The 144,179-nt window shown below is 44.1% G+C and overlaps 1 pseudogene; it reads left to right on the forward strand.

Annotated features, from left to right (window-relative positions):
* The first annotated feature begins 14,434 nt into the window (after positions 1 to 14,434).
* LOC139235589 (Ig heavy chain C region, secreted form-like) lies at positions 14,435 to 69,694 on the forward strand (annotated as a pseudogene).
* The last annotated feature ends 74,485 nt before the right edge of the window (positions 69,695 to 144,179 follow it).

Consider the following 144,179-nt stretch of genomic DNA (forward strand, 5'->3'; position numbering starts at 1 on the left):
CGGTAGTGATTGCAATATATACTAAATTGACCGGTTGTATGTAAAACTCAGTTATGCATGTATAGCACTCGCTTTTTATGGGTTTTAAGAAGCAGAAACAGCAAATTGTGCTGCACAGTAAAGCGTGATGAACCATTCGTTGTGTAAACCTTAATAAAGACTGAGAGAAACATACATTCAGTAGTGAATAACACATCCATCAAGGGCAGTGGAGAATTAACAGTTTAGAAACAAGGTTGGAATAGCATCTCAATCTCATGGGATTCTTAACGGAACTCGAACATTTTCACTAGAGTTCTCTTGGGAACAGGATAAGAAAGTAGGTAATTGGGAAGAAGATAGCAAATTCTGGGAAGCAATTTCAATTCACACTTCATGAGGAATTGAGGCAAATTTAACACCACAGAATACCACATTCCAGAAGGGTGACATGTGATGCAAGATGGATAGGTGGGGAAGCACCACTCAGAGCCAGTCTGACAAGGGTCAACACATTAATGTAAGTTCGTTGATAGTAGTAGGCCAATCGATTTTTTTTAAGAGAGGTACACACCTCGAAAACTGTAGAAGTGTATTTGCAAAACTTCTGTTCTGGGAAGGTCGATCCGTGAAAACTCCCTTGCATGCTTGAATAAAAAACGGTTGAAACGAAGTTTCGTCTGAGTGATTCTGTGATCGCTATTTGGGCGGGTAGGTGTCGATTCCTTATATCAGGGAGTCCATCTTGAGGAAGAGGAGTTTTCCTTCTACCCCAACATAGACAATGATACAAAGAGGTTTAGAGATACAGCGATTGAGCGAGCGGTACAGAGAGCAAGAAAAAGAGATAGAGAAAGCGAGAGAGAGAGAGATACATAAATGGATAGACTGATACGGAGATAGCGAGATAAAGAGAGAGATGTAAAGAGAGACAGAGAGAGAGAGAGAGATTCATGTTTGTGCTTCTTGATATAGATCTTCACTCCAAACTCAGTATCATGATTTCAATCCTGTCTTCAGACGCCGATTCGTCCTGGTTTTTGAATGGACAATGAAAGGTTGACAATGTTATAAAACCCGTCAGAACCTGTCAGCATGTTTCTACCTATGGGTTGCAGAGATCTGTTCCCCAGACGCCGTTCAGGTATTTATTTCCAGTAGCTCCCCTGTTTACACTGAGGGTGGGCTTTGCGCAATGCATTGAGCTGTGTGTACATGTTACTGGCATTTATGAAATTGCACGTGTGGGTCCAGCCTCTTTTGCTAGAGTGTTGTTTATTCTGATAACATGATGCCTTTTACTTGCTAATGCTCCTTATCCAGTCCAGTGAGGAAGTATTGTCCGTGTTTCAGGACCCACCGAGTATCACCTTAGGTGATGGGCAAAGTGTCACTTTGAAGTGTAATTATTCGACACCACCTCCTCACCGTTTTTTTTCTCGTGCATTCAGCAGCCAGAGGAAAATCCGCGATAAATACTCCAAACCACGATCCAGAAATAATGTAACTGCCTTTGGGAAGTGTCTGTTCTAGTTACATTAGACAATGCCATAGGAACGGTACCTTTAACCATTCAATATTGCCAGGTGTCTGACAGCGTCATTTATTACTGTTCACTGGTCATAATGTGTTCTGTGCACAATGTGCATGGCTGTAAGCCGGCTTTTCCGATCTGTCAAGCTCCAACTTGACAGATCCTCCACATCTCAGCAGCCAGCACATTGACATGGGCAAGATTACGGTATTTACCCATATCTTGCCCAGCAAATGTCCTGAAAACTTGAACCTAATAAAAGCAGGCGCATATCCTTCCTTTATAGGCATGAGAGTTTTAAATCATAAAACTCATAGAAAAGTAAAATTTAAAATACACATTTTTTGTTAAAAGCCCTGCCACTGAGGTAAGTTTATTTTAAACCGGAAATAAAAAAACATTAAAAAAAATTGGAAAGATTTTTTTGTTGGACAAAAATAGCTTTAATTTAAATAAATATTAAATGTGTGGTGTATTTTTTCTATTTTTTCTTTTTGTTTTGATGTTTGGCGGGTGTGTTTCTCAATCATAATAATCAGAACGCCAACTTATGGAGTTCCCATTATTATGAATGAGAAAATATTGTACCTTGATTGGCTGCCCAGGGCCATGTGATTCCAGCTCAAGCTTATGGACGATGAGACGTGCACGCCTCTGCTGCACAGCGTGGAGGCCTCAAGGCCTGAATTGATGGTAGTCGCAGCAATTGCAGGTAGTTCTGCCACTTTTAAAAATGTTTTCGTCAATCGCCCTCGGGAAGACATCGACTGGGATTTCTAGGCCATTGTTAAAAAAGAATGAAACGATCGCAGTTGCGACTGTGTTTGCTGACAGACATTTCGATGTACCACATGGTCGAGACCGTGCCTGTGATTGTATCAAAACCTAATGTGCAGCGTCAGGAAAACATTGTGTCAATTTGGAACAGTAATAGGAGGGCAGTCCTTCCAATGATGAAGTTTCTTCTTGAGAACTTAACGTTGGTATTTTTTGCACAAGAACGCACACTTTCATATGTTTAACGTCAATGTTAAGAAAATACACAAAGGAATGTATTACACATTTGTTAGTGTTCCTTTGTTCGTGAACTTTACTGACCTGACGATTTACCAGATCATTTTGCATTATCCTTTGATTACCTCAGGGTTAAAATGGAGAAGGGAGTGGCCTCGTGTCAGACCGAGAGACTTAAGCTTGAGTAGAGTGGGCCTATATTCTCTTGAATTTAGAGGAAATAGGTGATCCCATTGAAACGGGGACAATTTTTAGAGGGCTTGGCAGCGTCGATGATAAAAGGATGATTAAACTCGCTGGAAATTCTAGAACTAGGGGGGATAGACCCAGCATAACGGGTCCGCCATTTAGGACTGAGATGAGGAGGGATTACTTCACTCAGAGGATGGTGAATATTTGCAATTTTTATGTTCCCGGGGGCTGTGGATGTTCAGTTGTTCTATATTCGAGACAGAGGTCAATAGATTTTTGGGCTCAAAACGAATATGGGGATGGGAAGTGGAGATGATGTACAAGTTCAGCCATGACCTTATTGACCAGCAAAGCAGGCTGGAAGGGCCACATGACCTACTCCTGCACATATTTTTTACGTTCTTATGTTCTTAAGAAGAAACGAGTCACAGGCGTAGGGGGCAATCTTGAAGGGCGCGGTAGTGCAAAACTGGCAATAGCGAATCGGTTGCACATTTTACAAGGCCGATAAAGACAAATGTCATGACAGAATGTCAGCCCAAAGAAAAGAAAGATACCAAGATATAATCCGAGTAGTAATTGAAGCCGACTCTTAAAGCTTTTCTAGTTTACTAACTTTACAATTCGATTGCAAAGATATTTTGCCGCATCCGTTAACCCCTCCCTGAATTTTCTCTCAGTCACTGCATAAATACACGTTTTGGTGCAGCAACTTAGGAGCTAGAGCATGTTTCCACTTTCCTGGCGAATGAACTTTGGGTCATTGAAATTAGAACCTGCGAAATAAGGTTCGTTTATAATTTTCCCATCCAAGAAATCTACAACATCCGTCATCCATAACAGGATAAAACTGCCCGAGATGGTGAAGAGTTATATGATGGACTTTTTCCGGCTCTCCATCTCTGGTTCACTCTCATTCTTTCCATTGATGTGGGTCCGGAGCGTCCTGCGGGCTCTGTTGGCTGCTACAATGTGTCTGACGGTCAGAGCATTCAGCAGCAAGATCAGAAAGAATTGGCGAACTGGGTTTAAAAGACGAGCAAATCAATCATACGCTGTCCACGCGAGTGAAGTGTAGAAGCTTGATTTAATATTACAAAACCACGGGACCTTATGATTATATAGAGCGGTTCGAATATAAAGTACGACGGAACGCTTTTTAAACAGCTCAGTAAACGGACCGTTCCTATAACCACAGCCGCTGTTTTCTCGGTGCAATAATTTGTTTTCAGCTTCTGGCAACAAATGGCTACAAATCGATCAAAGGTGAAAGCGACCGTTAACCAGACCGAACTCTCCGTGGCTGCATAAATTAGCACAGTACTGAGAGTACACGCCGGGGTCAGGGACTAAAAACTAACTGGAAAATAAATGCCACGAATCCGATTGAATATCACAGCTGTGTTAACGAGCAGAAGATCCGTCACCGCCATGGACACCAGGTACCGAGTGATACATCTGGAGAGACCACAACTTCCTCGGGAAAGGATCACAATCACCACTTAATTAGCTGAGAGTAAGAAGAAAATTAACATTGGGAAGCTACCAGTCAAAGTCTCAGCAAACATATAAGTGTGACAGTTATTCTGTGACATTTTGAGACTTCATCCTACCAAAGCAGAACACCGTTTACAAAATATACCCCCAAAATTATTAGTGCGTTTCCAGTGTCACCTGTATCTCGACATTACTCCCGATAATTAGTTGTCAACTGTAGGATACAGTATAATATAACAGGAAAGTAGCTTAAAAATACAATCGTCAGTATTAATAAGTTTGCATTATGAGATTGTATTCTTTGATAGAATCGACCACGGTTTAGATGAGGCCATTGGGATATTACAGGAGAATACTCAGTCAGCAGGAGGATTCACGTTAATGCAAATTAAGGCGCATCAAAGGGTTTGTGTAAGATTTCTCGCTTGTTTGTAGCTAAGACGCCTCCAAACTGTTCTATATTCTGTTGACAGCAGACATTTATAACCATACAAACTCTATATCTTCTACATAAACACAACTCTAATTTCAGCGAGACTGGAGTGTCTATGGTGCCACATTTCCATTTACAGGTGATGTGGCACATGGCAACAGAAACACGACATGAGAATACTCTCAGAATTGATAGGTTCAGAGCTACTGATGTCACATCTAGGTTTATAAATCGGCGAAAGCTCACGGAGCGAAATTGCCCTTCACCCTGATTGGGGTTGGTATCCTACTGGGGTTGGGACGTCCTGCGCCCAGTGTGGACGTACCGCCCCGGCTGCTGAATTGGGCTTATTGCCGCTCAAATGCAAAATCGCGCGTTACACTTACTTTAGTGGCGGTACAAGCAGCACTAACAGGGTGAGTAGTGCAGTGCTACGCAGATGCTCCACATAACGCTGATGCGGGTTATTGCCCCTACCCTTCGCCAAAAGGGGAGGGCCTCTGTGCACTTTGCAATCCTCTGGTCGTCTCCACTAAACCACCAGGACAGCGTGGAACTGGCCCTGCAGCCCGGCACCCAAAAGAGAACACCGGGCTCAACAATGGTGGCTTGGACCATATGAACATAAGAACATAAAAAATAGGAACAGAAGTAGGTTATACGGCCCCTCGAGCCTGCTCTGTCATTCAATAAGATCATGGATGATCTAATCATGGACTCAGCTTCCCATACCCATCCGCTCCCAATAACCTCTTATCCCCTTATCGTTTCAGAAACTGTCTATTTCTGACTTAAATTTATTCAGTATCCCAGCTTCCACAGCTCTTTGAGGAAGCGAATTCTACAGAGGTACAATCCTCTGAGACAAGAAATTCCTCCTCATCATTGTTTTAAATGGACGGCCCCTTATTCTAAGATCAAACCCCCTAGTTCTAGTCTCCCCCATCAGTGGAAACAGACTCGCTGCATCCACCTTGTCAAACCCGCTCATAATCTTTTACGTTTCGATAAGATCACCTCTCATTCTTCTGAACTCCATATAATATAGGGCCAACATTTTCAGCCTTTCCTCATAAATCAACCCCAGCATTCCTGGAAGCAAATTAGTGAACCTTCTCTGAACTGCCTGCAAAGCAATGATACCCTTGCGTATATATGGAAACCAAAACTGCACACAGTATTCCAGGTGTGGCCTCACCAACAATATAGCTGCAGCAAACCTTCCCTGCTTTTATACTCCATCCACTTTACAATAAAGGCCAAGATACCATTGGCCTTACTGATCACTTGCTGTACCTGTGTACTATCTTTTGTATTTCATGTACAATTACACCCAGGTCCCGCTGTACTGCGGCACTTTGCAATCTTTCCCCATTCAAATAATGACTTGCTCTTTGATTTTTTCTGCCAAACTGCCTCACACTATCGAACATTTTAATCCATCTGCCAAATTTTTTGCCCACTCACATAGCCTTTCAATGTTCTTTTGCACATTCTTTGTATGACCCTCACACATTTGTTTTCCTCCCATCTTTGTATCGTCAGCCAACGTGGCAACGTTACGCTCTGTCCTTTCTTCCAAGTCATTAATATAGATTGTAAATAGTTGGGGTCCCATCACTGAACCCTGCGGCACCCCACTAGTTACTGGTTGCCAACCAGAGAATGAACCATTCATCCCGACACTCTGTTCTCTGCTGGTTAGCCAATCCTCTTTACATGTCACAACCAAGTGAACTTTATCTTGTGCAGTACCCTTTGACCAAGCCAGAGGGGGACATGTAGAGCCAACCCGAGAGTCGGCAAAACGAGGAAGATGATGTCGCCAGGCTCTGGCGACATTACCTTTAACTTCTGCCTGCAGCGGATGTCAGCAAGCTGGGGTTGGCACCCAAGCCTTGCGGCAAGCGTTCTCCAAATGCTATCCAAGACATCCTCAGCTTCCCGGATGCTCCAGAGTGAATCCATGCACAGCTCCAGTGCCGCAATGCGTCTGACAGGAGCTGCAGCTCGACACCCTTCCCGCACACACAGTAGCCAGTCTCCCTGACTTGCCACATAGCACAGGAGGAGCAGAACACGGCTCTGGACTCTCGTGCATGACTTAACCTTTAGATTAACATAATTTGGCAACAATGCCAAAGGTTTCCTACTGATAAGAAAAGGAAAAGAAAAGAAAAAGAAAAAGGATAACTGCTCACCAATCAACCAGCCAATAACTTACCCGCTTGGCTGTGATGTTACTCTTCGATTTCTTTTTACTTCTATTTCGTTTTTTGATTTTTGTCGCTACACCAGCTGTTCCTGCGACTGCTCTTCCTCCCGATCTGCCGCAGACCTTTTATTGGCCTCCAACCTCCTGCTCCCTCTAGCTCCTCGAACTGCTGCTCCTCCCGATCAGAGTGCAAGGTTTACTCACATAATACATGGTGTACCCATACAATACAAGCTAAAATTAAGCAATACAATCTATTCTCACACAATACAAGGTGTACATACGCATTACAAGGTTTACGCACACAACCCCAAGGTGTAATCACATAATAAAAGGTGTACACATACAGTAAAAGGGGTGCTCATACAATACAAGGTGTACACATACAACAAAAGCTTTACTTTCACAATACAAGATGTACTTACACGATAAAACGTGTGCTCACACTATAAAAGTTATACTCACACGATATAAAATGTGATCTCACACCATAATATCAAAACTCACACTATATAAGCTGTATTCATGCAACAATGTCAGTACTCACACAATACAAGGTGTACTCACATAATAAAAGCTTTACTTATAAATACATGGTGTACTCCCACAGTACAAGATGTAGTCACGCAACACAAGCTGTACTCATACAACACAAGTTCTACTCACACAATATATCGTGACTTCAAACAAAACAAGGTGTACCCACACAAAACAACATATACGGAAAAATTACAATCTGTACTCACGCAATACGTTGCGTACTCACCCGATACAAAGTATTATCATTGGCAGTGCGTTAGAACGAGGATGACTTGCTTCCACGCCAAAAAAAGGGGTGAGTTCACAGATATTTCAATGAAGGACCTAATATTCCAGGTTCCAAAGTACATCCTGATGGGTGGAAGAAGCTTGTGCATGGATTTTTTTTTAACATGTGGTGGCCGTTACACACCAGCCGCCACACGGGCTTGACAGAACTATGCCTTATTCCAGTGGCAAGGATTATCCAAGGTGTGCTCTGCTGCATGGACCGAGTGTGCACACATATCACTGTGTGGTCTGGCACGCGCTGCCAAATGGCCCCGAACTCACGCCTCTGTAACCGACAAGGCTATGCACTAAGAGCTGTGAAGTGGGATTAGGCTGGATAGCTCTCTATCAGTCTGCGCAAACACGATGGGCCTAAATGGCCTCCTTCCGTGCTGTAAATTTCTATGTTTCTATAATGAGAAATAATTTACAGTATCGGGGTCGATAACCAGGTGTTTGAAGGCCATTCATTTCTCTATTTCCATTTCGCTGTTAGTTAAAGGTACACAGATTGATTTCCCCTCAGTATGCATATTTAGTTTTTAAACAAAAATCCTTCCTGTTAATAGAGACCCACATTCTGCACTGGCTAAGATGGCTGATGGCTTCAGACTTTAAAATTCTTGTACTCTTGTTCAAAACACGCAAAGACCTTGCCCCTCCCTATCTCTGTAACCTCCTCCAGCCCACCAACCCTCTTAATGAGGGAAAACATTTTCAGTGTCAGAAGGCTCGTTAGCCAGGGGACACCCTTTTAAGATGATTGGCAAATGTACCAGATGCCACACGAGCGAAAAAAAATCAGCAGAGAGATGTTATGGCCTGGAACGCACTGCCTGTAAGGGTGCTGGAGGCAGATTCACTCTTTACTTGCAAAAGAGATCAATATTTGAGTTGGAAAGATTTGCAGGGTTATGAGGCAAGAGTTGTGGAGTGGACTAATTCTACGGCTTAGGATGAGCAAGAGAGCAAAGAGTATTCCAGAGAAACTAGAACTGTCTGTAGAGAATTTATATCCTGGGCAGGGAAGGTCAGTCCCATGGAATGTACATCCTGGGCAGGCAGCTCAGTCCCATGGAATGTACATCCTGGGCAGTGCAGCTCATTCCCATGGAATGCACATCCTGGGCAGGCAGCTCAATCCCATGGAATGTACATCCTGGGCAGGGCGGCTCAGTCCCATGGAGTGTTCCTCCTGGGCAGGCAGCTCAGTCCCATGGAATGTACATTCTGGGTAGTGCAGCTCAGTCCCATGGAATGGATATCCTGGGCTGACAGCTCAGTCCCATAAAACGCACATCCTGGGCAGGGAAGCTCAGTCCCATGGAATGCACATCCTGGCGAGGAAGCTCAGTCCCATGGAACGCACATCGTGGGCACGGCAGCTTAGTACCATGGAATGCACATCCTGGGCCATGTGGAAAGACCTGGATGACAACGTTGCGGGAAGTATTGTCAGCTGGAGCATTTTGAGCTCCGGGTTTCGGAGCTTAAGCGGTTGCTAGCGTCAATGCAGTGCATCCGCGGGGCTCAGAGTTTCGAGGATAACACATTTCGGAGGCAGTCACCCAGCATCTTAAAATTGTGCAGGCATAGAGGGAATAGGAGACTGTCAGACAGACAAGGAGGAACTGACATTGAATACAGGAGTCCCCTGACTCGTTAACCTCTTTTCAGTTCTGGTTATTGAGGAGCACGTTGGTTTCTCTGGGGAGTGAAGCCAATGCCAAGTCCCCGGAACCATGGGTGGCTCAGCTGCACAAAAGGGAATGAAGATGAGTGGAAGAGCAATACTGGTAAGTTACTTGATACGTGTGGAATAGACAGACGTTTGACGGCTGCAGACATGACTCCAGGATGGTTATTGCCTCCCTGGTGCCAGATTCAAGGTTGTCACTGAAAGGCTGCAGGACATAGTGAGGGGAGGGGGGGGCGGTGAATAGCCAGAAGTCGTGGTCCATATTAGCAGCAATGACAAAGATAGAAAGAGGGATGACGTCCTTCAGACAGTTTTAAGGGAGCTGGGAAAGAGAGTAAAAAACAGGACCTCAAAGTTAGTAATCTCCAGATTACTCCCAGTACCACGTGCTAGTGAGTACAGAAATAGGAGGATCGAGCAGATGAATATGTGGCTTGAGACGATGCAGGAGGGAAGACTTTAGATTCCTGTGGCATTGGGACTGTTTCTGGGGGCGGTGGGACCTGTACAAGCCAGTCGGGTTGCACTTGAACAAAGCTGGGACCTAGGTCCTCGACAAGCCAGGGAGAGCCTCAGCTCGGTGGTGGGAAAAGTATTGGACAAAATGCTGAGGGATAGGTTAAATCTTCATTTGGGAAGACACAGATTCATCAAGGACAGACAGCATGGATTAGTTAAGGGAAAGTCGAGTCTGTCTACCGATTGACCCTTAAAAAAGGAGGGAGAGAGAAAACAGGGAATTATAGACCGATCAGCCTGATATCGGTAGTGGGTAAAATGATGGAATCAATTATTAAGGATATCATAGCAGTGCATTTGGAAAGAGGTAATATGACAGGTCCAAGTCAGCATGGATTTGTGAAAGGGAAATCATGCTTGACAAATCTTCTGGAATTCTTTGAGGATGTTTCCAGTCGAGTGGACAAGGGAGAACCAGTTGATGTGGTATATTTGGACTTTCAGAAGGCTTTCGACAAGGTCCCACACAAGAGATTAATGTGCAAAGTTAAAGCACATGGGATTGTGGGTAGTGTGCTGACATGGATTGAGAACTGGTTGTCAGACAGGAAGCAAAGATTAGGAGTAAATGGTGACTTTTCAGAAAGACAGGCAGTGAGTAGTGGGGTACCGCAAGGTTCTGTGCTGGGGCCCCAGCTGTTCACACTGTACATTGATGATTTAGACGAGGGGATTAAATGTAATATCTCCAAATTTGCGGATGACACTAAGTTGGGTGGCAGTGTGAGCTGCGAGGAGGATGCTATGAGGCTGCAGAGCGACTTGGATAGGTTAGGTGAGTGGGCAAATGCATGGCTGATGAAGTATAATGTGGATAAATGTGAGGATATCCACTTTGGTGGTAAAAACAGAGAGACAGACTATTATCTGAATGGTGACAGATTAGGAAAAGGGGAGGTGCAAAGAGACCTGGGTGTCATGTACATTCGTCATTGAAGTTTGGCATGCAGGTACAGCATGCGGTTAAGAAAGCAAATGGCATGTTGGCCTTCATAGCGAGTGGATTTGAGTACAGGGGCAGGGAGGTGTTGCTACAATTGTACAGGGCCTTGGCGAGGCCACACCTGGAGTATTGTGTACAGTTTTGGTCTCCTAACCTGAGGAAGGACATTCTTGCTATTGAGGGAGTGCAGCGAAGGTTCACCAGACTGATTCCTGGGATGGCGGGACTGACCTATCAGGAAAGACTCGATCAACTGGGCTTGTATTCACTGGAGTTCAGAAGAATGAGAGGGGACCTCATAGAAACGTTTAAAATTCTGATGGGGTTAGACAGGTTAGATGCAGGAAGAATGTTCCCAATGTTGGGGAAGTCCAGAACCAGGAGTCACAGTCTAAGGATAAGGGGGAAGCGAATTAGGACCTTGATGAGGAGGAATTTCTTCACCCAGAGAGTGGTGAACCTGTGGAACTCTCTACCACAGAAAGTTGTTGAGGCCAATTCACTAAATATATTCAAAAAGGAGTTAGATGAAGTCCTTACTACTAGGGGAATCAAGGGGTATGGTGAGAAAGCAGGAATGGTGTACTGAAGTTGCATGTTCACCCATGAACTAATTGAATGGCGGTGCAGGCTAGAAGGGCCGAATGGCCTACTCCTGCACCTATTCTCTATGTTTCTATGTTTCTATGTTTCAGTATAGCCCCTCAAAATATTCAATGAGGGCAGGGCAATTGATGTAGTGTATATAGATTTTTCAACGATTTTGATAAAGTCCACATGGCAGACTGTCACAAACGTATAAGCCATTGGGATCCAAGGCAAAGTGGCAAGTTGGATTATAATTTGGCACAGAGACAGGAAGCAAAGATTAATGGTTGATGGGTGTTTTTGAGACTGGAAGGCTGTCTCCAGTGGGGAATCCATGTGGCTCAGTAAAAGGTCCCTTTTTTATCAATAAATTGGACTTGAATGCAGACGGTATGATTAGGAAGTATGCAGATGACACACAAATTGGCCTTGTGGTTGATAATGAAGAAGAAAGCTGTAGACTGCAGTAAGATGTCAATGGACTGATCAGGTGGGCAGAACAGTAGCAAATGGACTTCAATCCGCAGAAGTATGAGGTTTTGTATTTGGGGAGGGCTAACAATGCAGGGGAATATGCAATGCATCGTAGGATACTGAGAAGTGTAGATGAATAAAGAGACCTAGGAGTGCATATCCACAGACCCATGAAAGTTTCAGGACTGGTAGACATTATAAGTACATTAAGATTATAACTAGAGACAGAGTGGGGCCTATTAGAGACCACAAACGAAATCTGTGTGTGGAGGAAGAAGATGTGGATATAATTCTTAATAAATACCGTGCATTGGTTTTCACAAAAGAGAGGGGCGATGCAGATTTTGAAATGAGGGAGGAGTGTGAAATATTGGACCAGGGAAACAAAGTTAGAGAAGAAGTATTCAGGGAGTTAGCAGCTTTGAAAGTGGATAAATTCCCAGGCCCAGATGAAATGTATCCCAGGCTTTTAAGAGAAGCAAAAGAGGAAAAAGCAGAGGCTCTGGCCATAATTTTCCAATCCACTCTTGCTACAGGTGTGGTGCCAGAGGACTGGAGAACCTCCAATGTTTCACCTTTGTTTAAAAAGGAAGTCAAGGATAGATCGAGTTATTAAAGGCCTGTCAGCATAACCTCAGTGGTGGGAATTTTTTTTCAAAAATCCTGAGAGACAGGATAAATCTTCATTTGGAAAGACGTGGGTTAATCAGGCACAGTCTGCACGAATTTGTTAAGGGAAGGTCATGTCTGACTTACTTGATTGAATTTTTCGAGGAGATAACCAGAGAGTCGATGATGCCAGTGCATATGATGTAGTGTATTTGGATTTTAGCAAAGCTTTTGATAAGTTCCCACATTGGAAGCCTCCAAAAGTTCGCCACCATCCACCGTCTACTCCACGACAACACAAACACCATGAAACTTACCAAGGGTTCCATTACAGACCCAATCCACGTCCAGACCGGGGTCAAACAGGGCTGCGTCATCACCCCAACTCTCTTCTGAATCCTCCTCGTTTCTGTGATCCACCTCAAAGTCAACAAGCTCCGGGCTGGTGTGGAACGAAACTGCCGAACCAGTGAGAACCTGTTCAACCTTAGTCATTTCAAGGCCAGAGCCAAGAGCACCCCAACCTCTGTCATCGAGCTACAGTATGCGGACGATGCCTGCGTCTGCGCACATACAGAGACTGAACTCCATGACATAATGGACGTATTTACTGAGGCCGACGAAAACTTGGGCTGAATACTAAACATCCGTAAGACAAATGTCCTCCACCAGCCTGTTCTTGAGGCACAGCACGGCCCCCGCGGCTCTGGACAAGGTGGACCATTTCCCATACGTGGGGAGCTTCTTATCAACAAGAGCAGATTAACGACTTGATTCAACACCGCCTCCAGTGCGCCAGTGCAGCATTCGGCTGCCTGAGGAAAAGAGTATGCGAAGACCAGGCCCTCAAAACTGCCACCAAGCTCATGGTCTACAGGGCTGTAGTAATACGCGCCCTCCTGTATGGCTCAGAGACATGGACCATGTACAGTAGACACCTCAAGTCGCTGGAGAAATACCAACAATGATGACTCCGTAAGATCCTACAATTCCCCTGGGAGGACAAACGAACCAACATTAGCGTCCACGGCCAGGGCAACATCCCCTGCATTGAAACACTGACCACAAGTGATCAGATCAGCTAGCCAGGCCACATTGTTCGCATGCCAGACACGAGACTCCCAAAGCAAGCTTTCTACTCGGAACTCCTTCACGGCAAATGAGCCAAAGGTGGGCAAAGGAAACGTTTCAGGGACACCCTCAAAGCCTCCCTGAGCAAGTGCAACATCCCGACTGACAGCTGGGAGTCCCTGGCCAAAGACCACCCAAAGTGGAGGAAGTGCATCCGGGAGGCGCTGAGCACCCTGAGTCTCTTCTTCGAGAGCATGCAAAAATCTAGTGCAGTCGCCGGAAAGAGCGCATGGTAAACCTGTCCCACCAACACTTTCCCTCAACGACTATCTGTCCTACGTGTGACATGGACTGTGGTTCTTGTATTGGACTGTTCAGCCAGCTAAGGCCTCATTTCAAGAGTGGAAGCAAGTCTTCCTCGATTCCGACTAACTGCCTAAGATGATGACCGACTGTTCCATTTTAGAGCTTTTTCTTACTCTAACGGGTATCACTTCTCACCTAGTTCACCTTCTAAAATGTAAAACCTGCAACAGAAAACTGGAAGGCTTCTCCTCCCACGAGCGGGCCACCTGATATAGAGGATCGGCTCTCGCCCCAACCCGCGTAGAAGTTCTCCAAGTTATCAGACAGAAATAAATGGCAAGCTATAACGATCTTTTATTACGAATGTCCACCACCACCTCTCATCACAGCCGCCTGTGAGTGGAGATGCTCCTCGTGTAGCAAAATCACGTCATTTATACATTTAACAAAACCCCTTCGACCCCCGGTACGACCCTCCCCGATCTCCAGTTGGGTTACCTTATCAATAATACTTTGGATTGACAGACCCCAAGGCAGCCTTAGACGCTACTATGATGGCTTCATCAGGTAAGAATTTGCTGATTCTCCTTGGTGCTGGTGAGTCTGCCTCGAGCGTCTTTGCAAGGTCTTATCAATGTCTGCTTAGGTTCTCACATCGTATCCTGTCGGATATTGATCGAATGTCCTTCTACTTATTGAATTGACGAGTTCTGGAGCTTTGGTACTGGAATGTGCAAGGCCAAAGGGAGGCATTTTACCTTCTTATGGGTCGGTGCAGGGACCAACATTTAACCCTTGTCCTGGTGGTACCCCTAATGCCAAATTTTCTCTTACGTTTCCCCACTTTTGGCCCATGGCTGTACGCAAAGCTGGCCATATTTCCCGATAACTATCTCCCTGTAGGAAATATCCAGATAGGTCCGTTCACCTGGGTGGCTATCTCCCAAACTTCGGGACCTCCTGAGACCTTCCTCGCAGAGTTATATAAGGTACGTCCTTCCTGTAGGAGGGCTGAAATTTTCATCCCTTATGGCCTTAATCATAATGTGTGCTCTGCCGTGTCGTTTGGCCTGTTTTATTCCCACATATTAATCCCACCATTACCATCAGGACCAGGCCCTGTATTACTACAAGTATATGTGATATTATTCTTTTCCATGGGTGAATCTGTATATTAAGTCCAATGTTCCACAGTTTTGAATACCAAAGCTGGTCAGCCAGTATTGCGTCAGTGTATCTCTGCAAGTTGTCTATTTCTTCCATCAGCCGAATGTACTGCCGTCTTTGATTCTGGATTCCATGCACCAAATATGATTGTTCCTCACTTAACTCAGGTATCTATTTGCCTTGCAGTTCCCAAACCGTCTCCTTGTACTCCTCCCCGAGGGTATCCGTGATTGTTCCGTGGATGGTTTCCACTGTCTCGGGATGTATATGGGTCTGAAACAGAAGCTAAGTTTGTTGATGACACAGGTGGTAACTCCTCCCCTCCTCTTAATCGTCGGGTTGGCTGCTCCTGTGCTCATGCGCCAATCTACATTCCCTTGGGGAGCAGCGATTGTTTCGGAATCGTGTTCGAGAGGAGTGTTACTCAGCATGCATCCGTTTGTTTTGTGGAATCTACCATCATCATTCGTCATTCGTGGCGTACCTCGTCATAAAATCACTTGATTATTTCTTACAGCAATCAGTTATGTCAATGTCTTTGGTATTAATTTAATCACACGTCTGGAGGGGTGATGGTAACGTAACAGCGTTTTCTTCACCGATACTGTTGGTTTGATGTAAGGGTCTCCTTTTGTTACGTCATACTCTGGTATTGCACCTGTAGGGCTTGGTCATCCATGTCCCTCCCCAGTAAACGCCTTAAGATTTGCATTACGTTGTTAACCCGGTCGTCTATTGCATACAGGTCTATGAAATTCATCTTCCTAACCCCTGCCGCAAAACCCGTGCCTAGTGTTTCCAATATTAAATCTCAGGGTAGTGGATTCCGGACCTTCGAGGATCCGTTGAGTCAAATTCTGGGAAAGACATAGTTTCTTTCCCACAGAAGCTAGGAAGAATGATATCCGTTAGGTTTAAGTTAAGTAGTTGCTGACGCACCCAAAATTATATCCTTTCTTTATATTCTTTTATTACTAGCCACCCTTTGGCTCCAGCCTTTATGGACGGGCTTATGGGGGGACTTGCGTTTTTGTGCTGGTAAGAGTTGTTGTCCCCAGGTTGGTTGTCGGGGCAGCGGAAGGCCTTCCCAGGCTCCCTTTGGGCGTGTTTGGTGTTCCAGCCAGATCTTTATTGTCACCTTTCCTCGATACTCCATCCGCCCCCCTTTTTAGGTTGTATTCAATCTTGATTGCGCTGCGCACGATCAGCACCGGCTTCTCCGTGTTATTACCGTGTCACGCTTCAGGACATATACATTTTATTCCAGAGACCTCCCTTGATTTTCATTTTATCTCACTGGCCAGTTTTCCTAAATATCCTCGGGTCCCCCCACCACCGCCTTCTGTTCTCATCCTTCTGTTTATTACGGGGTGGATTTGGCTGCTTGTTTTGCAGCTTCGTTCGCCCAGGCATGAGTTGCTAGAACTGAAATTCCATCCAGGTGGATTTCTGCGCACTTCCACTTTTGGTCCTATGAGTTGCTCTTGTCCTCGGAATCTACTGGAGCCCATGGCATTGGCAGCCTGTTGCATTACAACCTTACTTCATACATTATACATAGCCATGCGTTAAAATAAGTTTTGTCCTTGCTCCAGTCCTTGGCTGCTGGGATGCATATTTCCTCAGTTATATCAAACAAAGCCCCATAGCTCATGTAGTTGTGTCTTTCGTGCCTGTGCTATATTTCTCGTAGTCGGTCTGTATTATCCAGTGCTTCCCTGGGCCTTAAGGTTCCCAGTATCATGAGTCCCCACATTCGAAGTAGCCACTGCGGTCGATCTCGGTGAGTGTTTTAGCTGCAAATTTTAAACCGATAGCCTGGTCGTCACCAGGTGTTAAGTTCTGGTCGAACCATCTTTTATCCATGCATGTCGAGGTCACTCTGTGAAATCGGAGGTAAGGGTTAGGTTGGGTTTGTGGACTACACTTACCCAGCGGGGGGTACTTTCGCACTATTGCCATAGGTGATGGTGCTATGGCTGCGCACTGCACTATCCGTCTGGTCCTGTCTTTATCTCTTCCAGCTTATTTATTTTAGCTTTTAATTCTTGAATTTGATTTGTTTGAGTATCTTTTTTTTATTTGTATCAGGCGAGTATTATTACATAGGCCTGTTCTGTTTAATTTTATTGTGACTATCCCACCATTTCCTCTGTCTGTCAGGTGAGTCTTTATTTTATTAAGAAATCCAAATTAATAATGTCCAGTATAAAACAGCTGTCAATGGAAAGGGTTAACTCCTTTACAGGTTTGTAAGAAGGCCTGATGTCATTACATGACTTCACGTAATCATCCGAAATTTTTTACAAGTTTTTGTACCTTCAAAACTCGCTTAGAAATTAGGAGTCCGTTAAAGCAGCAGAAATCATTAGTGAAGCCGCCATAATCAAAATCTTCTCATCGGGAAAGACAGCGTTTTAGATTAGACTCCAATTTTTATAAACTACTAATTCAAATACTTGCCAAATATTTTTTTTTCATTGAATCAGTATATTTTTCAGAGCCAATATCAACTAGTATTTTGTAAATTATGATTTTTTTTCATTTAAATCTCCTTTCTTCAAATTAGGTTAACACTGAGGGCTTTTGTCTCCATAAATGTGTTAACTTAAAATCATAAGACAATCGAAAACACTTTTTTTCCAAATTCGTTCAATTTGTTTGCCTTCAAGGTTGCGTATTTATCTCTTCCATCTTTACCATAACTAGAACAGAGTCTAGCACGTATACTTTGTAAGCTGCTTTCCGTTATTTCAAATGTTCCAGTTTCAAGGCCATTACATTGTCCTTTGTTCTCAACTGCTAAAGCCTGCCGTTTTAACATTTTATTTTTGCGGTGCCTTCTCTTAACCAGTGGTACTTGAAACTTTCACAAGGAAATTAACTTCTCAGGTTCCCATCCTAATCTCTGCTCCTCTTTTGTAGTATTTCTATTCATTTTAAAACATAGGATCATTGGGTTACAAAATGTCAAATATGGTAATACTGTTTTTTTTTTATATCGGTCTTCACATTTTTGCTTATAGTGATTCAAAGATCACTGAATGCAAAATACTTGTTTTATAATTGTGTGTCCAACTTCTGTTTTAGAAGCTGAACAATAAAACCTCTAATCTTTTTAAGGTTCAGCTTCTAACGCAGTAATTGTGTAATGTTATGAAAAAGTCTTCCAAACACAAGATGTTTATCAAGGATAATCACCTGAAATATCTCAGAATATTGTACTGCCAATTTAATACTCTTTTTAGTGAGCGGGAAGATTTTTGCGTCGAGGTTGAATACAAAGGAAAATGGAGGCGTCCTTCCCCAGCCTGCAGCCTCGAGAGACCCATGCGGGTTTTTTTTTAAAGGCATTACAACTTCTTCCCTTCCCCTTTCTTTGTTTAATGGCCTGGGTCCCGTTCCCTCAGCAGCTCCATTTTTCCTTTTACTTATCGAGTTACCCATCTACTTCGGAGCAATGAGGATCTTGGGTCCTCCCTTTAATTCATGTTAGGCATGCAGGACGTTATTTATATCTATATGTCTTCCTTGGCGCCGTACAGTTGTACTGCCATTCTTTGGGTCAATATGTCCCGTCACTGCGGGGACGTCCTCACTATGTCCTCAATCTCTCGTCCATGCACCGTGCGCTCGTAACGCTTCGGGTCAATAGACCTTCCCCTAGATCTTACCTTGCATCATACCCTCGCACTGCCGCGCTATCGACATGTGCTCGTTTTAGGATGCACATTTTGACCCCATTTCACACCTAGATCGTCCTTGTCCACCATCTCCGTCTCTCTGGGACTCGCTACAGATGGTTCTTTGTACACATATCCGTCCCTTACGGTTTACAATGCCACAGCGCTAACTCGAAGGTGGAAAATTAAAACATACTCACCCCAACAGCTGGATCATTGTTCCATTCGAGAAGGCCATATCCTGCTCGCAGTGCCAAATGTAAGGGCAAACTGGAAGGCTTGAACTCCCACGAGCTTGCCCCAACCCACGTAGAAGTTCTTGAAGTTAGCAGACAGAGACGAATGGCAAGGTATAATGATCTTTTATTATGAAATCCGGGAACATCTCTCATCACAGCCACCTGTGAGTGGAAATGCTACTCGTGCAGCAAAATCAAACATCATTTAAACTTTTCACAAACCCCTTCGCCCCCGGTACGACCCTCCCCGATCTCCAATTGGGTTACCTTTTCAGTAATACTTTGGATTGACAGACCACAAGGCAGCCTTCGACCCTACTAAGATGATTTCATCAGGTTAGAATTTCCTGATTCTCCTTGGTGCCCGTGAATCTGCCTCGAGCATCTTCGCAAGGCCTTATCAATGTCTGTTTAGGTTGTCACATCGTATCCTGTCGGAATATTATCTAATGCCCAAGTACATATTGAATTAATAACTTCTGGAGCCTTGGTCCTTAAATGTGCAAGGCCGAAGAGAGGTATTTTACCTCCTTATGGTTCGGTACAGGAACCAGCACTTTAAACCTTGTCGCGCTGGTTCCCCTAATGCCAAGTTTCTCTTACAGAAGCTGTAATGGAGGTATGCAGAGCTGGAAATGGTTGGAGGTGGGAGGGATGGTGGGAGGGAGGCAAGGAAAGACGGGTGGAGCGTGGCAGGGATGGAGGGAGGGAGAGCAGATGGGTGGAAGGGAAGGAGAGACAGATGGACGGAGGGATGTATGTTGGGAATGAGTGCTGGCGTATCTCCCAATTTACCTGATCAAAACTATTAATCATTTGGAAAACTTCAGTAAGTCGCCATTACCTGCTCACCTCTAAGGAGCACAATCCCAGCTTCCAAATGCTCTGATGTTACAGTGCAGACAGTGTAACACTCAAGTTCTGTGAGTCCTTCTGCCTCCGGCACTTCCAGATGTTCCTTGTGGAATCGCTGCCACTTTTATATGGACCCAGTGGAAATGCCTGTGTGGGAACTACATCGCAGGCTGGGTAAGATAACTCGCCCCTGATAATAAACGGATCAATGCAAGACTGGGCTCAGGGCCTGAACATGAGACACGATGAGATGATTGGCAGCATTTTAAAATGCAAGCTGTGATATGTTCAACCTCGGCCCAGAGGGATCACTCTCACCTCTGACTCAGAATGTCACCGAAGCTAAACCCCAGTCCAGAGACCTGAGCCCATAATCTATGCCGACACGCCCGGTGCCAGGACTGAGGGAGTGCTGCGTACGGTCAGACATGATGTCTTTCGTGGGAGACATTGAAATGAGGTCCCATTTTCCCACTCAGGTGGATATAAAGGACTCATGGCAGTATCTTAAAGTGCAGAGGAGTTGTCCACGGAATATATTTATCCCTCAACCGACAACTGAAAAACAAATTATCTGATCATTATTTCATTGCTGTGTATGGAATGTTGCTGTGCAGGAATTGGCTGCCACATTTCCTACATTACAGCACTTCCAAAGTAATTAATTGGCTGTAAAGCATTTGGGACATCATGAGGTCACGAAGGATGCTATATAAATGCTACTTGTTTCAAAATGTCAACATTTTAATATACAATTTGCGATATGTGAAAAGCTCAGATAGCACTCTGATTGTCGAGCACTCCTCTGTTCACTGGTTTAACTTGTTTAGTTTCAATGGGTTAAATATTCGACTTTATGGATATCCAGTGGAATAGCAAGTTCCTGTTCAGATATGTTCCAGTAATTGCGGCGTCGAACTTTCAGAACGGAATCATGCATTTTAACATGTATTCCCTTTGCAAAACATCTGTTCTAATTGACCAAATCTGAAGCCATCGTCATTGTTCGATATATATCTATGATAGTTGTACCAACTGTCAATATTCTAAAAATAAACCCTTGTTGTGAGTTGACACTAATCAATAAGTGACTCTGTTGATTTGAATATGCTACCATGAGCACTTCATGCGAACCAATGCGGCATTTATGTAAATAAAACAGAAAGAGAAGTGCCAGATTAGAGACTTCAGCAGCAGAGACACAATAAATATTCCTCAACCAACACAGCATAGCAATAAAGATAGAGAGAAACGCAAACCTCTCATCAGATTCCAGCAACAATTGATTTTTGGGACATTTCTCTAAGTTATAGGATAATAAATTAAAAATGATACCCACGGTCAGAATGGGGAAATATTCTAGTCACCTTATATAGTAACATCACAGATATGTCAGTGGAGAATTCATGTATCCTCTCCCTCTCATATTTTTACTTTCCATCTTGTCTCTCAAGAATGGATAATTGGCCTTCCCTCACAAATGGATATCAACATCTAACAAAAGTTTTCCTTGAGCACTAATGACATTCCTTGAAACAAATTCATTGTAGTGCACAGAGGGAGCATTTTTCCAAAATGTGAACTGTGCCTTAAATGATCTGGGATTGTGTGATTGCACATTATGGAGGGAGCTTTACTCTGTATCTGACACATGATGTACCTGCACTGCTAGTGCTTGATGCCGCAGTGTAGAGGGAGCTTTTCTCTGTAGCTAACCAGCACTCTACCTGGCCTGGAAGTGTTTGATGGGGTGGTGTAGAGGGCACTTTATTCTGTATCTAACCCGTCCTGTACATGCATTGGGAGTTACAGAGTCCAGTGCAGTAATAACTGAAATAGGTTCCAGTGTAATATAAACAGAGACCCTCTCTAATTTTGTGAAAGGATGGGCTAGTGTAATATAAACCATGTCCTGGTCTAGTATAAAATAAACAGAGACAGGGTGTTGTATAATCGGAACAAAGGCATGGCATATTCCAGTAATATCTGAGACAGCGCCAATACAATATTGGTAGATCAACGGCAGTAAAAGCTGAGGTAGGGCTTCGTGCAGTAATTACTGATACAGGAACATTTCTTTATTCGTTCCTGGCAGGTGGGTGTGGGTGTCGCTGGCAAAGCCCACATTGATTGTCTATCACTATTTGGCCTTGAGAAGCAGGTGGTGTGCTGCGAACTAGAACCGCTACAGTCCGTGTGGTGAAGGGCCCCCTACATTGTTAAGGAGAGTGTTCCATGATTTTGATCCAGCGACTATGAAGGAACGATAATAAGCTTGCAAGTCAGAATGGTGTGTGATATGGAGGGGAACGTAGAGGTGATCGTGTTCCCCTGAGACTGCTGCCCTGTTCTTCGAGGTGGAAGAGGTCGTAGGTTTGGAAAGTGCTGTCGACGATCTCTTGGCGAGTTGCTGCAAAGCATCTTGTGGATTTTAATCACTGCAGACATGCTGCACTGGTGGTGGAGGGAATGAATATGTAACGTGGTGGATGGGGTAAAATAACCTTGAGAAGGGTCTAGTATAGTGCAGCTATTTTGTTTCCATCTCACACATTGGTTTTTTTCGCATTTTTATCATCAGCAAACTTGGCTATGTTACATTCGGTCTCTTCTTCCAAGTCATTAGATTATTTATATTTGGATCCCTGCGGCACCCCACTAGTTGCTGATTGTCAACCCTCGAATGAACCATTGATCCCGACTCTCTGTTTTCTGTTAGTTAACCAATTCTCTATCCATGCTAATATGTAGCCCCAACCCCGTGAACGTTTATCTTGTGCCGTAACCTTTTATCTAGCACCTTGTCAAATGCCTTCTTCTGGAAGTCCAAATACACCACATCCACTGGTTCTCTTTTTACCCACTCCTCAAAGAATTCTATCAAATGTATCAAACATGACTTCCCCTTCATAAATCCATGCTGATTCTGCCTGACCGAATTTTGCTTTTCCAAATGTTCTGCTGCTGCTCCTTTAATAATGGACTCCAACATTTTCCCAAACACAGATGTTAGGCTAACTGGTCTTTAGTTTCCTACTTTTTTCTGCCTTCTTTTTTAAATAGTGGCGTTAAATTTGCAGTTTTCCCATCTGCTCATCACCTTAAATCTGTATCCTCTCTTCTCGATCTTTCCGCCAAACTACTCTGACTAGACCCCTTATGATTCAGAACACCTCTATGAAATCTCCACTCAACCTTTCTGCTCTAAGGAGAACAATCCAGCTTCTCCAGTCTATCCATGTAATCGAAGTACCATATCCCTGGATTCACAATTGTAAATTTTTTCTGAAACCTCTCTAAGACCTTCACATCTTTCCAAAGGAATTGGACCCAATAGTCCTGGTAAGGCTGAACCACTGTTTTCGGAACTTTCACATCATAACTTCCTTTCATTTGTACTCTATGCATGTTTTTATGAAGCCCAGGATCATGTAAGCTTTTTTTTACCACTTTCTCAACCGGCCCTGCCACCTTCAATGATTTGTGCACATATACCTCAGGTCACTGTCTTCATGCACCTCATTTAGCATTGTACCTTTAGTTTATTTTGCCTCTCCTCATTCGTCTTATCAATGTGTATCATTTCCCACTTTTCTCCATTTCATTTGCCACGAGTGCACCCATTCCATCAGCATGTCTATGTCATCTTGAAGTCATCACTATCCTCTTCGCTGTTCACTCTAATTCCAAGTTTTATGCCATCTGCAAATTTCGACATTTTACCCTGTACTCCTATGTCTAAGTCTTGAATATAAATGAAGAAACGCAGTATTCCGAGTACCAACCGCTGCAGAACACCTTCCCCCAGTCCAAAAAAACAAATGGTCACTTCTATTCCGTGGTTGCTGTCACTTAGCCATTTTCATATCCATGCTTCCACTGTCCACTTCATTATATGGGTTTAAATTTTTATGGCAAGGATATTATCAAGGCACTTTTTCAAACACCTTTTGGAAGTCCACCACATCAACCTTATAAACTGTGATTGGGTCTAGTGCAGTAAAAACTGCGACCGGGTCTGGTGTAATAAGAGTAATAATGTCAGATAATTACAGATTTATTAACCTCCTGCCAAGTACAGGTGCGCTTTCATTTTTACCATCACTGGCACTAATCATAGAAACATAGAAACATAAAAAATACGTACAGGAGCAATCCATTCGGTCTTTCTTGCCTGCAGCACCATTCAATATGATCATGGCTGATCAAGCAACTTCTGTATCCCACTTCTGTCTTCGCTCGATACCCGCTGATCCCTTCAGCCGTTAGGACCATATCTAACTCCCTTTTGAATATATCCAACGAACTTGACTGAGCAACTTTCTGTGGTAGAGAATTCCATAGGTTCATATTTCTTTGGGTGAAAAAGTTTCTCCTCATCTCGGTCCGAAATGGCTTACCCCTTATCGCTAGACTGTGACCCTTGGTTCTGGACTTCCCCAACATCACGAACATTATTCCTCCATCTAACCTGTTCAATCCCGTCAGAATGTTATATGTTTCTATCAGATCCCCTCTCATTCTTCTAAATTCCATTGAATATAAGCCTAGTCGCTCAAATTGGTCCACATATGTCAGTCCTGCCATGCCGAGAATCTGTCCGGTGAACTATGGCTGCACTCCCTCAAGGTGTATACAGGGTTTTCTGGGTGATGCTGAGGTAATCACTCGACAATAAAGCGCAGAGACTGGCGGCTGGCTGCTCACTTTCCTCGGTGGGATTTAATCCGCTTTCTCACTGAATACTGTGGACAGAATTTGTCAACTTGGTAACGGAATAGTCAGAGTGACAACACTTTCTAAACAAGAGCACGCAAGAGAATTGGTTACCAATAAATCTTAAAGCTATTAAAAGACCTGTAATTGCCTTTTGAATAAAGTAAAATGCTGACAAATATTGGCTGAAGCTGATCATTTTTCATCGTGGAATGCACTTGCACACATTATGCTTGTGTGCAAGAGCTTTGGACACACAGATACATAAACACACACACACACATAAAAACACAAACATACATACACACACACACATACACATATAGTAATGCCTTTTTGTGCTCTCTTTTCAGTTGTTCATTTAACGAGATGAGAAAGTGTTTTCCAGTAGATATTAGGACCCTGCGGCCGCCCATCCGGCGGTGCTTTGAGGTCATGGTTCCAGGCTCTGTCTGACAAAATCACTGGGTCACGTCACAGCTAAATAGAAAATACTGGAGGAAAAACAATCGTTAACGTTAAAGAACTTGGAGAAATTGGCACAGCACAAAACAAGTGAGAATTAGTAAACTTTAACCCGCAGAGTTTGACAGTATTTCAAAGTGCAGTGCACTAATGCTCATCTTCCGTCTTGTCCCTCAATCCCAGTCCATCTCTGATAGATTGATACAAGATTCACACCATCTTCTCAACACAAATGGTACCGTCACAATACCAGATCAATTAGAGAATGCACACAGCTGTTGATAGCAGTTAACAAAACTAAACATTCACTTCCAAATAAAAAAAATATTGCATCCTCACACCCACACACATATACATCTTTATTTATATTAATATCTATCGATCCCTCTTTATATCTTCTGTAACAGTCGCAAGTACAGAAATAACTGAGGCAGTTATAGTATAAGAAATAGAGAAAGGGTCCAGCACACTAATAGTTTAGACAAGATCTAGTGCAATATGTAGAGAGACAGGCATTTATTATAATATCTTCCAGCCGTTGTCTATAGCAGGAATAACTGAGACAGTGCCTCGTGTAATATAAACAGAGACAGGGTCTAGCGTAATATAAACAGAGACAGGGTCTAGTGCAACATAAACAGGGACCGAGTCTAGTGTAATATAAACTGAGACAGTGACGAGTGTAATATAAATATAGACAGGGTCTCCTGTAAAATAACCAGAGACAGGGTCTAGTGTAATATAAACAGAGACTGGGTCTAGTGTAGTATAAATAGAGACAGGGCCTAGTGTAATATATACAGAAAGAGGGTGTACAGTAAAATAAATAGGGACAGGGTCGAGTGTAATATAAACGGATATAGGTTCTAAGGTAATATAAACAGAAACAGGGTCTAGTTTAATTTAAACAGAGACAATGTCGAGTGTAAGAAAACAGAGACTGAGTCTAGTGCAGTAATAACTGTGACAGGTGCCAGGGCATCAATAACCGCAGGGAGGATGAGCAAACCGACCACAACACGGAGTAAAGTGGCCAATTCAAGTGGGGTTGTAAAAATAATTTTTGGGTGCGAAAGCAAAACGTGAGGAAGACACTAAAAAAAATGAGCAAGGAGATATAGACAGGGTAAGTGAGTGGGCAAAAATTTGGTAGATGGAGTGTAATCTCAGATTATCCACTTTGGCAGAAAAAAGTAATAAAGCAAATTCTACTGTAAATGGAGAAAAATTGGAAAATGCTGCGGTACAGAGTGACCTGGGTGTACTTGTGCATGAAACACGAAATGTAACTGTGCAGGTACAGCAAATAATCAGGAAGGCAACTGGAATGTAAGCCTTTATTGCAAAGGGGATGGAGTATAAAAGCAGACGAGTACTGCTACAACTATACAGGATATCGGTGAGGCCAAATCTAGAGTACTGCGTAAAGTTTTAGTCTCCAGATTTAAGGAAGGTTATACTTGCATTGGAGACTTTTCAGAGAAGGTTCATTAGGGTAATTCCGGAGAAGGGGGCGGCGGGGGTTGACGTATGAAGAAAGGTTGAGTAGGTTGAGCCTATACATGTTGGAGTTCAGAAGAATGAGAGATGATTTTATCGAAAAATATCAGATAATGAGGAGGCTTGAGAAGGTGGATTCAGAGAGGACATATCCACTCACAGGGGAAACCAAACTAGGAGGCTTAATCTCAGAATAAGAGGCTGCCATTTAAAATTGAGATGAGGAGGAATTTCTTCTCTGGCTGTGGAATTATCTGCAACAGAGAGCAGTGGAGACTGGGTCATTGAATAAATGTAAGACGGAGACGGAAAGATTTTTGAGCGATAAGGGAATAAACAGTTAGGGGGAGTGGGCAGGGCATTGGAGCTGAATCCATGGTCAGACCAGCCATGAACTTATTAAATGGCAAAGAAGGCTTGAGGGGCCAAATGGCTTACTCCTGCTACTATTTCGTATATTTTTATGTTTTTGTATTCTAAGGTCCTAGTGCGATGTACAAAGCTGCCTTGACCACTGCAATTGCGGTAGGAACTGGTGTTTTATAAACTTAGACGGGTCTTTGTGTCATATGAACCGAGACATGATGTAGATGGAGAATCACAGAATAGAAGAATGATACAGCACATTACGTGCACATTCAGCCTTTCAGTGTCTGTGCCTGCACTAAGTTGAAACAGCTCACCAATTGGTCCCACTTCCCCTGCTATTTCCCAATAACTCAGCATTTTTTCCAGTTTAATTATTTACCCAATTCAGTTTTGAAATTTATTACTGGAACTGCTTCCAGCACCCTATCAGATATTGTATTCTAGATCATAACAGCTCATTGTGTATTTCTTTTTCCTTGTTTTGCCTCGGTTTCTTTTGCCAAGTTCCATAAATCTGTGTCATCTGGTTGCAGACCCGACAGCACCTGGAAAATTATCTTATTTAAAGTGCCAGAACTATTCTCGATCTTTGACATGTTTGTAAAAGCTCCGTTTAACCTTCTCTGCTTTAATGACAACAATCTCAATGCCCCGTGTGTACTAATTGAACTGAAGACGTTTATCCAAGTTACTATCCTAGTAAATTCCCCAAGCACCCTTTCCAAGGCCATTCAATCTTTCCTAATTGTGGCGCTCAGAATTAAATACAATACTCCAGCTGGAGTATAACCAGTAGAACCAGAAACAGTGCAAAAGGAAAAAAAGAATCGGTTGGGCTGAGAAAGGAATGGTGGGAGGGATAAGTGGATCAAGTTAGGGGTGGAGTGATGGAGGGGGCGAGGGATGGACGGAGGTAGGGATGGGTGCAGGGAGGAGCGATTGATGTAGGGAGGGAGGGAGGACTGGAGCAAGGGAGGGTTGGTGTATTGGACGGGTGGAGTGTGGCGGAGGGAGGGAGTGGTGTGTCAAGGCAGGGAGCGATTGATGGAGGGAGGTATGGAGGGCGGGAGGGATGAAGGAATGGAGGGATGTAGAGACGGGGGATGGTGGGAGGGATGTTCGGAGGGAGTGATCGAGTATCTCTCAATTTACCTGATCAAACCTTTTCACGATTTTGAGCACCTCTATTCAGTGGCCCATAACCTGCTCGGCTGCAAGGAGAACAATCGCAGCTTCCAACCACTCTGATGGTGCAGCTTACCCAGTGTAAAACTCAAGTTCAGAATGGCAGGCAGTGATTAGTGGAGCATCGCAGGGTTCAGTGCTGGGACGCCAGTCCTTTACAATATATATTAATGATTGAGTGTAATATCTCGAAGTTTGCAGACGACACTAATCTGGGTGGTGGTGTGAGCTGTGAGGAGGACGCTAAAAGGATGCAGGGCGATTTGGACAGGTTTGGTGAGTGGGCAAGTGCATGGCAGATGCAGTATAATGTGGATAACTGTGATGTTATCCACTTTGGAGGCAAAAACACAGAGGCAAAATATTAGCTGAATGGCAGCAAATTAGGAAAGGTGTAGGTGCAGCGATACCTGGGTGTCATGGTTCATCAGTCATTGAAAGTTGGCATGCAGTTACAGCAGGCGGTGAAGAAGGCAAATGGTATGTTTGGCTTCATTGCTAGGGGATTTATTATAGGAACAGACTTGTCTTACTGCAGTCGTACAGGGCCTTGGTGAGGCCACACCTAATATTGTGTTCAGTTTTAGTCTCCTAATCTGAGGAAGCACGTACTTGCTATTGAGGGAGTGCAGCGAAGCTTCACCAGACTGATTTCCGGATTGGCGGGACTGACATATGATGAGAGGAGAGATTGGATCAGTAGGGCCTTTATACACTGGAGTTTAGAAGGATGAGCGGGGATCTCATAGGAAGTTGCTAGATTCCGACGGGACTGGGCAGGTTAAATGCGGGAAGAATGTTCCCGATGATGGGGAAGTCCATAACGAGGGGACACAATCATAGGATAAGGGGTAAGCCACTTAGGACAGAGATGAGGATAAACTTCTTCACTCAGACAATTGTGAACCTGTGGAAATCCCTCCTGCAGAGAGTTGTTGATGCCAGTTCATTGGATATATTCAAGTGGGAGTTAGATATGGCCCGTGCTGCTAAAGGGATCAAGGCGTATGGAGAGAAGCAGGAAAGGAGTACTGAGGGAATGATCTTATTGAATGGTGGTGCAGGCTCGAAGAGCTGAATGGCCTACTCCTGCACCTATTTTCTATGTTTTTATGTTCGTATATTTCCGTGAGTGCCTCTGCCTCGTGACTTCCAGATGTTCCCTGCGGAATAGCTGACACTTTTGTATAGACGTATTGGAAACCCCAGTGTCGGAATGACATCCCAGGAAAAATAAGAGAACTCGTCCCTGATATGAAACGGATCGGTGTAAGATTCGGCTCAGGCCCTGAACTTCAGACACGGTGAGCTGAATGCCAGCCTTTTAAAAGACAAGCTGTGATATGTTCAAGCTTCGGCTCAGTGGGATCACTCTCGGTCTTTGACTCAGAATGTTACAGGTACTAAACCACACTCCAGAGACCTGAGCCCATAATTTAAACCGACAAGCCTGGTGCCAGTACTGTAGGCATGCTGCACTGTCAGAGTTGCCGTTTTTCAGGGTACACAAGAAACTGATGCCCCGTTTTCCCACTCAGTTATATTTAAAGGACTCGTGGCACTATCTTAAAGAGCAAAGGACTGCTCCAGGGTTCCCAGCGGAAAACTTTATCCGCCAAACAACATCTGAAAAATAGATTATTTGATCATTACTTTATTGCTATTTGTGGGATCTTGCCTTGTACTATTGACTGCAACATTTCCTACGTTACAACCGCGACCACACTTCCGAAATAAATAATTGGCTTTAAAACACTTTAGGACAACATGAGGTCATGAAAGGTGCTATATAAGTGCAAGTGTTTCTAAATGTCAACATTTGAAAATACAAGTTGCGATATGTGAAAATCTCATATATTACTGTGATTATCCCACACTCCTCTGCTCACTGGTTTAACGTATTAAGTTTCAAAGGATTACATATCCCACGAAATGGCGATCCAGTGGAATAGCAGCCTGTTCAGAGATGTTCCACTGAGTTTGGCAGCAGAACTTTCAGAACGGAATTATTCATTTTAAAATTTATTCCCTTTGATATAAAACACATCTGTTCGAATTGAACAAAACTGAAGCCAAAGTCACTGTTCGAGATATGTATATGTGTGTGTACCAACTGTGAATATTCTTAAAATAAACCATTGTTGTGAGTTGAAACGAATCAATAAGTGAGTCTGTTTATCTGAGTTTGCTGCCATGAACATTTCATGGGAACCAGTGAGAAGTTTCTGTAAATAAACACAGAAATAGCAGTTTCAGATTAGAGCATTGAGCGACAGAAACACAATAAATGTTTCCCCACAAACACAGCACAGAAATAAAGATAGGGAGAAATGCAAATCTCTCAACAGATTCCAGCAACAATTGTTCTTTGATACATTTCTCTAAATTATAGGAGGGTAAAGTAAAGATGATCCCCACGGACAGAATGGGGAAAGATTCTAGTTATTGTATATCGTGACATCACAAATGTGACAATGGAGATTTCCTGTATCCTCCCCCTCTCCTATTTCCACTTTCCGTCTTGTCTCTCAGGAATGCATAATTGGCCTTCCCCCAACTAGATGCCAATATCTAACAAACGTTTTCATTGGTCCGGAATGATATGCCTCGAAACATATTGATTGGAGTGCGCAGAGGAACCTTGAATCCAAAATGTGACATGTGCATTTAATGATCTGGGAGTTTTTGATGGGACAATGTAGAGGGAACTTTAAACTGTATCTAAACCGTGCTGTACCAGCCCTGGGCGTGTTTGATGGGACTGTGTAGACACTGCTTTACTCTGCATCTAACCCGTGCTGTACCTGCCCTGGGAATGTTTGATGGGACAGTGTAGATGGAGCATTACTCTGCATCTGACACATGCTGTACCTGCCCTGTGAGTTGCATAATTTAGTGCAGTAATTACCAAGACAGGTCTAGTTTATTTTAACATGAAAGAATGGGGCTAGTGTAATATTAAGAGTGTCTTTGTATAATTTCCTACAAACAGAGACAGGGTCTTCAGTAATAGGAACAAAGGCATGGCATACTCCAGTAATATCTGAGACAGGGCCTCGTATAATATTAGTATTTCTAGTGCAGTAATATCTGAGGTAGTGGTTTGTGCAATAATTACTGATACTGGGATACTTTTTATTGGTTCCTGGCATGCGGCTGTGGCTGTCGCTGGCAAGGCCAACATTGATCGTCTATCCCTAATTGGCCTTGAAAAGCATTTGGTGAGCTGCCACCTTGAACTGCAGCTCCCGTGTGGTGAAGGTACTCCCATACTTTTAGGGAGGGTGTTCCACGAATTTGACCCAGCGGTTATGAAGAATCGGGAATAACTTTCCAAGTTAAGATGGTGTGTGATTTGGAGTGTTATGTGGAGTTGATGGTGCTCCCATAAGCCTGCAGCCCTTGTCCTTCTAGGTGGAAGATGTCATAGGTTTGGAAAGTGCTGTCGAAGAAATCTTGGCGAGATGCTGCAATGCATCTAGAACTCACTGCAGACATAGTGCGCCGGTGGTGGAGGTAGTGAATATTTAACGTGGTGGATGGGGTGATATAAACAGGAATAGGGTCGAGTGTAGAAATAAATGAGACAGGTTCTGGTGTATTATACAATCATACACTGGTTACAGCACAGAAGAGCGCAGTTTGGCCCATATATCCCGTGCCGATCTCTGCAAGAATATTTCAGCTAGTCCACTCCCCCGCCCATTCCCGTAGACCTGTGAATTTTCTTGTTGAGGTTCTTATACAGTTCGCTTTGTAATGTCATGATTGACTCTGCCTCCACCATCCTTTCAAGCAGTGCATTCCAGATCCTAACCACGAGCTGTGTAAAAACGTTTTCTTCATGTCACCTTTGGTTCTTCTGTCAATCACCATAAATCTGTGTCCTCTGTTCCCGAACCATACTGGAATTGGAAAGGTTTCTCTCCAGCTAATCTGTCTAGACGACTTATGATTCTGATCACCGCTCTCAAATCTGATTTTAACCTTCTCTGCTCAAAGGAGAACAATCCCAGCTTCTCCAGTCTGTCCACAAAAGTGAAGTACCTTAGCCCTGGAACAACACATAAAACTTTTCTGCCCCGACTCGAAGGCCTTCACATCCTTCCTAAAGTTTGGTGCCCAGAATTGGAAACAATACTCCAGTTGAGGCCTAACCTGTGTTTCATACAGATTCATCATAATTTGCTTGCTTTTGTATTCTATGCTTCTATTTATGAAGCCCAGGATCCCGTATGCTTTTTAAACCACTTTCTCAACCTGTCCTTCCAACTTCGAGAATGCATGCAAACATACCTCCAGGTCAATCTGTTCATCACACCCTTTACAATTGTACCCTTTCGTTTATTTTGCTCCACGTTCTTCCTACAAAAATGTATCACTTCAAAATGTTCTCCGTTTCATTTGCCACGTGCCCACCAATTCCGCCAGCATATCTATGTCCTATTGCAGTCAGCACTATCCTCCTCACTGTTCACTCTGCTTCCAAGCTTTGGATGATATGAAAATTTTGAAATCGTTCCGAGTACAACAAAATCTACGTAATGAATATAAATCAAGATAAGCAGAGTTCCTATTCCCAACCGCTGCGGAACACCACTGTGTACCTTCGTACAGTCCAAATAAAAACACTACTCTCTGATTCCTGTCACTCAGCCAATTTTATATCCATGCAACCACTGTCCTTTTTATTTTTTGGGCTTCAACTTTGCTGGCAAGGATATTATGAAGACACTTTATCCAACGCTTTTTGGAAGTGGAACACATCAACCATATAAGCTGAGACTGTGTAAAGTGCATTAAAAACTGAGACTGGGTCTGGTGTAATGAGAGAAACAATCAGTCAGACAATAACAGATTTATTAACCTCATGCCAGGTACAGGAGCATTTTAATTTTTTCATCACTTACACTAATCATCCACAGTGGAGGTAAATCTCAGGACCTTCCATGTGACGGTGAGGTGATCACTCGACAATTAAGCGCAGAGACCGGTGGGGGGCTGCTCATTATACTCGGTGGGTTTTAATCCCCTTTCCCACTGAACACAGCGACAGACATGGTCACCTTGGTAACGGAATGGTCAGTGTGCCATCACTTTCTAAACAAGAGCATACAGGACAATGGGTGATCAATAAATGTTAAAGTTATTAAACGACATGAATTGCATTTTGAATAAAATAAAATGCTGAAAAGTAATGGTTGAAGCTAATCATTTATCTTTGTGGAATACACAGATAATCAATTATGTGTTTTGTAGACTCACACGCACACATACACACACACATATAGCAAAAACTTTGGGTGTGCTCTTTTCAGTTGTTAATATTAACCAGATGAGAGTATTTTTTCAGGAGGATATTAGGACCACGAGGCCGCTCAACCGGCAGTTCTGTGAGGTGACGGTTCCAGGCTCTGTCTGACATAATCAGTGGGTCACGTGACAGCTAACGAGCAAATAGTGCAGGAAAAACAATCCTTAACATTAAAGAACTCGGAGGAATTGGACAAAACACGTGCGAATTAGTAAACTTTAACACACAGAGTGCCACGAAGTAGTGCAAAGTGCAGTGCACGATTCCTTACCTTCAGTCGTGTCCCTTAATCCCAGTCCATCTCTTGGAGATTGTTACAAAATTCACCACATCCTCTCAACACATAGATGAACGAAACAATACCAGATCAAGCAGAAATTGCACACATCACTTGATAGCTGTTAAAAAAACTAAACATATACTTCAAACCAAAAAAGTATTGAATCCTCACAGGGCTAGTATAATATAACATAGACAGGGTATGTGCAATATAAAGAGAGAAAAGGTATCGTGTAATATAAGCATGGACAGAGCCGAATGGAATGTAAGCAGCGGCAGGGTCTAGTGCCATATAAAAATAGACATGGACGAGTGTAACATAAAGAGAGACAGGCCTAACATAACATAAACAGGGACAGGGTCTCGTGTAAACTAAACTGAGACACGGTCTACTGTAATATAAACTGAGACAGGCTGAATTGTATTATAAACTGAGACAGGGTCTAGTGTAATGTAAACAGAGGCACGGTCTAGTGTAATATAAACAGCGACAGGGCCTAGTGTAATATAAACTGAGACAGAGTCGCGCGGAATATAAACAGTGACAGTGTCTAGTGCAATATAAACAGATACAGCGTCTAGTGTAATATAAACAGGGACAGGATCGAGTTAAATATAATCTGAGGCAGGGTCCAGTGTAATATAAACAGAGTTGTGATGCAGTGTAATATAAACAGATACAGGGCCTAGTTTAATATAAACAAAGACAGGGCCTCGTATAATATAAACAGCGACAGGGTCTAGTGTAATATAAACAGAGACATGTCTTCGTGTAGTAGAAACAGAAACTGGGGCTAGGGTAATATAAATACAGACAGTGTCTAGTGTAATATAAACAGAGAGAATGTCGAGTTTATTATAAACAGAGATGGCCGAGCGTAATAAAATCAGGAACAAGGTATAGTGTAATCTAAACAGAGACAGGACCTCGTGTAATATAAACAAATACACCGTATAACGTAATAACAATAAGAACAGAAGAACAAAAGAACTCGGGACAGAAGTTGGCCGCCTGTCCCCTGAAGCCTGCTCTGCCATCTAATAAGATCGTGGCTGACCTGATAATGGACTCAGCCCCACTTCCCTGTCAGCACCCCATAACCCTTTATTCACATATCGCTCAAACATCGGTCTATCTCCGCCTTCAATATATTCAATGACCTCGCTTCCACAGCTCTGCGTAGCAGCGAATACCATCGATGGACAGCCCTCTGAGAGGAGAAATTCTTCCTCATCTCTGGTTAAATGGGCGGCCCGTTATTTTGAGACTATGTCCCCTCGTTTTATTTTCTCCTATGAGTGGAAATCTCCTCTCTGCTTCCACCTTGTCGAGCATCCACATTACCTTAAAAGTTTCAATAATTCAACTCTGATTCTTCTGAACTCAATTGTGTATCGGCCCAACATACTCAACCTATCTTCATAAGTTAATCCCCTCATCTCCGGAATCAACCTAGTGAACGTTCTCTGAACAACGTCCAATGCAAATACATCCTTCCTTAAATACAGAGATCAAAACTGCCTGCACTACTCTAGATGTGGCCTCACGAAGACCCTGTACAGTTGTAGCAGGACTTCTCTGCCATTATATTCTATCCCCTTGCAATAAAGGTCAACATACCATTTGCGTTCCTGGTTATCTGCTGTAAATGCACGCTAACTTTTTGTGTTTCATGCACAAGGACACTCAGGTCCCTCTGTACTGCAGCACTTGGCAATTTTTCTACATTTATATTATAATTTGCTTTTCTATTTTTTCTGCCAAAGTGGGTAAACTCACATTTTCCCACGTTATATTCCATCTGCCAAATTTTTGACCACTCACTTAGCCTGGCTATATCGCTTTGCAGATGTATTGTGTTCTACTCATAGATTGCTTTCACACCCATCTTTTTACCATCAGCAAATGTGCCTATATTACACTCAGTATCTTCATCCCCGTCATTAATATAGAATGTAAATAGTGTAGGCTGCAGCACGATCCCTGCGGCACCACACGACACAGTTTGCCAACCGGAAAATTACCCATTATCCCGGTTCTCTGTTTTCTGTTATTTAACCAATAATCTATCCATGCTAATAAATCACCCCCAACCCTCTGAACATTTATCTTGTGCAGTAACCTTTTTTATAGCAGCTAATCGATTGCCTTCTGGAAATACAAATACACCACATTCACTTGTTCTACTTCATCCACCCTGCTCGTTACAACCTTAAAGAAATCCATCAAATTTGTCAAACATTATTTCCCTTTCTTAAAACCATGCTGACTCTTGTTGATTAAATTATACTTTTCCAAATGCCCATTACAGCTTCCTTAATAATGGACTCCAGCATTTTCCCAACGACAGATGTTAGCTAATTTGGTCTATAAGTTACTGCTTTTGTCCACGTCCTTTTTTAGATGGGGACAGGATCTAGTATAATATAAACAGTGATATCGTCTAGTATGAATTAAACAGTGACAACGTCTAGTGTAAGATAAACAGAAACAGGTTGTAGTTTAATATAAAGAGAGACAGGGTCTGTGTAATATAAACATGGGCAGGGTCTAGTGTAATATAAACAGATACAAGGGATATTATAATATATAACAAAAGACAGGGTCTTGCGCAGTAATAATTAAGACAAGGCACTATTTTATATAAGCAGAGATCCTGTTAAATGCAATGTAAAGAGAAATATGATTTAGCAGAATTGTAACTTAGTCAGGGCCTAAAGACCTTTAAACAGAGACAGGGACTAAGTTAATATAAACAGAGACAGATTCGAGTGTAATATCAACAGGGACATGGTCCAGTGTACTGTAAACAGAGACAGGGCCTAATGTAAAATAAACAGAGACAGGGTGTAATGCAATATAAGCAGAGACAGGGTCTAGTGTAAGATAAACAGAGCCAGGGTCGAGTTTAATACAAACAGAGGCAGGGTCTGGTGTAAAATAAACCGAGAGAGGATCGAGTTTAATATAACAGAGATATGGTCTCGTGAAATAAAAACACGGACAGTATCGAGTGTATTATAAACAGAGACATGGTCTGTTGTAATATAAACGGAGACACAGTCTAGTGTAATAAAAACAGAGACAGGGGCTAGTTTATTTTAAACAGAGACACGGACCAGTGTAATAAAAACAGAGAGAGGGTCGAGTGTAATATACACAGAGAGAGCTTGTGGTATAATGTAAACCGAGACAGGATCTCTTGTAATATAAACAGAGACATGGTCTTGTGTAATATAAACAGAGGCAGGGTGTAAAGTAATATAAAAATAGACATGGTCTAGTTTAATATAAACAGAGACAGGGTCTAGTGTAATATGAACAGAGACAGGATCTCGTGAAATTTAAACAGAGATCGGTTGTAGTGCAATATAAACAGAAAAGTCTTGTGTAATATATAAATAAAACCGGGTCTAGTGCAGTAATAACTGAGACAGGGCGCAGTGTAATATAAACAGAGACACGGTTGAATGTAATATAAAGAGAAACATGATTTGGCACAATGGTAACTGAGTTCGGGCCTAGACCCTCAAAACAAATAAAAGTTCTATATAACGTAAACAGAGACTGGACTAGTGCAGTCATAACTGAGACAGGGTTTAATATAATAAAAAGAGAAACAGGGTCTCATCTAATATAAACAAAGACAGAGTCTACTGCAGAAAATACTGCGACCGCGTCTAATATAATATCAACGAAGTCAGGACACTGTGCAATAATAACTGAGACAGGTCTTAATACAATCAAAACAAAGACAGTGCCTCGTGTCATATAAAATGAGACATAGTCTTGTGCAGTAATAGCTGTGCCCTCTGGATAATGGCCCTCATGTCAGTGTAAACATTTTCATAGAATCGTCAGAACATAAGAACATAAGAAATAGGAGCAGGTGCAGGCCAGCTGGCCCTACGAGCCTGCTGGACCATTTAACGACATCATTGCTGATCTGATCATGGACAGAGCTCGACTTCCCCGCCCGCTCCCCATAACCGTTCATTCGTTTATCGCTCATAAATCTGCCTATCTCCACCTTAAATACATTCAATGACACGCCCTCCACAGCTCTCTGGGACAGCAAATTCCGCAGATTTACAGTCCTCGGAGAGAAGAAATTCCTCCTCATCTCAGTTTTAAATGGGCAGACACCTTATTCTCAGACGATGTCCCCAAGTTTTATTTTCCCCGATGAGTGCAAATATCCTCTCTGCATCCACCTTGTCGAGTCCCACATTACCTTTTACATTTCGATAAGATCCCCTCTCATTGTACTTAACTCCAATATGTATAGACCCAACCTACTCAACCTATCTTAGTAAGTCATCCCCCTCATGTCCGAAATCAGCTAAGTGAACCTTCACTGAGCAACCTCCAATGCACGTATATCCTTCCTGAAATACGGAGACCAAAACTGTACGCAGTACACCAGGTGTGGCCTCACCAATACCCTGTACAGTTGTAGCAGGCCACCTTTGCTTTTATACTTTATCCCCCTTGCACTAAAGCCCAGAATATCATTTGCCTTCCTGATTACTTGCAGTACCTGCATACTAACTTTTTGTGTTTCATGCACAAGGACATACAGATCTCGCTGACCTGCAGCACTTAGCAATTTTTCTCCATTTAACTTAAAATTTGCTTTTCTACTTTTTTCTTCCAAAAGGGATAACCTCACATTTTCTCTCATGAGACTCCATCTGCCGATTTTTTGCCCACTCACTTAGCCTGTCTATATCCCTTTGCAGATATTTTGTGTCCTCCTCAAAATTTGTTTTCCCACCCATCTTTTTATTGTCAGCAACCTTGGCTATATTACACTCTGTCCCTTCTTCCGAGACATTAACATAGATTGTAAAATTTGAGGACACAGCACCGATCCCTGCGGCACCACACTCGTCACTGTTATCCGACCGTAAAATGTCCCATTTATCCCAACTCTCTGATTTCTGTTCGTTAGCCAAGCCTCTATCCATGCGAATACATTAGCCCCAACCCCACGAAATTTATCTTGTGCAGGAAACTTTTATGTGGCACCTAATCGTTTGCTTTCTTGAAATCCAAATATAACACATCCACTGGTTCTCCCTTATCCACCGTGATCGTTACATCCTCAATGAACACAAGCAAATTTGTCAAACATGAATTCCTTTTCATAAAACCATGCTGACTTTGCTTGATTGAATTATGCGTTTCCAAATATCCTGCTACTACTTCCGTAATCATGGAGTCCAGCATTTTCCCAATGACAGATGTTAGGCTAACTTGTCTGTAGTTTCCTGCTTTTTGCCTGTTTCCTTTTTAAAATCGGGACAGGATCTCGTGTAATATAAACAGAGATAGGGTCCAGGGTAATTTAAACTGTGACAATGTCTTGTGTAATATAAAAATAAACAGGATCTAGTTTAATATAAATCGAGACAGGATCCAGTGCAATATAAACACAGACAGGATCTGGTATAAAATAAACAGAGACAGGGTCTAGTTTAATATATACCGCGACATGGTCTCGTTTAATATAACAGATACAGGGTATAGTGTAATATAAACAGAGACAGGGTCTACTGTAATATATAAAGAGATATGGAATAGGGTAATATAAACAGAGACATGGTCTAGTCGAATATAAATAAAGACAGGGTCTGCTGTAATATAAACAGAGATACGGTCTAATTTAATGTATACGGAGACATGGTATATTAATAGAGTTAGAGTCTAGTATATTATATACAGAGGCAGGGTCTAGTGCAGCATGAGCAGAGACAAGGTCTAGTGTAATACAAACATCGACAGGGTCGAGGGTAATATAAAGAGAGACAGGGTCTAATGAAATATAAACAAAAGAGGGTCCAGTGTAATATAAACAGAGATATGGTCTACTGTAATATAAACAGGGACAGGGTCTAGTGCAATTTAAATAGCGACAGGGTCCAATGTAACATAAACAGAGAAAGGGTCTAATGTAATATAAACAGAGACAGTGTCGAGTGTAACGTAAACAGAGCGAGTGTATAATGTAATATAAACAGAGACAGGGTCCAGTGTAATATAAACAGAGACATGGTGTAGTGGAGTAACAATTGAGAAACAATCTGTTGGAATTTCACAGTGTCATAGACAATTACAGCTTAAAGGAAGCCCTTGGTTCCATCACGCCTCTGCCGACACTGAGTGAAAACAAATTCTGCTCCACTCTGCTCCAGATATTTTTCCAATGCTTTTAAATCTAGGACATCTGCTTAGTGGGAGCCGATACACTATAGCATAGAATCTTAGAAATTGACAGCACGGAAGGAGGCATTTTCTGCCCTTTGTCTAGTGCCAGCCGACCAAGAGCTATCCTGCCTAATCCCACTTTCCCGTTCGTGTTTTGCAGCCTTTTGGTTACGACACGTTAACTGAACATTCAAGAATCTTTTAAATATGGTGAGGATTCCTGACTACCAATAATTCTTACAGTGCGATTCAGACCCCCACCACCCTCTCGGTGAAGACAAGTCCCCTCATATCTCCTGTACATTAAAAAACTAGTTATCATATTAGGTCGATTATTATACTTCCCTGTTACAGGAGAACAGATCTAACTTTTGAAATCTCTAATTGAAGTCCCTCATCTCTGGTAACAACCTGTTAAACCTCTTCGGTACCCTTTATATCTTTATGGAAAGGTGCTGCCCAAAATTGTCCATAATATTCCATCTGAGATCCAAGGCCGAATATAAGCAGAGATAAGTTGTGATGCATTAATAACTGAGCCGCGTCTCGAGTGATTTAAATAGAGACTGGGTCTAGTCATTGATAAACAGAGACAGGCTCTAGTGTAAAATAAAAAGAGACAGGTTCTAGTGTAATATAAACGGAGAATGGGGCGAGTATGACACAAACAACGACAGGGCCCAGTGTAATATAAATAGAGACAGGTTCTAGTGTAATATAAGCAGAAACAGGGTCCAGGGTATAATAAACAGAGACAGAATCTAGTGTAATATAAACTAAGACAGGGTCTAGGGTAATATAAACAGCGAAAGGGTCCAGTGCAATATAAAGAGAGACAGGGTCTAGTGTTATATAAACAGAGACAGTGTCGAATGTAATGTAACCAATGACTGGATCTAGTCTAATATAAACAGAGACAGCGTCGAGTGTAATATAAATAGAGACAGGGTCAAGTGTAATCTCAGCAGAGACAGGATCTCGAGCAGTAACACATTTTAAATATCTGGCTTGTGGTTACTGCACGTCCTACCAGTGGAAAAGATTTCTAACTATTTACTCGATAAAAGCTCCTCATTATTTTGATCGCCACTATTAAATCGGCCTTAACATTCTCGGATCCATGGAGCACCGTCCCAGTTTCCAGCTGTTCTACTGATGCACCTCATGAACATCCAGATGCGGAGTCGCTAAGATTTGATATGGAAATCCCACTTTACAACAGTGCCAGAATGTCATCCCAGGCAAGATCAGAGCATTATCCCCGGGAATTAAACCGACTGTTTAAGACTCGTCTCAGGCACTGAACTTTGGACACTCTGAACTAAATGACAACATCTAAAAAATATAGCTGTGACGTGCTAAAGCCCCGGTACAATGCGATCACTCTCGCCTCTGAGTGAGAAGGCTGTGGTTCACAACCCCTCTCCAGAGACTGAGCACATAAGCTTGGCTAGCACTCCCGGTACCAGTACCGAAGGAGAAGGAGCGGGGGGGTGGGGGGTCTATATTGACGGTGGTCCAGTCTTTCGGATGAGATGTTACATCTGCTGAGTCTTCACTCACAGTTGGATGTAAGAGATTGAATGGCACTATTTTAAATAGCAGGGGAGTTCACCCCGAAGTCCATTACACATATTTATCCATTAACCAGCATCACTAAACAATAGATTCTGTGGTTATTATCACATTATGTTTGTGGGAGCTTGCTTTGTGCAATTTGACTCCACATTTCCTACGTTACAAAAGTGACTACAATTCAAACGTACTTCATAGTAAAGAGCTTTTGGACATTCTGAGGACTTGAAAGTCGTGGAAGTTGTTTCTAAATGTCAACATTTGAAATACACGTTGCAATGGGTCACTGCTCTGGTCGCTGTTTTAACTTGTTTAGTTTAAATGGCTGGAATCTGATGCTAAATGGACATCCAGTGAATTACTGCTGTGTTCAGAGAGGTTCCATTGATTTTGGTAGCAGAATTTTCAAAATTGAATTTTTTATTTTAATATTTTCCCTTTGATATAAATCACATCTCTTCTAATTGAACAAATCAAAAACCGATGTCACTGCTGGATATATTTCCATTTCTTTGTAGCAACTGTCAATATTCATAAAATAAACCTGTGCTGTGAGTTAAAACTAATCAGTAAATGACTTTGTGGATCTGCTTTTGCTGCCATGAACACTTCATGGAAACCAGTGAGGTGTTTATGTAAATAAACACAGAATTAGAAGTCCCAGATTAGAATAGTGAACGACAGAAACACAATAAATGTTTCCTCATAAATACAGAATAGAAATAAACAGTGAGAGAGACGCTAATGTCTCAACGATTTTTGACGTCTCAATTGATGTTTGGGATATTTCTTTCAGTTATTGGTGAACAAATCGACGATGATATCCACGGTCAGAATGGGGAAAGATTCTAGTCACCGTATATAGTGTCAGCTCAAATGTATTAGTGGCAATTCCTTGTATCCCCTCCCTATCTGCTTCTCTCTACTATACCCACCTTCTGCCTTGCCTCTAAAGAATGCCTCATTATCTTTACCTCACAATAAGAAGTCAATGTCCAACAAACATTTTCCCTAAGGTCGATTTCAAGGCCTCAAAACAAATTGGTGGGTGTGCGGAGATGCAGCTTTATAATAAAATATGTCGTGTGAACTCAATGATCTTGGATGTTTGATGGGACTCTGTAGAGGTAATTATACTCTGACTCGAAACCCGTGCTGTACCTGCCCTGCGAGTGTTTAATGGGACGGTTTCGAGGGAGCTTTGCTCTGCATAGACCAGTGATGTACCTGCCCTGGGAAAGTTTGATGGGATGGTGTAGAGGGGACTTTACTCTATAGCTAACCCGTACTGTACTTGCCCTGGGAGTGTTTGCTGTGACAGTGTGGAGGGAGCTTTGCTCTGCATAGACCAGTGCTGTACCTGCCCTGGGAGAGTTTGATGGGACGGTGTCGAGAAAGATTTACACTGTATCTAAACCGTGCTGTACCTGCCCTGGGAGTGTTTGATGTGACGGTGTAGAGGGGGCTTTAAACTGTAGCTAACCGGTGCTATACCTGCCCTGGGAGTATTGGATGTGACATTGTAGAGGGAGCTTTACTGTTTCGCGAAACGTGCTGTACCGGAGCTGGGAGTGTTTGATGGGACAGCATCGAGGGAGCTTTTCTCTGCATTGACCCGCGCTGTGGAATGGCACAGTGTGACATCACTATGCCAGAAAAATGTTATTATCAGTGCAACTTCCTGTATATTGCATTTCGTTTTTACCTGTTTGACATCTTCACGTCAGCAACACGTAAACAATGGGTGACGTTATTGTTCACAACAATGCAGCGTCATCAACGTGACTTGGTCGCCATTGCTACATCAGTGCGACCTCTGACCCTCAGCCACACGGATTGCTCGATTTGACTATATAGACACTTCAAATACCCAGTGTCCAATGCTGTAATAACCGAGACAGGTCCAAATGTAACATAGATAGAGTGAGCATATAGTGTAATATACACAATGACAGGGACTAGTGTAAAAGAAAAGACACAGCGTCTGGTGTAATATAAACAGAGACAGGGTCTAGAGTAATATAAACAGAGACAGTGTCTAGTGTAATTTAAACAGAGACAGGGTCTAGTGTAATATAAACAGAGACAGGGTCTAGTGTAATATAAACAGAGACAGGGTCTAGTGTAATATAAACAGCGACAGTGTCTAGTGTAATATAGAAAATAAGAGTCCAGTGTAATATAAACAGAAACATTGTCGAGTGTAATGTAAAAAATACATGGTCTAATATAATATCAACAGAGACAGGGTCTAGTGTAATATAAATAGAGACATGGTCGAGTGTAATATATATTGAGACAGGGTCTCGTTTAATATAAACAGAGACAGGACCAATCTATTATAAAGAGACAGGGGATAGTATAATATAAACACTGACAGGGTCCAACATAATATAACAAAGGATATTGTGCTCTAATAATAACTAATACATGATCTATTGTATTAAAAACATTGACATTTTCTAGTGCAATATAAACTGGGACAGTGTCTAGTATAACATAAAGAGAGACAGGGACTAGTGAAATATTAACAGATACATGGTGTACGCTAATATAAACAGAGACAGCGTCTCGTTCAGTAGTAACTGAGACAAGTTCTAATGTGTTATAACGGAGGGTCTAGTACTGTGATAACTGATATAGAGCCGAGCATAATATAAGCAGAGACAGGGTCTAGTGCAGTGTAACTGAGACAGTATCTACAGTAATAAAATAGATCCCAAGACGAGTGCAGTAATAACTGAGACAGGGCCATCTGCATTCCGAATAGAGAGATGGTCTAGTGCAGTTATAATTAAACAGGGTCCAGATTAATTTAAACTTGTAGAATGTCTAGAATAATTTGATAGCAACATTCCAGCCATGAAATCTTCATGTCTGTACGATTGTCTATCTGTCTGTCTATCTGTCTGTCGTTCGTTCGGTCGGTCCGTCCGTCCGTCTGTCCGTCCGTCCTTCGATTCGTAATTCTATCCATCTATCTGTACTTCTATCTTATATTACACTAGACACTGTCTCTGTTTATATTAGTCTTGACCCTGTCTCTGTTTATATTACACTAGACCCTGTCTCGGTTTATAATACACCAGATCCTGTCTCTGTTTATATTACTCTAGACCCTGTCTCTGTTTATATTACAATAGCCCCTGTCTCTGTTTATATTACACTAGCCCCTGTCTCTGTTTATATTACACTCGACACTGTCTCAGTTTATATTCTTCCAGCCACTATCCCTGTTTATATTGCATTACATCCTGTCTCTGTTTATGTTACACTGGACCCTATCTCAGTTTATATTACACGAGACCCTGTTTCTTTTTATTATACGCCAGGCGCTGTCTCTGTTTATATTATCCTCGACACTGTCTCTCTTTATATTACACCAGATCAGCTTTCCTTTTCAAATATATATTGGTTTCCCGATTTGAAAGTTATAATTAAATCTGCTGCCATCACCCTTTCAGGCACTACATTCCAGTTTATTACAGCTCACTGCATAAAAAATCTTCTTATCTCCCGTCTGGATTTATTTTTTCATTCATCTTAATCTTTGTCCTCTGGTTACCGATAGACCTGCCGATGGAATCCCCACCTTTCGATCAACTCAACGAAACCCCTTCACAATTAACATCTGTTAATTCTCCCCTAAGCATTCCCCGCAATAATAAGAATAATCACATCCTCTCTCGTGTCCACATAACTAAACTCCCTCATGCCTTGCACCAATCTCCTCTGCATCCTCGACAAGCGCCCGACAATCATCCTTAAATGTGGATTGAAATAAATGCAATATTTTTTTGCCCTTCAGATTATTTCTAAGGATACATGCTCCCTTCAAATTTAACTGACTGAGAAGCATTAATTATAGTGTTTTACTTGTTTTGACAATACAGACGGTGACTGAAATGCTCAGCAACATCCGTCTCCACATGACTCATGTGTCAAAATGATCACTGTCCCCACCTGTTGATAAACGACATCTACTGCAATCCCGAGAGCTTACTTTAAACATGATTCATAATATCCACCACAATAACTTGCTTGAACGTTTACCCAGAGATTTTTTTTAGAACAATCCACAAGAGGTGCAGATGATCAGGAAGTATCAAGGGCGGAATTAGCAAAATTATTGTTGCAAATTCACCTTCAGTTCATCATACAGAGCCGTCAGATTAGAATAACTTCCATAATGAATAAAAACCTCACAGGACAAATGGTGCAACCCGTGGCTAACAAGGGAAGTTAAGATAGCATTAGATGAAATGAACAGGCTTAGAATGTTGACAAAAAGAGTAGTAAGCCCGAATATTGGGAAGATTTTGGAATTTTGCAAAAGATGCACATGCAACTGATAATATGGGAGAAAATATAAAATTAAATAAGCTATCAAAAACCTAAAAACAGATTGTTAAAGCTTCTACACGTGTATAGAAAGATGACTTACATTAGCGTACTTTACAATGCAAAGTTAGGTGAACAGTAAACAGCAAGGAATAGGTAAGGAGGCTGCAACGGGATATTGACAGGTTAAGTGAGTGGGCAAGAACATGTCAGATTGAGTATAATGTGTAGAAGTGTGAAGTTCCGCACTTTGGTGGGACAAATAGAAACGCAGAATATTTTTGAATGTTGAGAAACTGAGTAATATTTTTATTCAGAAAGAGCTGGATCGCATTGTACACGAATCACAGAAAGCTAACATAGAGCCAAAGTGACCAATTAGGAAAGCAAATGCTAAGCAACATTTTGTTGCAAAGGGATTGGAGTATGAGAGCAAAGAAACCTTCATGCTCTTATTAAGGGCTCTGCTGAGAGTACACCTGGTGTATTGTGTACAGCTGTGTTCTCCTTACCTATGGAAAGATACACTTGCCTTGGAGGGAGTGCATCTAAGGTTCATCAGACTAATCTGATTCCTGGGACGGCAGCGGGGGCGGGGCGGGGCGCGGGGCTCTTCTATCAGAAGAGATTGAGTGTCTAATGTCCATATTTCCGAGGAAATCACAACATAATAACATAAGAATTGTGAGCCGGATTTGGCCATACGGTTCCTCAAGTCTGTTCCGTCATTCAACGAGATCATGGCTGATCTTTTACCTCAGCTCCCCTTCCCTGCACTATCCACATATCTGAATGGAAACAATTGCAGGGCTTCAGGGAAATTGCGGGGGATTGGTCAGTTATACAAAATACTTCAAGTGTGGTCTAACCAAGTTTAGCATAACTTTTCCACTTTGCAATTCTATCCCTCTAGAAATAAACCCGAGTGCAGGTTTTCTTATTTTTATGGCATTATTAACCTGCGTCGCTACTTTTAGTGATATGTGTATTTGCACTCTCAGAGACCTTTGTTCCTCCATCACATTTAGATTCTTATTTTAAACGTGATAAGTGAACTCCTTATTTTTCTTACTAAAATTTAAGAACTCATACTTGTCTGGGTTGAAATTAATTAGTCAATTCATGTCTTCTTGTAATTCGTTGCAGTGTTCCACAGGATTTACACCCCAACCCGCCAGCCCCACATGCATTCGCAAATTTAGAAATTGAGTTTTTGACTCCAAAATCTAAATTGTTAATATAAGTTGTGATCAATAGTGGACCCAGCACTGATCTTTGTGGGATCCCTATTTCTATCCATATATCTGTTTATCTATCTATCTATCTGGCTATCTCTCTATCTATCTATCTATCTATCTATCTATGTATTACAGGGTTATGTGCGGTCCTGAAACTCCAGCTGACTGCTGCTTCTGACATGGTGTCTGCGACATTGGATATATTTCCTTTCCTGCGATATGGGAACAGTTACACACAGTTACACAACGAAAAAATTAAACTTAACACCAATACTGTTACTTGGTAGATGTGTATATAAATATGTCTTTTGACAATGTAAATGTTTTGAAGTTGGCTTCCAGGCATGCGGTCAGTAGTGAGAAAGCAGGCCTTTGATGGACTGCACAGAAACCCAGATGCTTCCTATAAATAACACTGGCTGTTCGAGGCTCGCTGACGGCAGTCGGTTTGGTGACTGCCAAATATTGTGTGGGTCAGATTAGCGTGAACAAGAATGGGAGAGAGATGGTATTTAACTATTTGAACATTAAATTATTCAGTAGAACTTTTAAAATAAGAAACATTTTGCATGTTATAACATCTCAAGGTGATTTGCCATAAATTCCATGCTCACAATATTACAAAATAGGATTGGAAAATAATAAATTGATCCACACGGTATCTAATGAAAACTATTTACAAATAAAGACCATTCTAGTTCATTCAGTGCATTTATTCAGTACAGCATGAAGTGCTGGAAAGATGTTTAATGGCCTCACCCCACACTGTAATAAAATGGGTGGGATTCACAAAGTAAGTAAAACAGGTTGAATTGCCTTAAATATTCTCACAGAGAAGTGCCAGCTGCACTTCTTTAATATTCTCACAGAATTTTGCGTCTGGTCTAAACTAATGTCTCCATTATTCCTGATTAGCAGCCGCGCAGTTTGCGGTGTATTTTGAACTGATTTTGATGCCTGAATAACTCCTCTCATAGCCCGGCTACCAGTGGGTGGTGAAATGCCCAGATTGTGATCTGTTTCTGCAGGAGAAGAAGGATTTATTCCTGTGATATTCTGTAACATACCGCTATGTCCTGATACACCGTATTCCTGGTACCCTTGTCTGTTACACATTCGGTCGCTGTTAAAGTTAGCTGCAAGGATTTGGATGTCGAGGTTTGCTGATCACATTATCGGTTCTGATTCACCGGCTTCTCTCATAAAACGCTGGTCTGAAGCGGGCGGGCCCCACTTTCTTATGTGTCTCCGTCAATTCACTCCTTAATCATCAGTCAAGCGTACTTACTTTCCAGCTAAATTTACAAACGGCTGTCTTATGGTCACAGACTCAGGGGCAGTTAGTGTAATGCAATTAGAGACAATTGTATAATGTGAGGAGCATGATCTCATCTCCAGACCAAAAGTGATTAGCTTTAGCCAAGTGCACCTATAAGTAGAATCACATTACGCGTCTACCGCACTTGGTTACATAGAGTGATATCAGTTCAGATTATAGGGGATACTTTATTGGTACAGATGCATGGATAGATAGCGGGAGATGGACAAGCACAAACTGGCCGTGTCTTTAGATCCTGATAATGTAATTCAACCTCAAAGATTCACATCCCCTGTGAAACAGTGAGGAACAAAGGGATGTAATTTACAGTCCACATGTGAGTCCATTCTGTTCGTGATGTGGAAGGTGTGACGTGGATCCAGAAGCCGCCTCTTTCAGGGAATCAATGGGCGGCGCCTGTAACCTCTCACCAATCTACCGGGTATTTAACTGCCGGTCATTGGGACCGCAATGTAACAGTCTGGGAGTGGGTTTGCCCAGTGAGTTCTTGCCGGAACCATTCACCACACAGTGCCAGAAGGATGAGGTCGGCGATTGCTCTTGGTCTGTTGCTGTCTTTACTTTCCCGTGAGTAGTTTTTATTGTCCAATTCTCTCATTGTTACTGTCTCAGTGACAGTCTCTCTCTGGAATTTTAGAGAGTCTGGAATCATTTCTCGAGGATTAACCCTCGGGGTATTTTGACTAATTTTACAGGTGTCCTGTCGCATGTGGTGTTGACTCAGCCCGAGGCAAAGACCAGGATTCCCGCAAGGCTCCCTCAGACTAACCTCGAAAACCAGCGGGTTCGATCTTAGCGGCTATGGCATGAACTGGGTCCGCCAGGTTCCCGGACAGGGGCTGGAGTGTCTGGTTTACCACTACACTCCATCGAGCAAGAATAACGTCCCAGAGATTGAGAGTCGATTTACTGCATCCAAAGACACTTCAAACAACATCTTCACGTTGGACGTGAAGAATATGAGGAGCGAAGGCACCCCCATCTATTACTGTGCAAGGGAGGACTAGGGAGTGGGTCATGGTGCAATACAGGGCGAGCTCTCCATACAAATACCCCAGACAGGGAGTTTACTCAAACCTGCGACCATTACCACGCCAGTAGCGTCGAAAGAACTGAGGCTTAAATTGAAATAGTTAGAAATAAGTTATATATATATATATATATATATATATATTTAAATGTATACAAATTTTCTTCTTTATTACTATTGATTGCCATGTTCAATATGCACAGATGCTTCACAAGTATTCCAATCATTTTTGTAAATATAATGAACGGTACAAAATTAAATATCTCGCTGAGTCACTCTTACGAGAGTCGGAATCGGGTTTTTAGAGCTGGCTGGAATTTAATCTCTGTATTTTACAGTTAACAGTCCGCCGGAGTCTTTGACACGACGTGACTCACTGTGTTACGCAATGGGCTACTGGGGACAAGGGACCATGGTGACGGTGACTGCACGTAAGGAACATTCACTCATTCAGTAACTCTTGTATTTGTGTCTTTATTTTATATTTCTGTTTATTTTCATAATTATTTCGTTCCTGAAACTTGGATTCGGTGGATTTTGTTTTGAGATTTTTTGCAATCTTCAATGTGATTCTGCTGCAAAGTGATTATAGAATTCAACTGTTTCTCCACTGAAAATGTTGATGATGTGATTTGGTGTTTATTTGCTGATGAGACTGTGTGTCTGGGTTACTTTAAATACGTTTCTGCAATGTTTAATCTCGGTGACCTCTGATTGCTGCAGGTTTTCTGATTGAATGCAAACATTGTGTTTAAATGTGTTTAAAAGAACAGTGTAGGCACAACAGAGAAAGCTTAGCGATCTGTAAATAACCTTCAGGAATTTTATGTTTTTTAATGAAAATTACATTGTCATCTAATGTTCCCGAAAGCTCAGATTCAATACGTGAGCTGTTACTGTAATTAAGAATTGAAAAAATAACACATTTCCAGCTGGAATACATGTAAATTAACATTATTATAATGTATTAATATCACCAGTTATTATTACAATACGCTATAATATCAACATTAATGTATTTAACATGTCCCGTCTAATCACAATTCCGCTGTCAGTATTTGATGTTTCTGTTGAATTCAATTATTAGTTATTTCAGTGTTAGGCGGGTTCAGTGATTGTGTAATGAGGTTTTTTGCAATGATACATTTGATTCTGCTGAAAGCTTTTATAGAATTACGGATCTGCTCCATGAAAGATTCTGTCGAGGGATTCTGCCCCTGAGCGTTGTGATTTAGTGTTGATCTGCTGAGGAGAGTTTGTGCCCGTGTTACTCAGAATATCTAGAATATGTTAAACTGTTTGACGTTTCTACCATGTTTAATATCGGTGACAGCGGGCAGCAGCAGTTTTCTGATCGAATGCAAACACGATATATGTTTCAAACTGTTTGAAAAAAGATTGTAAGCAGAGAACAGGATGGGTTTAGAAATCAGAAATCATTGAAAGGTATTTTAACATCACAATTATTGAACTGATAATTATATATTCAACTCTTAATTTATGTTTACGATGCTGATACTTTAATGGTTGAAATGTAACTAGTTTTCATCTACATAATTAATTTGTTCAGCTTGTAGTTGAATTAAATTACTATTAACCAACCGATTATAATGCGATTATATCTCCCAATGTTATTAAAATATGCTATAAGTCCAATGTTCATTTACATAATATTATTCGACTTCCAAAATCCTGCTCTATACTGGGCACCATTAAAGGAAGCAGAAACTGCTAGAGTTTGGATACAGTTATTAATTAGGCCTGCAATTATTTCACTGACAACATACTGATTCCACCGCTGTGTTCAGTTTGAGTCGGGTGTTCAATTACTTGCTACCTCCTGTTTACACAGATGAATGACTGAGTGCAATTAATTATAACTTAAAGCCATGTTGTAAATTGCATATTGTCGATTTAATATATCTGCCGGCGTATGACATTCGCACTGTTCAGCCAAAATTTGTTATTGAATCAATATTGTGTGTTGTTTGATCGAATTATCACTAAGTTAATCTTGAACACTTTTCAACAGCAAAAGCTGAGAGACAGGCGTCGCTGGCAGTCAAATAATTGTTCATGTAATTGTACTTAAATTCAAGGCAGCTTCCGACTGCGTATGGCTGCAGACAGGCAAATAATCCATTGAAATTCAAGCAGATTAATTTACTTACAAAAGGTTCATCTTATTTTGAATTTACTACAAAATCCTATCTCCCAAAGCGCTGCTGTCAGCGGAACAGAACGGTAGACAAACCATAGATCATATCTGAGAGTTATGTTTAATTCTTATTAATATTACATTGACGAACAAAGTCTCTCCTCCATTTGCTCATTCAGTTTCAGTGCCCCAGATGGTCTGAATGATTTGCTATCCTCCAGTTTTACACTGACCATTCTGGAAACTATTTTCAAGAAGTAGCAGAATATATTTAATCATTAAATTACGGGCATTATGTGAATAACTGGAGTGTTCAGCCATGAACTGATTGAATGGCGGTGCAAGCTCGAAGGGCCGAATGGCCTACTCCTGCACCAATTTCTATGTTTCTAAGAACTATAAAAGAGTTTCTGTGTTATTAAATAGCGGGGGCTCGGCTACTGACTGCAAACTGCACGGGTGGATTTTAATTAATAAAACCATTTTGGGGTTTAAGTTTGAAGAGAATATTTCAGCTCGAAATTCCAGTATTAGTAAACAAGCGATTTACAGGCCATCGGAGTTGTCACCCCGGCTGGACAGAGAACTATTTAAATTAGTCCACCCCCAAACCAATCATGTGAAATGTTCTCTGCGAATACACGCAGTTTATGCTATCTTAGAAACATGCAGAATTTAAAAAGGTGTCGGTCGAGAGCGGGACAATAGTAGATCTGCGTGATTATTGTCGATTATTCAAATTTGATTCCATTTAAGTGAAAATAAAGTATATTTCTGAGTATTTATGTATTAATATGCTGCTTAATATTTTAATATTGATGAATTGTTATGTTAAGTTAAGTAAACCATAATATATCACAAGTTACCAGGCAGAAAAATGTTTTAAAATTATTAATAATTAATTGTATTTGTATGGCTGAAATTCAATCACCTTAATTTAATTTCAAAAGTTCAAAGTACGTATGCTTCTGAGGAGGAAGGGCCAGACTGGCACTCAGATTATTTTCAATATTCAGCTGACATGAACATTAACTTAGTATGTAACATCAGTGCTAATTCATTAAACATAAGCGATCCCTTACAATTGTGTTGCATACTGGTCAGTATTACAATTATTGCACAATCTCAAGTGTTGGAGATAATGTTTAATTAATTCAAAAATTAATTGAGAAAACAATGCATGTATAACCCGGCTGTGCTGAGTTCGATAAGGTGTCGCTGCAGATTTTAGTGAATTAACTTCGTGTTTTGCCTCGATGATTTTACAGGTCATATTTACTGATGAAAATATATAAAATCAGTGGGTGATTAGGGATCACTGTATATAGCTCCTGGATTGTGATATTCTTACTCTGTCACCGAGTCCCGTGTGACGGGCAGCAAATTCTCGTGGAATGTGAATTATTTCCAGATACTTGCTTTGAGGGAAGTTAATTTTTACACGGTTTACAAGATTGTTGGAAAAATGGCTGGATGTTGAAGAGTCTCTCAAATTAATATCAGTACAATTTCCAAGAATCTGCAGCGTTGAGGTGTTTGGAAATTGACAAGAAATATATTAGAAATCAAACCGCTTCATTGAAATTAACAGATTGAACTGGTCTCCCTCTGCCTGGAGCACCCTTGTTGAACCGTTTGTGTCTGTTCTGTTTCTTTGTGCCTGCTCACTGGGTGAGAATCAGGAGTCTTCCTGACTGGTTGCAACTTTCTGGGTTGTGATCCTGTATTGCGGGGAGTGTTATTTAACTCAGTTATTTAAGAAACTGGTACATGTGAGAAACGTGAATGATTGACTTTAAGGTTGAGGAGTCGCCGCAGAAATGAGATCAGTAACCCAAATTGTGACAGTCAGAAGGAGCAGTTCTGAAACACCACGGGGAGACACTAGAAGGAGCTTTAATCAGTTTCTAACCCGGTTGTACCTGCCCTGAAAGTGTTTGATATGACAGTGAAGAGAGAGCTTTACTCTGCAACGAACCCGTGCTTTATCTTATCTGGCAGTGCTTGGTGGGACATTGTAGAGATAGCTTTAATCAGTAATTAACCTTTTCTTTACAAGTACGTGGAGCTTAATTGGATCCATCAATATAGATTGATCTTCTATTTAATCAGAGCGAAAGGTGAGCTGGTGCGCTTTTATGGGACAGTGTATGGGGAGCATTTCTTTGTACTCGTGATAATTGTGCTTAATCTAATCGGTCAATTTGATAACGCATTTTTATGGGGAGACATTTCGTAGCACTACTCTGCAGCACTTGAGCTGGGAATGTTTGACGGGATAGTAAAGATAACGTATTACTCTGTGTGCAACCCTTGCTATACCTGTCCTGACCCACACGGCAGCATAGCGGGAGCTTTGCTCTCTTATCCGTGCTGTATCGGACCTGAGAGTGCTTGGTCAGGCAGTGTGAAGGCACCATTATCTGCGTCGAACAGATAGCAGATAAAATGCTCTTGCCAGATAGATACAATAATTCGTCCGATTGCCCAGATTAAACAACGCACATTCATTGATGTTTATATTCTTTCTGGAAAAGATGCCCAATTTTTAATGAGTTATTAATGTTTGAACATTTCGAGCATCAGATTACTAATGAACATGATTGGCCTGATCCTCAGCTCACTTTCAGAACAAAACGGTTCAGGAAATGAATAACGCTCAGAAAGCAGCGCCTGTTCTGAGCTGATGGGAGGCTACACGTTATTTCCACAATTAAAATGGAGAATATCGAAACTCCCACTTCAAATAACCGTCAAGGGGACCTCATCTTTAGAACCATTATGTTGTTCAATACTTCCTGAGAAGATTAAAGGCAGGGACAAACTGTGACAAGATGCAGCTATTGGCTTGGGTCACGACACAAGGCACACAATCACTGAGCTACAATCAATTATGTGAAACATTTAAAGAGATAGAGTTAACCTGAAATAATTCATCATTCGCAATGAATTTAAGTATTTCTAACAGCATGCGATTGACTAATTTGCGTCAGATTTATAAGATACCTTTATTTGAAATATCTTCTTTCATTTAACGAACAATAAAAACAGATCTGGTAGAGGTGTCCAAAATATGAAATGTTTCTTTCCATGAAATCTAGAAGAACTATTGCCACTGACTCGTGTAGAATGATAGCATCTCACATAACTGATATTGGCCATTCAGGCATCGTGCCTGTCCCGGCTCTCAAAGAGCTGTACAATTTAGTCCAGCACCCCAGGACTTTCCTTGTAAACTTGCAAATGAGTCCTCCTAACGTACAGGAGAAACTGCCTGGAGCATTCCTGAAATTACCAACCCTCTGTGTGAAAGAAATCACCCCAATTTCCGCTTTTGATCTTTTGACAATTATTTTAAATAAGTGACCTTTGGTTACCCAGCTACTTTCCAGCGGAAGCAGTTTCTCCCTATTTGCTCTATCAAAACCTGTCATAATGTTGAATATCTCTCTTAGTTCTCCTCTTAATCTCCGCTCTAAGGTAAACATCCCAGCTTCTCCAATCTCTCCACATAACTGAAGAGCCCATTCCTGGTATCATCATGGTAAAAGCCTCCCCTCTACATTCCCCAAGGGCTTGTATTGTTCCTACATTATTGTGCCAGAATTGTATAAAATACTCCAGCTGAGGCCTAACCAATGATCTATCAGATTAGCATAACCGCCTTGTTTTTGTAGTTAGTGCCCCATTTACAAAGTCAAGTATCCCATAAGCTTTGATAACAGCGTTACCAGTTTGCCCTGCCCACTTCAAAGATTTGTGAATATGAACATCCCGATCTCTCTATTCGTGCATCCCTTCAAAACAATACTATTTAGATAATACTGCCTCTCCATCTTCCACCCAATGAGCATCGCTTGTCAATGATTCGCATTAAATTGCAATTGCCATGTCCCGGCCCATTTCACTGGTCCATCCGTCTCCTCATGGAGTCTGCTGCTATCAACTCATTACAGGCTACGTTGCCCGGTTTTGCATCATTTTTGAACTTCGAATTTGTATTCCCTATAACCAAGTCCATGTCATTGTTATATAACAAGAACAATAATGGGAATTGAAACGGGCTATTTAACGAGAAACTTCCAATTAACCGGATTTTGGAATGGTATATTAATTGAGTGGCAGGGAGGAGGAAACTCAAGAGACATTCATTCAAGGATGGAATTGAGCTCAGATCACAGTGCGCTGAACGACATCGCTCTCCCCCAAATGCTGAGAAAATAATGGAGAGATTCGACTCAATCGCGATTCATCTACAGCTTGAATCTTAGAAACCAGACTATGGAAATGCTACCTGTAGAATTATGTGGTAGGCAAGTTTAGAGGGTTTTTTTGCTAACGTCCTAAGCAGGAATTCCGCTTTTACTTGGAAGAACAGTCACTGTTGTTTTGTAGGGATACGCCGCAGGCAATGTGCACAGAGCAAATTTCCCCAATCTGCAATGAAATAAAGGACAAGAAATGGTGCTGATTAAGAAATAAATACAGGTCGAAATAGCAGGAACACGCCTCTGTTCTTCCATTGTATGATCCAATGAAGGATTCTTTATTGCCGAGTTGTGTAAAGGTTCTTGTTGTGTAATGTGATAGTGCTCGGGGATAGAAAGGTGTGTTCCTGATCAGGGCATCGATAGGTGCTTACGATAGAACTGACAGAAGCTCAAATGCCCGATTAGTCTTTGATGGAGAAATGGTGGAATTAGTTTATTCTGCAGTCAAATATCGAGTTGTTTATTTCTTGTATAAGGACTGATTACAGAGTCTAACTTGTTCAATGGGCCATTCTTTCCCAGTAACACCGTCTGCCCCCACCCTCTACGCATTGCTCTCCTCCTTTGAACAACCCAGCACCGATGGCTCCATCATGTAGGGCTGTTTGGCGATGGACTACTCCCAGACATCAGCAGCCATTTCTGGAGGAACACAAAGAGCTGATCACCACTGCATTGAAGACCTACCAGTCATTGTTCTACAAGCAGGTTACCTACACCCTGAGCAGCCAGTTAACCATCACAGAGTCAGAGGTGGGGAGCAGCATAATCTATTGCGAGATTCGACGTGGTGGGTCGGTGTGGAACATCACAATATCAGGTTAGTGATGTGGGATACAGGGCAAACTGCGATCAGGTGAGAAGTTATGTTCAACTTGGATAGAAACTTGGTTAGACCACACTTAGAGTACTGTGCACAGTTCTGGTCTCCATATAATACTTAGAATACTGTGTGCAGTTCTAGTTTCCTTGTCACATTTAGAATATTGTTTAAATTCTGGTTTCCATCTCATACTTAGAATACTGTGTAAAGTTCTGGTCTCCATATCATACTTAGAATATTATGCACAGTTCCGGTCTCCATATCACAGTTAGAATGTGTGCACAGTTCTGTTCTCCATATCACACTTAGAATATTATTAAAGTTCTGGTTTCCATCTCATACATAGAATATGTTGTAAAGTTATGGTTTCCATACCATACTTAGAATATTGTGCACAGTTCCAGTCTGCATGTTGCACTGAGTATACTATGCACAGTTTGATCTCTGTAAGTGCCAGGTTAGTGTTAGTCGGACAGCAAATAACGTTTTAAAATATAAGGACACTTTGTATTTCGTAATCATTTATTTTGCAAGCAATGTCAATAAAATGCCTTCTCGTGAAGGTCCTGAACGGGACTTTGTTCCTCCAATTGTTCTCCTCATGCTAAGTTCCACTGAACAAATCACCAGCAGCAGATATGCAAGCGCCGTGTGTTCAATCACCGATTTCAGGCCAAAGTCACTGACCGTGAATTGGCTGAAGAGTGGACAACTCCTGGATTCGGGCTTTGTCGCCTCTCCCGTCTTTGAGGTGAGCAGAAACTGCTTGATGGCTAGTCGGCTGACAGTCCCCGCAGGGAATGGTTCAGCGGCTCGGTCTACACCTGCCAGGTCACTCATGAAGGGGTCACACAAAGCCGTAACTTCACCAGATCTCAGGGTATGAGGCACATTCCCTGCAGGTTCCAGACCATTCTGAGCGCAGATCTCAGTCAGGATTTATTTTGAAATTAGTAAAAAGCAGAGGACTATTCCTAATTCCCAATCAGGCAGTTTGTGTATTCTTGTGATACAAACTTGCTTTTATACAGCGCCTTCAGCGACCTTAGAGTGAATCAAAGCGCTTGCCAGGCAATGAATTAAGTTGCGAAATGTTGTCACAGTTGTAATGTATCAAGTGCGGCAGTCATTTAGTGCACAGCAAGCTCCCACAACCAGCAGTGTAATAATGACCATTTTTTTTGTTTCGTGATATTTCTTGAGGGATAAATATTCCCAGGCCACCAGGGGGAACTTATCTGCTTTTCATTTAAATAATTCAGGGGAACTTTTACCTCCACCTGAGAGGCCGACCGATTTTTGGTTTAACACATGATCCGACAGACGGCACATCCGACAATGCACCACGCCCCCAGTACTGCACTGAGAGACTCAGCTTACATTTTGTGATCAAGTATCTGGTGTGGAACTTCAACCCACGATCGTCTCCTTCAGGATTCCTCATTGCACAGGATTTATTAACCTCGCCAAAGAAGCTTTCCCCCTGCTCTGGTGACAGGCAGTGAGTGAAGTGTCACTTGTCTCAGGTATATCCTGAGTTGGCTGATCATATACGGAGTGGCAGTCGAAGTCTGGAATCCTTTACTGCTTACTGTCCAGGAACCCACAGCAAGAATGTGCATCGACCCTATTCAGAGCGCTGGGCCCAATTCTGGGCTCCGCACCTCAGGAAGGATATATGTGGAGGCGCTAAACTAAATGTTTACCGGAATTATACCAGGGTTAATAATGTAAAATGATCAGGAGACGAGTATAGAACGTTAAGAGATGATCCAATTGACGTGTTTAAGTTGATAAATGGAATTGATTGTGTAGATATAGAAAGATTTCTTTAGTTTGATGGGAGAGTCCAGAACAAGTAGCAGAACCTTAACATTAGAGTTAGGCCGTGCAGAGGTGATGTCAGAAAGGATTTTTTTTCATAGGAAGAATAGTGCAAGTCGGGATTTCACTCCCCAAAAGCTGCTGACACTTGCTTTCAATTGAAAGTTGAAAACTGAGATTGATAGATTTTAGTTCGGCATGATTATCAAGGCATACATAACCACGGCGTGAAGATGGTGTTGAGTGTTGTTCAGCCATGATCTAACTGGATGGCGGGACAGGATGGATGGGCTGAATGGCCTTCTCCTGTTCCTATGTTGCTATTAATGCCCTGAGGTCATAGTGCCTTCTGACTCTCTCTCACCAGGCATGATAAATGTTCAGAAATAACAGATATTTACAAAGCACCTCATATCATTACAAATGATGCCCCACCAAAAAAGACGCCTTGCAACTCCATTCCGCGGACTTTGCACTTCTCCTCTGACGGGGGCTGTGACTGGTTCCTGCACATTTTCATCGCAACAAAAATCGCAGCAAGAGACCAGAAACTTAACTTTGTTTCCTGTTGTCCCATAAATCCTGAACTTAATTTGACACTGGTTTGGAACTACTATAATGCTGGTGTAGACCTCTTGAACTACCGGCTATTCGGGCTTCAGGTATTACAACCAGCGGAGATGCACTTGAGTGCAAGAATCTACAGACGGGCGTAAAGGAGCAAGGGATTTCAGGAAGGGCGCTATTCAGTGCCTATCACAATTGCGTCCCAATGTATTCACATTTTACGCCAGGCATTTGCTTCACAGCCCATTACAGGTGGCGTGGGCTGCAAATGCACAAGAAACGTTACAGATCTCCCGGAATCGTTGCCAATTCATTGTCCTTCCAATAACCCCTGTGTTCAAGCAATAGCGAGAGGTTGATATCTAAAAAGTGATTTATTCCCCTTGAAAGAGTTAAGGCTAAATATTGGTGTCCTGATTCTGAAGATGCAGCGTTTCCTGATTTTAATTCCTGTCTCGCAGTGGATGTCCCATGCAGCGATTCAAAAATCACTCTTCGCCCCCCGTCACTGGAACAGGTCTTACTGGAGGCGATAGTGACCTCAACCTGCGTCATGTCTGACGCTCCTTATGGGCTTACCGTGTCCTGGACTCGAGAATAGGAGGCTTTGAAATCAGAGATTGCCGGCCAACCCGGAGAGGATCCCAACAGCGTGATCAGCTACTTAATCATCTCGACACAAGACTGGCTGAGTGGGGATAAGTTCTACTGCGTGGTGAGCCATTAGGAAATGCCGACACCTATCAGAGATTTCATCCAAAAGGAAAAGGGTGAGCGGGGAGATTGTTCCAAAAAGTGAGACACTACGACTATTTCCGATGCATGTGCAAGGGCCAGTTCATAATATAAAGTGTTTAATGGGCTACTCTGATCATTCAGTTTGGTAATTCCACCAACTTAGCATTCTGGGACCTGACATTATGCATTTAAGGGGAAACTGGTTAAGTCCATGAGAAAGAAAGGATGATAAGGGTATGTTATTCGGATGAGATGAAGTGGGCTAGGAGGAGGCTTGTGTGGATCATAAACACCGGCATAGACCAGTTGGCCAAATCTCCCTGTTCTGTGCATTAAATTCGATGTAAGTGATTGGCTGGTGATTGGTGATTAGTATTTCTTTTTTCTCTTCGATAACAGTGAGTAAACTTGAGCATTGTTGTTGCTGATCTAAGGGTTGAGTCATGGCAGGACAGCTCGGTCACGTGTTATGCTCCACCTGTACCATGTGGGAACTCAGGGACGACACCAGTGTTCATGACGACTAAGTGTGAAGGAAGTGTATCCGCCTCCAGCTCCTGATGGACCGCGATGCGTAATTAGAGCTGAGGGTGGATTCACTCTGGAGCATCTATGATGCTGAGATTAACGTGAGTAGCACGTGTAGCGAGTTGGTCGTACCGCAGGGAAACGGTCCACAGCCAGATAGGGAATGGAAGACCAGCAGGAAGAGCAGTGCATGTAAGGTAGTGCAGGGGTCCCCTGTGGTGAAACCCCTGCAAAACCTATAAACTTCTTTGGGTACTGTTGGGGGGGATGAATCATCAGGGGAGGGCAGCAGCAGCCAAGTTCATGGCACCGTCGCTGGCTCTGTTGCACAGGAGGGCAGGAAAACGTGTGGGAGAGCGATAGTGATAGGTGATTCAATTGTAAGGGGAATAGATAGGAATTTCTGCGGCCGCAGCCGAGACTCCAGGATGGTATGTTGCCTCCCTGGTGCAAGGGTCAAGGATGTCTCGGAGAGGGTGCAGGACATTCTAAAAATGGAGGGAGAACATCCAGTTGTCGTGGTGCACATTGGTACCAACGACATAGGTAGATATATGGATGAGGTCCTACGAAAGATATTTAAGGAGCTCGGAGCTAAATTAAAAAGTAGGACCTCAAAAGTAGTAATCTCGTGATTGCTACAAGTGCCACGTGCTCGTCAGAGTAGGAATCGCAGGATAGTTCAGAAGAATACGTGGCTTGAGCAGTGGTGCAGCAGGGAGGGATTCAAATTCCTGGGGCATTGGAACTGGTTCTGGGGGAGGTGGGACCAGGATAAACCGGACGGACTGCACCTGGGCAGGACGGAGCCAATGTCCTTGGGGGAGTGTTTGTTAGTGCTGTTGGGGAGGAGTTAAACTAATATGGTAGGGGAATGGGAACCAATGCAGGGAGAACAAGGGAAACAAAAAGAGACAAAAGCAAAAGACAGAAAGGAGATGAGGAAAAGTGGAGGGCAGAGGAACCCAAGGCAAATAACAAAAAGGGCCACTGTACAGCAAAATTCTAAAAGGATAAAGGGTGTTAAAAAAACAAGCCTGAAGGCTTTGTGTCTTATTGCAAGGAGTATCCATAATATGCTGGATGAATTAACTGTGCAAATAGATGTTAACAAAAATTATGTGATTGGGATTACTTTGACGTGGCTCCAGGTTAATCAGGGCTGGGAACTCAACGTTCAGGGGTACTCAACATTCAGGAAGGATATAATAAAATGAAAAGGAGGTGGGGTATCATTGCTCGTTAAGGAGGAGATTAATGCAATAGTTAGGAACGACATTATGTTGGATGATGTGGAATCTATATGGGTAGAGCTGCAGAACACGAAAGGGCAAAATACGTTAATGGGTGTTGTGTACAGATATCCAAAGAGTAGTAGTGATGTTGGGGAGGGCATCAAACAGGAAATTAGGGGTGCATGCAATAAAGGTGCAGCTGTTACAATGGGTGAAACATAGAAACATAGAAACATAGAAAATAGGTGCAGGAGCAGGCCATTCAGCCCTTCTAGCCTGCACCGCCATTCAATGAGTTCATGGCTGAACATGAAACTTCAGTACCCCCTACCTGCTTTCTCGCCATAACCCTTGATCCCCCGAGTAGTAAGGACTTCATCTAACTCCCTTTTGAATATATTTAGTGAATTGGCCTCAACTACTTTCTGTGGTAGAGAATTCCACAGGTTCACCACTCTCTGGGTGAAGAAGTTTCTCCTCATCTCGGTCCTAAATGGCTTACCCCTTATCCTCAGACTGTGACCCCTGGTTCTGGACTTCCCCAACATTGGGAACATTCTTTCTGCATCTAACCTGTCTAAACCCGTCAGAATTTTAAACGTTTCTATGAGGTCCCCTCTCATTCTTCTGAACTCCAGTGAATACAAGCCCAATTGATCCAATCTTTCTTGATAGGTCAGTCCCGCCATCCCGGGAATCAGTCTGGTACTTTAATATGCACATAGATTGGGCTAACCAAACTGGAAGCAATACGGTGGAGGAGGTTTTCCTGGAGTGCATAAGGGATGGTTTTCTAGACCAATATGTCGAGGAACCAACTAGAGGGGAGGCCATCTTATACTGGGTGTTGTGTAATGAGAGAGGATTAATTAGCAATCTCGTTGTGCGAGGCCCCGTGAGGAAGAGTGACCATGATATGCTGGAATTCTGCATTAGGATGGAGAATGAAACAGTTAATTCAGAGACCATGGTCCCGAATTTAAAGAAGGGTACTTTGAAGGTATGAGGCGTGAATTGTCTAGGATAGATTGGCGAATGATACTTAAGGGTTTGACTGTGGATGGGCAATGGCAGACATTTAGAGACCGCATGGATCAACTACAACAATTGTACATTCCTGTCTGGCGTAAAAATAAAATAGGGAAGGTGCCTCAAACTTGGCTATCAAAGGAAATCAGGGATAGTATTAAAGCCAAGGAAGTGGCATGGAAATTGGCCAGAAATAGCAGCGAACCCGGGGACAGGGAGAAATTTAGAACTCAGCAGAAGAGGACAAATGCTTTGATTAACGCAGGTAAAATGGAGTACGAGAAGAAGCTTGCAGGGAACATTAAGACGGATTGCAAAAGTTTCTATCGGTATGTAAAGAGAAAAATGTTAGAGGAAAGACAAACGTAGGTCCCCTGCAGTCAGAATCAGGGGAAGTCATAACGGGGAACAAAGAAATGGCGGAACAATTGAAAAAGTACTTTGGTTCGGTATTCACGAAGGAGGACACAAACAACCTTCCGGATATAAAAGGAGTCAGAGGATCTCGTAATGAGGACGAACTGAGGGAAATCCTTATTAGTCGGGAAATTGTATTGGGGAAATTATGGGATTGAAGGCCGATAAATCCCCAGGGCCTGATGGACTGCATCCCAGAGGATTTAAGGAGGTAGCCTTTCAAATAGCGGATGCATTGACAGTCATTTTCCAACATTTCATTAATTCTGGATCAGTTCCTATGGAGTGGAGTGTAGCCAATGTAAACCCACTTTTTAAAAAAGAAGGGAGAGAGAAAACAGGGAATTATAGACCGGTCAGCCTGACATTGGTAGTGGGTAAAATGATGGAATCAATTATTAAGGATATCATAGCAGTGCATTTGGAAAGAGGTGACATGATAGGTCCAAGTCAGCATGGATTTGTAAACGGGAAATCATGCTTGACAAATCTTCTGGAAATTTTTGAGGATGTTTCCAGTAGAGTGGACAAGGGAGCACCAGTTGATGTGGTATATTTGGACTTTCAGAAGGCTTTCGACAAGATCCCACACAAGAGATTAATGTGCAAAGTTAAAGCACATGGGATTGGGGGAAGTTTGGTAACATAGATTGAGAACTGGTTGTCAGACAGGAAGCAAAGAGTAGGAGTAAATGGGGACTTTTCAGAATGGCAGGTAGTGACGAGTGGGGTGCAGCAAGGGCCCCAGCTGTCTACACTGTACATGAATGATTTAGACGAGGTGATTAAATGTAGTATCTATAAATGTGCGGATGACACTAAGTTGGGTGGCAGTGTGAGCTGTGAGGAGAGTGCTATGAGGCTCCAGAGCGACTTGGATAGGTTAGGTGAGTGGGCAAATGCATTGGCAGATGATGTATAATGTGGTTAAATGTGAGGTTATCCACTTTGGTGGTAAAAACAGAGAGACAGACTATTATCTGAATGGTGACAGATTTGGGAAAGCGGAGGTGCAACGAGACCTGGGTATCATGGTACATCAGTCATTGAATGTTGGTATGCAGGTTCAGCAGGTGGTTAAGAAAGAAAATGTCATGTTGGCCTTCATAGCGAAGGGATTTGAGTGCAAGGACAGGGAGGTGTTGCTACAGTTGTACAGGGTCTTGGTGAGGCCACACCTGGAGTATTGTGTTCAGTTTTCGTCTCCTAACATGAGGAAGGACATTCTTGCGATTGAGGGAGTGCAGCGAAGGTTCACCAGACTGATTCCCGGAATGGCTGGACTGACCTGCCAAGAAAGACTGGATCAACTGGGCTTTTATTCACTGGAGTTCAGAAGAATGAGAGTGGACCTCATAGAAACGTTTAAAATTCTGACGGGGTTAGACAGGTTAGATGCAGGAAGAATGTTCCCAATGTTGGGGAAGTCCAGAACGAGGGGTCACAGTCTAATGATAAGGGTTGAGCCACTTAGGACCGAGATGAGGAGAAACTTCTTCACGCAGAGAGTGATGAACCTGTGGCTTTCTCTCCAACAGAAATTTGTTGAGGCCAATTCACTAAATATATTCAAAATGGAGTTAGATGTAGTCCTTACTACTTGGGGGACCAAGTGGTATGGCGAGAAAGCAGGAATGGGGTACTGAAGTTGCAACTTCAGCCATGAACCTATTGAAAGGTGGTGCAGGCTGGAAGGCCCGAATGGCCTACTCCTGCATCTATTTTCTATGTTTCTATGGGACATTAGCTTGCATGATGTTGAATCTGTATGGGTAGAGCTGCGAAACACCATAGTGCAGACAACGTTAGTGGCAGTTGTGTACAGACCACCAAACAGTAGTAGGGAGATTGAGGATGGCATCAAACAGGAAATTATGGACGTGTGCAATAAGGGTACAGCAATCATCATGGGTGACTTTAATCTACATTTTGATTCGGCTAACCAAACTGGTAGCAATACTGTGGAGGAGATTTCCTTTGGAATGTATAATGGATGCATTTCTTAACCAGTATGTCGAGGAACCAACTAGAGTGCAGGCAATCCTCGTCTGAGTGTTTTGCAATGAGAAACGGACTAATTAGCAACCTTATGTTGCGAGGCCCCTTGGGGAAGAGTGACCATAATATGGTAGAATTAGTCACAAAGATGGAGAGTGACACAATTAATTAAGAGACAATGATCCCGAACTTAAAGAAAGGAAAATTCGATGGTATGAGACATGAATTGGCTAGGATAGCCTCGCGAATGATACTTAAAGGTTTGACAGTGGATAGTCAATGGCAGACATTTAAAGATCACATGGATGAACTACAACAATTGTACATCCCTGCGTGGTGTAAAAAAAATAAAGGGAAGGTGGACCAACCGTGGCTAACAAGTGAAATTAGTCAAAGTTTTAAATCCAAGGAAGAGGCTTATAAATTGGCCAGATAAAGCAACAAACCTGAGAAAGGGGAGAAATTTAGAATTAAGCAGAGGAGGACTAAGGGTAGAATTAGGAGGGGGAAAATAGAGTATTATAGTAAGCTTGCTGGGAACATAAAAACTGACTGCAAAACCTTCTACAGACATCTGAAGAGAAAATGATTAGTGAAGACTAATGTATGTCCCTAGCTTTCAGAATCAGGGGGAATTCATAATGGGGAACAAGGAAATGTGAGCCCAATTGAACAAATACTTTGTTTCTGTCTTCACGAAGGAAGACACGAATAACCTCCAGAAAATATTAGAGGACCGAGGGTCTAGCGAGAAGGGGGAACTGAGAGAAATCCTTCGTTGTCAGGAAATTGTGTTGTGGAAATTGAAGGGGCTGAAGGCCGATAAATCACCAGGGCCTGAACGTCTGCATCCTAGAGTAATAGGGAAGTGATCCTAGAAATAGTGGATGCAGTGGTGGTCATTTTCCAACATTCCATGATCTCTGGTTCAGTTCCTATGGATTGGAGAATAGCTAATGTAACCCCAGTTTTAAAAAAGGAAGCAGAGAGAAAATTGGGAATTATATACCGGTTAGCCTCACATCAGTAGTGGGGAAAATTCTGGAATCAATTATTAATGATTTAAAAGCAGCGCATTTGAAAAGCAGTTACAGGATAGGTCCAATTCAGCATGGATTTATGAAAGGGAAGTCATGCTCGACAAATCTTCTTGAGCTTTTTGAGGATTTAACGAGTAGAGTGGATAAGGGAGAACCAGTGGATGTGGTGTATTTGGACTTTCAAAACGCTTTTGAAAATGTCCCAGACAAGAGATTAGTGTGCAAAATTAAGGCATATGGAATTGGTGGTGATGTATTCACATGGATAGAGAAACATAGAAACATAGAAACATGGAAAATAGATGGAGGATTAGGCTATTCGGCCGTTCGAACCTCCACCACCATTCAATATAATCATGGCTGATTATTCATTTAATACACAATTCCTGCTTTCTCTCCATACCCCTTGATCATTTTAGCCGTGAGGGCCATCATAGGCAGTCTCTCGGAATCGAGTTAGACATGCTTCCACTCTCAAAGTAAGTTCTCTGATGGCTGAACAGTCCACTACGATAGCCACAGACCCTGTTACAGGGGGACAGACATTCATCTAAGGAAGGGGTCGGTAGGGCTAGTTTGCCGCGTGCTCCATCCCCTGCCTGCACTTGACTTCTTCAAGCTCTTTGCGTTGAGACTCGATGAGCTCAGCGCCCTCCCGAATGCACTTCCTCCACTTAGTGCAGTCTTGGTCCAGTGACTCCAAGGCGTCGGTGGGGATGTTGCACTTTACCAGGGAAGCTTTGAGGGTGTCCTTGTAACGTTTCCACTGCCACTTTTGGCTCGTTTACCATGAAGAAGCTCTGCATGAAGCATTTGCTGAGAGAGTCTCGTATCTGGCATTCAAACTCTGTCGCCTGTCCACGGGGTTGATCAAGTGTGGTCAGTGCATCAATAATGGGGATGTTAGCCTGGTCGAGGACACTGATGTTGGTGCGCCTGTCCTCCCAGGAGATTTGCAGGATCTTCCAAAGACATCTTTGATGTTATATCACCAGCGACTTGAGGTGTCTACTGTACATGGTCCATGCCTCGGATCCTTACATGAGGGCGGGATTTTCTACAACCCTGTAGACCATGAACTTGGTGGTAGATTTGAGCGCCTGTTCTTCAAACACTCTTTTCCTCAGACGGCCGAAGGCTGCACTGGTGCACTGTAGCTGATGTTGAATCTCTGCATCAATCTCTGCCTTTGTTGATAAGAGGCGCCGAGAAATGAGAAATGGTCCACGTTGTCCAGGGCTGCGCCGTGGATCTTGATGATTGGAGGGCAATGCTGTGCGGCGGGGATAGGCTGGTGGAGGATCTTTGTCTTACAGATGTTAAGCGTAAGGCCCATGCTTTTATATGCTTCAGTGAATACATTGACTAAATCCTGGAGTTCAGCCTCTGAATCTGCGCAGATGCAGGCGCCGTCTGCGTATTGTAGCTTAACGACAGAGATTGGTATGATCTTGGACCTGGCCTGGAGGCAGCATAGGGTAAACAGCTTGCCACTGGTTCTGTAGTTTAGTTCCAGTCCAGCGGGGAGCTTGTTGATTGTGAGGTGGACCATAGTGGCGAGGAAAATTGAGAAGAGCGTTGGGGCGATGGCGCAGCCCTGTTTCAGTCAGGTCGGACGTGCATTGGGTCTGTAATGCATCTGTTGGTAAGGATCACGGCCTGCATGTCATCGTGAAGCAGGCAGAGGATGTTGACAAACTTTTGGGACACCAAAAATGGAGGAGGACGCTCCATAGTCCTTCACGGTTGACAATGACGAAGGCATTTGTAAGATCGAAAAAGGCCTTGTATAAGGGCTGGCGCTGGTCCCTGCATTTTTCCTGCAGCTGTTGCGCTGTAAATTTCATGTCCATTGTGCCCCGGAGGAGACGAAATCTGCACTGTGACTCCAGTAGCAACTCCTCGGCTACAGGGATAAGACGATTGAGGAGAACTCGAGCGACAACTTTCCCAGTGTTTGATAGCAGGGAGATTCCCCTGTAGTTGCCGCAGTCGGACTTGTCCCCTTTTTCCAAAATGGTCACAACCACTTCTTCTCTGAGATCTCCCGGCATGCTCTCCTCCCTTCAGATGAGAGAGATGAGGTCATGTATCCGTGCCAACAGCGTCTCTCCGCCATAGATTAGCGCCTCAGTAGGGATTCCATCTGCACCCATAGCCTTGTTGTTCTTGAGCTGTTTTTTGGCTTTGCCTACCTCGTGCAACGTTGGAATTTCACTGAGTTGGTGGCGGGTCACATGCTGTGGAATGGAGTCGAGAACAATCGAGCTGAAGGCAGATCTTCAAAGTTCTCCTTCCATTAGGCCCTGACAGCCTCGGTGTCCTTGGTGAATGTTTCCCTTTTGTTGGCCAGGAGTGATGTGCGGCCTTGGGAGTTTGGACCATAGGTGGCCTTGACTGCAGTGAAGAATCCTCACATATCGTGGCTATCGACCAGCTGCTGTATTTCCTGTGCTTTCTCCATCCACCACCTCTTCTTTAGGTCCCGTATTTTTTGTTGGACCTGAGTCTTGAACCGTGTGTAATGTTGTTTTGCAACTCCAGAGTTGGGTTGTTGCTTGAGGCACAGACATTATTTGTACTTGCGATCTATTAGTTCTTCGATCTCCTGATCATTTACATCAAACCAGTCCTGATGTTTTCTGGTTGAGTGACCAAGTTTCTGTTCACAGGCACTGGTTATAGAGGCCTGGAGGGCAGACCAAGCGCTGTGGGCATTCAGCATCTCAGGATCATCATGGCATGTCAGATTGACTGTGAGGCACTGGCTGTATAAGTTTCTCTTAGCTGAATCTCGTTTTGCGCCCGCATTAACATTTTTGTGGAACTGCTTCTGCTGTCCCCTCTGCTTTGGGGCTCTGTTATTGTTGAAGATGGATTGGATTAGGCGGTTGTCCATCCACCAGTCACCAGCTCCTATCATGGCGCGGGTGATGCGCTCATCCTTGTGATCCCTCGCTCAGACGATCACATAGTCAAGCATTTGCCAGTGTTTGGAGCGAGGGTGTTGCCACGATGCCTTTTATTTGTCACTCTGGTGGAACAGGGTGTTGGTGATGAGGGGTACATGTTCTATACATTTTGTCAGGAATAGGGTACCACTGGAGTTGGCTTTTCCTACCACCTTTTTGCCAATCACGCCTCCCCAGTGGGTTGCTTCTTTAGCGACCCCGGCATTAAATCACCCATGTGGATCAATTTTCGCACCTGGGGACGCGGGACAAGGATGTCTCGAGGTTGGAATATCAGCACTCCATATCAACTTCCGTTGTATCGTGTGTGGGGCATACGCACTGATGGCTGTGGCGCACTGGTTGAGGGACAGGGTAAGATGAAGAGGCATGCGGCGTTCGTTAACCCCACGGGGGGGGGGGGGGTCTTTGTGGTAATTGACCAGCTCAGTCCTGACGGCAAATCTGACTCCATGAAGGTGGCGTTCTGCCTCAGGATTCCCTTTCCAGAAAAAGGTGTAAACTCCACCATGTTCCGTTCAACTGGCCCTCCCTTCCTCACCGGGTCTCGCTTAGGGTGGCGATGTCAATGACAAAATGTCTGAGTCCCCGGGCAACTATGGCGGTGACGCGTTCCGGCCTGTTGCTGTTGGCGTTGTCCATGAGGCTCCTGATGTTCCAGGTCCCGAACTTCATACTGACGGAGTGGAAGATGCCTATGCATGACTTCTTTTAATGTGGGGTGGCCGCTGCACACCGGCAACCACACGGGCTTAGCTGAGCAAAGTCTTGGTCCAGTGCCAAGGGGATCCAAAACAACTGGAGACCAGGCACACCTCTATAAGACTACTTGCCTATGGTGAAGGGTTGGCTGCAAGCTCGGCGCTGAGTAGTGACATTGATGAGGGCCACATCTTACTCCCTTTTGAATAAACTAACGAACTATCCCGAACAACTTTCTGTGGTAGAGAATTCCACATGCCCACAACTCTCTGGCAGAACTGGTTGGCAGATAGGAAGCAAAAAGTGGGAATAAACGAGTCGTTTTCAAATGGCAGGCAGTGACGAGTGGGTTGCTGCAGGGTTCAATGCTTGGACCCCAGAAATTTACAATATATATTAATGATTTAGACGATGGAATTGAATGTAATATCTCCAAGTTTGCAGATGGCACTAAGCTGGGTGGCAGTGCGAGCTGCGAGGAGGACACTAAGAGGATGCAGGGGGACTTGGCCAGGTTAGGTAAATACGCAAATGCATGGCAGATGCCGTATACTGTGGACAAGTCTGAGGTCACCAAATTTGGTGGCAAAAACAGGAAGGCAGATTATTACCAGAACGGTGACATATTAGTAAAACAGGAGGTGCAACGAGACCTGGGTGTCATTGTACATCAGTCATTGAAGGTAGGCATGCAGGTACACCAGGCGGTGAAGAAAGAAAATGTAATGCTGGCCTTCATAGCGAGGGGATTTGAGCAGGGAAGTCTTGCTGCAATTGTACACGGCCTTCGTGAGACCACACCTTGAATGTTGTGCGCAGGTTTTGTCTCATAATCTGACGAAGGACGTGCTTGCTATTGAGGGAGTGCAGCCAAGGTTCACCAGACTGATTGCCAGGATGGCAGGACTGATATATGAAGACAAATTGAATCGGCTAGGCTTACACTCACTGGAATTTCGAAGAATGAGCGGGGATCTCATAGAATGTATACAATTCTGACGGGACTGGACAGGTTAGATGCAGGAAGAATGTTCTCGCTTTTAGGGAGATCCAGAAGCAGGGGGCACAGTCTCAGTATAAGGGGAAAGCCATTTAGGACCGAGATAAGGAGAAACATTTTCACCCAGAGAGTTGGGAACCTATGGAATTCTCTGCTACAGAAGGTTGTTGAGTCCAGTTCATCAGAAATATACAAAATGTGGTCCTAATGGCAAAATGGATCAGGAGGTATGGAGAGATTGCTGGGGTGTGGTACTGAGGGTGAATGATACGCCATGATCATATTGAATGGCGGTGCAAGCACCAAGGGCCGAATGGCCTGTTCTTGTGCCTATTTTCTATTTTTCTATATCTTTCCTTACTATTGCGTTAATCTCCTATTTTAACCAGTAACGCTACCCCACCTCCTTTTATTCTGTCTGTCCTTCATGAACATTGAATACCCCTGGATGTTGAGTTCCCAGCACTTGGTTACCTTGGAGCCATGTCTCCGTAATCCCAATTACATCACAGTCGTTAACAGCTGTCTGCGCAGTCTATTCATGCACATTATTAAGAATGCTCCTCGCATTCAGAATCAGAGCCTTCAGGCTTGTTTTTTTAAACACTCTGTCCTTTTAGAATTATGTTGTGATGTGGCCCTTTTTGATTTTTGCATTTCTCTGCCCTACACTCCTGCTTTTCTCGTTGCTACCTTTTGCTTCTGCCCCCATTTTACTTCCCTCTGCCTTGCTGCATCGATTGCCACCCCCTATGCTTTTTGTTTAACCCCTCCCAAGTGCACTAGCAAATACTCCGCCTACGACATCGGTTCCAGTCCTGCTCAGGTGCAGACCGTCCGGTTTGTACTGGTCCCACCTTCCCGAGAATCGGTTCCAATGGCCCAGGAATTTGAATCCTTCCCCCTTGCACCAAATTCCAATTCATGGTGATGAGATCCACAGATAGAAAGAAACATAGAAACATAGAAAATAGATGCAGGAGTAGGCCATTCGGTTCTTCCAGACTGTACCACCATTCAATAAGATCATTGTTGATCATCACCTCAGTAAACTTTTCCTGCTTTCTCTCCATACCCCTTGATCCATTTAGGCGTAAGGGCCATATCTAACTCCCTCTTGAATATATCCAAATAACTGGCATCAACAATTCACTACGATCGGGAATTCCACAGGTTAACAACTATCTGAGTGAAGAAGGTTCTCCTCATCACATTCCTAAATGGCTTACCCCTTATTCTTAGACTGTGTCCCCTGGTTATGGACTTCCCCAACATCGGGAACATTCATTCTTCATCGAACCTGTCAAGTCCCGACAGAATTATATGTATTTTTATGAGATCCTATTTTTAAAAAAGTGCTGTGACATTAGCAACCGTCCAGTCCATTGGAACCGATCCAAAGTCGATAAACTGTTGGAAATGGATCACCAATGCATCCACTATTTCTGGGGCCACTACTCTGGGATGCAGACTATCAGGCCCTGAGGATTTATCGGCCTTCAATCCCATCAATTTCCCGAACACAATTTCCCACCTAATAAGGATATCCTTCAGTTCCTCCTTCTCACTAGACACTCGGTCCCCTAGTATTTCCGGAAGGTTATTTGTGTCTTCCTTCGTGAAAACAGAACCAAAGTACTTGTTCAATTGTCTGCCATTTCCTTGATCCCCATTATAAATTAACCTGAATCCGCTGCAAGGGACCTACGTTTGTCTTCGCGAATGTTTTCCTCTTCACATATCTATAGGAGATTTTTCAGTCAGTTTTTATGTTCCCAGCAAGCTTCTTCGCGTATTCTATTTTCCCCCTACAATTAAACTCTTTGTCCTACTCTGCTGAATTCTAAATTAACCCAATCCTCAGGTTTGCTGCTTTTTCTGGCCAATTTATATGCGTCTTCCTTGGATTTAACGCTATCCTTAATTTCACCTTGTTAGCCACGGTTGAGCCACATTCCCCGTTTTATTATTAATCCAGACAGGGATGTACAATTATTGAAGTTCATCCATGTGATCTTTAAATGTCTGCCATTACCTATCCACCGTCAACCCTTTAAGTATCATTCGCCAGAATATTCCAGCCAATTCACGTCTCATACCATCGAAGTTACCTTTCGCTCAGTTCAGGACCCGAGTCTCGATATTAATTGTGCCACTCACCATCTTAATAAAGAAATCTATCATATAATGATCATTCTTCCCCAAGCGGCCTCGCACAACAAGATTGCTAATTAGTCATTTCTCATTACACATCACCCAGTCTAGGGTGGGCTGCCGTCTCGTTGGTTTCTCGAAATATTGGTTCAGAAAACCAACCCTAATACACTCCAGGAAATCGTCCTCCATCCTATTGGTACCAGTTTAGTTAGCGCAATCTATATGTAGATTGAAATCGCCCATGATAACTGCTGTACCTTTATTGCATGCAGCCCTAATTTCTTGTTTGATGCTGTCCTCAACCTCACTACTACGTTTGGTGGTCTGTACACAACTCCCACTAGCGTTTTCCGCCATTAGCTATTCCGCAGCTCCACCAATACAGATTCCACATCATCCAATCTAATGTCCTTCCTTACTATTGCATTAATTTCCTCTTTAACCAGCAACGCTATCCTACCTCCGTTTTCTTTCTGTCTATCATTCCTGAATGTTGAATACCCCTGGATGTTGAGTTCCCAGCATTGGCCACCCTGGAGTCATGTCTATGTTGTGCCAATCATAACATATTCAGTAATTGCTGCCTGTGCAGTTAATTCGTCCAACTAATTACGAATACTCCTCGCATTGAGGCACAGAGTCTACAGGCTTGTCTTTTTAACACACTTTGCCCTTTTAGAATTTTGCTGCAATGTGGCTCTTTTTGATATTTGCCTTGACTCTCTCTGCCCTCCACTTTTACTTTTCTTCTTTCTATCTTTTGCTTCTGCACATATTTAACTTCCCTCTGTCTCACTGCATAGGTTCCCCTCCCCCTGCCATATTAGGTTAACGCCGCCCTAACAGCTCCAGTAAACGCTCCCACGAGGACTTTGGCTCTTGTCCTGCCCGGGGTAAGACCGCCCGGTTTGTACTGGTCACAGCTCCCCCAGAACTGGCTCCAATGTTCCAAGAATTTGAATCCCTCCCTTCTGCACCACGCCCCAAGCCACGTATTCACCTGAGATATCCTGAGATTGCTAGCCTGACTAGCACGTGAAACTGGTAGCAATCCTGAGATTACTATCATTGACGTCCTACTTTTAAAATGTAACTCCTAGCTCCCTAAATTCAGCTTGTAGGACCTCATCACGTTTTCTACATATACCGTTGGTACCTATATGCACCACGACAACTGGTTGTTCACCCTCCCCTTTCAAAATGTCCTGCACCTGATCCGAGACATCCTTGACCCTTGCACCAGGCAGTCAACATAAAATCCTGGAGTCTAGATTGCCACCGCAAAAACGTCCATCTATTCCCCTTAAAATAGAATCTCCTACCACTATTACTCTCCCACTCTCTTTCCAGCCCTCCTGTGCAGCAGAGCCACCCACAGTGCCATGGACCTGGCTGCTGCAGCTCCCCCCTGATGAGTCACCCCCCGAACAGTATCCAAAGCGGTGTATCTCTTTTGCAGGGGGATATGAAGGCAGGGGACCCCTGCACTACTTTCCTTCCACTGCTCTTCCTGTTCATCACCCATCCCCCATCTGGCTGTGTAACATTTATCTGTGGTGTGGCCAAATCACTAAACGTGCAACTCAGGATATCCTCAGCATCATGGATGCTCCACAGTAAATCGACCCGCAGCTCCACTGCCACAATGCGGTCTGTTAGGTGCTGCAGGCGGATACACTTCGCGCAACTGTAGTCTTCAAGGATACTGGAAGTGCCCCTGACTTCCCACATTGCACAGGATGAGCCCAACTAGCGTCCGAGCTCTCCTGCCATGATTTAACCCTGAGATTGACTTAATGTGGCAACAAAAATGATAAAGTATACCTACTGCTAAACGAAAGAGGCAGAGGCAGAGACTGAGAGGTACAGATACATTTCACTATTCCATTTCTTGATCAGTTGAGAGTATCGCAGAGACAAATGCAGATTGAACAGTTGACAATCGGGTATCACTGAGCAGGGTGGGAGGAAATCAGTGTAAAATTAAACAATTACCGGGAGTGGGGCTCGAATCCATATGTTTAAAAACACATTAGATTTTAAGTCCAACGCCTTAACAACTCGGCCAACCTGGCTCACGCAACGATGCGACTCGGTCTTTTTGAGAATCTGGGCTTCGACCCCACCCCCACAGACACACACAGACCCACAGGCTTTCTTTGAGCATTTTCGAATATTTTTGGGAATATTGACACGGTGGCAACTCCTCCATTATTTTTCGAATACAGCTGTAGGAACATTCACATCCACACGAGAGTGCAGACGGAGCTTCAATTTAACATTTCATCCGAAAGTCAACAGCTTTAACAATGCAAAATTCCCCAAGTACTGCATTTGAGTGTCAGCCAAGATATAAACATAGAAATTAGCTGCCGGAATAGGTTATTCGGCCCTTCGAGCCTGCACCGCCATTCAATGAGTTCATGGCTGACCATGCAACTTCAGTACACCATTCCTGCTTTCGCGCCATACCCCTTGATCCCCCTGGTAGTAAGGAATACTTCTAACTCCTTTTTGATGTTGTGCTCAAGTATCAGGAGTTGGACCTACACACACAACCTCCTGATTCAGTCGAGAATGGAGCCACTGATCCAAAGCCGATATCAAAGATCACAACCGTATTATTTTCCCCAAGTTTTTAAAAAAGTTCCAGGACATACCAAATTCATGGTGATGATTTCCACAGACAGTTGCCAAACACAGGGACATACATACCAATTGACATACACAGACACACACACACACAATAACAAAAATATGCATGCATCAACATAGAAACATATAAATTAGGTGCAGGAGTAGGCCATTCGAGCCTGTACCACCGTTCAATAAGATCATGGCTGATCATTCAACCTCAGTACCCCTTTCCTGATTTCTCTCCATACCCCTTGTTCCCTTTAGCCATAAAGGCCATATCTAATTCCCTTTTGAATATATCTAATGAACTGGCCTTAACAACTTTCTGCGGTAGAGAAATCAACAGATCAACCACTCTCTGAGTGTAGAAGTTTCTCCTCATTTCGGCCCTAAATGGCTTACCCCTTATTCTTAGACGGTGACCCTTGGTTCTCGAACTCCCCAGCAACGGAAACGTTCTTCCTACCTCTAACCTGTCCAATCTCGTCAGAATTATATCTGTTTCTATGAGATCCCCTCTCATTCTTCTAATTTCCAGTGTATATAAGTCCCGTTGATCCAGTCTGCCCTCATATGTCAGTCCTGCCATTCCGGGAATCATGCTGGTGAATCTTCGCTGTACTCCCTCAATAGCAAGAACGTCCTTCCTCAGATTTGCAGTCCAAAACTGAACGCAATAGTCCAGGTGTGGCCTCACCAAGGCCCTGTACAACTGCAGTAAGACCACCCTGCTAATATACTGAAATTCCCTAGCTATGAAGGCGAAAATGCCATTTGCTTTCTTCCCCGCCTGTTGCACCTGAATGTCAACTTTCAATGACCGATTTCCATGACACCCAGATCAAGATATACACAGAGTGCCTTAGTCAAATAGAGGGATAGACAGGCAGGGTCAGTCTTGCTACTTTGGCTGGCTTTTGCGTTTTACTATTCGGATGTATCGAGAATATTGCAGATTAATGAAAGTAAGAAATCAGCGGCTGTGTTGAAAGGTGTGGGACGTTGTTCCATCTATCTCAGAATCAGTTTGGCAGGGACCTGGTTAAATTTTCAAACAGAATGAAATATGCTGAGAAACGCAGTCGGCAAGATTCAAACCTGCGTGGGGAAACCTGAATGGATTTTTAGTTCATCGTCTTAACCACTCAGCCACGACTTTTGGCTTGCTGTCTCTTTAAATGATCCTCAGATAAAAAATCAGTCATCCATCTCTGTGCAGCAGACGGCCACAGAATTCTGGAAAAGTCTCGGTTTGCTAAAAATCTGGAAGAGGCAATATCCTCTTGCTGTATTTATACTGTTCTATATTGGTCTGGAACATTTTAATATGAATCGATACAAAGAAACAGAAGTAAAATTCTACATTTTGTAAAAGCTTCCGCTTCGTCAGGGAATTGAACGCCGGAATTCCACCTGAAAGACAAGGATACTCACCACTATATATAACGGGTATGGGTTCTGTCAGAGCAGGAATCGAGCTATGAACAGAACTGGACACCATGAGAAGTCAACAGTCACATTGAGAGACAGAGACAAACAGACAAACAGGGAGACACAGAAAGCGAGATATAGAAAACGAGAGACAGAAAATGTGAGACTGAGAAGGAGAGTCAGGCTGAGTGAGAAAAATACTCAAACACATACATACACAGAGATGTGTTTGCCTACTCCATAAAGGAAGCGAGACAAATAGTGCTTGAATGACAGGGAAAAAAACAAGGACAAAGAGAGAGATAAAGAGGGAGACAGATGGAGAGAACGACAGGTTGACAGAAAATTATAGAGACAAAAACAGCAAATGATGGAAATACTCATCGGGTTAGAGACAGTGAATAACAGAAGCAGGCAAAGACATGACAGACAGAGATGATGGGAAAGACAGAGCCAGTCAGACAGAGAATCTGAGAGAATCTCATCAGAACAGAACTGGACACCGTGAGAAAGAGGCAGATTGAAAGACAGACAGAATGAGTGAGACAAAGACTCAAACACACAAACCTCTCTAAAGAGAGAGAGGCAAAGCCCGAGCGACACAGATACATGTCACAATTTCATTTTATTTTCGGCTCAGAGTGTCACAGAGTTACAGAAAATTGCTGATTCAACCGATGAAAATCTGGTATCACTGATCAGGAGGGGGGAAATCTGTGCTAAATTCAAGTGTTACCAGGATTGGGGTATGAATCCATGCGTGTATAAACCAATTGCATCTTAAATCCAACGCCTTAACCACTAGGCAATCCTGGTCCTGTCAGTATCTGCATTCTGCCTTTGTGAGAATCTGGCCTTGAACCCCAACCCCAGAGACACACAAAGACACATCGGCCTTCAGTGACCATTTGCGAACATTTTTAGTAATATTGACACGGGGGCAAATCTCTTATTCTTTTTCGAGTAATTCTCGGGGACCTTTAACATCCACCCGAGGGTGCAGACGGAGCTTCAATTTAACATTCCATCCGAAAGTCAACAGCTTCAACATTGCAAAATTCCTAAACAAATGCACTTGAGTGTCAGCCAAGATTATATGCTCAATCTCAGGAGTGGGACTTGAACACACAATCTAATTGTTTCCGAGGGTTAAGTCATTGCAGGAGAGCTCAGTCACGTGATATTCTCCTCCTGTACCATGTAGGAACTCAGGGAGTAGTCCGTGTGCAGGAAGTGTATCCACGTGCGGGAAGTGTATCCGCCTCCAGCTCCTGACGGACCGCGTTGCGGAATTTGAGCAAAGGGTGGATTCACCCTGGAGCATCCACGATGCTGAGAATGACATGAGTAGCAAGTGTAGCGAGTTGGTCATACCGCAGGTGAAGGGTCCACAGCCAGATAGGGAATGGAAGGCCAGCAGGAATAGCATTGCAAGGAAGATAGTGCAGGGGTCCCCTGCGGTCATCCCCCTGCAAAACAGATACACCGCTTTGAGTACTGTTGACGGCGATGACTCATCAGGGGAGGGTAGCAGCAGCCATGTTCATGGCACCGTGGATGGCTCTGTTGCACAGTATGGCAGGAAAAAGAGTGGGAGACCAATAGCGATAGAGGATTCAATTGTAAGTGGAATAGATAGGCGTTTCTGCGGCTGCAACCGAGACTCCTGGAAGATATGTTGCCTCCCTGGTGCAAGGGTCAAGGGTGTCTCGGAGCCGGTGCAGGATATTCTGAAAAGGGAGGGTGAACAGCCAGTTGTCGTGGTGCACATTGGTACCAAAGATAGAGGTTAAAAAAAGGGATGAGGTCCTACGAGAAGAATTTAAGAAGCTAGGTGCTAAATTAAAAAGTAGGACCTCAAAAGTAGTAATCTCGGGATTGCTACCAGTGCCACGTGCTAGTCAGAGTAGGAATCACAGGATAGCTCAGATGAATACATGGCTTGAGCAGTAGGGAGGGATTCAAATTCCTGGGGCATTGGAACCGGTTCTGGGGGAAGTGGGACCAGTACAAACCGGACGGTCTGCACCTGGGCAGGACGAGAATCAATGCCCTAGGAGGAGTGTTTGCTAGTACTGTTGGGGAGGAGTTAAACTAACATGGCAGTGGGATGGGAACCAATGCAGGAAAGAGAGGGAAAGAAAATGGAGACAGAAGCAAAAGACAGAAAGGAGATGAGTAAAAGTGGAGTGCAGTGAAACCCAAGGCAAAAAACAATATGGGCCACTGTCCAGCAAAATTATAAAGGGTGAAAGTCGAATACAAATGCACGCATGAGAGCTCGGTGCGTCATTGCCAGGAGTATTCGGAACGCAGAAGAGGGTTCTGAGCTAGTTAGAGTGGATGAGAGCTCAGATGAACAGGACCACAAGAAAGAATGCAAAAGGCAGGAGGCAACAGAGCAGAGTAGCACTGGGGTAAGTGTAAACCACAAGGTGATAGGTAGGGACAATATGTATGAATATAAAGGGGCTGCAGGAGGCGTCAATACTAAAAATCATGGTTTAAAAACTCGTATTAAAACACGCTACCTAAACGCACGCAGCATTTATAAGAACATAAGAACATACGAATTAGAAACAGGAGGAGGCCATCTAGCCCCTCGAGCCTGCTCCTCCATTCAATAAGCTCATGGCTGATCTGGCAGTGGACTCAGCTCCACTTACCCGCCCTCTCCCCGGAACTCTTAATTCCCTTATTGGTTAAAAATCTATCGATCTGTGTCTTGAACACATTCAATGAGCTAGCCTCAACTGCTTCCATGGGCAGAGAATTCCACAGATTCACAACGCTGTGGGAGAAGAAATTCCTTCTCAAATTGGTTTTAAATTGGCTCCCCAGTCTTTTGAGGCTGTGCCCTCTAGTTCGAGTCTCCCCTACCAGTGGAAACAACCTCACTTACTCTATCTTGCCTATCCCTTTCATGATTTTAAATGTTTCTGTAAGATCACCCCTCATCCTTCTGAATTCCAACGAGTAAAGAACAAGTTACTCAATCTATCATCATAAGGTAACCCTCTCATCTCCGGAATCAGCCTAGTGAATCGTCTCTGTACCCACTCCAAAGCCTGCATATTCTTCCTTAAGTAAGGTGACCAAAACTGCATGCAGTACTCCAGGTGCGGCCTGACCAATACACTATACAGTTGCAGCAGGAACTCCCTGTTTTTTACTCCATCCCTCTCGCAATGAAGGCGAACATTCCATTTGCCTTCCTGATTACCTGCTGCACCTGCAAACTAACTTTTTGGGATTCATGCACAAGGACCCCAAGGTACCCCAAGGTACCCCTGCACGTCAGCATGTTGTAATTTCTCCCCATTCAAATAATATTCTACTTTACTGTTTTTTTCCCCAAGGTGGATGACCTCACACTTTCCGACATTGTATTCCATCTGCCAAACCTTAGCCCATTCGCCTAACCTATCCAAATCTCTTTGCAGCCTCTCGGAGTCCTCTTCACAACCCGCTTTCCCACTAATCTTCGTGTCATCTGCAAATGTTTTTACACTACACTCTGTCCCCTCTTCCAGGTCATCTATGTAAATTGTAAATAGTTGTGGTTCCAGCACCGATCCCTGTGGCACACCACTAACAACCGATTTCCAACCCGAAAAGGACCCATTTATCGCGACTCTCTGCTTTCTGTTCGCCAGCCAATTCTCTATCCTTGCTAATACATTTCTTTTGACGCCGCGTACCTTTATTTTCTGCAGTAACCTTTTGTGTGGCACCTTATCGAATGCCTTTTGGAAATCTAAATACACCACATCCATCGGTACACCTCCATCCACCATGCTCGTTATATCTTCAAAGAATTCCAGTAAATTAGGTGAACATGATTTCCACTTCATGAATCCACGTTGCGTCTGCGTGATTTCACTATTCCTATCGAGATGTCCCGCTAGTTCTTCCTTAATAATAGTTTCAAGCATTTCCCCTACTACAGTTGTTAAATTAACCATCCTATAGTTACCTGCCTTTTGTCTGCCCCGTTTTTTAAACAGGGGCGTTACATTAGCTGCTTTCCAATCCGCTGGTACCTCCGCAGAATCCATAGAATTTTGGTAGATTAAAATGAATGCATCTGCTATAACTTCCGCCATTGCTTTTAATCCCTGGGATGCATTTCATCTGGACCAGGGGAGTTGTCTACCTTGAGTCCCATTAGCCTGTCCAGCACTATCCCCCTAGAGATAGTGATTGTTTCATGGTCCTCCCCTCCCACATTCCAGTGACCTGCAATTTTTTGGCATGGTTCTTGTTTCTTCCACTATGAAGACTGAACCAAAATAATTGTTTGAGGTCTCAGCCATTTCCACATTTCCCATTATTAAATCCCCCTTCTCAACTTCTAAGGGACCAACATTTACTTTTGTCGTCATTTCCGTTTTATATATCTGTAAAAGCTTTTCCTATCTGTTTTTATATTTTGCGCAAGTTTACCTTCGTAATCTATCTTTCCTTTCTTTACTGCTTTTTTAGTCATTCTTTGCTGTTGCTTAAAATGTTCCCAATCATCTAGTCTCCCTCTAACTTTGGCCACCTTATATGCATTGGTCTTTGATTTGATACTCTCCTTTATTTCCTTGGTTATCCATGGCTGGTTATCCCTTCTCTTGCCGCCCTTTTTTTTCACTGCAATATATTTTTGTTGCGCACTATGAAAGAGCACCTTAAAAGTGTTCCACTGTTCCTCAATTGTGCCACCATTTCGTCTTTGTTTCCAGTCTACTTTAGCCAACTCTGCACTTATTCCACAGTAGTTCCCTTTGTTTAAGCAGAGGACGCTCGTTTCTGACACAACTTCCTCACCCTCAATCTGGATTACAAATCCAACCATACTGTGATCACTCATTCCGAGAGGAACTTTTACTAGGAGATCGTTTATTTTTCCGGTCTCATTACACAGGATCAGATCTAAGCTGGCTTGCTCCCTTGCAGGTTCTCTTACATACTGTTCTAAGAAACAATCCCGTATGCATTCTATGAATTTATCCTCCAGGCTACACCGTGCGATTTGATCTGACCAATAAATATGAAGCTTAAAATCCCCCATGACTACTGCCGTTCCGTTTTCACATGCCTCCAATATTCCCGTGATTATTGCGCCTCACCGTGAAGTTATTATTTGGGGGCCTATAAACTACGCCGACCAGAGACTTTTTATCCTTACTATTTCTAATCTCCACCCACAATGATTCAATATTTTGCTCATTGGAGCCAATATCGTCCCTCACTACTGCCTTGATATCATCCTTTATTAACAGAGCTACCGCACCTCCTTTCCCTTCTTGTCTATCTTTCCGAATCGTCAGATACCCCTGTATGTTTAATTCCCAGTCTTGGCCACCCTGCAACCATATTTCTGGAAGGGCCACCAAATCATACCCATTTGTAATGATTTGTGCCGTCAACTCATTTACTTTATTTCGATGCTGCGTGCATTTAGTTAGAGTTTTTTCATCCTAGTTTTTAAACCATGATTTTTAGTTTTGACCCCTCCTGCAGCCCCTTTATATTCAGTGGCCCTTTTTATTTCTTGCCTTGGGTTTCTCTGCCCTCCACTTTAACTCATCTCCTTTCTGTCTTTTGCTCTTTTCTCCTTTTTGTTTCCGTCTGTCTCCCTGCATTGGTTCCCAACCCCCTGCCATATTAGTTTAACTCCTCCCCAACAGCACTAGCAAACACTCCCCCGAGGACATTCGTTCCGGTCCTGCCCAGGTGCAGACCATCCGATTGTACTGGTCCCACCTCCCCCAGAACCGGTTCCAATGCCCCAGGAAATTGAATCCCTCCCTGCTGCACCACTGCTCAAGCCACGTATTCATCTGAGCTGTCCTGCGATTCCTTCTATGACCAGCACGTGGCACTGGTATCAATCCGGAGATTACTACTTTTGAGGTCCTACTTTTTAATTTAGCTCCAAGCTCCTTAAATTCGTCTCGGAGGACCTCTTCCCTATTTTTACCTATGTCGTTGGTTCCAATGTGCACCACGACAACTTGCTGTTCTCCCCCCCTTTTTAGAATGTCCTGCACCCGCTCCGAGACATCCTTGACCCTTGCACCAGGGAGGCAACATACAATCCTGGAGTCTCGGTTGCAGCCGCAGAAACGACAATCAATTCCCCTTTCGATTGAATCCCCTATCACTATCGCTCTCCCACTCGTTTTCCTGCCCTCCTGTGCAACAGAACCAGCCACGGTGCCATGAACTTGGCTGCTGCTGCACTCCCCTGATGAGGCATTCCCCTCAACATCACTCAGCGTATCTGTTTTGCAGGGGATGACCGCAGAGGACACCTGCCCTACCTTCCTTGCACTGCTCTTCCTGCTGGTCTTCCATTCCCTAGCTGAAATAAAGTAAATGAGTTGACGGCACAAATCATTACAAATGGATATGATTTGGTGGCCATTACAGAAACGTGGTTGCAGGGTGGCCAAGACTGGGAATTAAACATACACGGGTATCTGACAATTCGCAAAGATAGACAAGAAGGGAAAGGAGGTGGGGTAGCCCTGATAATAAAAGATGATATAAGGGCAGTTGTTAGAGGTGATATTGGCTCTAATGAACAAAATGTTGAATCATTGTGGGTGGAGATTAGAGATAGTAAGGGAAAAAAGTCACTGGTGGACGTAGTTTATAGGCCCCCAAATAATAACTTCATGGTGGGGCGTACAGTAATCAAGGGAATAATGGAGGCATGTGAAAAATGAATGGCAGTAATCATGGGGGATTTTAACTTACATATCGATTGGTCAAATCAAATCGCATGGGGTAGCCTTGAAGGGGAATTCATAGAATGCAGACGGGATTGTTTCTTAGAACAGTATGTTACAGAACCTACAAGGGAGCAAGCTATCTTAGATCTGATCCTGTGTAAGGAGACTGCAATAATAAACGATCTCCTAGTAAACGATCCTCTCGGAATTAGTGATCACAGTGTGGTTGAATTTATAATACAGATTGAGGGTGAGGAACTACTGTCTCAAACGAGCGTACTATGCTTAAACAAAGGGGACTAGAGTGGTTGAGGGCAGAATTGGCTAACGTAGACTGGAAACAAGACTAAACGGTGGCACAATTGAGGAACAGTGCAGGACCTTTCAGGAGTTCTTTCATAGTGCTCCACAAAAATATATTCCAGTGAAAAAGAAGGGAGGTAAGAAAAGGGATAACCAGCCGTGGATAACCAAGGAAATAAAGGAGAGTATCAAATTAAAAAGCAATGCGTATAAGGTGGCCAAGGTTAGTGGGAGACGAGAAGACTGGGAAAATTTTAAACGACAGCAAAGAATGACTAAGAAAGCAATAAAGAAAGGAAAGATAGATTATGAAAGTAAACTTGCGCAACACATAAAAACAGATAATAAAAGCTTTTACAGATATATAAAACAGAAAAGAGTGACTAAAGTAAATGTTGGTCGCTTAGAAGATGAGAAGGGGGATTTAATAATGGGAAATGTGGAAATGGCTATTACATTAAACAATTATTTTGCTTCGGTCTTCACAGTGAAAACACAAGAACCATGCCAAAAATTGCTGGTCACGGGAATGTGGGAAGGGAGGACGTTGAGATAATCACCATCAATTAGGGTTAGTGCTGCACAGGCTAATGGGATTCATGGTCGACAATTCCCCTGGTCGTGGTGAAATGCATCCCAGGCTATTAAAAGAGATGGTGGAAGTTATAGCAGATGCATTCGTTACAACGGATTGGAAAGCAGCTAATGAAAGCCTCTGTTTAAAAAAGGGGCAGACAAACGGCAGTTAACTATAGGCCGGTTACTTTAACATCTCTACTGGAGAAAATGCTTCAAGCTATCATTAAGGAAGAAATAGTGGGACATCTAGACAGGAATAGTGCAATCAAGCAGACGCAACGTGGATTCATGAAGGGGAAATCATGTTTAACTCGTTTACTGGAATTCTTTGAGAATATAACGAGCATGGTGGATATAGGTGTACCGATGGAAGTGGTGCATTTGGATTTCCAAAAGGCATTCGATAAGGTGGCACACAAAAGATTACTGCAGAAGATAAAGTTACGCGGATTCTTAGGAAATGTATTAACATGGATCGAGAATTGGCTGGCGAACAGAAAGCAGAGAGTCGGCATAAATGGGTCCTTTTCGGGTTGGAAATCGGTGGTTGGTGTGGTGCCACAGGGATCGGAGCTGGTACCACAAATGTTTACATTATACATAGATGACCTGGAAGAGGGGACAGAGTGTCGTGTAATTAAATGAGTAGATGATACAAAGATTAGTGGGAAAGCGGGATGTGTAGAGGACACAGAGAGGCTGCAAAGAGATTTAGATAGGTTAAGCGAATGGGCTAAGGTTTGGCAGATGGAATACAATGTCGGAAAATGTGGGATCATCAACCTTGGAAAAAAAACAATAAAAGGGAATATTATTTGCATCGGGAGAAATTACAACATGCTGCGGTGCAGAGGGACAAGGGGGTCCTGGTGCATTAATCCCCAAAAGTTTGTTTGCAGGTGCGGCTGGTAATCAGGAAGGCGAATGGAATGTTGGATATCATTGCGAGCGGGATGGAGCACAAAAGCAGGGAGGTCCTGCTGCAACTGTACAGGGTATTGGTGAGGCCGCATCTGCAGTACTGCGTCCAGTTTTGTCACCTTACTTAAAGAAGTATAATATAGCTTTGGAGGGTGTACAGAGACGATTCACTGGGCTGATTCCGGAGATGAGGGGGTTACCTTATGATGATAGATTGAGTAGACTGGGTCTTTATTCGTTGGAGTTCAGAAGGTTGAGGGGTGATCTTATAGAAACATTTAAAATAATGAAAGTGCTCGACAAGATAGAGGCAGAGAAGTTGTTTCCACTGGTCGGGGAGAATAGAACTATGGGGCACAGCCTCAAAATACGGTAGAGCCAATTTAAAATCGAGTTGGGAAGGAATTTCTTCTCCCTTAAGGTTGTGAATCTCTGGAATTCTGCCCAAGGAGGCAGCTGATGCTAGCTCATTGACTGTATTCAAATCACAGATAGATAGATTTTTACCAATAAGGAAATTAAGGGTTATGGGGAGCAGGCCGGTAAGTGGAGCTGAATCCACGGCCAGATCAGCCATGATCTTGATGAATGGCGGAGCAGGCTCGAGGGGCTAGAAGGGCTACTCCTGTTCCTAATTATTTTGTTCTTATGTTCTCCTGATTCAGTCGAGAATGCTGCAACTCAACCAAAGCCGATACCAAAGTTCAGAACCGTATTATTTTCCCCAAGTCGTTTCAAAAAGTTCCAGGACATACCAAATTCATGGTGATGATTTCCACAGACAGTTGCACATACACAGAGACATACATACAGACAGATAGACAGACACAGAGACACACACACAGACACACAGAACCAAAAATATACTTGCACCAACGGACATGCAGAGAGTGCCTTAGATAGATAGAGGGAGAGACAAGCTGAATCACTGTCGCTAATTTGGCTGATTGTTGCGTATGTATCGTGAATATGCAGATTAATAAAAATGAGAAAAAAAATCTCAGTGTTGAAACGTGTGGGACGTTATTCCATCTGTCTCACGATCAGTTTTGCAGAGACCTGGTTAAATTGTGAAATTGAATGAAAAATGCTGAGAACCACAGTCGGCAGGATTCAAACCTGGGCGGGGAAAGCCCAAAAGATTTCTAGTTCATCGCCTTAACCACTCAGTCACGACTACTGGTCCGCTGCCACTTTCAATGTTACTCAGATAAAACTCAGTCATCCATCTCTGTGCAGCAGACGGCACAGAATCCTCAAACAGTCTCTTTTTGCTAAAAATCTGGAAGAGGCAATCTCCCCTTCCTGTATTTTTGGTGTTCTTTCTTGCTCCGGAACTTTTTAACACGAATCGACACCAAGAAGCAGAAGGACAATTTAACATTTTGAAAATATTTCCTCCGCATCAGGGAACTGAACCCCAGACTCCCAAGTGACAGATAGGGATACTAACCACGAAACGAACGAGGTACTGACGAGTCTGATTTTGTCAAAGCAGGAATCGAGCTGTGAACAGAACTGCACACCATGAGAAGTCGAGATACACATTGAGAGACAGAGACAAACCGACAAACAGGGAGAGACAGACAGCGAGATAGAGACAACGAGAGACAGAAAGTGTGACACTCAGAAGGAGAGGCAGACTGAGTGAGAAAAAGTCTCAAACACATTCATATACAGAGATGTGTGTGTGTGCTCTATAAAGAGAGAGAAAGGGAAAGAGTGAGAGAAAGACGTTGATAGAGTGTGACAAGGAGAGAGACAGATAGAGAGAGAGCGACAAATAGAGCGAGAGACAAAGATATAAATAGCAAATGATGGAAATACTCAGCAGGTTAGAGACAGGAACTAACAGCGACAGCCAAAGAGAGACAGACAGGCAGAGACATAGACAGACAGAAATGGAGGGAAAGAGTGAGAAAGTCAGACAGAGAGACTGGGAGAATCCCATTCGAACAGAACTGGACACCGTGAGAAAGAGACAGACATATTGAGAGACAGAGACAAACCGACAAACAGGGAGAGACAGACAGCGAGATAGAGACAACGAGAGACAGAAAGTGTGACACTCAGAAGGAGAGGCAGACTGAGTGAGAAAAAGTCTCAAACACATACATATACGGAGATGTGTGTGTGTGCTCTATAAAGAGAGAAAAAGGGAAAGAGTGAGAGAAAGACATTGATAGAGTGTGACAAGGAGAGAGACAGATAGAGAGAGAGCGACAAATAGAGCGAGAGACAAAGATATAAATAGCAAATGATGGAAATACTCAGCAGGTTAGAGACAGGAACTAACAGCGACAGCCAAAGAGAGACAGACAGGCAGAGACATAGACAGACAGAAATGGAGGGAAAGAGTGAGAAAGTCAGACAGAGAGACTGGGAGAATCCCATTCGAACAGAACTGGACACCGTGAGAAAGAGACAGACATATTGAGAGACAGAGACAAATAGACAAACAGGGAGAGACAGACAGCTAGCTCGATACAAAGAGAGACAGAAAGTTTTAGACTGAAAGGAAGGGTCAGACTGAGTGAGAAAAAGACTCAAATACTTACATACACAGATATGTGTTTGCATGCTCCATAAAGAGAGGGAGGCATATTGTGATGGAATGACAAGAAAAAGACAGGGACAAAGAGAGAGACAAAGAGGGAGACAGATAGAGAGAAAGACAGAAAGAGAGAGAGACATAGCGACAAAAACAAAAAATGATGGAAATACTCATCAGGTTAGAGACAGGGATTAACAGAGACAGGCAGGACATGGACAGAGAGAGATGATGGGAAAGAGAGAGAGACAGTCGGACAGAGAGACTGAGAGAATCCCATTGGAACTGAACTGGACACCCTTAGAAAGAGACAGATTGAGAGACAGAGACAAACAGAGAAACAGGGACAGACAGAGCGAATCAGATAGAGGCAGACTGAGGGAGACAAAGACTCAAACACACAAACACATACACAGCCCATAAAGAGAGAGAAAGGCAGAGACTGAGTAACACAGATACATTTCACAATTTCATTTCATTATCTGCTCAAGGTGTCACAGAATCACAGAAAAATGCAAATGCAACAGATGGAAATCGGGTCTCACTGAGCAGAATGGTAAAAAAAATTCTGTTTAATTAAGAAAGTAGGTTCGAATCCACGCGGGTATAAACCCATTGGATTTTAAGTCCAACACCTTAACCACTCGGCCATCCTGATCGTATCAGCGGTTTGATTCTGTCTCTGTGAGAATCTGGGCTTCAACTCTACCCCCACAGACACACACGAACACATAGGGTTTCAGGGAGCATTTTGGAATTTTTTTTGTAATACTGACACGGGTGCAACTCACCTGCTGTTTTTCGAATAATGCTCTGGGAATTTTAACATCCACCCGTGGGTGCAGACGGAGCTTCAATTTAACATTTCATCCGCTGGTCAACAGCTTTAACAATGCACAATTCCACAAGGACTGCATTTGAGTGTCAGCCAAGATGATGTGCTCAAGTCTCAGGAGTGGGACTTACACACACAATCTCCTGATTCAGTCGAGAATGGAGCCACTGAACCGAAGCCGATACCAAATATCACAGCCGTATTATTTTCCCCAAGTTTTTTAAAAAGTTCCAAGACATATCAAATTCATGGTGATGATTTTCATAAACAGTTGTACATTCACAGAGACAAATATACAGATAGACATGCACGCATCAACATAGAAGCATAGAAATTAGTTGCACAAGTCGATCATTCGGCCCTTCGAGCCTGCACCACCATTCAATAAGATCATGACTGATCATTCAACCTCCGTACCCCTTTCCCGCTTTCTCTCCATAATCCTTCATCCCTTTAGCCGTCAGGGCCATATCTAACTCCCTTTTGAATATATCGAACGAACTGCCCTCAACAACTTTCTGCGGTAGAGAATTCCACAGGTTAACCACTCTTTGAGTGAAGAAGTTTCTCCTCATCTCGGTCGTCAATGGCTTACCCCTTATTCTTCGACTATGACGTTTCATTCTCGAACTCCCCAGCAAGTGGAGCATTCTTCCTGCCTCAAACCTGTCCAATCTCGTCAGAATTGTATATGTTTCTATGAGATCCCCTCTCATTCTTCTAAACTCCAGTGGATACCAGCCCAGTTGATCCAGTCTCTCCTCATATGTCAATCCTGCTATCCCGGGAATCAAGCTGGTGAACCTTCGCTGTACTCGCTCAATCGCGACGACGTCCTTCCTCAAAAACTGATCACAATATTCCAGGTGTGGCCTCACCAAAGCCCTGTACAACTGCAGTAAGACCTTCCTGCTCCGATACCCAAATCCCCTAGCTATGAAGGCGAACATGCCATTTGTCTTATTTACCGCCTTCTGCAACTGCATGCCAACTTTCAATGACTGATGTCCCATGACACCCAGATCAAGAAATACACAGAGTGCCTTAGACAAATAGATGGATGGACAGGCAGGGTCACTGTCGCTACTTTGGCTGGCTTTTGCGTTTATCTATTCGCATGTATCGTGACTATTGCATATTAATGTAAATGAGAATAAAATGTCAGTGTTAAAGTTTGGGACTTTATTCCATCTCTCTCAGATCAATTTTGCAGAGACCTGGTTAAATTGTGAAAGGGAATGAAAAGTGTATCGAACCATGGTCTGCAGGATTCGAACCTGAGCAAGGAAACCCCAATAAATTCCTAGTCCATTTTATTAACCACTCGGCCACGACTAGTAGCTTGTTGCCTTTTTAAATGTTACTCAGAGAATACTCAGTCATCCATCTCTGTACAGCAGACAGCCAAAGAATCCAGAAAAAGTCTCCGTTTGCTAAAAATCTGGAAGAGGCAATCTCCTCTTGCTGTATTTTTACTCTTCTATTTTGCTCTGGAACTTTTTAACATGAATCTTTTCCAAGAAACAAAAGGAAAATTCTACATTTAGAAAAAGCCTCCTCCCGTCGGGGAATTGAACACCAATCTCCCGCGTGACATGCGTTGATACTCACCACTGCATTAACGAAGAACTGACGAGTATGTGCTCTTTCAGAGCAGGAATCGATCTGTGAACAGAACTGACACCATGAGAAAGGGACAGGCACATTGACACACAGAGACAAACAGAGAAACAGGGAGAGACCGACAGCGAGATAGAGACAAAGAGACAGATAAAGTGTGAGACTGAGAGGGAGAGACAGACTCAGTGAGAAAAAACGCAGAGATGTGTGTGTGCTCTATAACGAGAGGGAGGGAAAGTGTGAAAGAAAGACAGAGATGAAGACAGGGACAAAGAGAGACACAGAAATAGACCGATCGAGAGAGACAGACACATAGAGAGAGAGAGCAATTGAGATAAAAAGAGAAAATGATGGAAATACTCAGCAGGTTAGTGACAGGGATTAACAGAGACAGGCAAAGAAAGACAGACAGGCAAAGAGGGATGAAGGGAAAGGAGAGCCAAATCGACAGGGAGGCGGAGAATTCCACTGCAGCAGAACTTTGACACCGTGAGAAAGAAAGAGACAGATTGAGAGACAGAGACAAACAGAGAAACATAGCAAATACGTGCAGCAGTGGGCCATTCGGACCTTCGAGCCTGCATCGCCATTCAATAAGATCATTGCTGATCATTCACCTCAGTACCCCTTTCCTGCTTTCTCTCCATAATTATTGATGCCTTTCGCCATAATGGCCATATCTCATAATTGAATATATGCAATGAACTGGCATCAACAACTCTCTGCGGTAGGGAATTCCACAGGTTAACAACTCTCTGAGTGAAGAGGTTTCTTCTCATCTCGGTCCTTAATGGCCTGCCCCTTATCCTTAGACCGTGTCCCCTGGTTCTGGACTTCCCCAACATCGGGAACATTCTTGCTGCATCTAACCTGTCAAGTCCCATCAGAATTTTTAATGATTCTATGACATCCCCTCTCATCCTTCTAAACTCCAGTGACGACATGCGCAGTCGATCCAGTCTCTCCACATATGTCAGTCCTGCCATCCCGGGAATCAGTCTGGTGAACCTTCGCTGCACTTGCTCAATAGCAAGAAAGTCCTTCCACAGATTAGGAGACCAACACTGATCACAATATTCCAGGTGAGGCCTCGCAAGGCCCTGTACAACTGCAGTAAGACCTCCGTGCTCCTATACTCAAATTCCCTAGCTATGAAGGCCAACATACTATTTGCTTTCTTCACCACCTGCTGTAACTGCATGCCAACTTTCAGTGACTGATGAACCATGACACGCAACTCCCGTTGCACCTCCCCTTTTCCGAATCTCCCGCCATACATATAATATTCTGCCTTCGTCTTTTTGCCACCAAAGTGGATAACCTCACATTTATCCACATTATACTGCATCTGCAACGCATTTGCCCACTTACCTAATCTGTCCAAGTCACCCTGCAGCCTCTTAGCGTCCTCCTCACAGCTCACACCGCCACCCTATTAGTATTATCTGCAAACTTGCAGATATTACACTCAATTCCTTCATCTAAATCACTAACGTATATTGTATATAGCTGCGGTCCCAGCACTGAGCCCTGTGGCACCCCACTAGTCACTGCCTGCTTTTCTGAAAAGGACCCGTTTATCCCGACTCTCTACTGCATGTGTGCCAACCAGATCTCTATCCATGTCAGTACATTATCCCCAGTACCAAGAGCTTTAATTTTGCACACCAATACGTGTGTGGGACCTTGGTGAAAGCCTTTTGAAAGTCCAAATAAACCACATACACTGGTTCCCCTTGTCCACTATACTAGTTACATCCTCAATAAATTCCAGTAGATTTGTCAAGCTTGATTTCGCTTTCATAAATTCATGCAGCTTGGACCGATCCTGTCACTGTTTAGCAAATGCGCTGTTACTTCATCTTTACTGATTGATTCCAACATTTTCCCCACGATTGATGTCAGGCTTACTGGTCTATAATTATCCATTTTCTATCTCCCTCCTTTTTTAACATGTGGTGTTACATTACATACTCTCCAGTCCATAGGAACTGATCTAGTGTCGATGGACTGCTGGAAAATGAGCACCAATGCATCCGCTTTTCTAGGGCCACTTCCTTTTGTACTTTCCCATGCGGACTTTCAGGCCCTGGGGATTTATTGGCCTTCAATCCCATCAATTTCAATAACACAATTACCTGACGAATAAGGATTTCCTTCAGTTCCTCCTTCTCGCTAGAACCTCGGTGCCCTTGTATTTCTGGAAGGTTATGCGTGTTTCCATTCGTACAGACAGAACCAAAGTAATTGTTCAACTGGTCTATATTTTCTTTGTTCACCATTATAAATTCACCTGAATCTGACTGCAAGGGACCTACTTTTGTCTTCCCTAATCTTCTCGACTTCACATATGTATAGAACTATATTATGTTCCCAACAAGCTTCCTCTCAGACTCTATTTTCCTCCTGCTAAATAAACCCTTTGTCCTCCTCTGCTGAATTCTAAATTATTCCCAGTCCTCAGGTTGCGGCTTTTTCTGGCCAATTTATATGCCTCTTCCTTGGATTTAACACTATCCTTAATATCCCTTGTTAGCCACGTTTGAGCCACCTTCCCAGTTTTATTTTTACTCCAGACAGGGAAATACATTTGTTGAAGTTCATCCATGTGATCTTTAAATGTTTGCCATGGCCTATCCACCGTCAACCCTTTAAGTATCATTCGCCAGTCGATTTTAGCCAATTCACGTCTCATTCCATCGACCTTACCTTTCCTTAAGTTCAGGATTCCAGTCTCTGAATTAACTGTGTCACTCGCCCCCTTAATAAAGAATTCTAACTTATTATGGTCACTCTTCCCCAAGGGGCCTCGCACAACAAGCTTGCTAATTAGTCCTTTCTCAATACACGTCACCCAGTCTAGGATGGCCAGCCTTCTCGATGGTCCCTCGACATATTGGTCGAGAAAGCCATCCCTAATACGCTCGAGGAAACCCTCCACCACCGTATTCATACCTGTTTGATTGCCCAATCTGCATGTAGAATAAAGTCGCCCTTGATAACTGCTGTATCTTTATGGCACGCATCCCTTATTTCCTGTTTGATGCTGTCCCCAAATTCACTACTACTGTTTGCTGATCTGTACACAACTCCTCGAGCGTTTTCTTCCCTTTGGTTTTCGGCAGCTCCACCCATACATGTTCCACATCATCCAAGTTTATGTTGTTCCTTACTATTGCCTTAATTTCCTCTTTAACCAGCAACACTTCCCCAACACCTTTTCATTACTGTCTATGCTTCCTGAATGTTGAATTCCCAGCCTTTGTCTCCCTGGAGCCATGTCTCCGTGATGCTAATTATAACATATTCATTAATTGCTACTTGTGCATTTATTTCGACCACCTTATTATGAGTACTCTTCATAATGAGGCACAGAGGCTCCAGGCTTGTTATTTTAACACATTGTGACCCTTTAGAAGTTTGCTGTAATATTTTTGATTTTTGCCGTGGGTTTCTCTGCCCTCCACCTTTACCTTTATTCTTTCGCTTCGGCGCCCATTCTACTTCCCTCCGTCTCCCGTCGCCCTGCCATATTACATTAAACACTCCCCAACAACCGGAGCAAATAGTCCCCCTTGGATATCGGTTCTGGTCCTGCCCAGGTGCAGACCTTCCGGTTGAGTTCTGCTCCCACCTCCCCCAGAACCGGTTCCAAAGTCCCAGGAACTTGATTCCCTCCCATCTGCACCACATTTCAAGCCACGTATTCATCTGAGCTATCCTGCGATTCCTGCTCCGACTAGCAGGTGGCACTGGTAGCAATCATGAGTTTGCGACCTCTGAGGTCCTACTTTTTAATTTAACTCCGAGCTCCCTGAATTCAGCTTGTCGGTCCTCAGAAAGAGTGTGTCAGAGAGTGACAGAGACTCAAACACATAAAGAAATACAGGGCTCTCTAAAGACGGAGAGTGAGGAGCACAGATACATTTCACAATCCCATTTCTTTGTCAGTTGAGGGAGTGACAGAGTTACAGATTCAATAGAAGGCATTTGAGTCTCACTGAGCAGGATGGGAGAAAATCGGTGTTATATTCAAGAATTACCAGGACTGCGGTTTGAAACCACGCTGGTATAAACCCCATTGGATCTTAAATGCAACGACTTATACACTTGGCCATTCTGGACTGGTGAACCTTCACATTCTATCTCTGTGAGAATCTGGGCTTGAGATCCACCCTCACAGACACACGCATACACAGAGGTTTTCAGTGAGCATTTCAGAATATTGATAGTAATATTGACACTGGGGCAACTCACTCCTCTTTTTTGAATAATGCTGTGGGAATGTTCACATTCACCGGAGAAAGCAGACGGAGCTTCAATTTAACATTTCATGCAAAAGTCAACAGCTTCAACAATGCAATATTCCCCAAGTACTGCACTTGACTGTCAGCGAAGAATATATGCTCAAGTCTCAGGAGTGGGACTTGAAGTCTAAAATGCTGCCGCTGAACCATAGCCGATAACAAATGTCACAACCGTATTATATTCCCCAAGTCTTTTTTAAAAGTTCCAAAACATACCAAATTCATGGTGATGATATGCACAGACAGTTGCACATAAACAGTGACATACATGCAGTTAGACAGACCCAGAGACACACAGACACACACATAACCAAAAATATACACGCATCAACGTACATAAATAGAGTGCCTTAGACATTAGAGGGATAAACAGGCTGAATCACTGTCGGTAATTTGGAAGATTTTTGGGTTTTTCTATCCGTATGTATCGTGGATATTGCAGATGAATGAAAATGAGAAAAAAGTGTCAGTGTTGAAAGGTGTGTGACGTTATTTCATCTTTCTCAGGTCAGTTTTGCAGGAATCTGGTAAAATTGTGAAATGGTATGAAAGATGCTGAAATCCGTAGACGACAAGATTCGAACCTGCGTGGGAAAACCCCAATGGATTGTTTGTCCGTCGCCTTCACCACCCAGCCACGACTATTGAGTTGCTGCATTTTTAAATCTTACTCAGATATAACACAATCATCCATCTCTCTGCATCAGAACGCCACAGAGTCCTGAAAAAGTCTCCGTTTCCTAAGAATTGGAAGAGCCAATCTCCTCTTGCTGTATTTTTACTCTTCTATGTTGCTCTGGAACATTTAATATGAATCTATACCGAATAACAGAAGTACAATTCTACATTTCGAAAATGCTTCCTCCTGCGTGACAGCCGGGGATACTCACGACTTTTCTAACGAGGAACTGACGAGTGTAGATTTTGAGACAGCAGGAATCAAGCTGTGAAAAATACTGGACGCCATGAGAAAGAGACAGCCACATTGAGATATAGACACAAACAGAGAAACAGGGAGAGACAGACAGTGAGCTCGAGAAATAGAGAGAGAGCAAGTGTGAGACTGAGAGGGATAGGCAGACTGAGTGAGACAAAGACTCAAACACACACAAACACTGAGATGTGTTTCATAAAGTAAGGGAGGCAAATAGTAATGTAAAGCCAGAGACAAAGAAAAAGAAATGGACAAAGAGAGCGACAAAGTGAGAGAGAGATATAGTGATAGAGAAGATAGCGAGAGAGAGACAGAGATAAAAACAGAAAATGATGGAAATACTCAACAGGTTAGCGACACAGGGTCGAACAGAGACAGGCAAAGAGAGACAGACAGGCAGAGACATCGACAGACAATGATGATGGGAAAGAGAGAGGCAGTCAGACAGAGAGACTGAGAGAATCCCATTGGAACTAGCTGGACACTGTGAGAAAGACACGGGCAGATTTAGAGACCGAGACAAACAGAGAAACAGGGAGAGACTGAGTGAGTCAGAGAGAGGCAGAGTGAGGGAGACAAAGACTCAAACACGCAAACACATGCACAGATCTCTAAAGAGACAGAGGTAGAGAGTGAGGCAGAGGCTGAGAGACACAGATACGTTTCACGATTCCATTTCTTTATCAGTTTAGAATGTCATAGAGTTACAGTAAAATGCAGATTCAACAGATTCTGACTGCAGTTGAACAGCGCCTTGGTGAGGCCTCAACTGGAATATTGTGTTCAGTTTGGTCTCCTAATCTGAGGAAGGACGTTCTTGCTATTGAGGGAGTGCAGCGAAGGTTCACCAGACTGAATCCCGAGATGGCTGGACTGTCATATGAGGAGAGACTGGATCAACTGGGTTTATATACATTGGAGCTTAGAAGGATGAGAGGGGATTTCATAATAACGTAAAGATTCTGGCGGGACGGGACAGGTTCGATGCGGGTGACTTGTTCCCGATGTTGGGGAAATCCAGAACCAGGTGACAGAGCCTTATGAGTGCCATGTCTCCGTGGTGCCAATTATATCATATTCATTAATTGCTGCCTGTGCAGTTAATTTGTCCACCTTATTACGAATACTCCTCGCATTGAGGCACAGAGCCTTCAGGCTTGTCTTTTTAACACAGTTTGTCCCTTTAGACTTTTGATGCAATGTGGCCCTTTTTGAAAGGAATGACAAGGGTGTATGCGGTTACAGGAGGACGTGAGCGGAAACAAACATAATACGACGGGAAGAGTACATACGTGATGGACCAGTATGAGATCAAAAAGAATGGAAATATAAGGGGAATATCTTTATCCATGTGCCAGAGAGAAGGAATCCTAACTGTAGCTCCACACCCAGTTGAAGATGGTTGCAAGGATAGCTGCGGGTTTGACAATACTACGGAAGGATGTGTCGTTGGAATAAACCCTGCCCAAACTGAACCCACACATTACAACTATCAAGGGCGAGGAGAATATTGTGCGGTAACGAGCCTGGGAACTTACGTTATTCCAAAACTGTTGGTGGCAGTGGGAAGAGCACGCATGACATACCAGGAAGACAATGACATGAAATATAAGCGATGAGATTCAGCAAGATTTTGATGTTTGCATGTAAGAGCAAGTGCAATCAATTCCCCTGTTTCTTGAATAATTAACTGAGCTCAAGAAATAACATTAAAAGATACTAAGAGCTGAAGGATTAAGCAAAATAACTGGACAGTGAAATAAAGGATAACCTGAAAAACCCGCCTTGGTACTTGAGATTATACATCCCTGGATAACGATCATTTCACATAACCAAGTGGCAGTGCAGATAGTAATAGCCTTGATTTGGTTGGTGATGTTATCTAACAAGTGCAACGATAGGCGAGGCTTAAAGGGAGCTGGGAACGGACACAGATAACATAAAATGTGAATTGTATAGCAAGATAGGAGTTAAATAAAAAGAATCATAAAAACGTGTATTTGGAATTGCCAATTGAGCCAGATTGGAGGAATCGCTGTACCAATCAATCATGTATTAATCAATCAGCATGTATTAATTGTAATTTGCGTAAATATAATTACGTAATGCTATAATTTGAAACTGAATTAAGTAAGATGACTCTGGCAGTATCTTCGAGCATTCCTTCAAGGGTAGCTCCCCTGCGGGCTTGTATTAATAAAACCTGCATTTCGTTTTAGGCTAACAGAATCCGAGTGGTGGTTTGAAGTTAACCCTAACAAGGTTAGAGAGATAGGGAGAGCTGTAGGAGCTCGAGGATTTTAGAGAGATAGGGAGTGGTGTAGGTCTGGAGGAAGTTACAGAGATAGGGAGGGTTGTCGGGGCTGGAGGAGTTTAGAGATAGGGAGGGGCGGGGCCATCGAGGGAATTGAACACGAGGCTGGGAATTTTAAAATCAGCGCCTCGCTGGGGCCGAGGAGGCAGGAGAAGTGCAGGAACACAACCCCCTCACTAACTACCCTGCACAAACCCTCATCATCTGTTAAATCACCTGGAGTTCCACCGACACTCCTCCCCCTCTCTCATGGTATGTATCTACTCACTGCCTCTCTCAAAGCTTATCTCCTATTGACAATCCGTGTGAGTGCCCTCGTTGTCCCAGAATTGTTCCCCGTGGACACCGACTGACATTCCCCGTGCCTCCGCCGCCCTCCTCCTGTTCTGTGACGGCCGACAAATTCAGGTTGTGTTCCAGTCAGCAAGCAAAAGATCGGGGCAGCGGGGGAGGGAGGGCTCGTATAAATTAAAACACGTGGCGGGCCGGTTAGGGCTTGAGGGGCCGTTTCAGGCCCACAGGCCATATGTTTCACACCCCTGATCAACCCTGTCAATCCCTGTAAGAATTATTATGGTTTGAAATGAGATCACCTCTCATTCTTCCAAACTGGAAAGAACATAGGCCGAATCTACTCAATCTCTGCTCACAGGACAATCCCCCATCCCAGGAATCAGTCTGGTGAACCTTCATTGCCATCCTCAGTGGCAAGTACATCCTTCCTTAGGGAAACAATCAAAACTGTAAACAATCCTCCAGGTGTAGTCTCACCAGGGTCCTATATAATTGTAGTAAATCGTCCAAGAGCAAGTTAATATTTAAATGGAGAAAGATTGCAAAATGCCACAGTACAGTAGGACCTGGGGTTACTTGTGCATGAAACACAAAAGGATTGTATGCAGGTACAGCTAGTGATCAGGAAGGCCAATGGTATCTTGACCTTTATTGCAAAGGGGATGGAGTATAAAAGCAGGGAAGTCTTGTTACAGCTACATACGGTTTTGGTGAGGCCACACCTGGAAAAATGCGTGCAGTTCTGGTTTCCATATTTACGAAAGGATATAATTGCTTTGGAGGCAGTTCATAGAAGGTTCACTAGGTTGATATAAGGGGTGAGCAGGTTTACTGATGAGGAAAGGTTGTGTAGTTTGGGCCTCTACTTATTGGAATTCAGAAAAATGAGAGGTGATCTTATCGAAACGTATAAGATTATGAGGGGGTTTGACAAGGTGGATGCAGAGCTGATGTTTCCACAGATGGGGGAGACTCGAACGAGAGGGCATGATCTTAGAAGCAGGGGCCGCCCATTTAAAACAGATGAGGAGGAATTTCTTATCTCAGAGGGTTGTAAATCTGTCGTACTCGCTGCCTCAGAGAGCTATGGAAGCTGGGACATAAAATAAATTTAAGACAGGAATAGTTTCTTAAATGATAAGGGGAGAAGGGGTTATGGGGAGCGGGTGGGTATGTAGAGCTGAGTCGATGATCAGATCAGCCATGATCTTATTGAATGGCGGAGCAGGCTCGATGGGCCGTATGGCCTACTCCAGTTCCTATTTCTTATGTTCTTATTTTTACTATTATCCGCAAATACTTTTGCAATAAACAACATAAAATTTGGTTTCTTAATTGCTTGCTGTTCCTGCATATTAACTTTCAGTGATTCGTGTACAAGGACACCAAAATCCATCTGAACACCAGCATTTCCCAATCTCACACCATTTCCAGTAGCTGTTTCCAGTGCACTTTGGCTAAATCACATCTCAGCTTAGTAAAATTGTCTTTTCCCCAATTGAGAACCTTTATTCCTGGTCTATCTTCGTCCTTTTCCATACCTACCCGGAATCTAACTGAATTACGATTACTAGCACCAATGCTCACCCACTGATACCCCATCCACCTGCCCAGCTTCAGTCCCTAATACTAAGTCCAGAACTACCGCCTCTCTTGTTGAGTAGGCAACGTACTTGCTAAAATGTTCTGCTGGTTGCTGACCCCTCTGCGACGGGAAATAGGTAATTCCGATCCACTCTATCTCGGCCCCTCATTATTTTATACACCTCATTAACGTCAGCCCTCAGCCTCCTCTGTTCCAAATAAAACAAACTATTAAGAAGGTTGGTGGGCTGCAGAAGGTTACAGAGATAGGGAAGGGTGAGTCCCTGGAGAGATTTGAACAAGAGAATGCGTATTTTAAAGGCTGATGCCACCAGCCATCTTGCCCAGCACAGAATGTGACTCACTACCAAAAGAAATGATGTTACATTAACTATTAGAAATGGGTATTGAGAGGAAATCAATCTCTGTCCCTTTAACTAACAGCGACATGGAAAGAGGTTAATGAATGACCTCTAAATACCTGCTCCACTTGGCACTGAAGTGTCTGAAACTCATAATAGGAACTCAGAAATGGAAATAAAATACTGACAGATGTTAAACTGTTTTGTTGACAAAATAAATCTCGATTTAACTTTTAAAAGATAAAAGTTGACACATACTCACCCGATAGGCCGACTCAGGATCCACCCCTCAAGCAACGCGATTGGTTGCAGAACACGCTGCTCCCTTGGCCCACCAGTCTCCAACCTTTCTTCCTGTTGGATCCCAGGGCAATGAATCAACACTCGGCAACATAATGCTGCCACATTAAGTTAAGGGGCTCGGAGGAAGAATTAAAATGAGGCGGTGAATCTGAGTTAAGAAATAAAATTTGAAAAGCATGATTAAATGAACGAGGAGAGACAATATAAACTAAAGGGTACAATCCTAAAGGGGGGTGCATGAACCGTGAGACCTGAAGGTATATGTGGACAAATCGCTGAAGTGACAGGACTGGTTGGGAAAGCAGTTAAAAAAGCTGACAGGATCCTGGGCATCACAGAGTACAAAAGCAAGGAGAATATGATGAACCTTTGTAAAACACTGGTTGGGCCTCAACTGGAGCATTACGTCCAATTCTGGGCACCGCCAATTGGGATGGGATACCCGTAGAGAGGATGCAGAAGAGATTGACAAGAATGATTCACGAGATGAGGGACTTCAGTTACGTGACATGACTGGAGAAGCTGGGGTTGTTCTCCTTGGAGCAGAGAACTTTGAGAGGAGAATTGATTGAGGTGTTCAAAATCATGACGGGTCGGGACAGAGTGGATAGAGAGATACTATTCCCATTCGTGGAAGTGTCAAGAACCAGAGGAGACGGATTTAAGGTGAATGAGCAGAAGAACCAAAGGCGACGTAAGAAAAAGCTATTTCATGCAGCGAATCATCAGGATCTGGAATGCACGGCCTGAAAGGATGGTGCAGGGAGACTCAATCACAGCTTTCAAAAGGGAATTGGATAAGTATCTGAAAGAAAACATTTGCAGGGATGGGGGAAAGGGCGGGGCAGTGGGACTAGCTGAAAGCCGGCAATTGCTCGACCGGCCGAATGGCCTTCCGTGATGTAACCGTTCTCTGATTGTGTGAGCAGAACTCTGTTCCCTGACACAATCTAGAGCCTTCCTGATTGTGAGCACCCCTGTTAAACCCGTCGACCTCATCCTCAAATATATTCAATGATCCAGCCTCCACAGCTCTCTGGGGCAGAGAATTCCACAGATTTGCAAGAAGAAATTCCTCCTCATCTCAGTTTTAAATGGTCTGAGGAGAAAGGTTGCATTTCTAAATAGATACTGGGATGCTTTGGGCACTGAAACATGTTCATTCCGGCAACTATTTTTCGTTTCTGATTATCTTAATAACCACTATATATGGGCTGGAGATTAAAATCTTTTATAAATGTTAAACAAATTATCTTCGTTTCAAACACAGTTTGTCGAATATTTGATTCCTCGCACTGCCATTTTGATTCAGTGAGTAGCAAAGCACATGCGCCGGCATCTTGGTGCAGAAACAAAGTGAATGATGTCAGTGTCTGGAACTGAAACCAAACAGTCAGTACCTTCAGGGGAGGGGAACCAGTGTTAGTAGAACTGAACCCAGCCAGAGTCAGCACCTTCAGGGGTGGGGAACCAGTGAGTGTAGAACTGAACCCAGCCAGAGTCAGCACCTTCAGGGGAGGGGAACCAGTGAGTGTTGAGCTGAACCTAGCCAGAGTCAGCACCTTCAGGGGAGGGGAACCAGTGAGTGTAGAACTGAACTCAGCCAGATTTAGCACCTTCAGGGGAGGGGAACCAGTCAGTGTAGAACTGAACCCAGCCAGAGTCAGAACCTTCAGGGGAGGGGAACCAGTCAGTGTAGAACTGAACCCAGCCAGATTCAGAACTTCAGGGGAGGGGAACCAGTGAGTGTAGAACTGAACCAAGCCAGATTCAGAAACTTCAGGGGAGGGGAACCAGTAAGTGTAGAACTGAACCCAGCCAGAGTCAGTACCTTGCGGGACCAGTGATTGATTGGTGCCATGGCCCGACCCCCGCCACTGATTGGTGGGAAGCAGCGCGCTGGGTGGGCTGGTTACCCGCGCCGCCTCGCGATTGGCTGCGGGCTGAGTGTTGCGGGCGGGCGGTTGGGGGGTTTGTTGGTGGGCTCCGCTCGCAGCCTTTGAGCTCGGGGCCCTGGTGAAACGGGGCGGAGTTGTGCGCAGGTGCGGGGCCAGCCTATGGTGGGAAATTAGCTACTGACGGACGAGGTTTTGCCACCCCCGTGGAGGATGGATGAGCAGCCCGGGCAGTGCTCCCAGCCTCCCTGAGGACTCAGACACTCATGGACACGCGCGGGTGTTGAGATTTGGCCGCCGAATCGGTGGGTGGCGGCTGCGGGTCACCTTCGGGTGGGGACGGGCCTTGGTTCCTGTCGGGAGTTGCCAGGAGTTTGGCCGCCATCTTTGGGCAGCACGGGTCCGCCCGCCACTGGGGCGGGGCTTCCTCGACGTCACAATAATTTCCATTGTGCCGCTGCAGAGCAGGGAGCATGCGCGGCGTCCATCTTACTGCAGGGAGCAGGTGCAGGATGGGGACCAGTGAAAAGAATGCATGAGAATATCAGAAAAAGCAGATGAGTCGGCCCTTTGGCCCTCGAGTTTGCCGCCATTCAATAAGATGATGACTGCAGCATCTGGGGTGGTTCTCCTTGGAGTAGTGACGATGCAGGGCAGGTTTAACAGAGGTGCTCACAATCAGGAAGGCTTTAGATTTAATCAGAGAACAGAGTTATTCTGCTCACACAATCAGAGAATGCTTACAGCAGGGAAGGCCGTTCGGCTCGTCGAGCCGTTGCCTACTCCCAGCTAGTCCCACTGCCCGCCCTTTCCCCCAGCCCTGCAAATGTTTTCTTTCAGATACTTATCCAACTTTCTTTTTTTTTTAAAGCTGTGATTGAGTCTGCCTCCACCACCCTTTCCAGCCGTTCATTCCGGATCCTAACCACTCGCTGCGTAAAATAGATTTTTCTGATGTCACCTTTGGTTCTTTTGCCAATCACCTTAAATACGTCTCTTCTGGTTCTCAACACTTCTGCCAGTGGGACCAGTATCTCTCTATCTACTCTGTCCAGATCTCTCATGATTTTGAACAGTTCTCTGCTCCAAGGCATACAACCCCAGCTTCTCCAGTCAATCCACGTAACTGAAGTCCCTGATCTCGTGAATCATTCTTGTCAATCTTTTCTGCACCCTCTCTAAGGCCTTCACATCCTAATGTGAGGTGCCCAGAATTGGAAACAATGATCCAGTCGAGACCGAACCAGTGTTTTATAACGGTTCATCATAATCTCCTTGCTTTGGTACTCTGTGATGCCCAGGATCCTGTAAGCTTTTTTAACTGCTTTCTCAACCTGTCCTGTTACTTCAGTATCTTGTGCACATATACCCGCAGGTCTCACTGTTCATGCACCCACTTTCAGATTGTACCCTTTAGTTTATATTGCCTCTCCTCATTCATTTAATCATGCTTTTTTAATTTTATTTCTTCACTCAGATTCACGGCCTCATTTTATTTCTTCCTCCGAGGCCCTGAACTTCATCTGGCAGCATAATGTTGGCGAGTGGTGATTGATTGCCCTGGGAACTAATAGGAAGAGAGATCAGAGGCCGGAGGGCCCAGGGAGAACCGTGTTCTGCAACAATCACGTGCTGGAGGGGTGGATCCTGAGTCGGCCTGTCAGGTGAGTCTGTGTGAACCCTGTTTAACAATTCATGTTTTAAAAGTTAAAACGAGATTTCTTTTGTCAACAAAACAGCTTTAAATTTGTCAGTAGTTTGTTTTCCTGGAGTTCCTATTATGAGTTTCAGACACTTCAATGCCAAGTGGACCAGGTGTTTCAAGATCTTTCATGTCCCTCTTTCCATCTCGCTGTGAGTGAAAGGGACAGAGATTGACTTCCCCGCATTATGCATTTGTAGTAGTTAAAGTAACATCCTTCTTGTTGGTAGTGAGTTACATTCTGTGCGGGGTGGTGGCATCAGCCTTTAAAATAATCATCCTCTTTTTCAAATCTCTCCAGGGTCTCACCGTTCCCTATCTCTGTAACCTCCTCCAGCCCATCAACCCACTTAATAGTTTGTTTTCTTTGGAACAGAAGAGGCTGTGGGAAGACCATAATGAGGTGTATAAAATTATGATAAGCCCAGATAGAGTGGATAGGAAGGACCTATTTCCATTCGCAGTGGGGTCAGCAACCAGCAGAACTACTTAGCCAGTACGTAGCAAGCCCAACAAGAGAGGGGGACGTTCTGGACTTAGTATTAGGGACTGAAGCTGGACAGTTGGACGGGGTATCAGTGGGACAGCATTCTGGTGCTGGTGTTCGTAATTCAGTTAGATTTCGGGTAGTTATCGAAAAGGACAACGATAGATCAGGAATAAATGTTCTCAATTGGGGAAAAGCCAATTTTACTAAGCTGAGTTGTGAATTAGCCAAAGTGGACTGGAAACAGCTACTTGAAATGGTGAGAGATTGGGAAACGTTGGTGTTCAGAGGGACTTTGGTGTCCTTGTAATCGAGTCACTGAAAGTTAATATGCAGGTACAGCAAGCAACGACGAAAGCAAATGGATTGATTGCCTTTATTGCAAGAGGATTTGAGGACAAGAGTAATGACATCTTACTGCAATTATATAGGACCCTGGTGAGACGCCACCTGGAGTATTGTGTACAGTTTTGGCTGCTTAGCTAAGGAAGGATGTACTTGCCATTGAGGTTGGCAACGAAGGTTCACCAAACTGAATTACTGGGATGGGAGGATTGTCCTATGAGGAGAGATTGCACAGACTAGGCATGCATTCTCTCGAGTTTAGAATAATGAGAGATGATCGCATTGAAACATACAAAAAGCTTACAGTGCGTGACTGGATAGATGCAGGGATGATGTTTCCTCTGGCCGAGGAGTCGAGTACGAGGGGTCACAGTCTCAAAATAAGGGGTTGGCCATTTAGAACTGAGATGAGCAGAAACTTACTCACTCATTAATCTTTGTAATTCTCTACCCCAGACGGTGTGGAGGCTCTGTCTTTGAGTATATTCAAGACAGATCGAGAGATTCATATATATTATGGGAATGAAGGGATATGGAATAGTGCAGGAAAGTGGACTTGAGGTAGAAGATCAGCCATGATATCATTGAATTGAAGCGCGGGCTCGAGGGGCCGAATGGCATACTCCAGCTCTAAGAAAACCTATGTTCTTATGTTGAAGTAAAATCAGTCTCAGAGCAGTGGGAGGCATTCAAGGAGTTGAAAATGAAGTTTCAGAAGAAGTAGGTTATCTTAAAGGAAAAGGATTAGACTTATAAATCTAGAGCCCCCTGGATGGCAACATAAGATATAGGAACAGGAGTAGGCCATATGATCCCTCGAGCCTGCTCCGCCATTCAATGAGATCATGGCTGATCATCGCCCTCAACTCCACTTACCCGCCTGATATCCATATCCATAGATTCACCGAGAGTCCAAAAATCTATCTATCTCAACCTTGAATATACTGAGCACCAAAGCACTCTGGGGGAGAGAATGCCAAAAATTCACAACCCTCTGAGTGAAGATATTCCTCCTCGTCTCTGTCTTAAATGGCCGACCATTATCTTGAGACTGTGCTCCTAGTTCTCGACAGTCCAGCCAGGGGAATCAACCTCTCAGCATCTAACCTGTCAGTTCCCTTTAGAACCCAGTATGTTTCAATGAGATCACCTCTAATTATTCTCAACTCGAGAGTGTATAGGCCCATTCTACACACTATCTCATCATCAGACAGCCCTCCCATCCCAGGAATCAGTCTTACGAAACTATGTTGAACCGTCTGCAAATCAAGTTTTTCCGTCCTGAGATAAGGAGACCAAACTGTGCCCAGTACTCCAGGTGTGGTCTCAACAAGGCCCTGTACAGTTGTAGCAAGACCTCCTTACTCTTGTACTCCAAACCCTTGCAATAAAGGACAAACCATTTGCCGGCCTTATTGCTTGCGTACCTGCATGCTCACTTTCTGTGTGTCTTGCACGAGGACACCCCAAATCTCTCTGAACACCAACGTTTAAAGGTTTCTCATCAATTAAAAGATATTCTGTTTTCTATTGTTCCTACCAAAGTGAATAACCTCACATTTCCCTGCATTATACTCCATCTGCCACCTTACTGCCCACTCACATAGTTTATATATATATCGTGCAGACTCTTGTGTTCTCACAGCTTACTGTCCCACCTAGTTTTGTATCATCAGCAAATTTAGATACATTACACTCGGTTCTTTCATCCAGGTCATTAATCATAAAATCATCGAAATTTACAGCATGGCAGGAGACCATTTCAGCCTACTGTGTCCGTGCCGGCCGACAAACAGCTATCCAGCCGAATCGCACTCTCCAGCTCTCGGTCCGTAGCCCTGTAGCTGATGGCACTATAAGTGCACATCCAAGTATTTGTAAATGTGGTGAGAGTTTCAGCCTCTACCATCCTTTCAGGCAGTGAGTTCCAGACCCCTACAAACCTCTGGGTGAAGACATTTCCCTTTGTATCACCTCTAAACCAATTACTTTAAATGTCTGCGCCCTTGTTGCTGATCCCTCTGCCAAGAGAAATAGGTCGTTCGTATCCACTCTATCCAGGCCCCTCATGATTTAATACACTTCCATCAGATCACCCCTCAGTGTCCTCTGTTCCAAAGAAAACAGACCCAGAATCTCCAATCTTTCCTCATAGCTAAAATTCTCCAGTCCAGGCAACATTCTTGTAAATCTCCTCTGTACCCTTTCCAGTACAATGACATCTTTCCTGTAATATAGCGACCAGAACTGCACACATATTCCAACTGCGGCCTAACCAGGTCAAGCATAACCTCCTAGCTCTTGTATTCCATGCCTCGACTAATAAAGATCATTCTTCCATATGCCTTCTTAACCACCTTATCTACCTGGCCTGCCAGCTTCAGGGATCTGTGGACCTGCACTCCAAGGTCCCTTTGTTCCTCGACAATTTACAGTGTTGTACCATTAAATGTGTAATCCCTTGCCTTGTTAGACCTCCCCAAATACATTACCTCACACTTTTCCGGATTGAATTCCATTTGCCACTTTACTGCCCGCCTGACCTGAATATTTCCAGCTTCCTGCAGTGTGCAGTTTTCTTTTTAATTCTCAACAACACAGCCTATTTTAGTGTCATCTGCAAACGTCTTCATCGTACCCCCAACATTGAATTACAAGTCATTGATATGTACCACAAAAAACAAGGGATCCAGCACTGAGCTCTGCAGAATCCCACTGGAAACTTCCTTCCAGTCACAAAAACAGCGAATGGCCTGCTCCTGCAACTATTTTCTATGTTTCTGTGACCCAACTTCCACACCTCTCTGAGGTAGCAAATTCCACAGATTTATAACCCTTTGATAGAAGACATTCCTCCTCATCTCAGTTTTAAATGGGTGGCCCCTTATTCTAAGATGATGCCCTCTACTTCGAGTCTCCCCCATCAGTGGAAACATCCTCACTGCATCCACCTTGTCCCGCCCCCACATAATCTTATACGTTTCGATAAGATCACCTCTCATTCTTCTGAATTCCAATGAATAGAGGCCCAAACGACTCACACTTTCATCATAAGTCATCCCCCTCATCCCCGAAACCTTCTCCGAACTGCCTCCAAAGCAAGTCTATCATTTCATAAACATGGATCTGGAAGGCCAAGATTCCATTCGCTTTCCTGATCACTTGCTGTACCTTCATACTGTCCTTTTCTGCTTAATGCACAAGTACCCCCAGGTCCCGCTGTACTGCAGCACTTTGCAATCTTTCTCCATTTATATAATAACTTGCTCTTTGATTTTTTTTCTGCCAAAGTGCATGACCTCACACTTTCTAATATTATACACTCTCTGCCAAATGTTTTCCCATTCACTTAGCCTGTCCATGTCCTTTTGCAGATTTTATGTGCCCTCACACATTGCTTTTCCTCCCATCTTTGTATCGTCAGCAAACTTGCCAATGTTACACTCAGTCCCTTCTTCCAAGTCCTTTAATATAGAATGTAAATAGTTGGGGTCCCAGCACTGATCCCTGCAGCACTCCACTAGTTACTGGTTGCCAATCAGAGAATGAACCATTTATCTGACTCTTTGTTTTCTGTTAGTTAGCCAATCCTCTATCATTGATGAGATATTAGCCCCAACCGCGTGAACTTTTATCTTGTCCAGTAACCTTTTACGTGGTACCTTGTCAAATGCCTTCTGGAACGCCAAATACACTACACTCACTGGTTCCCCTTTATCCACCCTGTTTGTTACATCCTCAAAGAATTCCAGCAAATTTGGCAAACATGTCTTCCCTTCATAAATCCATGCTGACTCTGCCTGACCGAATATTGCTTTTCCAAATATCCTGCTTCTGCTTCTTTAATAATGGACTCCAACATTTTCCCAACCACAGATGTCAGGCGAACTGGTCTCACGTTTCCTGCTTGTTGTCTGCCTCCTTTTTTAAATAAGGGCATTACATTTGCAGTTTTCCAATTGCTGGTACCTCCCCAGAATCCAGGGTTTTTTTGTAAATTACAACCAATGCATCCACTGTCCCTCTGCTCCTTCTCTTAAGACCCGAGGATGCAAGCCATCAGGTCCAGGAGATTTATCCGCCTTTAATCCCAATATCTTACTGAGTACCACCTTCTTAGTGGTTGTGTTAATTTCCTCCCCCCTGTAGCCCCTTGACTGTCCACTGTTGGGATATTGTTAGTGTCCTCCACCGTAAAGACCGACAGAAAATATTTATTCAGTGTTTCTGCCATCTCCATGTTCCCCATTACTAATTACCTGATCTCATCCTCGAATAGACCAACATTTACTTTAGCCATTCTTTTGCTTTTTATATACCTATAGAAACTCTTGCTATCTGTTTTTATATTTTGTGCTAGTTTACTTTCATAGTCTATCTTCCCTTTCTTAATCATTTTTTAATCATTCTTTGCTGGCTTTTAAAAGCTTCCTAGTCTTCTGTCCTCCCACTAGTTTTAGCCATTTTGTATGCCCTTGTTTTTAATTGGATACCGTCCTTTATTTCTTCAGTTAGCCACGGATGGCTATCTTTTCTTTTACACCCTTTCCTCCTCCCTGGAATATATTTGACTTGAGAGTTGTGCAATATATCCTTCAATGGACACCTCTGTTCATCAACCGACCTACACTTTAATCTATTTTCTCAGTCCACATTACGCAACTCTGCCCTCATGCCTACATAGTCTCCTTTACTGAAGATTAGTACGCTGGTTAGAGATCCATCGTTCTCACCCATCAACTGAATTTCAAATTCAGATCATGCTATGATCACTCAGTCCAAGGGACTCTTTACTCGGAGATTGTTTAGTAAGCCTGTCTCATTACACAGGACCAGATCTAAGATAGTCTGCCCCCTGGTTGGTGCCATTCCATACTGCTGAAGGAACCCATCCCTTATGCACTCTATGAACTCAAGGCTACCCTGACCAATTTGATTTGTCCAATCAATATGGAGGTTAAAATCACCCATGATTATTGCTGTTCCCTTTTTACAAGCCCCTACTATTTCCTGGTTTATGCACTGACCAACAGAGTAGCTATTGTTCGGGGGCCGAGAGACTACAGCCAAGAGTGACTTTTTCCGCTTTTTGTTCCTTATCTCCACCCAAACTGTTTCAACATCCTGATCATTTGAGCCAATATCGTTTCTTAATATTGCAGTGCTCCCATCGTTTATCAATAGAGCTACCCCACCTCCTTTTCCTTTCTGTCTGTCCTTCTGGATTGTCCAGTACCGCTGAATATTTAATTCCCAGAACTGGACACCATGCAGCCACGTCTCTGTAATGGCGATCGGATCATACCCATTTGTATCTATTTGTGTCGTCAACTCATACATTTCGTTACAAATGCTACGTGCATTTCGACAACGTGCCTTTAAGTTTGTTTTTTAACACTTGTTTCCTGCTTGTTTCCTCTCTTCTTCAAACTCACTTTCGTTATTTTTGCTTTCTATTGTAGCTTTACTCCCCTCCCTACTGAATCTAATTTCAGGTTCCCATCCCCCTGCCAAGCTAATTTAAACTCTCCCCAACAGCACCAACAAATCACCACCCCCCCGCGAGGATATTAATCCCGGCTCTGTTGAGGTGCAACCCGTCTAGTTTGTACAGGTCCCACCTCCCCCAGAAGCGGTCCCACTACACCAGAAAACAAACGCCCTCCCGCCTGCACCATCTCTCCAGCCACGCATTCATCTGCTCTATCGACCTGTTTCTGTACTCACTCGCTCGTGACATCGGGAGGAATCCGGTGATTACTAGCTTTGAGGTCCCGCTTTTTAATCGCTCTCCATACTCCCTAAACTTTGCCTGCTGGAGAGAGGAGGGAGGGGAACCAGTGAGCGTGGAACTGAATCCAACCAGAGTCAGCACCTTCAGGGGAGGGGAACCTGTGAGTACAGAACTGAACACAGCCAGAGTCAGTACCTTGAGGGGAAGGGAATCTGTGAGTGTATAACTGAACCCAGCCAGAGTCAGCACCTTCAGGGGAGGGGAAAATGTGAGTACAGAACTGAACCCAGCCAGAGTCAGTACCTTGAGGGGAGGGGAACCTGTGAGTGTAGAACTGAAACCAGCCAGTGTCAGCACCTTCAGGGGATGAGAGGGGGTCCAGTGAGTGTAGAACTGATTCCAGCCCGAGACAGCACCTTAAGGGGTGGGGACAGAGGGTAGGGAGGGGAACCAGTGAATGCAGAACTGAAACCAGACAGATTCAGCATCTTCAGGGTAGGAAAGGAGAGGCAGTTGAGAGAAGGTTGATTCCGGAAATGAGAGGGTTGACTTATAACGAAAGGTTTAATATGTTGGGTCTCTATTCATTGGAATTGAGAACATAGAAAAGTGATCTTATCAAAACATATAAGATTATGAGGGGGCGTGTCAAGGTGGTTGCAGAGAGAATGTTTCACTGATGGGGGAGACTAGAACTAGAGGGCATAATCTTGGAACAAGGGGCCCCATTTAAAACTGAGATGAGGAGAAATTTCTTCTGAGGGTTTTGGATGTCTGGTACTCGTTGCCTCGGAGAGCTGTGGAAGCTGGGACATTGTCTAAATTAAATCAGAAATAGACACTTTTTTAAACGATATGGGGTTATTGGGAGCGGGCAGGGAAGGGGACCTGAGTCCATGATCGGATCAGCCATGATTGTATTAAATGGCGGTGCAGGTTCGAGGGACCTCTGTCCTCCCATCAGTTTTGGCCACTTTGTAAGCTTTTGTTTTTAATAGGATACCATCCATTATTTCTTCAGTTAGACACAGATGGCTATCTTTTCTTTTACACCCTTTCCCCCTCACTGGAATATATTTTTCTTGAGAGTTGTGAAATATCTCCTGAAATGTACGACTCTATTCATCAACCATCCTGCACTATATTCTATTTTCCCAGTCCACTTTAGCTAAATCTGCCCTCATACCTTTGTAGTCTCCTTAATTTAAGCTCAGTACGCTGGTTAGAGATCCAATTTTCTCGGCCGCCATCCGAACTTGAAATTCAACCATGATATCATCACTAATTCCAAGGGGATCCTTTACTAGGAGATTGTTTATTGATACTGTCTCATTACACAGGACCAGACCTAAGATAGCCAGCACAATCAGAGGGAGAGGAAACCATTGATTGTAGAACTGAACCCAGCCAGAGTCAGCACCATCCAGGGAGCGAAACCAATGAGTGGAACTGAACCCAGCCAGAGTCAGTACCTTCAGCGGAGGAGAGGGAGGGGAACGAGTGAGTGTAGAACTGAACCCAGCCAGAGTCAGTACCTTCAGGGGAGGGTGACCAGTGAGTGTAGAAATGAACCCAGCCAGAGTCAGTACATTCAGGGGAGGGGAACCAGTTAGTGGATCTGAACCCAGCCAGAGTTAGCACCTTCAGAGGAGGAGAGGGATGGGAACTAGTGATTGAAGGCTGATTCCGGAAATGAATGGGTTGACTTATGAGGATATGTTGAGTAGGTTAGGCCTGTACACATTGGAGTTTAGAAGAATGAGGGGTGATCTTATTGAAACTAATAAGATAATGAGGCGGCTCAACAAAGTGGATCCCGAGAGGATATTTCCATTTATAGAGGAAACTAAAATGAGGGTTATATTCTGGAAAGAAGGGGCCGCCCATTTAAAACTGAGATGAGGAGGAATTTCTTCTCTCTGAGGTTTGTAAATCTGCGGAATTCTCTGCCCCAGAGAGCTGTAGAGGTTGGGTCATTGAATATATTTAAGGCTGAGTTCGACAGGTTTAACAGAGGTGCTCAGAATCAGGAATGCTGTAGATTGAGTCAGGGAACAGAGTGGTTCTGCTCACACAATGAGAGAATGGTTACAGCACCGAAGGCCATTCGGCCCGTCGAAACCTTGCCGGCTCCCAGCTAGTCCCACTGCCCCGCCCTTTCCACCGGCCCTGCAAATGTTTTCTTTCAGGTATTTTTCAAATTCCCTTTCGAAAGCTGTGATTGAGTCTGCCTCCACCAATCTTTCAGGGGGTGCTTTCCGGATCCTAACCACTCTGTGTAAATTAGATTTTTCTTACGTCGCCTTTGGTTCTTCGATCTATCACCTTAAATCCGTCTCCTCTGGTTCTCGACCCCTCCACCAATGGGAACAGTATCTCTCTATCTACTCTGTCCGGACTCATCATGATTTTGAAAACCTCGATCAGTTCTCCTCTCAAGCTTCTCTGCTCCAAGGAGAACAACCCCAGCTTCTCCAGTCATTCCACGGAACTGAAGTCCCTCATCTCGTGAATCATTCTTGTCAATCTTTTCTGCATCCTCTCTCTGAGGCCTTCACATCCGAATGTGCACTGCCCAGAATTGGACACAATGCTCCAGTTGAGGCCGAACCAGTGTTTTACAAAGGTTCATCATAACCTTCTTGCTTTTGTACTCTTTGATGCCCAAGATCCTGTAAGTTTTTTTAACTGCTTTCCCAACCTGTCCTGTCACTTCAGCGATTTGTGCACATATACCCGCAGCTCTCACTGTTCATGCACGCCCTTTAGGATTGTACCCTTTAATTCATATTGCGTCTCCTCGTTCATTTAATCATGCTTTTCTAATTTTATTTCATAACTCTGATTCACGGCCTCATTTTATTTCTTCCTTCGAGCCCCTCAACTTCATGTGGCAGTCTAATGTTGGTGAGTGGTGATTGATTGCCCTGGGAACCAACAGGAAGAGAGGTCAGAGGCCGGAGGGCCCAGGGAGCAGCGTGTTCTGCAACCAATCGCGGTGCTTGAGGGGTGGATCCTGAGTCGGCCTATCAGGTGAGTCTGTGTGAACCCTGTTAAACAACTTATCATTTAAAAGTTAAATCGAGATTTCTTTTGTCAACAAAACAGTTTAACATTTGTCAGTATTTTGTTTTCCTGGAGTTCATATTATCAGTTTCAGACACTTCAGTGCCCAGTGGCCCACGCGTTTAAACGTCATTCATTTCCCTCATGTCGCTGCAAGGGACAGAGATTGATTTCCCCGCATTATGCATTTGTAGTAGTTAAAGTAACATCCTTCCTGTTGGTAGTGAGTTACATTCTGTGCTGGGCGAGATGGCCTGTGGCATCAATCTTTAAAATATGCATCCTGTTGTTCAACTCTCTCCATGGTCTCACCCCTCCCTAACTCTGTAACCTCCTCCAGCCCACCAACCCTCTTAAGAGTTTGTTTTCTTTGGAACAGAGAAGGCTGCGGGGCGACCTTAATGAGGTGTATAAAATTATGAGGGGCCTAGATAGAGTGGATAGGAATGACCTATTTCCCTTCGCAGAGGGGTCAGCAACCAGCAGAACGTTTTAGCCAGTACGTAGCAAGCCCAACAAGAGAGGGGGAAGTTCTGGACTTAGCATTAGGGACTGCAGCTGGGCAGTTGGGAGGGGTATCAGTGGGACAGCTTTTTGGTGCTAATCATCATAATTCAGTTAGATTTATGATTGTTATGGAAAAGGACTAAGATGGACCAGGAATAAAAGTTCTCAAATGGGGAAAAGCCAATTTTACTAAGCTAAGTTGTAATTTAGCCAAAGGGGACTGGAAGCAGCTACTTGAAATGGTGAGAGGTTGGGAAATGTTCAGAGGGACCTTGGTGTCCTTGTACACAAAGCACTGAAAGTTAATGTGCAGGTACAGCAAGGAACGAAGAAACCAAATGGTATGTTGGCCTTTATTTCAGGAAGATTTGAGTACAAGAGTAAAGACGTCTTACTGCAATTATATAGGGTCCTGGTAAGACTACACCTGAAGTATTGTGTACAGTTTTGGCTGCTTACCTCAGGAAGGATGTACTTGCCGTTGAGGATGGCAACGAACGTTCACCAAACTGAATTCCTGGGATGGGAGGATTGTCCTATGAGGAGAGATTGAGTAGACTGGGCATGTATTCCCTCGAGTTCGGAAGAGTGAGAGATGATCTCATTGAAACATACAAAATGCTTAAAGGGCTTGACAGGATAGATGCAGGGAGGTTGTTTCCTCTGGCTGAGGAGTCCAGAACCAGAGGTCACAGTCTCAAAATAAGGGGTTGGCCATTTAGTACTCAGATGAGCAGAAACTTATTCACTCATTAATCTTTGTAATTCTCGACCCCAGATGGCTTTGGAGGCTCTGTCTTTTAGTCTATTCAAGACAGAGATGGATAGATTTTTGTACATGAAGAGAATCAAGGTATATGGAATAGTGCAGGAAAGTAGAGTTGAGGTAGAAGATCAGCCATGATCTCATTGAATGGCAGAGCAGGTTCGAGGAGCCGAATGGCATACTCCTGCTCTGAAATCTTATGTTCTTATGTTGAAGTTAAATCAGTCTCAGAGCAGCGGTAGGCATTCAAGGAGGGGATAATGAGGGTTCAGAGGAAGTATGTTACCTTAAAGAAAAAGGTTGGTACGAATAAATCTAGAGCCCCCTGGATGTCAACTTAAGAAATAGGAGCAGGAGTAGGCCATAAGGTCCCTCGAGACTACTCCGCCATTCAAAAAGATCATGGCTGATCATCGCCCTCAACTCCACTTTCCATCCTGATCTCCATATCCCTTGATTCACTTAGAGTCCAACAATGTATCTATCTCAACGTTGTATAGACTGAGCATCCACAGCCTTCTGGGGGAGAGAATGCCAAAGAGTCACAACCCTCTGAGTGAAGAAATTCCTCCTTATCTCTGTCTTAAATGGCCTACCCCTTATCCTGAGACTGTGCCCCCGAGTTCTAGAGAATCCAGCCAGGGGAATCAACCACTCAGCATCTAACCTGTCAGTCCCCTTCAGAACCTTGTACGTTTCAATGAGATCACCTCTCATTATTCGAAACTCGAGAGTGTATAGGCCCATTCTTCACACTATCTCATCATCAGACAGTCCTCTCATCTTAGGAATCAATCTTGTGAACCTTTGTTGCACCGTCTCCAAGGCTAGTGTTTCCGTCCTTAGAGAAGGAGACCAAAACTGTGCCCAGTACTCCAGGTGTGGTCTCATCAAGGCCCTTTTCAATTGTGTCAAGACCTCCTGACTCTTATACTCCAAAGCCTGGCAATAAAGGACAACCATTTGCCTTCCTTATTGTTTGCGTATCTGCATGCTCACTTTCTGTCTGTCTTGCACGAGGACACCCCAAATCTCTCTGAACACCGACGGTTAAAAGTTTCCCATCATTTAAAAGATATTCTGTTTTTCTATTGTTCCTACCAAAGTGAATAACCTCACATTTCCCGACTCTATACTCCATCTGCCACCTTTCTGCCCACTCACATAGTCTATCTATATATATATTGCAGACTCTTGTGTTCTTACAGCTACTGTCCCACCTAGTTTTGTATCATCAGCAAATTTGGTTGCATTACACTCGGTTCCTTCATCTAGGTCATTAATTATAAATTCATCGAAATTTACTGCTTGGCAGGAGACCATTTCAGCCCACCGTGTCCGTGCCGGCCGACAAACAGCTATCCAGCCTAATCCCAATCTCCAGCTTTCGGTCCGTATCCCTTTGGTGATGGCACTTTAAGTGCACATACAAGTATTTTTTAAATGTGGTGTGTGTTTCTGCCTCTACCACCATTTCAGGCAGTGAGTTGCAGAATCCCACAAACCTCTGGGTGAAGACATTTCCCTTTTTATCTCCTCTAAACCAATTACTTTAAATCTAAGCCCCTGGTTGTTGATCCCTCTGCCAAGGGAAACACGTCCTTCCTATGCACTTTATGCAGGCCCCTCATAAATGAATACACTTCCATGAGGTCTCCCCTCAGTGTCCTCTGTTCCAAAGAAAATAGACGCAGCTTCTCCAATCTTTCCTCATCGCCAAAATTCTCCAGTCCAGGCAACATTCTTGTAAATCTCCTCTGCACCCTTTCCAGTACAATCACATCTTTCATGTAATATGGTGACCAGAACTGCACACAGTATTCGAACTGCGGCCTAACCAGTTCAAGCATAACCTCCTAGCTCTTCTATTCCATGCCTCGACTAACAAAGGCAAGTATTCCAAATGCCTTCTTAACCACCTTATCTACCTGGCCAGCCACCGTCAGGGATCTGTGGACCTGCGCTCCAAGGTCCCTTTGTTCCTCTACAATGTTCAGTGTTGTAGCATTTAATATGTAATCCCTTGCCTTGTTCGACCTCCCCAAATGCATTACCTCACACTTATCCTGATTAAATTACATTTGCCAATTGACTGCCCACCTGACCAGTACATGTACAGCTTCCTGCAGTGTGCAGTTTTCTTCTTAATTCTCAACCACACAGCTTATTTTAATGTCACCTGCAAACTTCTTAATCATACTCCCAACATTGACGTCCAAGTCATTGATATATATACCGCAAAAACAGGGGACCCAGCACTAAGCCCTGCAGAACCCCACTGTAAGCAGCCTTCCAGTCACAAAAATACCAAATGGCCTACTCCTGCAACTATTTTCTATGTTTCTGTGATCCAACTTCCACAGCTCTCTGAGGCAGAAAATTCCACAGATTTACAACCCTTTCAGAGAATACATTCCTCCTCATCTCAGTTTTAAATTGGTGGCCCCTTATTCTAAGATTATGCCCTCTAGTTCGAGTCTCCCCCATCAGTGGAAACATCCTCTCTGCATCCACCTTGTCCCGCCCCCTCATAATCTTATACGTTTCGATAAGATCGCCTCTCATTCTTTGCAATTCCAATGGGTAGGGCACAAACTTCTCAACTTTCCTCATAAGTCATCCGCCTCCTCCCGGAAACCTTCTCTGACCTACCTCTAAAGCAAGTATATCCTTTCATAAACATGGATCAGGAAGGCCAAGATTCCGTTCGAATTCCTGATCACTTGCTGCACGTGCATACTATCCTTTTGTGTTTCGTGCATAAGTACCCCCAGTTCCCGCTGTACTGCAGCACTTTGAAATCTTTCTCCATTTAAATAATGACTTGCTTATTGATTTTTTTCTGCCGAAGTGCATGACCTCACATTTCTAATATAATACTCTATCTGCCAAATTTTTTCCCATTAACTGAGCCTGTCTATGTCCTTTTGCAGATTATATGTGTCCTCACATATTGCTTTTCCTCCCTTCTTTCTATCGTCAGCAAACTTGCCAATGTTACACTCAGCCCCTTCTTCCAAGTTCTTTAATATAGAATGTAAATAGTTGGTGTCCCAGCACTGATCCCTGCAGCACCCCACCAGTTATTGGTTGCCAACCAGAGAGTGAACCATTTATCCGACTGTCTGTTTTCTGTTAGTTAGCCAATCCTCTATTCTTGCTGATATGTTACCCCCAACCCCGTGAACTTTTATCTTGTGCAGTAACCTTTTACGTGGCACCTTGTCAAATGCCTTCTGGAAGTCCAAACACACCACACTCACTGGTTCCCCTTCATCCATCCTGTTTGTTACATCCTCAAAGAATTCCAGCAAATTTGTCAAACATGCCTTCCCCTTCATAAATCCATGCTGACTCTGCCTGACCAAATTTTGTTTTTCCAAATATCCTGCTCCTGCTTCTTTAATAATGGATTCCCAACATCTTCCCAACCACAGATGTTAGGCGAACTGGTCTAGAGTTTGCTGCTTTTTATCTTTTTCCTTTTTTAAATAAGGGTGTTACATTTGCAGTTTTCCAATCGCTGGACCTCCCCAGAATCCAGGGAGTTTTGGTAAATTACAACCAATGCATCCACTATTCCGGCTGCGACTTCTCAGGACCCTAGGATGCAAGCCTTCAGGTCCAGGGGATTTATCTGCCTTTAGTCCCATTATCTTACTGAGTACCACCTTCTTAGTGATTGTGTTAAGTTCCTCCCCCCTTTAGCCCCTTGACTGTCCACTGTTGGGATATTGTTAGTGTCCTCTACCGTAAAGAATGATAGAAACTATTTGTTCAGTGTTTCTGCCATCTCCATGTTCCCCATTACTAATTCCCCGGTCTTCTCCTCGAAGGGACCAACATTTACTTTCGCCACTCTTTTCTTTTTTATATACCTATAGAAACTCTTGCTATCTGAGTTTATAATGTGTGCTAGTTTACTTTCAAATTCTATCTTCCCTTTCTTAATATTTTTTTTCGTCATTCTCTGCTGGCTTTAAAAACCGTCCCAGTCTTCTGTCCTCCCACTAGTTTTAGCCACTTTGTATGCCCTTGTTTTTAATTGGATACCGTCCTTTATATCTTTAGTTAGCCACGGATGGCTATCTTTTCTTTTACACCCTTTCCTCCTCACTGGAATATATTTCTCTTTGAGAGTTGTGCAATATCTCCTCAAATGTACACCACTGTTCATCAACGTCCTACACTTTAATCTATTTCCCCAGTCCATTTTACCCAACTATGCCCTCATACCTACATAATCTCCTTTATTTAAGATTAGTACGCTGGTTAGAGATCCAACTTTCTCACCCACCATCTGAATTTGAAATTCAGATCATGCAATGATCGCTCAGTCCAAGGGATCCTTTACTGGGAGATTGTTTATTAATCCTGTCTCATTGCACAGGACCAGATCTAAGATAGCCTGCCCCCTGGTTTGTTCCGTTGCATACTGCTGAACGAACCCATCCCTCATGCACTCTATGCACTCCTCCTCAAGACTACCCTGACCAATTTGATTTGTCCAATCCATATGGAGGTTAAAATCACCCATGATTATTGCTGTTCCCTTTTTACAAGCCCCCACTATTTCCTCGTTTATGCGCTGTTAGTGGGCCTATAGACTACGCCCACCAGTGACTTTTTCCGTTTATTGTTCCTTATCTCCACCCAAACTGTTTAAACATCCTGATCATTTGAGACAATATCGTTTCTTACTATTTCAATGATTCCATCCTTTGTCAATAGAGCTACCCCACCTCCTTTTCCTTTTTGTCTGTCTTTCCGGATTACCCAGTGCCGCTGAATATTTAATTCCCAGTCCTGGTCACCTTGCAACCACGTCTCTGTAATGCCTATCAGGTCATTCCCATTTGTATCTATTTGTACCGTCAACTCATCTATTTTGTTACAAATGCTACGTGCATTTAGACAAAGTGCCTTGAAGTTTGTTTTTTTACACTTTCCTCTCTCCTTCAAACTCACTTTCTTTATTTTTTCTTTCTAATTCTAGCTTTACTCCCCTCCCTACTGAATCTATTTTCAGGTTCCAATCCCCCTGCCAAGCTAGTTTAACCCCTCCCCAATAGCACGAGCAAACCCCCCCGAAATGTTATTGGTCCCGGCTCTGTTGAGGTGTAACCCGTCTGGTTTGTACAGGTCCCACCTTCCCCAGAAGTGGTCCCTGTGCCTCAGGAAAGTAACGCCCTCCCGCCTGCACCATCTCTCCAGCCAAACATTCATCTGCTCTGTTGATCTGTTTCTGAAGTCATTAGCTCGTGACATCGGGAGGAAACTGGAGATTACCAGCTTTGAGGTCCTGCTTTTTAATCTCTCTCCAAACTGCCTAAACTCTGCCTGCTGGAGAGGGGTGGAATTGAACACAGCCAGAGTTAGTGCTTGTAGGGATGGGGCAGATGGGAGGGAGGGAACCACTGAGTATACAACTGAACCCAGGCAGAGTCAGCACCTTCAGGGGAGGAGACGGAGGGGAATCAGTGAGTGTAGATCTGATCCCAGGCAGAGTCAGCACCTTCAGGGGAGGGGAACCTGTGAGTGTAGAACTGAACCCTGCCAGAGTTAGTACCTTCAGGGGAGAGGAACCAGTGTGTCTAGAACTGAACCCAGCCAGAATCAGTACCTTCAGGAGAGGGGGACCAGTGAGTGCGGAACTAAACCCAGCCAGATTCAGTACCTTCAGAGGGGTGGAGATGGAGTGGAACCAGTGAATGTCGACCAGGACCCAGACAGAGTCAGCTCCTTTAGGAGAGGGAGGGAAACCGTTGAGGGTCGAACTGAACCCAGCCAGTGTCATCATCCATAAGGGATGAGAGGGGAACCAATGAGTGCAGAACTGATTCCAGCCCGAGACAGCACCTTAACGGGCGGGGACAGAGGGGAGGGAGGGGAACCAGTGAGTGCAGTGCTGAAACCAGACAGATTCACCATCTTCAGGGGAGGAAAGACGAGGCAGTTGAGAGAAGGTTCACGAGGTTGATTCCGGAGATGAGAGGGTTGACTTATAAGGAAATATTGAGTCGCGATAAATGGTTCATTCTCAGTTTGGCAATCAGTAACTAGTGGGTTGCCGCAGGGTTCAGTGCTAGGACCCGAATTATTTACAATCTCTATTAACGACTTGGAAGAAAGGACTGAGTGTAGTGTAGCCACGTTTGCTTATGATACAAATATGGGAGGAAATGCAATGTGTGAGGAGGGCACACAAAATCTGCAAAACGACATTGACAGGCTAAGTGATTTAGCAAAAATTTGTCAGATGGAGTATAATGTTGGAAAGTGTGAGGTCATGCACTTTAGCAGAAAAAAAATCAAAGAGCATGTTATTATTTAAATGGAGAAAGATTGCCAAGAGCTACTGTACAGCAGAACCTGGGGGTACTTGTGCAGAAACACAAAATATCAGTATGTAGGTGCAGCAAGTTATCAGGAAGGCCAATGGAATCTTGGCCTTTATTACAAAGGACATGGAGTGTAAAAGCTGGGAGGTCTTGCAACAGTTGTACAGGGTATTGGTGAGGCCACACTTGGAATACTGCGTGCAGTTTTGGATTCCGTATTTACGAAAGGATATACTTGCTTTGGAGGCAGTTCAGAGAAGGTTCACAAAGTTGATTCCGGAGTTGAGGGTGTTGACTTATGAGGAAAGGTTGAATAAGTTGGGCCTCTACTCATTGGAATTGAGAAGATAGAAAAGTGATCTTATCGAAACATAAAAGATTATGAGGGGGGTGACAAGGTGGGTGCAGAGAGGATGTTTCACTGATGGGGTAGACTAGAACTAGAGGGCATAATCTTAGAATAAGGCGCCCCATTTAAAACTGAGATGACGAGAAATTTCTTCTCTGAGGGTTGTGCATGTGTGGAATTCACTGCCTCATAGAGCTGTGGAAGCTGGGACATTGAATAAATTAAATCAAAAATAGACATTTTCTTAAACGATAAGGAGTAATGGGGAGCGGGCAGGGAAGAGGACCTGAGTCCATGATCAGATCAGCCATGATCGTATTAAATGGCGGAGCAAGTTCGAGGAGCCGCATGGCCTACTGCTGCTTCTATACCTTATGTTAACCAGTGAGTGCAGAACTGAAACCAGACAGAGTCAGCATCTTCAGGGGAGGAGAGGGGAGGCAGTGAGTGTGGAAGTGATCACAGCCAGAGTCAGTACCTTCAGGGTAGGAGATTGAGGGGAACCAGTGAGTGTGGAACTGAAACCAGCCAGAGTCAGCAACTTCAGCGGAGGGGAACAAGTGAGTGTAGAACTGAACCCAGCCAGAGTCAGTACCTTCAGGGAGGGGAACCAGTGAGTGTAGATCTGAACCCAACCAGAGTCTGTACCTTCAGGGGAGGGGAACCAATGAGTCTACAAGTGAACCCAGTCAGAGTCCACTCCCATAGGAGAAGGAAGTGTATCAGTGAGTGCATTTCTGAACGAAGTCAGAATTGGTGGTGAAAGTTGGGAGTGGAGGAGAAACACTTTAGAGCTGTGTGTTGATTTGAATTTCAGCACAGCAGGAGGGCAATGTGTGGAACAGGGATTTACAGCTTTGGAAGAACAAGTGAGGACAGAATGTTCCATGGAAACTAATGGGCCAAATTTAGACTGACCCATATAACGGAGCATCTCCGAGAGGTCCGCCGACTTTCTGAAGGAAAATTGAGCCTTATACTTACCTCGGGATTCTCCACGGTGATGTGGTCTGCTTTGGACTGAGCACAAGAGAAGCAGCGGGGGGCGGAGCTACAGCCATGCGCCAAAAAGAGTGTCGGCAGCTGCCCGTGTGTGCCGTGGAGTCTGTGTGTGTACACAGTAGCTCCTGGCCCACCCAGCCTGTCGTGGCTCCGTGCGATCCTATCCCTGGCCGAAGGATCGACGCGCTGTTCGCATCCCCTAGCGCGGGCCGAGTGGCCTGCCTGCCTCGCCTCGCCACTGCCTAAACTCGGGCCTCGCCTCGCCAACCCTCACCTCGTCTTGCCGTCCTTCACCTCGCCGCTGCCTGTACTCGGGCCTTGCCTTGCCGCCACTGCTCTTACCTCGAGGCCTCCCTGCCAGCCCGCCCAAACACCAGCTCCACGATGGGGACGCCCGACCAACTCACCGGCGTAGCGCCCCGCCCAAACTCTTCCCCGGCGGTGCGCCCTGCCCAAACTCTTCAACCTTGAAAATGTAAGGAGGCAAGCAGGGCTGTGTTTGCTGCTGGAGGGCTCGCAGTGCTCCAGATTGGATAGGTGCTGCAGTAGGTGAGGTAGCAACATTTAATTTTTTATTTATTGATTGACTTTTAATTTATTTTTAAATTTCATGTATTGATTGAGTTATTGATCATTTATTATTGATGATGTTTCTTCATTTTTAAAAGTGAAGTGTTTAATGCTTTGGAAAATCCTCTAACTTCCCTTCCCTCCACAACCCATCCCCCGCCCGCCATCTTTGGTTACCAGCGCCTGATTTCTAAAGTGTCCGCAATGTTTTTCTGAGCGTACAAAAGTGGGCACTGACTCAGGCCTAAGTATATTTGGAGCAACTTTTCGCTGTCTAAACTTGCTTAACTGGCCCAAACCAGCGTAAGTGGCTGGAAAAAGAAACTGAACTCACTGATTGAAAGTGGAACAAACTAAACATGCAGAATTGTGATGTACAGGATACTTCAAAACAATAGGAGCAACTCCTGTCGAAACTTAACCCCCAGATTTGTCTATCCTGAATTTGTGTCTTGTACTGACAGTGATGAGTTATCTCCTTTTACAGCATATTAGAAGGGGAGATTTTCAGATAGGAAACACAAACCACACATCGCGTCAAGATCTGACGGAGTCAATCGCTTCATCAGGACCTATATATCATCGGCCTTTGAAAGTGGAAGGAGAAATGTTTGTCTGTCCTGCCTGAGAGAAATTATTGCAAATATCAGTGTGACTGGAAAGGCAACAAGAGACACTCACCCGAGTGAGTGTTCCAGTGCACTGCCTGTGGAAAGAGCTTTAACCAGTTACACAGCATGAAGAAACATCACACCATTCACAGCGCGGAGAAACTGTAAACGTGTTGTGTGTGTGGGTAAGGCTTCAACTGATCGTCCAACTATCCAGAGTCACAAGGTTACCTGCACTATGGAGAAACCGTGGAAATGTGATGACTGTGGGAAGGTATTTAGATCGCCGTCTGTGCTGGAAATTCAGCGACGCAGTAACACTGGGGAGAGGCCGTTCACCTGCTCTACGTGTGGGAAAGGATTCACTGGGTCATCCGACCATGTAGATCACCAGCGAGTTCACAGTGGGGAGAGGCAGTTCATCTGCTCCGTGTGTGGGAAGGAATTCACTCATTTATCCCATCTGCAGTCACACCAGCGAGTTCACACTGGGGCGAGGCCTTTCACCTGCTCTGAGTGTGGGAAGGGATTCACTCGGTCATCCACCCTAATGAAACACCAGTGAGTTCACACTACGGAAAGGCCGTTCACCTGCTCTGAGTGAGGGAAGGGATTCTTTCTGTCATCCACCCTGATGACACACCAGCGAGTTCACACGGGGGAGAGGCCATTCACCTGCTCTGCGTATGGGAAGGGATTCACTCGGTCATCCACCCTGTGGAACACCAGCGAGTTCACACGGGGGGGAGGCCATTCACCTGCTCTGCCTGTGGGAAGGGATTCACTCTGTTATCCACCCTACTGACACACCAGCGAGTTCACAACTGACTGCAGGGGCTGGAATTTGCTGTTAATCACATCCTGACTGAACCATTTTCAATCTGAAAATTGGGGTTTGTTTCTGCTGCAAAACTCCTGCAACTGGACTAGAGTTTAATATTTGGGATATAGACAAATAAATAACTAAATGGGGGGATGAAATCTCGCCTCTGTAGGTTGGAGGCTGTTGTCCAGGTCACCTTGTCGGAGGCAAACCTGCTCGCCAGGCGTCGTGGCGTGTAACCCGGTTTCAAATGTCTAAAAATGATGCTAACAAAACACACCAAACTATTTTCTAGTTAGATTTGGGTACAGTATTCAATTCCTCAATAAAAAAAAATTTAAAAGAAAAAAATTATTGAACGTTCTTCCACGTTGGTTAAAAGTTTTTTCAGAACTTTTAAAAGTTTCGAGTGGAGTTTTGAAAAAGTTTTCCCAAAATATTTATAAGTTTCCCAAGTTGATTTCAAGTTTAAAATGAAAGTCTGAACTACGCTATCTCATTTGGTACTATTCCATGGGCGCTGTCAGCCCTCTTCAGCTGCAGAAAGCCCTGGCGAGTCCACACCTGGAGCACTGCGGGAAAGTAGAGGCCTGGTCATCTCTGAAGGAGGCCCGGGCGCCTGGACACCAAATAAAGTTCCATGGTTAGAATCGCCGTGCACAGTGCCTGGTTTAGAATCCCCATGTACAGTGCCAGGGTTAGCCCCTATGGACAGTCCCAGGATTAGAATGCCCACATTCTCTCCCCGGGTTAGAATCGCCATGTACAGTCCCAGGGACATAATCCCCACTTACAGTGCCATGGTTAGAAACTGTCTGTGCAGTGCCAATGTTAGAATCCCGAAGTACAATCTCAGGGTTGGAATTGCAATGTACAGTCGCAGATTTGGAACCCTGTGCCTGTAGACAGTCGAAGAGAAAAATTGAGGCCTGGAATCTGAGTTGTGGAAAAAAATTATAGAAACATAATTCCATTACCTTTAGTAAACTATTTGAAATGAAATCAAATGAATTGTTGCAACTAACACGTTACTTTCATGTAAAATGGGAAACAACTGATGTGAGGGGAGTGCAGGATTGTTTGCGCCCGGTTACACAGCATGTCCCTGGCTCTCCACTCCAAATGCACTTCTTTAGGTTCGCAGTCTCATTGACAAATCCAACTGACTGGAAGGACCTCGCCCTTTAATCCCCATCAAAGAATAATGAGCATTTGATGTTTAGTTTGCCAAACCTTTATAAAAAACTGGTTTGGCCTCAGCCGGAGAATTGTGTTCAAGTTTGGGCTCCAAACTTTCGGAATGATGCCAAGCTTTTAGAGAAGGTGCAGAAGGAGCGGTGCCAGGGATGTGCGACTTCCGTGAAGTGGGGAACCTGTGAAGTTTTCTCCAGAGAGCAGGAAAGGGTAAAATGAGATTTGATGGAGATGTACAAAATTATGAATGATTTAGAAGGAAGAGTAAATATGGAAAGTCTTTCCAGTGGCATTAGGATAGGAAACCAGAGGAGTCAGACTTCCGATGATTGGCAAAATAACGAGAGCTGAGATGTGGGATAATTTGTTACCCAGCGAATTGTTATGATCCAGAATGCACTCTCTGAAAGGGTGGTGGAAGCAGATTCAATAGTAACTTTTAAAAGGGAATTGGATAAATACTTGCCGGGAAAAATATACTGAGCTATGGGTAAAGTGCAGACCAGTGAGTATCATTGAACAGCTCCACCAAAGAGCCGGCACAGACAAGATGGGCCGCATGGCCTTCTGTGCTGTACCACTCCGTGACAATGGCATATTGATTATACCCAGAGTGCCCCGCCAGGGGGAATACGCCCTATCTCCATCAGCAGGGTGGCAACGCGTGGGAAGGGCTGTTCCCAGAAAGCACCTCCCTGTGCAGAGAGGTTCCCGGGGACTGAGCGGAGCGAACACGGCGCCGGGCAACAGCGAGCGTGGCCCTCAGGCCCCGGGCAACACCGAGTGTGGCTCTTGGGCACTGGGCAACACCGAGTGCGGCTCTCAGGCCCCGGGCAACACCGACTGCGGGCCTCAGGCCACGGGCAACATCGAATGCGGCCCTCAGGCCACGGGCAGCAACGAGTGCGGCAGTCAGTCCCAGAGTCAGAGAGCTGGGCCCAGTACCAGCAAGCTCCGGTGACAGAACTTCCCCCAAACCATTAAAACAACTGGTTGCATTTATACAGCATATCCAGCAATTCCCAGCCGCTCTCTATCAGGGTGGGTGCTGGATGCGGAAGTCACTTCCTGGCCTCCTGTGCAGTATAGTATTAGGCAATTCCTTGAATCGAGGATGATTCACTTCCACAGCAAAAAAGGAAGAGTTCACAGATCTTTCAACATGAGACCTGATATTTCGGTCCCGAACCACATATTGAACGGTGGGAGATGTCTGTGCGTGGATTCTTTTAACGTGTGTGTCCATTGCACACCAACCACCAGACGGGCTGGACTGCGCGAGGGCTTGGTCCAGTTGCAAGGGTTAAACAAGACGACTGGAGACCAAACTCAGCTGCACAGACCTGGTGCACATGCTCCTACTGCCCATAGATCGCAGTGTGGTCTGTCCCATTCTGTTCCTGGGCCCTTACCACTTCTGGGCCCCAAACTCTCAGCCCCGATCCCTTGCTGCTACTCCAGCCCGACCTCACCACTCCTCTGCTGCTTGCCGCATCGCCTGCTGTACCTGGGCCATTCCGATGGTCCTACCCATTCTCCAATCGCTGACTTGGATTCCAGTACAAAGCAAAATCTAGACTCTCAAATCTCCAAATCTGGGGCAATTTAGAGTAGCTCGCCTCTCAAATATGCTGCAAACGTTAGAAAGATGCTTTGGATACCTGGCCTCCTGTGTGGGTCTTTTTGTTGCATCAGTTTGAGCTGGAGTGGAGATGGAGGAGTAGCTGCTGTGCTTCCATCCCCACTAATTCTGGGCACAGTGGGACCAACAATTGCCCATGTGGGGCTGTCAATGGAGGTGGGTTCCCTTCGCTGAAGGACATTAATGAACCAGTTGGGTTTTACCACAAACTGACTGCTTTCATGGTCACTATTTCTAGTGCTGGCCCCACAAATGACCAAGTTCATTAAGCTCAATTTCTAAACCTGCCTTTGTGTTTTTGTCGATTATCTCTTTCGCACCCTTTTTCCTGTCTGAAATTCACTTCACAGGGTATTAAAAGGGCAAGATTTGTCGACTGGAGGCTCAAACCAAACATCACGTTAAGATCTCACGAAGTCACTCGATTCATCAGGAACAGAATATCATCAGCCTTTGACCATGGAAGCAAAATGCACCGTTCACAGCGGGGAGAAACTATAACGTGCTCTGTGTGTGGACAATGCTTCAGCCTATCATCCAACCAGGAGAGACACAAGTGCAGTCACACTGGGGAGAAATTGTGTAAATGTGGGGACTGTCGGAAACGTTTCAACTACCCGTCCCAGCTGGAAACACATCGGCGAGTTCACACCGGGAAGAGGCCGTTCACTTGCTCTGAGTGTGGGAAGGGATTCGCTTGGTCATCCCATCTGTTGAGGCATCAGAGAGTTCACAAGTGACTGTAGACGTTGCGATCTGCTGTTATTGTTGCTGTTAATCACATCCGGACTGAACCATGTTCATTCTGACAATTGGTTTATGTTTCCGCTGATGTTAATAATTCCTGTATCTGGACTGGAGTTTAATATTTGGGATATAGACAAATACATTTGTGTTGCTTTCAACACATTGCTGTTGATTTTTGTCTTTCCCACCTGATTGTTTAGCATCACCTGGCTGGAGCTCAGTGAGGACAATCTTGGGGAAGATCGTATTGGGGGGAGAACTTCAGCCTGGACACAGTCCTTCAGAGTCACACTAAGAGGGAAAACCGGCACTTTGATCTTTCTAATCACTCTTCACTGACAGTAAAGTCGCCGTGCGGGTTAACCTTGACGTGTAAGGTGCAGATGATATCCACCCAAGTGTGTTTAAAGAGTTGGGACGGGTGCTCTGTCAGCCCCTTGCCCATATCTCAAACAGCTCAGCAGAGTCATGGGTTGTTCCCCGAGATTGGAAGGTAGCACATGTCGTTCCCATTTTCCAAATTGGGACAAGTCAGAGCTCGGGAACTGAAAGCCCATCAACGTGACCTCGATCATAGGGAAGGTGCTTGAAGGGATCCTGAGAGATGCAGCTTTCGATCATGGGGAAAGGGAAGGGGACATTAGAGATACTGAACATGGATTTTGGTAAACATGGTCACATCTGACAAACTAGCTTGAGTTTGTAAAGATGTTGTTATGTTGGTGGATGGGGGAATCCGGTTGACATTCTCTACCTCAAGGTTTGAAACTCATTTTCTATGGTGGGCCTGATCCAGTATCCTGGCACTTAGCATGGGCCACATTCAGCAAAAGCTATTAAAAAAGGAATACATGAAGATAAACTACATCAGAATTTACATTTAGATTTTATTTACTGCCTTTGCTCCCGATCCCTGGCACCTCTTAGCTTGAGCATTCATGAACTGATCTGCTCAAACTCTAACCACAAGGATATCGGTGCATGGGTTCTGCCTGTGACCATAAGGCTGTGTCCCTGCCACACACAGACACCGTTTCCTTGTTTCACATCTCCATAAAAACACCATCACTTCACACATTCTCTTTCTACACAATTGCAGCAGACATGAGCAAGGACATGAGGCTTATTAAAATACACATTTCATTACAGCAAATGTTACACTGGGAGAAATGTTCAGTTATCTTCCATCACAGGCAAAAAGCCTGGAAAAGCAGAAGCACACTGGCACCTGAACAGTGTCTCATTGGCCTACAGGCTTTTCTTAAATAGATTTGCTGCCTAGATATAAACTTAAACCAGCGTTGCCCTATTCACACATTGAAGGTGAGAGAAATGCTTTGGGGCACACGCTATGTCCAGTAGCTGAAAGTGATTAACAGAATGGGTTTTGTGTTTAGTGATACCAGGCGTGTTACCAATACGTGCAAAGATGAAGCCCATGGAATAAAAGAGACAGTGGATACTGTCTCACTGTGAGCGAGTCAGAATAAGAAGCTTTAACAACAGCCGATGCTTCACAAAGGGAGACCTCACCAGACCAAAGGACATTGGTGGCGTTTAATGGGCTGTTTGTGTCACTGCGCTACAGGAGGCTATTTGTGACAGAGAGAAAGCTGGTCACAGCAAACAAACAGTTTACCGGCATGTCCAGGGCCCACTCTGACCCCCACCTTCTCTCCCTCACTATTGATGGACGCTTCTGCAGTAATTGCTCCTCTGACCATCCCTCTCTTGTCCCTCCTACATCCCGAATACATGGCCCAACCCATTCTCCCTCCCCCTACATCCTCACTGTGCTGGAATCTATATCAGTCTCCCCATCTGCTCCTTGTTCTCTCCCTGGATCCTGAAACTACAGAACTCACTGATCCCTCCTGAAGTCTATAGGCTCGAAAGCTGAAGCTTCATGGCCCTCAGTCCCCACTCCTTGATTTAACTCCCCTTCTCTCCTCCTCTTTCCCCCTTGGTTGTGTTCCACACTCTGGACCTTGGGCCTTTCCCAGGGATTCTCAGTATGAAAAGGGGGATGTGTGTTGAGACAGGATGTCCGAGCTCTCCACCTTTAAAGGGACATGGAGAGGACCAGCTGGGCTGGATGGCCCTGCTTTATGACATCACTGCAATGCCTAGCAACCACCCTCCCTGAGCCCTGCTCATGATGGGCTGGGTTTATCTCAGTGATGTTACAGAAAGGGAGACATGAGCAGGATTTGACCCGTGTGGAGTTCAGGATTAATGCGGAGAGGTACAGGATCAATTTATACCTTATTGAGTGAGAAATTTCAGTGTCCCGGACACTCCTTGCCCTCAGTATCTGTGTCGGGGAGTGATCGATGGGTTCACTGTATCTAACCCATGCTGTGTCCGACTGGAGAGTGTTTGATGCTGGCATGAGCTGCTCAGCTCGATGAAATCAACATTTAACCCAAAGATGATCAGATAAACCCATCAGCTTCTCCCCTGGACACAGGTCCTGAAGGACAGGGAGTGTCTCTATTAATTTGGCTGGTGTCCTTGATCAAATTTAAACATCTCACATCTCTTTATAAAAAATGCGTTCATGAGATGTGGGTGTCGCCTCTCACCTCTCATTCTTCGAAACGCTGGAGAATATAGTCCTGGTCTATTCAATCTCTCATAGGACAATCCCCCCATCCCCGGCATCAGTCCGGTGAATCTTAATTTCACTCCCTCTACAACTAGTTTATCTTTGCTTAGGTCAGGAGACCAAAACAGAACACAATACTCCTGGTGTGGTCTCACCAGGGCCCTGTATAATTGCAGTAAGATGTAAATACTCAAATCTTTTTGTAATAAAGGCCAATATACCATTTGCTTTCTTAATTGCTTGCTGCGACTGTATATTAACCTTTAGCGATTTGTGTACAAGAACACCCAGGTCTCTCTGAACACAATGTTTCCCAATCTCTCACCATTTAAAATAATTTCTGTGCCTTTACATTTTCACTGTCAGTGTCTACCTTAACATTTCTTCACGTTATATTACATTTGCCATGTCCTTGACCACTCACTGAGCCTGTATATATCCCCTTGAAACCTGTTTTCATCCTCCTCACACTTACATTCCCAACTAGCTTTATATCCTCAGCAAACTCCGATATATTACATTTGGTCCAAATTATTGATATAGTTTGTGAATAGCTGGGGCCCAAGCACCGATCCTTGCAGCACATCACCAGTTCCAGCCTGCCAACCAGAAAATCACCCGTTTATTCCTACTCTCTGTTTTCTGTCCATTAACCAATTCTAAATCCTTGCTCGTGTGTTACCTTCAATCCCATGAGCCCCACTTTTATTTTATAACCTCTTATGCGGCACCTCATTGAATGCCTTCTGCAAATCTAAATACACCACTTCCAGTGGTCCCCCCTTATCTATCCTGCTAGTTACAACCACAAATAACACTAACAGATTTGTCAAGTAAATTTCCCTTTCATGAATCGGTGTTGATTCTGTCGAATCCTGTTATTACTTGCTACGAGTTTAATATTGGATTCTAGCATTTTCCCGACTACTGATGACAGGACTACCAGTAAAGCAGAGGTTAGATACAGAGTAAATCTCACTCCATTCTGTCCCAAACACTGCCAGGGTTGATGCAGAGTAAATCTCAGTCTCCAATATTGCATATACCCCTAGCGCAGGTACAACACGTGTCAGATAAAGAGTAAAGCTCCCTCTACACTGTCCTAACAAACATTCCCAGGGCAGGAACAACATGGGTTTAGATACAAATTAAAGCTCCCTCTACACTGTGCCATCAATTATTCCCAGGGCAGGTACAGTACAGGTTAGACACGGAGTATATCTTCCTCTACCCTGCCTCAAATACTCTCAGGGCAGGTACAGCACGGGTCAGATACAGAGTAAAGCTCCCTCTGCACTGTCGCATCAAACACTCTCAGAGCAGATGCAGCACGGGTTAGATACATAGTTAAGCTCGCTCTACACTGTCCCATTAAACACTGTCCCATCAAACACTCCCAGGGCAGGTACTGCATTGGTTAGGCTCTAAGTAAAGCTCCCTCTACAGGGGAGAATTGGCAAAAGTAGACTGGCAACACAGATTAAACGATGGCACAATTGAGGAACAGTTCAGGACTTTGAAGGAGCTCTTTCATAGTGCTCAACTAAAATATATTCCAGTGAAAAAGATGGGCGGTAAGAGAAGGAATAACCAGCCGTGCATAACCAAGGAAATAAAGAGAGTATCAAATTAAAAGTCAATGCGTAAAAGGTGGCCAAGGTTAGTGGGAAACTGGAAGATTGGGAACATTTTAAACAACAGCTAAGAATGACTAAGAAAGCAATAAAGAAAGGAAAGGTAGATTACAAAAGTAAACTTGCGCAAAACATAAAAACAGATAGTAAAAGCTTTAACCGATATATAAAACGGAAAAGAGCAACTAAAGTAAGTGTTGGTCCCTTAGAAGATGAGAAGGGGGATTTAATAATGGGAAATGTGGAAATGGCTGAGACCTTAAACAATTATTTTGCTTCGGTCTTCACAGTGGAAGATACAAATACCATGCCAAAAAATTGCTGGTCACGGGAATGTGGGAAGGGAGGACCTTGAGACAATCAGTATCACTAGGGAGGTATTGCTGGACAGGCGAATGGGATTCACGGTAGACAAGTCCCCTGGTCCTGAAGAAATGCATCCCATGTTATTAAAAGAGATGGCAGAAGTTAAAGCAGATGCATTCGATATAATGTAGAAAATTCTCTGAACTCTGGGGAGGTATCATCGGATTGGAAAGCAGCTGATGTAATGTCTCTGTTTAAAAAAGGGGGCAGAAAAAAGGCAGGTAACGACAGGCCGGTTAGTTTAACATCTGTAGTGGGAAAATGCTTGAAGCTATCATTAAGAAAGCAATAGCGGGACATCTAGATAGTAATAGTGCAATCAAGCAGACGCAAAATGAATTCATGAAAGGGGAAATCATGTGAAAGTAATTTACCGAAATTCTTTGAGGATATAACGAGCATGTTGGATAGAGGTGTACCGATGGATGTGGTGGATTTAGATTTCCAAAAGGCATTTGATATGATGCCACAAAAAAAGGTTACTGCAGAAGATAAAGGTACGCAGAGTCAGAGGAAATGTATTTGCATGAATAGAGAATTGGCTGGCAAACAGAAAGCAGAGAGTCGGGATAAATGGGTCCTTTTCGGGTTGGAAATTGGTGGTTAGTGGTGTGTCGCAAGGATCGGTGCTGGGACCACAACTGTTTACAATATACATAGATGACCTGGAAGAGGGGACAGAGTGTCGTGTAACAAAATTTGCAGACGACACAAAGATTAGTGGGGAAGCGGGTTGTGCAGAGGACACAGAGAGGCTGCTGCGAGATTTAGATAGGTTAAGCGAATGAGCTAAGGTTTGGCAGATTGAATACAATGTTGGAAAATGTGAGGTCATCCACCTTCGAAAAAAAAACAGAAAAAGAGAATATTATATGAATGGGGAGAAGTTACAACATGCTGCGGTGCAGAGGGAGCTGGGAGTCTTTGTGCATGGATCCCAAAAAGTAATTTGCATGTGCAGCAGGTAATCAGGAAGGCGAATGGAATGTTGGCCTTCATTTCGAGAGGGATGTGCTGCTGAATCTGTACAGGGTATTGGTGAGGCCGCATCTGGAGTACTGCGGAAAGTTTTGATCACCTTACTTAAGATAAGAATTACTAGCTTTGGATGGGGTACAGAGTCGATTCACTCGGCTGATTCCGGAGATGAGGTGGTTACCTTATGATGATAGATTGAGTAGACTGGGTCTTTACTCGTTGAAGTTCAGAAAGATGAGGGGTGATCTTATAGAAATATTTAAAATAATGAAAGGGATAGACAGGATAGATGCAGAGAGGTTGTTTAAACTGGTCGGGGAGACTAGAACTAGGGGGCACAGCCTCAAAATACGGGGGAGCCAATTTAAAACCGAGTTGAGAAGGAATTTCTACTCCCAGAGTGTTGTGAATCTGTAGAATTCTCTGCCCAAGGAAGCAGTTGAGGCTAGCTCATTAAAAGTATTCAAATCACAGATAGATAGATTTTTAAACAATAAGGGAATTAAAGGTTATTGGGAGCGGGCGGGTAAGTGGAGCTGAGTCCACGGCCAGATTAGCCATGATCTTGTTTAGAAACATAGAAACATAGAAAATAGGTGCAGGAGTAGGCCATTCGGCCCTTCTAGCCTGCACCGCCATTCAATGAGTTCATGGCTGAACATTCAACTTCAGTACCCCATTCCTGCTTTCTCACCATACCCCTTGATCCCCCTAGCAGTAAGGACTTCATCTAACTCCTTTTTGAATATATTTAGTGAATTGGCCTCAACAACTTTCTGTGGTAGAGAATTCCACAGGTTCACCACTCTCTGGGTGAAGAAGTTCCTCCGCATCTCGGTCCTAAATGGCTTACCCCTTATCCTAAGACTGTGACCCCTGGTTCTGGACTTCCCCAACATTGGGAACATTCTTCCTGCATCTAACCTGTCTAACCCCGTCAGAATTTTATATATTTCTATGAGGTCCCCTCTCATTCTTCTGAACTCCAGTGAATACAAGCCCAGTTGATCCAGTCTTTCTTGATAGGTCAGTCCCGCCATCCCAGGAATCAGTCTGGTGAACCTTCGCTGCACTCCCTCAATAGCAAGAATGTCCTTCCTCAGGTTAGGAGACCAAAACTGTACACAATACTCCAGGTGTGGCCTCACCAATGCCCTGTACAACTGTAGCAACACCTCCCTGCCCCTGTACTCAAATCCCCTTACTATGAAGGCCAACATGCCATTTGCTTTCTTAACCGCCTGCTGCACCTGCATGCCAACCTTCAATGACTGATGTACCATGACACCCAGGTCTCTTTGCACCTCCCCTTTTCCTAATCTGTCACCATTCAGATAATAGTCTGTCTCTCTGTTTTTATCACCAAAGTGGATAACCTCACATTTATCCACATTATACTTCATCTGCCATGCATTTGCCCACTCACCTAACCTATCCAAGTCGCTCTGCTGCCTCAGAGCATCCTCCTCGCAGCTCACACTGCCACCCAACTTAGTGTCATCCGCAAATTTGGAGATACTACATTTAATCCCCTCATCTAAATCATTAATGTACAGTGTAAACAGCTGGGGCCCCAGCACAGAACCTTGCGGTACCCCACTAGTCACTGCCTGCCATTCTGAAAAGTACCCATTTACTCCTACTCTTTGCTTCCTGTCTGATAACCAGTTCTCAATCCATGTCAGTACACTACCCCCAATCCCATGTGCTCTAACTTTGCACATCAATCTCTTGTGTGGGACCTTGTCGAACGCCTTCTGAAAGTCCAAATATACCACATCAACTGGTTCTCCCTTTTCCACTCTACTGGAAACATCCTCAAAAAATTCCAGAAGATTTGTCAAGCATGATTTCCCTATCACAAATCCATGCTGACTTGGACCTATCATGTCACCTCTTTCCAAATGCACTGCTATGACATCCTTAATAATTGATTCCATCATTTTACCCACTACCGATGTCAGGCTGACCGGTCTATAATTCCCTGTTTTCTCTCTCCCTCCTTTTTTAAAAAGTGGGGTTACATTGGCTACCCTCCACTCCATAGGAACTGATCCAGAGTCAATGGAATGTTGGAAAATGACTGTCAACGCATCCACTATTTCCAAGGCCACCTCCTTAAGTACTCTGGGATGCAGTCCATCAGACCCTGGGGATTTATCGGCCTTCAATCCCATCAATTTCCTCAACACAATTTCCCGGCTAATAAGGATTTCCCTCAGTTCCTCCTCCTTACTAGACGCCCCGACCCCTTTTATAACCGGAAGGTTGTTCGTGTCCTCCTTCGTGAATACCGAACCAAAGTACTTGTTCAATTGGTCCGCCATTTCTTTGTTCCCCGTTATGACTTCCCCTGATTCTGACTGCAGGGGACCTACGTTTGTCTTTGCTAACCTTTTTCTCTTTACATATCTATAGAAACTTTTGCAATCCGTCTTAATGTTCCCTGCAAGCTTCTTCTCATACTCCATTTTCCCTGCCCTAATCAAACCCTTTGTCCTCCTCTGCTGAGTTCTAAATTTATTGGCGGAGCAGGCTCGAGGCACTAGATGACCTACTCCATAATCAGTTCTTATGTTCTTATTATGTTCTTCTAGACTGTGCCATCAAATCACAGTGCAAGTACAGCACAGAATATATACAGAGTAAAGCTCACTCTACAATACCCCATCAATCACTCCCAGTGCATGTACAACACGGGATAAATACAAATAATTTCTCTCTCTGCACTATCCCATCAAACACTCCCAGGGCAGGTACAGCACGGGGTTAGATACGAAGTATATCTCCCTCGACCTTGTCCCAAGAATTCCAGAGTAGATACTGCATTGGTTGGATACAGAGTAAAGCTCACTCTATACTGCCCCATCAAACACTCCCAGGCAACTACAGCACGGGATAAATACAGAGTAATCTCTCCCTCTATTCTATCCCAACAGAAATTCCGAGGCAGGTACAGCATGGGGGTTAGATACAATTAAAGCTCACGCTGCACTGTCCCATCAGACACTCCTAGGGCCAGTACAGCACAGGTTAGATACAGAGTAAAGCTCACTCTGCACTGTCCTATCAAACACTCACAGGGCAGGTAAAGCACAGGCTAGATTTTCACATAAGAAATCGGAGCAGAAGTAGGCCACTTGCCAATCGAGAATGCTCTGCCATTTAATAAGGTCATGGCTGATTGATCTTGGGCTCAGCTCCACTTTCCTGCCCGCTCCCCATAATAATTTATTCCCTTCTCTCTCAAAAATCTGTCTATCTCCACCTTTAATATATTCAGTGACCCAGCCTCCACAGCTCTCTGGGGCAGAAATTCCACTCTTGAGAGAAGAAATTTCTCCTCATCCCAGTTTTAAATGGGTGGCCTCTTATTCTGAGAATATGTCCCCTAGTTTTGTTTCCGCTGCGTGCAAATATCCTCTTTGCATTCAACTTGTCGAGCCCCCTCATTATCTTATATGTTTCAATAAGATCACCTCTCATTCACCTGAACTCCAAAGGGTATATGACCTACCAACTCAACCTATCTTCAAAAGTCAACCCTCTCAGCTCCAGAATCAATCAAGTGAACCTTCTCTGAGAAATGCAAGAATATCCTTCCTTAAATACAGGGATCAAAATTGCGTCGGTACTCCAGGTGTGGCTTCACCAATGCCTTGTACAGTTGTAGCAGGACTTCTCTGCTTTTTACTCGATCTCCCTTGCAATAAAGTCCAACATTGCATTTGCCGCCGTGATTATTGTTGTATCTGCAGACGAACTTCGTGTGTTTCAAGCACAAGGACCCCCAGGTCCCACTGTACTGCAGCACTTTGCAATTTTTCTCCATTTAAATGGTAATTTGCTTTTCTATTTTTTTCTGCCAAAGTGGATAACCTCACATTTTCCCACATTATACATCATCTGCCAAATTTTTGCCCAGTCACTTAGCTTGCCTATATCCGTTTGCAAATTTTATGTTTCCTCTTCACAATTTGCTTTCGCAACCATCTTTGTGTCATCAGCAAATTGGCTACATTACACTCTGTCCCTTAACCAAGTCATTTAGATTGTAAATAGTTGAGGACACAGCACCGATCCCTGCGGCATCCGTCCAGTCACTGTTTGCCAGACAGAAAATGACACATTTATTCAGATTCAGATACAAAGTAAAGCTACGTCTACACTGCCCCATGAAACACTCCAAGGGCAGGTACAGCACGGGTTCGATACAGAGTAAAGCTCCCTCTACACTGCCCCATGAAACACTCCCAGGGCAGATACAGCATGGGGTTAGATACAGTGTAAAGCTCCCTCTACACTGTGCAATCAAACACTCCCAGGGCAGATACAGCATGAGGTTAGATACAGAGTAAAGCCTCATCGACACTGTCCCATCAAACACTCGCACGGCAGGTGCAGCACGGGTGAGATAAAGAGTAAAGTTCCCCCGAGACTGTAACGTAGAATGTTATTGAATGGGGAGCAGGCTCCGGGGTCCGGGAGGCCCACCCCTGCTCCGATTTCTCATGGTCTTATGTACCCAGCATGCCCCGCGGGGGAGAATGTGCCGCACCCAGACGACAGGAGGTCAGTGCGCAGGCGCAGGCACTGGCTGTGTTTCGAGCATGCGCCGTGCGTGCAATGGCGGAGGAGACATGGTTTGATTCGTCTCCTCAGAAGTGTCCGTTTCAGCGGGACGGTGGGGAGTAATGGACCAGCGGGGAGCCGGGCAGGCTTCATAAACAACAGGTGCCCGGCGCAAGCCCGGCGTAATCACCAGAATATCGGCGGTTGAAGCTTCGGGGCTTTCTTACTGTCACAGGCCCAGGCTAACGGCGGCCATCTTGGTACAGGAAGGCAAGTTCCGCGTTCCGCCATCTTGATTCAGTTGGTAGAAGAGCGCGTGCGCGGCCATCTTGGTGCAGGAACAAAGTGAAAGATGTCTGTGTCTGGAACTGAACCCAGGCAGAGTCAGTACCTTCTGGGGAGGGGAACCAGTGAGTGCAGAACTGAACCCAGCCAGAGTCAGTGCCTTCAGGGGAGGGGAACCAGTGAGTGTAGAACTGAACCCAGCCAGATTCAGTACCTTCCGGGGAGGGGAACCAGTGAGTGTAGAACTGAACCCAGCCAGATTCAGTACCTTGAGGGGAGGAGAACCAGTGAGTGTAGTACTGAACCCAGCCAGAGTCAGCAGCTTCAGGGGTGGGGAACAAGTGAGTGTAGAACTGAACCCAGCCAGAGTCAGTAACTTCAGGGTTGGGGCACCAGTGAGTGTAGAACTGAACCCATCCAGAGTCAGTACCTTCAATGGGAGGGGAACCAGTGAGTGTAGATCTGAACCCAACCAGAGTCAGTAGCTTCAGGGGATGGGAACAAAGGAGTGTAGAACTAAACCAAGCCAGAGTCAGTACATTCAGGCGAATGGAACCAGTGAGTGTAGAACTGAACCCAGCCAGAGTCAGCACCTTCAGGGGAGTGGAACCAGTGAAAGTAGAACTGAACCCAGCCAGAGTCAGTACCTTCAGGGGAGGGGAACCAGTGAGTGTAGAACTGAACCCAGCCAGAGTCAGCACCTTCAGGTGAGGGGAACCAGTGAGTGTAAAACTGAAACCAGTCAGAGTCAGTACCTTCAGGGGAGGGGAACCAGTGAGAGTAGAACTGAACCCAGCCAGAGTAAGTACCTTCAGGGGAAGGGAACCAGTGAGTGCAGAACTGAACCCATCCAGAGTCAGTATCTTCAGGGGAGGGGAACCAATGAGTGTAGAACTGAACCCAGACAGAGTCAGTACCTTCAGGGAAGTGGAACCAGTGAGAGTAGAACTGAACCCAGCAAGAGTCAGCACCTTCAGGGGAGGAGTACCATTCAATGTAGATCTGAACCCAGCCAGAGTCAGTACTTTCAGGGGAGGGGAACAAGTGAGTGTAAAGCTGAACCCAGCCGGAGTCAGCACCTTCAGGGGAGGGGAACCAGTGAGTGCAGAACTGAACCCAGCCAGAGTCAGTACCTTCAGTGGTGGGGATCCAGTGAGTGTAAAAGTGAACCCAGCCAGAGTCAGTACCTTCAGGGGAGGGGAACTAGTGAGTGTAGAACTGAACCCAGCCAGAGTCAGTAACTTCAGGGGAGGGGAACCAGTTAATGTAGAACTGAATCCAGCCATAGACAGTACCTTAATGGGGAGAGGAACCAGTGTGTGTAAAACTGAACGCAGTCATAGTCAGTACCTTCAGGGGAGGGGAACCAGTGAGTGTAGAACTGAACCCAGCCAGAGTCAGTACCTTCAGGGGAGGGGAACCAGTGAATGTGGAACTGAATCCAGCCAGATACAGTAGCTTCAGGGGAGGGGGACCAGTGAGTGTAGAACTGAACCCAGTCAGAGTCAGTACCTTCAGGGGAGGGGAACCAGTGAATGTAGAACTGAATCCAGCCAGAGACAGTACCTTAATGGGGAGAGGAACCAGTGTGTGTAAAACTGAACGCAGTCATAGTCAGTACCTTCAGGGGAGGGGAACCAGTGAGTGTAGAACTGAACCCAGCCAGAGTCAGTACCTTCAGGGGAGGGGAACCAGTGAGTGTAGCAATGAACCCAGCCAGAGTTGTACATTCAGGTGAGGGGAACCAATGAGTGTAGACCTGAACCGAGCCAGTGTCAGCACCTTCAGGGGAGGGGAACCAGTGAGTGTAGAACTAAACCCAGCTAGAGTCAGTACCTTCAGGGGAGGGGAACCAGTGAGTGTAGAACTGAACCCAGTCAGAGTCAGCACCTTCAGGTGAGGCGAACCAGTGAGTGTAAAACTGAAACCAGTCAGAGTCAGTACCTTCAGGGGAGGGGAACCAGTGAGTGTAGAACTGAACCCAGCTAGAATCAGTACCTTCAGGGGAGGGGAACCAGTGAGTGCAGAACTGAACCCATCCAGAGTCTGTATCTTCAGGGGAGGGGAACCAATGAGTGCAGAACTGAACCCAGCCAGAGTCAGCACCTTCAGGGAAGTGGAACCAGTGAGAGTAGAACTGAACCCAGCCAGAGTCAGCACCTTCAGGGGAGGAGTACCATTCAATGTAGAACTGAACCCAGCCAGAGTCAGTACTTTCAGGGGAGGGGAAAAAGTGAGTGTAAAGCTGAACCCAGCCGGAGTCAGCACCTTCAGGGGAGGGGAACCAGTGAGTGCAGAACTGAACCCAGCCAGAGTCAGTACCTTCAGTGGTGGGGATCCAGTGAGTGTAAAAGAGAACCCAGCCAGAGTCAGTACCTTCAGGGGAGGGGAACCAGTGAATGTAGAACTGAATCCAGCCAGAGACAGTACCTTAATGGGGAGAGGAACCAGTGTGTGTAAAACTGAACGCAGTCATAGTCAGTACCTTCAGGGGAGGGGAACCAGTGAGTGTAGAACTGAACCCAGCCAGAGTCAGTACCTTCAGCGGAGGGGAACCAGTGAATGTAGAACTGAATCCAGCCAGAGACAGTATCTTCAGGGGAGGGGAACCAGTGAATGTAGAACTGAATCCAGCCAGAGACAGTACCTTAATGGGGAGAGGAACCAGTGTGTGTAAAACTGAACGCAGTCATAGTCAGTACCTTCAGGGGAGGGGAAGCAGTGAGTGTAGAACTGAACCCAGCCAGAGTCAGTACCTTCAGGGGAGGGGAACCAGTGAGTGTAGCAATGAACCCAGCCAGAGTTGTACATTCAGGTGAGGGGAACCAATGAGTGTAGACCTGAACCGAGCCAGTGTCAGCACCTTCAGGGGAGGGGAACCAGTGAGTGTAGAACTAAACCCAGCTAGAGTCAGTACCTTCAGGGGAGGGGAACCAGTGAGTGTAGAACTGAACCCAGTCAGAGTCAGCACCTTCAGGTGAGGCGAACCAGTGAGTGTAAAACTGAAACCAGTCAGAGTCAGTACCTTCAGGGGAGGGGAACCAGTGAGTGTAGAACTGAACCCAGCTAGAATCAGTACATTCAGGGGAGGGGAACCAGTGAGTGTAGAACTGAACCCAGCCAGAGTCAGCACCTTCAGGGGAAGGGAACCAGAGGGTGCAGAACTGAACCCAGCCAGAGTCAGTACCTTCAGTGGAGGGGAACCAGTGAGTGTAGAACTGAACCCAGCCAGAGTCAGTACCTTCAGGGGAGGGGAACCAGTGAGTGTAGAACTGAACACAGCCAGAGTCAGTACCTTCAGGGGAGGGGAACCAGTGAGTGTAGAACTGAACCCAGCCAGAGTCATCATAATAACATAAGAAATAGGTGCACGAGTAGGCCATACTACCCCTCAAGCCTGCTCCGCCATTTAATACGATCATGGCAGATCCGATCAGGGACTTTGGACCATTTCCCTGCCTATGCCCATAATCCCTTATTCCCTTATTTTTTAAGAACCTGTTCATCTATTCAATTTATTCAAAGTCCTGTCTTCCACAGCTCTATGAGGCAGCGAATTGCAGATTTATAGCCCTCTGAGAAGAAATTCTTCCTCATCTCAGTTTTAAATGGGCAGCCGCTTATTCTAAGATTATGCCCTCTGGTTCTAGTCTCCCCCATCAGTGGAAACAAATTCTCTGCATCAACCTTGTCAAGCCCCCTCATAATCTTATATGATTCGTTCAGATCACTTTTCATTCTTCTGAATTCCAATGAGTAATGCCCCTAACTACTCAACCTTTCCTCATAAGTCAAGCCACTCATCTCCAGAATCAACCGAGTGAACCTTCTCTGAACTGTCTGCAAAGCAGGTTTTTCCTTTCTTAAATATGGAAACCAAAACTATACGCAGTATTCCAGGTCTGGACTCACCAATGTCCTGTTTAACTCTAGAAGGACGTCCCTTCTTTTATACTCTATCCTCTTTGAAATAAACGCCAAGATTTCATTGGCCTTCCTCATCATTTGCTGTACCTGTTACTAACCTTTTATGTTTCATGCGCTAGGACCCACAGGTCCCGCTGTACTGCAGCACTATGCAATTTTTCTCCATTTAAATAATAACTTGCTCTTTCATTTTTCTCTGTCAAAGTGCATAACTGCGCACTCTCCAACATTGTACTCCATCTGCTAGTTTTTTGCCCACTCACTTAGCTTGCCTGTGTCATTTTGTGGTTTTTTTGTGTCCTCCTCACACATTGATTTTCCTCAGATCTTTGTATTATCAAACTTAGCTATGTTACACTCGGTCCCTTCATCCAAATCGTCAATATAGATTGGAAATATTTGGGGTCCAAGCATTGATCCCTGTTGCACCCCACTAGTTGCCAACGTGAGAAAGAGCCATTTATCCCGACTCTCTGTTTTCTGTAATTCAGCTAATCCACTATCCATGCTAATATATTACCCCCAACCCTGTGAACTTTTATCTTGTGCAGTAACCTTTTACGTGGCATCTTTTCAAATGCCTTCTGCAAGACCAAATACACCACATCCACTGGTTCCCCTTTATCCACCTTTTTGTTACATCCTCAAAGAACTCCATCAAATTTGTCAAACATGACTTGCCCTTCATAAATCCATGCTGACTCTGCCTGAGCGAATTTTGCTCTTCCAAATGTCCTGCTACTGCTTCTTTAATAATGGGCTCCAACATTTTCCCAACCACAGATGTTAGGCTAACCTGTCTGCAGTTTCCTGCTTTTTGTCTGCCTCCTTATTTTAAATAGGGGCGTTACATTTGCAGTTTTCCAATCTGCTGGGACATCCCCAGAATCCATGAAATTTTGGTAAAATACTTCCAATGCATCCACAATTCCTGACGCTATTTCTCTTAAGACCCTCGGATGCAAGCCATCAGGTCCAGGATATTTATCCACATTTAGTCCCATTATCTTACTGTGTAGCACCTCCTAAGTGATTGTGGTTAGTTCCTTCTCCCCCTATAGCCCCTTAACCATCCACAGTCATTCTTTGCTGGCTTTTAAAAGCTTCCCAATCTTCTGTCCTCCCACTAGTTTTGGCCACTTTGTATGCTCTTGTTTTTAATTGGATACCATCCTTTATTTCTTCAGTTAGACACAGATGGCTATCTTTTCTTTTACACCCTTTCCTCCTCACTGGAATATATTTTTCTTGAGAGTTGTGAAATATCTCCTGAAATATATGACTCTGTTTATCAACCATCCTGCACTTTATTCTATTTTCCCAGTCTACTTTACCCATAATCTGCCTTTACACCTTTGTAGTCTCCTTTATTTAAGCTCAGTCCGCTGGTAAAAGATTCAACTTTCTCGGCCTCGATCTGAATTTGAAATTCAACCATGCTATGATCACTCATTCCAAGGGGATCCATTACGAGGAG

The sequence above is a fragment of the Pristiophorus japonicus genome, chromosome 23, assembly GCF_044704955.1.
Source record: "Pristiophorus japonicus isolate sPriJap1 chromosome 23, sPriJap1.hap1, whole genome shotgun sequence".
Classification (NCBI taxonomy): Eukaryota; Metazoa; Chordata; class Chondrichthyes; family Pristiophoridae; genus Pristiophorus; species Pristiophorus japonicus.